The 144,179-nt window shown below is 43.4% G+C and overlaps 4 protein-coding genes across 4 annotated transcripts; 1 reads left to right on the forward strand and 3 right to left on the reverse strand.

Annotated features, from left to right (window-relative positions):
* Positions 1-467: 467 nt before the first annotated feature.
* On the reverse strand, positions 468-31,247 carry LOC124141583 (GTP-binding protein 10 homolog). The gene is made up of 9 exons (XM_048383277.1): positions 31,100-31,247; positions 29,205-29,404; positions 26,259-26,350; positions 24,681-24,825; positions 22,543-22,616; positions 22,211-22,263; positions 3,682-3,867; positions 1,633-1,756; positions 468-768 (listed from the first exon to the last, which is right to left on the reverse strand). Exons 1-9 carry the CDS (start codon positions 31,211-31,213, stop codon positions 521-523), a joined length of 1,236 nt encoding a protein of 411 aa, XP_048239234.1. The 5' UTR covers positions 31,214-31,247; the 3' UTR covers positions 468-520.
* Positions 31,248-31,657: 410 nt separating this feature from the next.
* Positions 31,658-50,952, forward strand: LOC124141584 (ciliogenesis-associated TTC17-interacting protein-like). The gene is made up of 10 exons (XM_046509596.2): positions 31,658-31,811; positions 32,928-33,025; positions 36,047-36,291; positions 37,297-37,383; positions 38,793-38,853; positions 39,610-39,713; positions 40,210-40,334; positions 43,528-43,604; positions 44,630-44,718; positions 45,140-50,952. The coding sequence occupies exons 1-10, from the start codon at positions 31,789-31,791 to the stop codon at positions 45,389-45,391; spliced, it is 1,161 nt and encodes a 386-aa protein (XP_046365552.2). The 5' UTR covers positions 31,658-31,788; the 3' UTR covers positions 45,392-50,952.
* Positions 50,953-55,004: 4,052 nt separating this feature from the next.
* On the reverse strand, positions 55,005-78,456 carry LOC124141585 (lanosterol synthase-like). Its single transcript, XM_048383247.1, has 18 exons — positions 78,309-78,456; positions 75,714-75,950; positions 73,943-74,081; positions 72,102-72,210; positions 71,367-71,488; positions 70,709-70,805; positions 70,103-70,238; positions 69,328-69,436; positions 66,502-66,620; positions 65,400-65,497; positions 64,112-64,139; positions 63,473-63,529; positions 62,698-62,820; positions 60,355-60,504; positions 58,761-58,857; positions 57,609-58,032; positions 55,834-55,912; positions 55,005-55,401 (listed from the first exon to the last, which is right to left on the reverse strand). The coding sequence occupies exons 2-18, from the start codon at positions 75,903-75,905 to the stop codon at positions 55,273-55,275; spliced, it is 2,208 nt and encodes a 735-aa protein (XP_048239204.1). The 5' UTR covers positions 75,906-75,950; positions 78,309-78,456; the 3' UTR covers positions 55,005-55,272.
* Positions 78,457-112,182: 33,726 nt separating this feature from the next.
* LOC125372728 (rhodopsin-like) lies at positions 112,183-113,553 on the reverse strand. The gene is made up of 2 exons (XM_048383215.1): positions 113,062-113,553; positions 112,183-112,242 (listed from the first exon to the last, which is right to left on the reverse strand). Exons 1-2 carry the CDS (start codon positions 113,551-113,553, stop codon positions 112,183-112,185), a joined length of 552 nt encoding a protein of 183 aa, XP_048239172.1.
* Between the last annotated feature and the right edge of the window lie 30,626 nt (positions 113,554-144,179).

Raw genomic sequence — 144,179 nt, forward strand, 5'->3', positions numbered from 1 at the left:
CAAGATTCGCCAGTTCCCGGGTTTGTCTGCACCAACTGGTGCTCATGGGTTTCACCATAGTAGACATCTTAGACCCGACTCACTTCCTCCACAATACTACTGAAACATTGTTTCCAGCTGCATAAAAGCCAACTCACTCTCTCCTCACTTTGGCAATAACTCATGAGCACTGGTAGGGTGCTGACAAACCCCAGACAATAATCAGGTCGACTCTGGGATCCAAACTCACACTGCCTGAAAGATCTGGGTTAGAACTGGTCTTCAACCCATACTTGTCATAAGAGACGACTAACGGGATGGGTGGTCAGACTCACTGACATGGTTGATGCATGTCATCATATTCCAATTGCGTGGAACGATGCTCATAATGTCAATCACTTGATTGTCTTGTCAAGACTTCATTATTTACAGATTGCCATCACATATCTGTAATATTGCTGTGTGAAACGTTCAACAACAAACAAACAAAACTTATGAGACTATTTATTGCAGTAAATAACACAGTTTACAAGAGTTGCTGTCACACAAGCTTGGGTTTCACATGTTCTTGGCTCAGACCTGGGGGGGAGTAGCCACTGGTGGGAGACATTCGTTCCCGTGAAGTTTTCTGTTCATATCTTGCAATTTCAGCATAGGTGTCCAGCAGTGTGCGTATCTTCATCTTCATCTCTGGTACAGATGCTCCTGTTTTGGCCGAGATTGTGAAAATGTCGTCAAACTTTACCATTTGTGTCGGCCTAATCTCCGGCTCAATCATGTCCATATTATCTGCAGATGGAAAAAGATTGAGACATTACAACCTCATAGGGATTCCTAGGATCACCGGTGACAACCAAAATTTGACACTGAGGTACATCCGTGTCTGAGAAGACGATGGTAACAGTGTCAGGAAATGCATTTTGAGAGAACTTCGGAACATACGCATAGGTCAAAATTTATACTATTGCAAAAAACAAAACACATATATCTAGCCACACTAGCAACTACACATATACCAAATTTCATTTTCAAAACAAGTAGCTGAGAAATGACCATTAGAAGTTTCAGTGTGGTCAAGGTGAAAGCGACAAACAAAGTAAAAATTTCAAGTATCTAAAAAACAAAGAAAGTATATATGTTGATTTTTTTGTTTCTTTGTTGTTTAGTGTCGCACTCAGCAATATTCCAGCTATATGACAGTGGTCTGTAAATAATCAAGTCTGGACCAGACAATCCAGTGATTGATATCATGAGCATCAATCCACACAATTGGGATACGATGACATGCATCAACCAAGTCAGCGAGCCTGACCACCCGATCCGTTAGTCGCCTCTTACGACAAGCATAGTTGCTTTTTAGGGCAAGCATGGGTTCCTAAAGACCTATTCTACCCTGCATCTTCACGGGTCTCATTACATTGTGAACAAAAATGCAGAGTAAATAGTATAAAGTGCACTATGAATATGTTTTATTGCTGAGTTGGAGGCCTACTTGACAAAATGGCATTTACATTATAATAAAGTTATCAATTTGCGAAGTTTCCTTAAAATGTGTATTTGTATTTACATTCTATTTGGTCATCTTATCTAATTACTGAAATAGCACGTGCCACGCCAACCCTGATCTTTGACCTTATTTTGACCGTAGCTCACCTTCCATGGTTTTGATGAGTTGAACGACCTCCTCAGCCTTTTCCTGCCCGCCCTCAGTGTCAGTCTTGTTGATGGCCAGGACGGCCGGCTTGCCGACCAGATCCTCCCGGTACAGCTCCAGCTCCTGGGTCAGAGACAAAACCAGGGACTGATATGTACTCATCCAAACCCCCTCCAGGGGCTCTAGAACCTGGCACTCATCACTGGTGGGGTGGGACATGGGACGAAGCATGCAGCAGTCAGCAATTTTCAAGCTAATTTCATGGCAGCCCATAATTAATAAACTCTGGACGAAGCCAACCAGGGACTGGTGATCCACACTAAAAGTGTGTGAGTGAATTGGAATTTACGCCGTAATATCACAGGAGGACACCAGAAATGAGAACACCACACCAAAAGGATGCAATCAGCAAAATCAAAGCCAGACGTCCAAATCCTCATCTTCATCAGATCCTGCTACACACATGGGACATTGTATGGAAGCCCAACTGGGACATATACCTCGTCAGCTCTTGCTACAAACATGGGACACTGGGACACTGTACGGAAGCCCAACTGCGACATATACTTTGTCAGATCTTGCTGCAAACATGGGACACTGGGACATTGTATGGAAGCCCAACTGGGACATATACCTCGTCAGCTCTTGCAACCAACATGGGACACTGGGACACTGTACGGAAGCCCAACTGGGACATATACTTCATCAGTTACTGCTACAAACATGGGACACTGGGACATTGTATGGAAGCCCAACTGGGACATATACTTTGTCAGATCTTGCTGCAAACATGGGACACTGGGACATTGTATGGAAGCCCAACTGGGACATATACTTTGTCAGATCTTGCTGCAAACATGGGACACTGGAACATTGTATGGAAGCCCACCTGGGACATATACTTCGTCAGCTCTTGCTGCAAACATGGGACACTGGGACACTGTATGGAAGCCGACCTGGGACATATACTTCGTCCGCTCTTGCTGCAAACATGGGACACTGGGACATTGTATGGAAGCCCAACTGGGACATATACTTCATCAGTTACTGCTACAAACATGGGACACTGGGACATTGTATGGAAGCCCCACTGGGACATATACTTTGTCAGATCTTGCTGCAAACATGGGACACTGGGACATTGTATGGAAGCCCAACTGGGACATATACTTTGTCAGATCTTGCTGCAAACATGGGACACTGGGACATTGTATGGAAGCCCAACTGGGACATATACTTTGTCAGATCTTGCTGCAAACATGGGACACTGGAACATTGTATGGAAGCCGACCTGGGACATATACTTCGTCAGCTCTTGCTGCAAACATGGGACACTGGGACATTGTATGGAAGCCGACCTGGGACATATACTTCGTCCGCTCTTGCTGCAAACATGGGACACTGGGACATTGTATGGAAGCCCAACTGGGACATATACTTCATCAGTTACTGCTACAAACATGGGACACTGGGACATTGTATGGAAGCCCAACTGGGACATATACTTCGTCAGATCTTGCTACAAACATGGGACACTGGGACATTGTACGGAAGCCCAACTGGGACATATAATGTCAGATCTTGCTGCAAACATGGGACACTGGGATATTGTACAGAAGCCCAACTGGGACATATACTTCATCAGCTCCTGCTACAAACATGGGACACTGGGACATTGTATGGAAGCCCAACTGGGACAAGTACTTCGTCAGCTCTTGCTACAAACATAGGACACTGGGACATTACGAGCATCTTCTTGCAATAGCAGATTTCAATATATTTTGGACAGTAAAACAAATGATATTCTGCGTCTGGCAAAACCTTGCAAATGTATCGGACATTCTCCATGTCAGATTATATGGGGGTCACAGGGGGGCCAATTGTCCAAGACGCTGCAATTCAAAGTGCAGAGTTGCATCCCATTACACACAACCAAAACCTATGATCATCTATTTAAACCCTGGTTTGCTTCCTGTTTCTATACCATACCCATGCTCCTGTGACACTCCATCCCTCACTCACTCACTCACACACATGATGCCACCCACCTTGTTAAGCAGCAGGACTGTCTGGAAGGCTGTGCGGTGCTGGTACTGGACGCCCAGCTGAAACCCCCCAACATCCACCATGAACAGCAGCAGCTTGGTTCTCTCGATGTGCTTCAGGAACCGGTGCCCCATTCCGAAGTTGTAGTGAGCCCCTTCAATCAGCCCTGGCAGGTCAGCAACAGTTACCTGCAACACAGAAGGTAATGGCTGTCACTTTGTTGCTGAACTCTGCACTCAGTGATATTTTAGGTGTATGACTGCAGACAAAATCAAGTCAGGGCCAGAAAATCCAGTGATTGATATTACGAGCAATGATCGACACCATTGAGGCACCATGACACACAATCAGCCAGGCAACATAAGACACAATCAGCCTGGCACCATAAGACACAATCAGCCAGACACCATGACACACAATCAGACAGGCACTATGACACACAATCAGCCAGACACCATGACACACAATCAGCCAGACACCATGACACACAATCAGCCAGACACCATAAGACACAATCAGCCAGACACCATAAGACACAATCAGCCAGACACCATGACACACAATCAGCCAGACACCATGACACACAATCAGCCAGACACCATGACACACAATCAGCCAGGCACCATGACACACAATCAGCCAGACACCATGACACACAATCAGCCAGACACCATAACACACAATCAGCCAGACACCATGATACACAATCTGCCAGACACCATAACACACAATCAGACAGGCGACATGACACACAATCAGCCAGACACCATAACACACAATCAGCCAGACACCATGACACACAATCAGCCAGACACCATGACACACAATCAGACAGGCACCATAATACACAATCAGCCAGACACCATGACACACAATCAGCCAGACACCATAAGACACAATCAGACAGACACCATAACACACAATCAGCCAGGCACCATGACACACAATCAGACAGGCACCATAACACACAATCAGCCAGACACCATAACACACAACCAGCCAGACACCATAATACACAATCAGCCAGACACCATGACACACAATCAGCCAGACACCATGACACACAATCAGCCAGACACCATGACACACAATCAGCCAGACACCATGACACACAATCAGCCAGACACCATGACACACAATCAGCCAGACACCATAACACACAATCAGCCAGACACCATGACACACAATCAGACAGACACCATGACACACAATCAGCCAGACACCATGACACACAATCAGCCAGACACCATGACACACAATCAGCCAGACACCATAACACACAATCAGCCAGACACCATAAGACACAATCAGCCAGACACCATGACACACAATCAGACAGACACCATGACACACAATCAGCCAGACACCATGACACACAATCAGCCAGACACCATGACACACAATCAGCCAGACACCATGACACACAATCAGCCAGACACCATAACACACAATCAGCCAGACACCATAAGACACAATCAGCCAGACACCATGACACACAATCAGCCAGACACCATGACACACATTCAGCCAGACACCATAAGACACAATCAGCCAGACACCATGACACACAATCAGCCAGACACCATAAGACACAATCAGCCAGACACCATAACACACAATCAGCCAGACACCATGACACACAATCAGCCAGGCACCATGACACACAATCAGCCAGACACCATGACACACAATCAGCCAGACACCATAACACACAATCAGCCAGGCACCATAAGACACAATCAGCCAGACACCATAAGACACAATCAGCCAGACACCATGACACACAATCAGCCAGACACCATGACACACAATCAGACAGACACCATGACACACAATCAGCCAGACACCATGACACACAATCAGCCAGACACCATGACACACAATCAGCCAGACACCATGACACACAATCAGCCAGACACCATAAGACACAATCAGCCAGACACCATGACACACAATCAGCCAGACACCATGACACACAATCAGCCAGACACCATGACACACAATCAGACAGACACCATAAGACACAATCAGCCAGACACCATGACACACAATCAGCCAGGCAACATAAGACACAATCAGCCAGACACCATGACACACAATCAGCCAGGCACCATGACACACAATCAGCCAGACACCATAAGACACAATCAGCCAGGCACCATAAGACACAATCAGACAGGCACCATAACACACAATCAGCCAGACACCATAAGACACAATCAGCCAGACACCATGACACACAATCAGCCAGACACCATGACACACAATCAGACAGGCACCATGACACACAATCAGCCTGGCACCATGACACACAATCAGCCTGGCACCATGACACACAATCAGCCAGACACCATGACACACAATCAGCCTGGCACCATGACACACAATCAGCCAGACACCATGACACACAATCAGCCTGGCACCATGACACACAATCAGCCAGACACCATGACACACAATCAGCCAGGCACCATGACACACAATCAGACAGACACCATGACACACAATCAGTCAGACACCATGACACACAATCAGCCAGACACCATGACATACAATCAGACAGGCACCATAACACACAATCAGACAGACATCATGACACACAATCAGCCAGGCACCATGACACACAATCAGCCAGACACCATGACACACAATCAGACAGACACCATGACACACAATCAGACAGACATCATGACACACAATCAGCCAGACACCATAACACACAATCAGCCAGACACCATGACACACAGTCAGCCAGACACCATGACACACAATCAGCCAGGCGACATGACACACAATCAGACAGGCACCATGACACACAATCAGCCAGACACCATGACACACAATCAGCCAGACACCATGACACACAATCAGCCAGACACCATGACACACAATCAGCCAGACACCATGACACACAATCAGCCAGGCACCATAAGACACAATAAGCCAGACACCATGACACACAATCAGCCAGACACCATGACACACATTCAGCCAGACACCATAACACACAATCAGCCAGACACCATAACACACAATCAGCCAGACACCATGACACACAATCAGCCAGACACCATGACACACATTCAGCCAGACACCATGACACACAATCAGACAGACACCATGACACAATCAGCCAGACACCATAACACACAATCAGCCAGACACCATGACACACAATCAGACAGGCACCATGACACACAATCAGGCACACACCATGACACACAATCAGACAGGCACCAAAATACACAATCAGCCAGACACCATGACACACAATCAGACAGGCACCATGACACACAATCAGACAGGCACCATGACACACAATCAGCCAGGCACCATGACACACAATAAGCCAGGCACTATAAGACACAATCAGACAGACACCATAAGACACAATCAGCCAGACATCATGACACACAATCAGCCAGACACCATGACACACAATCAGCCAGGCACCATGACACACATTAAGCCAGACACCATGACACACAATCAGCCAGACACCATGACACACATTCAGCCAGACACCATGACACACAATCAGACAGGCACCATAAGACACAATCAGCCAGACACCATGACACACAATCAGCCAGACACCATGACACACATTCAGCCAGACACCATGACACACAATCAGCCAGACACCATAAGACACCATCAGCCAGACACCATAACACACAATCAGCCAGACACCATGACACACATTCAGCCAGACACCATGACACACAATCAGCCAGACACCATAACACACAATCAGCCAGACACCATGACACACAATCAGACAGGCACCATGACACACAATCAGGCACACACCATGACACACAATCAGACAGGCACCATAATACACAATCAGCCAGGCACCATGACACACAATCAGACAGGCACCATGACACACAATCAGGCACACACCATGACACACAATATGACAGGCACCATAATACACAATCAGCCAGGCACTATAAGACACAATCACACAGACACCATAAGACACAATCAGCCAGACACCATGACACACAATCAGCCAGACACCATGACACACATTCAGCCAGACACCATGACACACATTCAGACAGACACCATAAGACACAATCAGCCAGACACCATGACACACAATCAGCCAGACACCATGACACACAATCAGACAGACACCATGACACACATTCAGACAGACACCATGACACACAATCAGACAGGCACCATAACACACAATCAGACAGGCACCATAAGACACAATCAGCCAGGCACCATGACACACAATCAGACAGGCACCATAACACACAATCAGCCAGACACCATGACACACAATCAGACAGGCACCATAATACACAATCAGCCAGACACCATGACACACAATCAGACAGACACCATAATACACAATCAGCCAGACACCATGACACACAATCAGCCAGACACCATTACACACAATCAGCCAGACACCGTGACACACAATCAGCCAGACACCATGACACACAATCAGCCAGACACCATGACACACAATCAGCCAGACACCATGACACACAATCAGCCAGACACCGTGACACACAATCAGACACACACCATAACACACAATCAGACAGACACCATGACACACAATCAGCCAGGCAACATATCACACAATCAGCCAGGCACCATAACACACAATCAGACAGGCACCATATCACACAATCAGCCAGACACCATATCACACAATCAGCCAGGCACCATAACACACAATCAGCCAGGCAACATAACACACAATCAGCCAGACACCGTGACACACAATCAGCCAGACACCATGACACACAATCAGCCAGACACCATGACACACAATCAGCCAGACACCATAACACACAATCAGACAGACACCATGACACACAATCAGACAGGCACCATAACACACAATCAGACAGGCACCATATCACACAATCAGCCAGACACCATATCACACAATCAGCCAGGCACCATAACACACAATCAGCCAGGCAACATAACACACAATCAGCCAGACACCATGACACACATTCAGACAGACACCATGACACACAATCAGCCAGACACCATGACACACAATCAGCCAGACACCATAACACACAATCAGACAGACACCATGACACACAATCAGCCAGACACCGTGACACACAATCAGCCAGACACCATGACACACAATCAGCCAGACACCATGACACACAATCAGCCAGACACCATAACACACAATCAGCCAGACACCATGACACACAATCAGCCAGACACCATGACACACAATCAGCCAGACACCATAACACACAATCAGACAGACACCATGACACACAATCAGCCAGACACCGTGACACACAATCAGCCAGACACCATGACACACAATAAGACAGGCACCATGACACACAATCAGCCAGACACCATAACACACAATCAGCCAGACACCATGACACACATTCAGCCAGACACCATGACACACAATAAGACAGGCACCATGACACACAATCAGCCAGACACCATAACACACAATCAGCCAGACACCATGACACACAATCAGCCAGACACCATGACACACAATCAGCCAGACACCATGACACACATTCAGCCAGACACCATAACACACAATCAGCCAGACACCATAACACACAATCAGCCTGGCACCATAACACACAATCAGCCAGACACCATGACACACAATCAGCCAGACACCATGACACACAATCAGCCAGACACCATGACACACATTCAGCCAGACACCATGACACACATTCAGCCAGACACCATAACACACAATCAGCCTGGCACCATAACACACAATCAGCCAGACACCATGACACACAATCAGCCAGACACCATAACACACAATCAGCCAGACACCATAACACACAATCAGCCAGACACCATAACACACAATCAGCCAGACACCATAACACACAATCAGCCAGGCACCATAACACACAATCAGCCAGACACCATAACACACAATCAGCCAGACACCATAACACACAATCAGCCAGACACCATGACACACAATCAGCCAGACACCATAACACACAATCAGCCAGACACCATAACACACAATCAGCCAGGCACCATAACACACAATCAGCCAGACACCATAACACACAATCAGCCAGACACCATAACACACAATCAGCCAGACACCATGACACACAATCAGCCAGACACCATGACACACAATCAGCCAGGCACCATGACACACAATCAGCCAGGCACCATAACACACAATCAGCCAGGCACCATAACACACAATCAGCCAGACACCATAACACACAATCAGCCAGACACCATGACACACAATCAGCCAGACACCATGACACACAATCAGCCAGACACCATGACACACAATCAGACAGGCACCATGTCACACAATCAGCCTGGCACCATGACACACAATCAGCCAGGCACCATGACACACAATCAGACAGGCACCATGACACACAATCAGCCTGGCACCATGACACACAATCAGCCAGGCACCATGACACACAATCAGACAGGCACCATGTCACACAATCAGCCAGACACCATAACACACAATCAGCCAGACACCATGACACACAATCAGCCAGACACCATGACACACAATCAGACAGGCACCATGACACACAATCAGCCAGACACCATGACACACAATCAGACAGGCACCATGACACACAATCAGCCAGACACCATGACACACAATCAGCCAGACACCATAACACACAATCAGCCAGACACCATGACACACAATCAGCCAGACACCATGACACACAATCAGACAGACACCATAACACACATTCAGCCAGACATCATAACACACAATCAGCCAGACACCATAACACACAATCAGACAGACACCATGACACACAATCAGCCAGACACCATGACACACAATAAGACAGGCACCATGACACACAATCAGCCAGACACCATAACACACAATCAGCCAGACACCATGACACACAATCAGCCAGACACCATGACACACAATCAGCCAGGCGACATGACACACAATCAGACAGGCACCATGACACACAATCAGCCAGACACCATAAGACACAATCAGCCAGACACCATGACACACAATCAGCCAGACACCATGACACACAATCAGCCAGACACCATGACACACAATCAGCCAGACACCATGACACACAATCAGCCAGACACCATGACACACAATCAGCCAGACACCATGACACACAGTCAGCCAGACACCATGACACACAATCAGCCAGACACCATAACACACAATCAGACAGACACCATAACACACAATCAGCCAGGCACCATGACACACAATCAGCCAGACACCATGACACACAATCAGACAGGCACCATGACACACAATCAGACAGGCACCATGACACACAATCAGCCAGGCGACATGACACACAATCAGACAGGCACCATGACACACAATCAGCCAGACACCATGACACACAATCAGCCAGACATCATGACACACAACAGACAGGCACCATAACACATAATCAGCCAGACACCATAAGACACAATCAGACAGACACCATAACACACAATCAGCCAGACACCATAACACACAATCAGCCAGACACCATGACACACAATCAGCCAGACACCATAAGACACAATCAGCCAGACACCATAACACACAATCAGCCAGACACCATGACACACATTCAGCCAGACACCATGACACACAATCAGCCAGACACCATGACATACAATCAGCCAGACACCATGACACACAATCAGACAGACACTATGACACACAATCAGCCAGACACCATAACACACAATCAGCCAGACACCATGACACACAATCAGCCAGGCACCATGACACACAATCAGCCAGACACCATGACACACAATCAGACAGGCACCATGACACACAATCAGACAGGCACCATGACACACAATCAGCCAGGCGACATGACACACAATCAGACAGGCACCATGACACACAATCAGCCAGACACCATGACACACAATCAGCCAGACATCATGACACACAACAGACAGGCACCATAACACATAATCAGCCAGACACCATAAGACACAATCAGACAGACACCATAAGACACAATCAGCCAGACACCATAACACACAATCAGCCAGACACCATGACACACAATCAGCCAGACACCATAAGACACAATCAGCCAGACACCATAACACACAATCAGCCAGACACCATGACACACATTCAGCCAGACACCATGACACACAATCAGCCAGACACCATGACATACAATCAGCCAGACACCATGACACACAATCAGACAGACACTATGACACACAATCAGCCAGACACCATAACACACAATCAGCCAGACACCATGACACACAATCAGACAGACACTATGACACACAATCAGACAGACACCATGACACACAATCAGCCAGACACCATGACACACAATCAGCCAGGCGACATGACACACAATCAGACAGACACCATGACACACAATCAGCCAGACACCATAAGACACAATCAGCCAGACACCATAACACACAATCAGCCAGACACCATAAGACACAATCAGCCAGACACCATAAGACACAATCAGCCAGGCACCATGACACACAATCAGCCAGACACCATGACACACAATCAGCCAGACACCATAACACACAATCAGCCAGACACCATAAGACACAATCAGCCAGGCACCATGACACACAATCAGCCAGACACCATGACACACAATCAGCCAGACACCATGACACACAATCAGCCAGGCGACATGACACACAATCAGACAGACACCATGACACACAATCAGCCAGACACCATAAGACACAATCAGCCAGACACCATAACACACAATCAGCCAGACACCATAAGACACAATCAGCCAGACACCATAAGACACAATCAGCCAGGCACCATGACACACAATCAGCCAGACACCATGACACACAATCAGCCAGACACCATAACACACAATCAGCCAGACACCATAAGACACAATCAGCCAGGCACCATGACACACAATCAGCCAGACACCATGACACACAATCAGCCAGACACCATGACACACAATCAGCCAGACACCATAAGACACAATCAGCCAGACACCATAAGACACAATCAGCCAGGCACCATGACACACAATCAGCCAGACACCATGACACACAATCAGCCAGACACCATAACACACAATCAGCCAGACACCATAAGACACAATCAGCCAGGCACCATGACACACAATCAGCCAGACACCATGACACACAATCAGCCAGACACCATGACACACAATCAGCCAGGCGACATGACACACAATCAGATAGACACCATGACACACAATCAGCCAGACACCATAAGACACAATCAGCCAGACACCATAACACACAATCAGCCAGACACCATAAGACACAATCAGCCAGACACCATAAGACACAATCAGCCAGGCACCATGACACACAATCAGCCAGACACCATGACACACAATCAGCCAGACACCATAACACACAATCAGCCAGACACCATAAGACACAATCAGCCAGGCACCATGACACACAATCAGCCAGACACCATGACACACAATCAGCCAGACACCATGACACACAATCAGCCAGACACCATAAGACACAATCAGCCAGACACCATAAGACACAATCAGCCAGACACCATGACACACAATCAGCCAGACACCATGACACACAATCAGCCAGACACCATGACACACAATCAGACAGGCACCATAATACACAATCAGCCAGACACCATGACACACAATCAGCCTGGCACCATGACACACAATAAGACAGACACCATAACACACAATCAGCCAGACACCATGACACACAATCAGCCAGGCACCATAAGACACAATCAGCCTGGCACCATAAGACACAATCAGCCAGACACCATGACACACAATAAGACAGACACCATGACACACAATCAGCCAGACACCATAAGACACAATCAGCCAGACACCATGACACACAATCAGACAGACACCATGACACACATTCAGCCAGACACCATGACACACAATCAGACAGACACCATGACACACAATCAGCCAGACACCATAACACACAATCAGCCAGACACCATGACACACAATCAGCCAGACACCATAAGACACAATCAGACAGGCACCATAAGACACAATCAGCCAGACACCATGACACACAATCAGCCAGACACCATAAGACACAATCAGACAGGCACCATAAGACACAATCAGCCAGACACCATAAGACACAATCAGCCAGACACCATAACACACAATCAGCCAGACACCATAACACACAATCAGCCAGACACCATAAGACACAATCAGCCAGACACCATAAGACACAATCAGCCAGACACCATAAGACACAATCAGCCAGGCACCATGACACACAATCAGCCAGGCACCATGACACACAATCAGCCAGACACCATGACACACAATCAGCCAGACACCATAACACACAATCAGCCAGACACCATAAGACACAATCAGACAGACACCATGACACACAATCAGCCAGACACCATAACACACAATCAGACAGGCACCATGACACACAATCAGCCAGACACCATAACACACAATCAGCCAGGCACCATGACACACAATCAGCCAGACACCATGACACACAATCAGACAGGCACCATGACACACAATCAGCCAGACACCATAACACACAATCAGCCAGACACCATGACACACAATCAGCCTGGCACCATGACACACAATCAGCCAGACACCATAACACACAATCAGACAGGCACCATGACACACAATCAGCCAGACACCATAACACACAATCAGCCAGGCACCATGACACACAATCAGCCAGACACCATGACACACAATCAGCCAGACACCATGACACACAATCAGCCAGGCGACATGACACACAATCAGACAGACACCATGACACACAATCAGCCAGACACCATAAGACACAATCAGCCAGACACCATAACACACAATCAGCCAGACACCATAAGACACAATCAGCCAGACACCATAAGACACAATCAGCCAGGCACCATGACACACAATCAGCCAGACACCATGACACACAATCAGCCAGACACCATAACACACAATCAGCCAGACACCATAAGACACAATCAGCCAGGCACCATGACACACAATCAGCCAGACACCATGACACACAATCAGCCAGACACCATGACACACAATCAGCCAGACACCATAAGACACAATCAGCCAGACACCATAAGACACAATCAGCCAGGCACCATGACACACAATCAGCCAGACACCATGACACACAATCAGCCAGACACCATAACACACAATCAGCCAGACACCATAAGACACAATCAGCCAGGCACCATGACACACAATCAGCCAGACACCATGACACACAATCAGCCAGACACCATGACACACAATCAGCCAGGCGACATGACACACAATCAGACAGACACCATGACACACAATCAGCCAGACACCATAAGACACAATCAGCCAGACACCATAACACACAATCAGCCAGACACCATGACACACAATCAGCCAGACACCATAACACACAATCAGCCAGACACCATAAGACACAATCAGCCAGGCACCATGACACACAATCAGCCAGACACCATGACACACAATCAGCCAGACACCATGACACACAATCAGCCAGACACCATAAGACACAATCAGCCAGACACCATAAGACACAATCAGCCAGACACCATGACACACAATCAGCCAGACACCATGACACACAATCAGCCAGACACCATGACACACAATCAGACAGGCACCATAATACACAATCAGCCAGACACCATGACACACAATCAGCCTGGCACCATGACACACAATAAGACAGACACCATAACACACAATCAGCCAGACACCATGACACACAATCAGCCAGGCACCATAAGACACAATCAGCCTGGCACCATAAGACACAATCAGCCAGACACCATGACACACAATCAGACAGACACCATGACACACAATCAGCCAGACACCATAAGACACAATCAGCCAGACACCATGACACACAATCAGACAGACACCATGACACACATTCAGCCAGACACCATGACACACAATCAGACAGACACCATGACACACAATCAGCCAGACACCATAACACACAATCAGCCAGACACCATGACACACAATCAGCCAGACACCATAAGACACAATCAGACAGGCACCATAAGACACAATCAGCCAGACACCATGACACACAATCAGCCAGACACCATAAGACACAATCAGACAGGCACCATAAGACACAATCAGCCAGACACCATAAGACACAATCAGCCAGACACCATAACACACAATCAGCCAGACACCATAACACACAATCAGCCAGACACCATAAGACACAATCAGCCAGACACCATAAGACACAATCAGCCAGACACCATAAGACACAATCAGCCAGGCACCATGACACACAATCAGCCAGGCACCATGACACACAATCAGCCAGACACCATGACACACAATCAGCCAGACACCATAACACACAATCAGCCAAACACCATAAGACACAATCAGACAGACACCATGACACACAATCAGCCAGACACCATAACACACAATCAGACAGGCACCATGACACACAATCAGCCAGACACCATAACACACAATCAGCCAGGCACCATGACACACAATCAGCCAGACACCATGACACACAATCAGCCAGGCACCATGACACACAATCAGCCAGACACCATAACACACAATCAGCCAGACACCATGACACACAATCAGCCTGGCACCATGACACACAATCAGCCAGACACCATGACACACAATCAGCCAGACACCATGACACACAATCAGCCAGACACCATGACACACAATCAGCCTGGCACCATGACACACAATCAGCCAGACACCATGACACACAATCAGCCAGACACCATAACACACAATCAGCCAGACACCATAAGACACAATCAGCCAGACACCATGACACACAATCAGCCAGGCACCATGACACACAATCAGCCAGGCACCATGACACACAATCAGCCAGGCACCATGACACACAATCAGACAGGCACCATAAGACACAATCAGCCAGACACCATGACACACAATCAGCCAGACACCATGACACACAATCAGACAGGCACCATGACACACAATCAGCCTGGCACCATGACACACAATCAGCCTGGCACCATGACACACAATCAGCCTGGCACCATGACACACAATCAGCCAGACACCATAACACACAATCAGCCTGGCACCATGACACACAATCAGCCAGACACCATGACACACAATCAGCCAGACACCATGACACACAATCAGCCTGGCACCATGACACACAATCAGCCAGACACCATGACACACAATCAGCCAGACACCATAACACACAATCAGCCAGACACCATAAGACACAATCAGCCAGACACCATGACACACAATCAGCCAGGCACCATGACACACAATCAGCCAGGCACCATGACACACAATCAGCCAGGCACCATGACACACAATCAGACAGGCACCATAAGACACAATCAGCCAGACACCATGACACACAATCAGCCAGACACCATGACACACAATCAGACAGGCACCATGACACACAATCAGCCTGGCACCATGACACACAATCAGCCTGGCACCATGACACACAATCAGCCAGACACCATGACACACAATCAGCCTGGCACCATGACACACAATCAGCCAGACACCATGACACACAATCAGCCTGGCACCATGACACACAATCAGCCAGACACCATGACACACAATCAGACAGGCACCATGACACACAATCAGACAGACACCATGACACACAATCAGCCAGACACCATGACACACAATCAGCCAGACACCATGACATACAATCAGACAGGCACCATAACACACAATCAGACAGACATCATGACACACAATCAGCCAGGCACCATGACACACAATCAGCCAGACACCATGACACACAATCAGACAGACACCATGACACACAATCAGACAGACATCATGACACACAATCAGCCAGACACCATGACACACAATCAGCCAGACACCATGACACACAGTCAGCCAGACACCATGACACACAATCAGCCAGGCGACATGACACACAATCAGACAGGCACCATGACACACAATCAGCCAGACACCATGACACACAATCAGCCAGACACCATGACACACAATCAGCCAGACACCATGACACACAATCAGCCAGACACCATGACACACAATCAGCCAGGCACCATAAGACACAATAAGCCAGACACCATGACACACAATCAGCCAGACACCATGACACACATTCAGCCAGACACCATAACACACAATCAGCCAGACACCATAACACACAATCAGCCAGACACCATGACACACAATCAGCCAGACACCATGACACACATTCAGCCAGACACCATGACACACAATCAGACAGACACCATGACACAATCAGCCAGACACCATAACACACAATCAGCCAGACACCATGACACACAATCAGACAGGCACCATGACACACAATCAGGCACACACCATGACACACAATCAGACAGGCACCATAATACACAATCAGCCAGGCACCATGACACACAATCAGACAGGCACCATGACACACAATCAGGCACACACCATGACACACAATCAGACAGGCACCATAATACACAATCAGCCAGACACCATGACACACAATCAGACAGGCACCATGACACACAATCAGACAGGCACCATGACACACAATCAGCCAGGCACCATGACACACAATAAGCCAGGCACTATAAGACAAAATCAGACAGACACCATAAGACACAATCAGCCAGACATCATGACACACAATCAGCCAGACACCATGACACACAATCAGCCAGGCACCATGACACACATTAAGCCAGACACCATGACACACAATTAGCCAGACACCATGACACACATTCAGCCAGACACCATGACACACAATCAGACAGGCACCATAAGACACAATCAGCCAGACACCATGACACACAATCAGCCAGACACCATGACACACAATCAGCCAGACACCATAAGACACAATCAGCCAGACACCATAACACACAATCAGACAGGCATCATGACACACAATCAGCCAGACACCATGACACACAATCAGCCAGGCACCATGACACACATTAAGCCAGACACCATGACACACAATCAGCCAGACACCATGACACACATTCAGCCAGACACCATGACACACAATCAGACAGGCACCATAAGACACAATCAGCCAGACACCATGACACACAATCAGCCAGACACCATGACACACAATCAGCCAGACACCATAACACACAATCAGCCAGACACCATGACACACAATCAGCCAGACACCATGACACACAATCAGCCAGGCACCATGACACACATTAAGCCAGACACCATGACACACAATCAGCCAGACACCATGACACACATTCAGCCAGACACCATGACACACAATCAGACAGGCACCATGACACACAATCAGCCAGACACCATAACACACAATCAGACAGGCACCATGACACACAATCAGACAGGCACCATAAGACACAATCAGACAGGCACCATGACACACAATCAGCCAGGCACCATAAGACACCATCAGCCAGACACCATAACACACAATCAGCCAGACACCATGACACACAATCAGCCAGACACCATGACACACCATCAGCCAGACACCATGACACACCATCAGCCAGACACCATAACACACAATCAGCCAGACACCATAAGACACAATCAGCCAGGCACCATGACACACAATCAGCCAGACACCATGACACACAATCAGCCAGACACCATAAGACACAATCAGCCAGACACCATAAGACACAATCAGCCAGACATCATGACACACAATCAGCCAGACACCATGACACACAATCAGCCAGACACCATAACACACAATCAGCCAGACACCATGACACACAATCAGCCAGACACCATGACACACATTCAGCCAGACACCATGACACACAATCAGCCAGACACCATAACACACAATCAGCCAGACACCATGACACACAATCAGACAGGCACCATGACACACAATCAGGCACACACCATGACACACAATCAGACAGGCACCATAATACACAATCAGCCAGGCACCATGACACACAATCAGACAGGCACCATGACACACAATCAGGCACACACCATGACACACAATATGACAGGCACCATAATACACAATCAGCCAGGCACTATAAGACACAATCAGACAGACACCATAAGACACAATCAGCCAGACACCATGACACACAATCAGCCAGACACCATGACACACATTCAGCCAGACACCATAACACATAATCAGCCAGACACCATGACACACAATCAGCCAGACACCATGACACACATTCAGCCAGACACCATGACACACAATCAGACAGACACCATAAGACACAATCAGCCAGACACCATGACACACAATCAGCCAGACACCATGACACACATTCAGCCAGACACCATAACACACAATCAGCCAGACACCATGACACACATTCAGACAGACACCATAAGACACAATCAGCCAGACACCATAACACACAATCAGACAGACACCATGACACACATTCAGACAGACACCATGACACACATTCAGCCAGACACCATAAGACACAATCAGCCAGACACCATGACACACAATCAGACAGACACCATGACACACAATGAGCCTGGCACCATGACACACAATCAGACAGGCACCATGACACACAATCAGACAGACACCATGACACACAATCAGCCAGACACCATGACACACAATCAGACAGGCACCATGACACACAATCAGCCAGACACCATGACACACAATCAGCCTGGCACCATAAGACACCATCAGCCTGGCACCATAAGACACAATCAGCCAGGCACCATAAGACACAATCAGCCTGGCACCATAATACACAATCAGCCAGGCACTATAAGACACAATCAGACAGACACCATAAGACACAATCAGCCAGACACCATGACACACAATCAGCAAGACACCATGACACACATTCAGCCAGAAACCATAACACACAATCAGCCAGACACCATGACACACAATCAGCCAGACACCATGACACACATTCAGACAGACACCATAAGACACAATCAGCCAGACACCATAACACACAATCAGCCAGACACCATGACACACAATCAGACAGACACCATAAGACACAATCAGCCAGACACCATGACACACAATCAGCCAGACACCATGACACACCATCAGCCAGACACCATGACACACAATCAGACAGACACCATAACACACAATCAGCCAGGCACCATAACACACAATCAGCCAGACACCATGACACACAATCAGACAGACACAATGACACACAATCAGCCAGACACCATGACACACAATCAGCCAGACACCATGACACACAATCAGACAGGCACCATAAGACACAATCAGCCAGGCACCATAACACACAATCAGCCAGACACCATGACACACAATCAGCCAGACACCATAAGGCACAATCAGCCAGGCACCATAAGACACAATCAGCCAGACACCATAACACACAATCAGCCTGGCACCATAAGGCACAATCAGCCAGGCACCATGACACACAATCAGCCTGGCACCATAAGACACCATCAGCCTGGCACCATAAGACACAATCAGCCAGGCACCATAAGACACAATCAGCCTGGCACCATAAGACACAATCAGCCAGACACCATGACACACAATCAGCCAGACACCATGACACACATTCAGCAAGACACCATGACACACAACAGACAGGCACCATAACACACAATCAGCCAGACACCATGACACACAATCAGACAGGCACCATAACACACAATCAGCCAGACACCATGACACACAATCAGCCAGGCACCATGACACACAATCAGCCTGGCACCATAAGACACCATCAGCCTGGCACCATAAGACACAATCAGCCAGGCACCATAAGACGCAATCAGCCAGACACCATGACATACAATCAGCCAGACAACATGCCACACATTCAGCAAGACACCATGACACACATTCACCCAGACACCATGACACACAATCAGCCAGACACCATGACACACAATCAGACAGGCACCATGACACACAATCAGCCAGGCACCATGACACTCATTCAGCCAGACACCATGACACACAATCAGCGAGACAACATGCCACACATTCAGCAAGACACCATGACACACATTCACCCAGACACCATGACACACAATCAGCCAGACACCATGACACACAATCAGACAGGCACCATGACACACATCAGCCAACAACTCTATTCTCATTGTATGAATTTTCATTTCTGGCATGCTCAAGGGACGCAACTCTGCACTCAATGCCTGGGGAGACATTCATCTGGACCAGTAACCTTCTGCAGTAAAAACTCACAAACTGGAACTCACATTTTGCCAAGTCCTGTTCTCACAACAACTAAATGTTACTGCTAGGCAGAGGTGACTTGCAGTTCACTGACATCAGGACCAATACACAAGAAGAGGTTTTAATATGCAGTTTTACATTTTTGCATTGAATGAAATACCCTTGAATTAAAGAAAAACTAAAGACCTTATACAAATCCTAACTTTTTAACAAAAAAATTAAAAATCCAAAGAGATGGGGTGGGGGGTCTCATAGCAATGAACTCACACGTCTCCCATCTCGATATGCCATCGTCCCGATCTGTGGCCGGATTGTGGTAACTGAAAGACAGATGTAAAAGAAAGTTTTACCTTTCTGACAAACAAATGACAAAGGAAAACCATCACCATAACACAACAGTAACTCCTCCAACATGACGAGACTGCCATGACACACCGTACCCATGTTGGGAATCAAACCCAGGTTTGGAGGGTGATGAGCTAACACTTGAGCCAATTGGCTACCCCACCCCAAATACAACCAAATCAGTTTTTAATCCAATTGGAAATTCTGCAGCAAGTTTTTCAATGCCAGTTAAACTTACAACCACATCAACTTACAAGGGTAGTCAGCAATCTTGGGCTTTGCTCTTGATACGGACCCAAGAAAGGTTGACTTTCCTGCATTAGGAAAACTGCAACAGTAAATAATTTTTTAATGTGAAGTTTACACAATATACACCTTTTCCATTGGACGAGAGGTCTGTCACATGACCGCGAAATTGACACAATTTGATGTACTTACAGATTCTTGCAGAACCTCTGGGAATTCCCTAGTGACGAATACACACAGAAGTGTTGTTGCTGATCATTTAGAACCTTTAATCTTGAGCTCAGTGTTTTAGCATGCATTAAGAAATGTCAGAGAGTTTGATTGCATGATCGTTCAAGTATATCCACGCAACGACCAATCCTAGAGAGAAAAAGCGAAGAAACTCTGACGTTCATACAGGTTGGCCCTCACTCCATGAAGGTTCATACTCCAATGAACTCACTCAAAGTGAAAATCAATTCTTAAATAATATTCACGGGTATAGAAATATCAAATTTGCGAACAGAAAAATATCACCAGTTCAGAGACAAAGTCTTCTTGTTGAGATTATTGATCCGAAATTGTTTTTTTTATCACAAAACACAAGATGTGAATGTATTTCCTAACCTGCTAACAGGAATATTGAATATGTCCATTGCAAGGCCGTCATCAAACAAATAACATACATTATGAGCAGCCAGTACAAAAGACCATGACCAACCAATCAGAGAGCGCGTACTAAAGAGTGATGGACATAAGCTCCCATGACTTATGAGTCAGTCAGGTGAGCTACAAATCCCAGACACTCCACCATTAATTCCTTACCAGTAATAAAAAGGCACAAAGTAAGCAGGGCTCACTACTACCCCCACTAGACTACAAACATATTTCAAAATATGAAAAAAATCATATTTTTCAAAAAATACACATACAGTTAAGTCTCGTTAATCCGACACTCGTTAATCCGACACTCGGCTTTATCCGACACAAATGATGGGAACCGATTGATTCAGCGCTATTTAGTCCCCTTAATCCGACATTCTCGCACTCCGACTCCGACACACCTAATTTGCAACGAATTACCGAAATCACCCATTAATCAGTCTCTTTAATCCGACACAGTGGTCAGTGTACTCCGTGGTCATCTGCCCGCGAGTACACAACCCCGTGTTTTGACCCGCACTGGCTGCAGAGATTAACTTTAACAATTAACACTTGATGCCTGGATCATAAAGAATTTCAAGCTTTATTATAAGAAACAAATGAAATTACACCTCGACAATGTTGATGCTGAAGAACCACCAGCCCTAGACGTCAAGCGAACAGGGGACTTTGAGAAATGTGCCTTCAAAATGTGAGAAACAGAAAACACTGACAGACTATTTTAAGTAGATGAAGCAAGTTGTTAAGATAGTAGCACTTGCATTTACAAGAGGAAACACACGGTTATTATCTATCGTGAAGATGTCCGATTTTCGATCACAAATCACTTAATTTCGTTAATCCGACATACTCGTTAATCCGACACAATCATGTGCAACCAACGATGTCGGATTAACGAGACTTGACTGTATTCTGATCTAACTTTTCTATTAGTATGGAAACTGTTTCCTAAATTTGAAAAGAATAAAAGCAGCAGTTTTCAAGGTATAGGTCGCACAAATGTTTAAGCAAAAAGATTCTTAGTAAAATAATAAGTTTTTTGCGCCCATTACAAAATATGGGCCCATTTACAAAATATGAATGTTTGACAAATTATAGTGTTTACACTATGTTACTCTTCCTTTTCATCATGACACGGGAAACAACATTCTGAATGACGATGGACTGTTCTGACAGGTGTGCCATACTTCACATGACTACTATGTGGACAAGTCGGACGCACGCACTGTCGAGCCGGAAGCTTTGATGTCACACCTCTCGTTATAACACAGTAATACATCACTAAAGCTGAAAACCTAGATATTTACTTAATTAAAAGTAAGAGTATTTTTTTTTAATGCATTTTTTTGTGGAGGACAATTTCTTTTTTTCAGAAAGCATAATAATTCTTTCAAGCATTATCATTACCCCACACACACCTGCCTACCCCCACACAAACCCACCCATCCCAACATATCAAATAGTCGGCTCATGACAACACGGTAAACAGTTTGAGCACACTCACCCCACCAGCCCGATGTCCGCGATGAGCTTCAGATCCAGGACCACCGTGTGTGCTTCGCCTTTCTTGCCAAGGAACCGGTTACCAGAGTTACCTCCCCTTCCACCATGTGCAACAACAATCTCTTGGCCAGGCTCATTCACTTCACCTTCCAAACAGAAAATATACTAGTAAGTAGTATATATACAATCAGTAGGGCTGGGATGGGTAACTCGGGTACCTGGGTCGGGTCAGTACTGAGTAGGACCCGGGTACCCACAGGACTACCCGGACCCGTGGTTATTCATGTGATAAGTTGTTTAATGGCAAAAATTATCTAGAACTCTATGGTTGCACTACAAGTCACTAATGTTCGCATTTCTTTCTGAGTATGCACCCATTCCTTCTGATTTTTCATATGGCTGAATAAAGGTATAACTTGATTCAACTTCAGTGTATGAATGACCAGATTGTTTAATACATGTATCTAAATATGTTTTGCCAGGTCTATCCTAAAAATGTTCCAAATCGGTCATTTTGAGACATCTCCTGAGACCTACAGTGGGTACCCGGGTAGGGTCGGGTAATAGGGGGGTGGGTACCCGGGTAGTAAATTTGGACTCGTCCCAGCCCTTACAATCAGGCTTCTCACGGTTCAGTCAGTGGACTAACTTTTGCATTATTTTTCGTTGGGGACAAACTCAACCTCAAAATGACTTTTCCCTATTTTTAAAATAGTGCCATGGCACTGTAGCTCATCTGGATACTTTGTAAACAGCCACTTAACAAATGTTGCTGTCAGTATTGACATTCAAATATTCAAGCATATTTGTTGAATACCACAACAAACTAAATAAATACAAATTTGACTGCTTTTTGGATAAAAATGGCCATAAACATGATAAATAGCTTTTCCAGTATGACATGTCATGTTGAAAATTGGATTTGAACATCGTGAATAAATTCAGCTTCCATCACTGATAGGGATATTCATGTGAAGTTTCAACTTCATTGGGCCAGTGGTTTCTGAGGAGATATTGTTTACATTGCGAGGAAATGCATTTTGAGAAAATACGGGAGATCAAAATGTAAAATATCACAAAACACAGAATACATGGGTTGAGTCCCACTATGTAATCACACACCAAATTTCATTACATTTTGAAAGGAAAGGTTCAGTAATGGCCATAACAAGTTTCCGCTTTCTGGTCAAAGTGCAAAGGTTAAATCAAGGTCAAATTCAAGTTCTCACAAAAAATGGAACTTTCATGTCAAGCCCCACTACCAACTACACATGCACCAAATTTCATAACATTCTGCATAAAAAGGAACACATTATGACCACAAACACATTTTTCAATATGGCTGCCGCAGTGGCCATATTGACAATCAGACTTGTACCTCTTGAACAAATTAGGGTGTCACCATTGATGGGAACAAGTAGGTAAAATTTTAGCTACATTGGTTCAGAGGTTGATGAGTAGATGTAACCATTGTTTACAATTCTGGAGTAAATAACATATTCTGCAAATCTTTCTACGACCGCGAAACACAGATTGCGCCTGAGACTTGTCTTCCCCCAACATGTGTCCATGCACCTACCTATGGTCGTCCCATCTTCATCTTTCACCACCACCCCGACAGGAACATTGACTCGCTGCTGACTGCCGTCTTCCCCCAGCAGGTGGAACTTCCTGAAAAGTCCAAGGCTAACTCTAGGCCTGGTACTGAGTAACAATCAGACCTCTCACAAAGTCATTAATCCACTACCACTTCCACTCTCATCTTGACATACCGTATTCGACGTTATAAGTGCCCCGCTCTAATAAGTGCCCATGGCGATATTTGCTAATATATTGGCTTGTGAACAATCCCAATTAGCACCTCTTCCGATGGATCGATGTACACTTATTTATTTGTGTATATTATGTGTGTTAAATGCACCCTTAATTATGGACAATTAAATTCTGGAAAATATGCATAATACGCACAGACTTTTCTTTTGTATCATTTCAGGCTGTCAGCATGAACCACGAAATTTACAATCTTTCAACTCTGTTTTTTCTCTCACCAAAATTATATTCTAAAAAGAGCCCCCTATTTCTAATTTTGACAGCACCCTGGACACATTTATTACATCGAATATGGTACTTCCATTAGATGATACTGCTCAAAATCTCTCCCACATGGGTGAAAAATCGCAGTCCCAATTTCAGACTAATAAATGCTCATGTAATAACTGCAGTTTTTAGACATAATGTCAGATTCCTTGAATGTAGACATATATGCTGAAATGTTTTTAAAACTGTTTTTATTACTTACAATAACGAACTAACAGGAGAAAAAGAAGATATTTTTGTACATTTCGTACACATGGCGATTTTTACAAAACTAAGTTGACGTCAAACGTCTTTCTTCGACGTCACAGCACAATTGTATCCTAGCACCCATAAGGTCCCCTTTCTCCTGGTGGGGCACATAGGATGAATCCTAATCAGGACTTGATTTAGGGATCTTGATTTATCATGCACCCGGTGCACCTTGACATGAAGACCTAGTTATACCAGGCAAAATCAGGTCGCACCCTGGTCGCACCCCCTGGTCCCACACATTTATCGACCCGTGAAGATTCCGGGGTAGAATGGGTCTTCAGCAACCCATGCTTGCCGTAAAAGGTGACTATGCTTGTCGTAAAAGGCGACTGACAGGATCGGCAGGTCAGACTCGCTGACTTGGTTCATGCATGTCATCGATCCCAATTGCGTGGATCGATGCCCATGATATTAATCACTGGATTGTCTGGTCCAGACTCGATTATTTACAGACCGCCGTCATATAGCTGGAATATTGCTGAGTGCGGCGTTAAACAACAAACCAACCAACCCATACATTTATCAAAGTTGAAACATAGATGCATGAACGAGTCCAGTGTCCCCGCTTTTGAAACTGCCAGTCTTTGTTGGACTGTCAACTCTAAAATTTACCAGTCCCCCCAAATTTAAATCAATGTTATAGACTATTAATCAGTTCCAATTTTCAACAACAAAAAAACATATGAAAATTATCTGGTTTTAACTCTTTCAACATCATGTTCAATGCAATGACGTCATCTCTGAAGTTAGATTTCAACGTCATTCACATAAAGTTCAGCTACAATTTTAGCTTCTTTTTTTCAAATATTTCGATGCTTCAAATATATATTTAATCTTGAAGCAAAGCGAAATGTTTCCTGGCTCTAAAAATAGACAAGGGGAAACCCTGATGGTAACAAACAAGCTGCAAAACATCATTTGAAGAATATACTTATATGAATATCACCAATGTTTTGTTCAACAACAAAGATTTATGAGCTACTTTATTTGCCGGTCCACAGGGACTGAAGTCACATGAATTACCGGTCAAAGCCTAATTTTACCAGAAAAAACTGTTTTTTCCGGTAAACGGGAACACTGTAGGCTAAAGAAATTTATCATCCAAAACTGGCTCCCACAGGAGATATCGCTTGGATTAGATCAAGCGATATCTACACTGTAGATATCGCTGCAATGAAATTACATCACATTGCTTTGCAGACCATTGTGACGTCACTGGTTACCATGACGTCATAATCAAATGACATCACTAATGGCTCTGCTACTGAAGCTGTTAGCAGTACTTTTTACACTGAAGTCACTGCTAATTACTGTCTACAAATTGAAAAAGTTGGAAGAATGATGTTGGATGATAAATAAAATCTCACCCTCATGTCTTTTGATATCAAATATATCAACACTCGTTGATAAAAGTGGCAAAAATTTGCGGAAAGCCTCGGAATTTTTCCACTTTTATCAACTCTATTGATATATTTGATATCAAAAGACACTCCGGTGAGATTCTCTATATCATCTCAAGTCGCTAATGACTGTGTCATGATTTTACATTGATTATTGATATATTGCTGTTAAACACAAGAGGAGCATCTGCACATAATCTTGCACTATCCAGTTTGATGACGTCAAGATGACATGACAAATTACACAAATCAGTAACACAGGAATTAGTGATGTAGAATGTTACACAAAGATTAGAGGTTGCCTTGTGTGTTCAAAGATCAATATAAAGTAAGGGATAATCCTTGCACTTGTGCATGTAGACATAAATATCAGGTTGCTCTTTTGTTTATGTGGGACAAGAGTGAGTGAGTGCCGCTTTTAACACTATTCCAGTTATATCATGGCGTGTCAGCTTAATGTAGGAGGAAAGCCCGAAGTGATGCAGGTCTCAGATGTTTACCACTTCGGTGAAACCCACGAGCAAGGGTATGGTGCTGACAAACCTAGAAACATAACTGGGGCGAACCAGGATTCGAACCGACAATCATAGGTTTCTGGCGTGCCCAAGGGACGCAACTCTGCGCAGCGAATCGCGGCGCCTTAGACTACTGGGTTACCCGTGCCCCCGTTTATGTGGGACAAAAAAATGGTACATGAAGCATGGTATGTGATGCAGATATATCAAATGTTCACAAATGGTACAAAACAGGTCCTGGAGCAATATTGAGGATGTTACCTGCTGTTGCCACCAGTGCCGGCTGTGAACCGTTTCTCTGGAAAGGCGGTGGCCAGGCTGTACAACGTCTCTCCCTCCTTGCCCTCCAAGACAACATCGCCCCCATCACCACCCACGCCGCCATGTTTGGCCAGGCCTTGTCCGCCAGCGCCTCCACGCACAAACACACGAAGAGAATCCAGGAACGTTACTTTGTCTTTCTGAAATGTGACATACCCTTGTGTTAACTAATGTACCTCTAGAATAGTTGAAAATTTCACATAAAGGTTCCATGTCAGAAAATTCCTGGAGTGAACCCTGCTTACTATCTACTGGATGCTGAACACCACGGCCAACATAACATAATTGTCCCATCGTGTCTTGTACCTTCATATAAATTGCATTCAATTGAAATAGTTAGTACTTATATGAGGCACTGATCTCTGACAATTCACCAGGACTGTTTGTAGCCTTTGTTATTGTGTTTTTCCCATGGATACCCGGATGATATAACAGAAATATCAACTAGTTTGTAACGTGAGCTGTGCAACTCATTAGCCCACTTGTTGCTTTCATTGATAGTATAAGGGCGTGTCATCACATTGATCAACAAAATGAAATAGTTTTGTCTTGGAAATAGAAAGAAAATGTAGGCATCTTTGGGGGTAATGGTGACAAAGTATTGATGTCACTTACTTGGTATTGTGCGACACAAACTAAATATTTCATCTGAGATTCTTTTTGTGACTCAACAGAGCATTCATCTCTTGCTGCAGCGTCACATGCATATTACATGACATACTTTTATTGTTCTCAGTAATTTACAATATGCTATCAATTACACGTGCAGTAGCTTATTGTTACAGTAGAGTAATTGAACGTATCATGACATTGTTCATGTTGTTTCAATCCTTAGCTTTCGAAAAAACATTTTTCTCATTTTTACCTATTTAGTATGTACCCACGAAAACAGAAGGTTGAATTTTGGAAATACTTTTGACTTAGACCTGGCACCGCATGGAGAGTTTCTGGACTAATGGGTTTCCAGGATTATAATTAGGATGTGTTAAACTCATATAAGACAAGACAATGACAATGTAAATAAATCTTATATACTACAACATAACATACTTAATCATGTAAATAGAGCATACTACAAAAATCGTTCTTATCGTAATTAGGGGTGGTCAGCCTAGTGATTAAAGCGTTGGCTCGTCACGCCGAAGACCCGGGTTCGATTCCCGACATGGGCACAATGTGTGAAGCCCATTTCTGGCGTCCCCTGCCGTGATATTGCTGGAATATTGCTAAAAGCAGAGTAAAACCATACTCACTCACTCACTTATCGTTTAAAAATAGAGTTGCCATTTTCGCTGGACAAATAGTAGACGTTTTCGCCAAATGAGGTACCCTTTTCGCCTGAGAAAACGGTGACGTTTTGCTGAGGTGCCGTTTTAGCCTGCACCCTTTAACGAAAACCGTTTTTGGAACAATGATAAGTGAAAAGATTGTGGAATATGCATTCCGACTATGCAGACTAAGTTGTGAACTCTGGTGCATCATCGGACTCCATTAAACGCTATGTACCAGCGAACAGTCGATGGCGGATAGTAAAAGTGGCACATCTGTGATTTAGCCTACACGTATTTTATTTTTATTTACGATTTGACACCTAACTGAAGTCAAGCCATTTTCCTGAAACCAGATTACATCTAATGATAAATATTATACTTTATTGTTAAGATTTAAAATAATAAAGACGGTATAGGGGTACGCTACCAGTATCATTTGCAAACGTCACCTGTTTTCGCGATGCTAATAAAACATCCATACCATTTCTCGAAAGACTAATCGTGGATATGCATCCCTGACATATTCTGCAGTTCACATATATCTAGCCTATCAGCCTACTTTACCTTTTTCCATGATCTCTTTTTCTTGATTTCTTTAGATGTCGATGAATATCTGCGCAGATACAATGAGAACAGCTGAAGTTTCCATACTTTGACATGCTGCATGGGCGCGGCCATCTTGGATAATAGCGGAGTTATTTCCCCTTGGTAACATGTCAGATTAAATGAAGCGCTCTAAAAGTATTCACCGTTCTTTCATCCTACTGATGGAAATGAATAAGGGGGAACACTTAGTTTTAGACACAGTAAAATAATATGCTACCATGGGTTTCCAGCCTTAAGGGCCACGGACTCGAGTGGCCTATTCTCCCTGCAGTGTTTCAGTGTACGATAAACAACGACCACGAGATGTAAACGTACTATGAAGTTCCTGTATGTAATTGTTTGCAATCACACTATGTGAATAATATTACTAAATATTCTTGCATAATGGAAATTAAAACAAATTTCAGTTAAAAAGCATTGAAAATAACCTTTTTAAAAACATACAGGGCCTTTTCTTTAGCGGTTCTCCAAAGACCCTCGCTCTATTACCTCCCTTTGTATGACGGAAGTTCAGATTTCCATAGTGACGACGGCCATGTTGAGTGCTTTGACGTGAAGTTGTTCTGTCAAATATTCCTTTATTTTGCGACGATTGTTTTCTTTGGTGCCGTCTGTCAATGTGCGTTGTCTGCATTTAAAAGTAAACAATGAGCGCCGATACAGCCAACAGGTAACTGATTTTCTCTGAATGATTTTGAGTGACGTTTGTTTGACATATGGATGTTCGGAAAGCTGCTGTAAGTATTCAGTGGCGTAGATGTCATTGAATAACAATGACAGTGTCACAGGGTTTCAGATAGGTTATTTTCTAGGACACTGGCTTATTGTCATTCAAAAGGTCCTGTAGATTTTGATTTTTGTCCTATTTATTTCGTGGTATAGAAGAACGTACTTTGAACGAAATTTGACCATGTAATCCTAATGCCAATTGTTTCCAATAACATCACTGTATCAGTGTTGACAGAGACCATATATCGGTATATGTATCGATTTTTACATAATATGGATCTGGAAATTTATGTCATGTAAGCCCTCTTACCCTCACTGTGCTGATAGATCCATAAACATTAATGTCTTTACCATATCTATATTATCACCATGTGCAAGTGCCATGTATATTATCACCAGATCTTGATTTGATCGATGCTCATGGTATCAGTCACTGAATTGTTTGTCCAGACTCAATTATTTACAGACTGTCATGTAGCTGGAATATTGCCAAGTGCGCCATAAAACAACAAACAAACAAACAAACAAATATCTCCATCTGCAGGCTCCATGTGTGTAATCACCATGCGCAGGCTTAATCAGGGCAGTATATTGAGTATTACGCATCAATAATCAGTTGCCAAAAGTGGTCAGTCATGTTTTATTCTCTTATAGAAACTCAGATCACATTTCTACGATAGTCTCTGATTATTAGGTAACTGGGTCAATATGCCTCAAGTTTTCTAAGTAACAACAGAAGCCTCTGCCAGATTAATTATCAAAATATTTGTTTCTCATGAAAAATGTCAAATCATCTGTTGAACAGTACAACATTGAATTGACTGCCAGCCCTATTATAGTCAGATCTCCATACAAGGTCATATTTCCTCTAATATTTTACACAGATGTGATTATAAAGATACCAATTCCCCATAAACACCTAGTTATAAGAGGAATTGCTTTCAGACAAGCTAGGTTTTGTTTGGAAGGACAACAAAGGGGGTATGACTTCAAGTGACATCTTCAGCTAGTTCTTGATTGATGTTTCAGTGTCTGTACTTAATCGTCTCTGTTACAGTAACCCAAGTGGTGTGGTGTCGGATGTTTCAAATTCAGTGGATGCAGGAGTGGTGCCAAAAGCAAGTGCTAATGGACTTGAATTTCTGCAAAGCATCGGTATGTTACTGTTGCATGAAGTAGGGAAAATAAGAAACATCAGATTTGAGTTACCTTTATGGCCTAACAGCAGGCTCATAAGTCGTTCATCTTGATAACACCAGCAGTCCATACTGTGGAGTACACTAACACACAGTCAGGTGATACACGGTGACAACCGATACAATCTCATTAAGATCAGACCTTGGTTTTCGCTACCGCTACACATAGATCTGAGGACATCCAATTACGGTCTCGTTGGAACGACCTGATCAATAAAGTGACAGTCGGAATGTGATTTCGGATCATGCAACCTTGAAAGATTTAACACAGGGTATTCTGACCGACAGTTACAGGCTTTATGACTGAATACATAATGTTTGTTGGTTCTGTTTTAAAAATTTTAAGCGAGCATTTGTCAAAGTATGTTTCAAAGCGTAGTAGCCAGTTTGAAATTTGTAACCTTAAACTTGAGAAAGCTGCCTTCTGGTTAGCTAATTGTTGGATTCTTGTCAATCATCTCATAGGTCAGGCAAAAGTTGCAAAAGGTCGGTCTGACGTGACCCGTAATGGGTTGTCCTCAGATCTTTTTTTGGCGGTAGCGAGAACTAAGATCTTATGTCAATGAAATTGCAACCTTCGTTCAATAAGTTTGGCACTTTGGGCATTTGTGTTTACACAAACAATGTCAACTTGTGGCAGGTGTGACACTAGTCATAACATGAGGTTGACACATGTCATAACAAGTTCCAGACACAACAATAAGTTAGATGTGATGGCTTCATTCACCTGAGGGTGGTCACAATCATAGATTCTCTCAAACATGAACAATGCGTTGTAATAAAGCTACTTACCAAGGAGGGATGCAAAGCAAAAGAAATCCATGATCTCATGTGTAGAGTGATGTTTTAGGATGTTCCTGACCATTCCACAGTTTGCCGTTGGTCTCTACAGTTTAAAAGGGGTAGGGAGTCCAAAGATGATGACCCAAGGTCAGGCAGACCTTAAGATGCCACCCAACTGAAAACCATTGCTGCTATAGAAAGAAGAATTTTGTCTGACCGATGAGTGAAAGTATCTGAAGTTTATAGGGAATTCCAAATATCGGTTGGAACTGTCGTAACCATTATTCATGAGCATCTTGGTATGTCCAAGGTACCTGCAAGATGGGTACCTAGAAACCTCAGAGCTCAAGATTGCCATCAGAGAACTGAAAGTTGTCGAGCCCCCCTGGATCTCTATACTGATGATGAAGCCGGATTTCTTTCTCGTCTAGTGACAGGTGATGAAACAAGGATCCACCATAGGGACCCAGAAACTAAATTGGAATCCATGCAATGGAAGCACCCCAATTCTCCACATCCGAGGAAGTTTCGCACCCAACCATCGGCTGGCAAGGCAATGGTCGCCATATTTTGGGATGCAAGAGGCATATTACTGACTGATTACATATCACCAAAAACTACAATCAATGGACAGTACTGTGCCAATGTAAAGAAATCTATTCGCCAGAAACACCGTGGGATGTTAACACATGGTATTCTACTTTTGCATGACAACGCTCCGGTTCACAAGTCGAGAATCGCACATGCCGCTATATGTGAATGTGGATTCAAACAGTTAAATCATCCACCCTACAGCCCAGACTTAGCCCCCAGTAACTATTTCCTGTTCCGACAAATTAAATCTGCCCTACGCGGAAGACGCTTCCAGGATGACAAGGACATAAAGGCTGCCACAGGGGCGTGATTAGAGGGCCAATCTGTGGATTTCTATGAAAGTGGTATTAAAAGCTTGAAGGACAAATGGAATAAGTGCATTGAGGTGAATGGAGATTATATTGAAAAATAAAAGTGCAAAAGATATACTGCGACTTGGTCTTATATTGAAGTTGTAAAACTTATTGAACGCCCCTCGTATCTACATTCTAGCATCTTCCCAAAGCAAGGGAGTTAACTGACTTTAAAAGTCCACTTTCCACCCTTGAAGAATTAGACTGGAATTATGGAGTTATATTTTGGCCGGACTAACGAATCTATACATAATACAATCAAAATCCCGTAATGATATCGACATCGGGTTCATAAACAACATGGCAAAGTTCTACCATGCCAAATTCGTTCGTTTCCAGGATTTGCAGAGCATGTGTACCGTCTATTGGGCATCGACACATGTTTTCGAAATCTTTTCATGTTTTTAATCAAGGTGCTCAAGTGATATGATGCACTTTGCAAGGTAAAACCTGTTTGTGACAATAAAGAGCTTTATTATCGATGTGATCATCTTGACTGGGCGCTGCCAATTTGCTTGAAGCAATTGCAAGTGGTATTAGAGGTGGAATCTGATTGATCAGTTGGAGGGGATATAGAAGGGACATAACTCGTAATAGTCACTGATGGCGCTACAATCAAGCCCAGAAATTCCAGCCTAGTTCGGCAAGGGTGGAAACTGGACTTAAAATTTTAAAGTCAGTTAACTCCCTTGCCTGTGTATATTTAGAAATGATGCTTGTACATCTCTATGTCTTTCTCCCGTCTATATTTCATGCCCTTTACGCCCTAGCCATGTGGGTTTGTAAGGGCAAAATATGAAAACATATCAAACGTGTGAGAGTGTGTGTAAGTGTGTGTTTGTGTTTGTCAGTGTGTGTGTGTGTGTGTGTGTGAGTTTGAGTGTGTGTGAGTGTGTGTTTGTGTTCGTCAGTGTGTGTGTGTGTGAAAATTAGAATTTTTTTTTAGTTTCATACGTTTATATGTACAGATGGTATAATAATGGGATTAAATTGTATACTTTGGTTCGGAATTGTTGACTGTTTTTTCCGGCTCACGTTGATCATCTGATAATGTTTTTTTAGATGGGGAAAAACATCATGTCAATGTAAAACTTGAGTTTATTTAAGAACGTAAGTACATTTTGGGAGCCGTGTGTTTCCGCTTGCTATAACGCTAGCGGTATGTTTAAGGGTGTAATATCGAGGAAACGCTAGCGCAATAGCGAGGGACCGCTGTATGATCATGATGATGTGGTTTCTGTTCATGCCAGATGGGGAAACCGACTTCAAATACCTGCTGTTTGATGACAACCTAGTGACAGTGTCGGACACGGGGAAGGAGCTGGGAGAGTTCACAGTGACAGTTGAGCCCACCAAGTACAAGTCCCTCGAACTGTTCCTGATACACGCCAACAGTCACGGGGCTATCGATGGCGTGCCTTGTGGTACCTCCATCACATGCTACGTCACCAAGCAGCTTGAAACCATCGAACAGCAGCATCACGAATACGTCAAGGTAGGCGTAGGTGATGGGACTTTGAAACCAGTAATATTTCAGTAACACAGGATTTACAGAAGTATTGAAGGGTTCTCTGAGGAAGTTGGGCTGATAGGGTTGGCAAAAGCTAAACCAATTTCAGCTCACTACACTGAAGGTCAAGTCTTTACATTCACTGTTTTGACACCTCCCCTGAAACTGCAAGTGCTATAGAGCTGACACTTTGTATAAATGATCCCAGCTGTGGTGACTCTAAAATCTGCTCCCTAAACTCTGGTGTGATTATAAACAAAGCCATCATTTCTTCATTATTCAGTTGGCATTTGGTGGCTCTATTTTGTAATACTCTGCTCCTTTTCTTAAAAAAGTGGAAAGAACGATTGCAATATTTTTTTTTCACTGACCCATGTGGACAAGACCAATAATTTTTAACTTACCCTGCATTACTCCTCAATGCATTGACTGCTTACTTTTGACAGATACAAAGCTGCAGGTTTGATGATGAAAAGGTTAACTTATATCTGATTTGGCCCTTTTGCTTCCTCAATAAGTCAGTGCCATTATCCAATAAGGCTAGACTTTGTAAAATAGCTGACTCGACAGAATGTGTACAAACCGAGTTACAAACTAGGGTGCAGCAATGCAGCACAATCATTTTCAGTTTACTTCTCTGGGGTAGAAACTAACAGTTTTTGTCCACTAGTCCTTATGATGATAACATATAGCAAAACCTAGTCCTTAGGATACCTTTACTATTGGGCAGTTTGGTAAGGACTACAGGACTAGTGCCAATTTCTAACGCTGCCAGTGAAGTTCTTGAAGAACTTCAAAACGAATGTGTCACTTTTTCCTTCTTCACATGAAATTTCACAAAAATGGTAGAAAACTATGAAATAAAAGAAATCCTATTTTAAGAACAATATTTGATTGTCCAGCAAGAACCATGATATGGAGAGGAAATACATACAGAGGTTAGAGACTTGTGTCTTGGTCTGGTCACATATACTGTATGTCATCTTTCAGCTGGAAAACTGTCCATTAGACAGAAAAACATTCATTGTTCGTCAGGAAGATGGATATGTTGTGAATCGAGTCATCACGCAGGGGGAGGTAAGTCACTGTTTACAACCAGCGATCCAAACTAATCTTTTTTGTCCACTAGTCCTTATAATGGTAGCATGGCAAAGACCTTAAAAATGGCAAATGTCAATTAGTGCTTATAATACCTTAGCTATTGGGCAGTTTGGCAAGGACTACAGTACTAGTGCTTATAACTGATGACTGTTGAAAGTATTTGTCCAGCTGGGGTGAAACAGTATGGCAAACAGCATCCAATCCAGATAAATAATGAACACACATTTAGAAAGTGGTCAAATGTAACAAATGTTATATTTGGGACAACACTTTCTTAGTAAAGTACAGAACCCACACTGCCAGAGTCGGGCACCTAATCAAAAAAAAAAATGTACGAGAATCTGTACTTTACTAAGAAAGTGTTATCCCAAATATAACATTTGTTACAGATAGCTAATGTTGTGAAATTGACTATCAGGATACAAACAAAATATTCTATATTCTTAAACATGAGATCATCATTGAGTCATAGGAACCACCAGCATGTGGAGTTGATAGAGCATCCGGCCAGAGAGCAAAAGATCAGCTGTTTGAATTCTGTCCGCGTTATACCAAAATACGTTCAAAGATTGTACATGATGGGGATTAGACAAGGACTGGTCGGCTCAGTATACTGTGTCTGAGTGGGGTGTCCATGTTCAACTGCAGCATGGTGTCTAAGTGGGCTGGCACTATGTAACCAGTAGTAGTCTGTACAAGTACAAGCAGACCCACACACATTACCCAATGTCTACACTCTCATTAAGATCTGGGCCCACTTGCACAAAGCGATCTTAGCACTAAGATGATCATAACTCCCATACTTTAACATAGGCTTACAATAGTCATAGTGCTAAGACTGCTTTGTGCAAGTGGGCCCAGATCTTAGTTCTCGCTACCGGTAAACAAAGATCTGAGGACATCCTATTACGGATCACATCAGAACAACCTTTCATCCGACCAATCAGAGCGTCGCCTACCAGATCATGAACATGACAGTCTAAATGTGTTTTCTAATCATGGAACCTCGTAAAATTTAATGTGGGGTATTCCGAATGACAGATACAGGCTTTATGACTGAATCCATACAATCTAGGCCATCTATAAGCCATTTCAGAATGTCAAGAATTTGTCAAAATATGTTTCAAAACGTAGTCACCAGTTTGAAACTAGTGCTGTAAATCATGAGAAAGCTGCTTTCTGATTGGCTAATGTCGACTTCTTGTCAGTCATTCCTTTGGTCGGTCATCATGGTGTGATGTATTACTGACTGCAATGTTAAGAAGAATTAACTTGTCTATTCTTCAACAAGACCTGCTGGTCGGACATGCCTGGAGCAGTCATTGAATGTAGGTTGTGGATGTTGGTTGTTCAACATTAACATGTGGAAAATGTAACTTTTACAGGATGTTCAAAGAACGGCCAAAACAATCCCGCTGGATGCAATGCAGGGCTTTATTTCTGAAGGTGAGACCCCCATGATGGTGAGACACGGGTACCGGTTACCATATTCACCTTATTAATTTCCAGTTTCCAATAAAAGCCCCCTGACCAACTTATAGACCAATCTAAGTAATCTTCAAAACTGCCCCTTACCAAGACCAAAACGATTTATGTGACAGTCCATATTTGTTCGTGTATATTACAGATGCTGTTTTACATGGAAGGGGTATATAAATGCCTAGTAACTGTTGTCAAAACATTGCAGTTTCATTGAGGTTTGAGCTTAGTTTGTTCACAACTGCTTGAACTCTGAAACAAGTTTTACCTATACTCGTTGTGTGTAATGGTAAATGTCTTAGACCTGCATCACTTCAGGCTTTTCTCCCACATCAAACTGACATTATTGTTCAAAGTGGAATTTAACCGAACTCACTCACTAAAAGCACATGCCACTGGTTGCTTGTCCCAGGTTGAACTTGTGATGCAGCTGCAGCTGGCAAATGGGTAACATGAAGTCGCTCCCCACCCATCCACCAACACATGCACTTACCCCCACCCACCCCTACACTCACCCACCCACCTTGCTTGCTCGCTTGCTCGCTCACTCACTCACTCACTCACTCACTCACATCTACACTCACCCACCCACCCCTATACCCACCCTACCCACTCACTCACTCACTCACCCAGACCCACTCACTCACTCACTCTCTCTCACTCACTCACTCACTCACTCACTCACTCACTCACTCACTCACTCACTCACTGTTGACATTGCAGGGTCCAACCTGCTGCTCCACCGGCTGTTGATAGAGAAGACTCTCCCTGATGATATGCAGCTGCTGTCCTTTGACTCGGATGCCAACCTGAGCGTGGCGGTGTATGTGAGTACTTTTCTCAATCTCAGGCGTATTCGTACTCTTTGAAGCCCAAGTCAGGTAAACTTGGTTCTGGTCTAGTAAGGTCAGCTTATGCTTGTCAATGACATGAAACTATTAATGGAAAACTTCTTTATTGTTTGTAACAACATTTAAGGGAGCTACTTCCTGCCCTTCATCACTCACATCATTTCAGGGAGCTATAAGTCTAGTGGTTAAAGCGTTCACTCGTCATGCTGAAGACCCGAGTTTGATTCCCAACATGGGTGAAATGTGTGAAGTTCATTTCTGGTGTCCCCTGCCGTGATATTGCTGGAATATTGCTAAAAGCGGCGGTAAACCAAACTCACTCACTCAGGGAGCCACTTCCTGTCCCTTCATCACTCACAAAGTTTCATGTACTTCGTTCCCTTACTGTGTGTGTGTTTTGAAGTGTGACCCACTACAGTAACACTCCAGACAACAACACTATAGACAACACTCATTCCTGCTCCTGTTGTAGAAACACCTGGAGGAAAGATCCCAGAATGTGGAGGGTCTGGATTTGAGAGTGTTTGGAATAGAGAGAACCATCATCTCCACAACAGATCTGCCCACAACATGGCAGTCCTACTTTTCAGGAGACTGGTGAGCTTGATAGTCTTAGAGGTGATACTAGGGGCACAGGGGCACGATAGTCGTAACAGTTGATACTAGGGGCAGAGAGAGCCCGATAGTCTTAACAGTTGATGCCAGGGGCACGATAGTCTTAACATTTGATACTAGGGGCAGAGAGAGCCCGATAGTCTTAACTGTTGATACAGGGGCACAGGGGCCCGATAGTCTTAACAGTTGATACTAGGGGCACGATAGTCTTAACAGTTGATACTAGGGACAGGATAGTCTTAACAGTTGATACTAGGGGCAGAGTGAGCCCGATAGTCTTAACAGTTGATGCCAGGGGCCCGATAGTCTTAACATTTGATACTAGGGGCAGAGTGAGCCCGATAGTCTTAACAGTTGATACTAGGGGCAGATTGAGCCCGATAGTCTTAACAGTTGATACTAGGGGCAGAGTGAGTCTGATAGTCTTAACAGTTGATGCTAGGGGCACGATAGTCTTAACAGTTGATACTAGGGGCACAGGGGCACGACAGTCTTAACAGTTGATACTAGGGGCAGAGTGAGCCCGATAGTCTTAACAGTTGATGCTAGGGGCACGATAGTCTTAACAGTTGATACTAGGGGCAGAGTGAGTCTGATAGTCTTAACAGTTGATGCTAGGGGCACGATAGTCTTAACAGTTGATACTAGGGGCACAGGGGCACGACAGTATTAACAGTTGATACTAGGGGCACGATAGTCTTAACAGTTGATACAAGGGGCAAAGTGAGCCCGATAGTCTTAACAGTTGATGCCAGGGGCACGATAGTTTTAACAGTTGATACTAGGGACACGATAGTCTTAACAGTTGATACTAGGGGCAGAGTGAGTCCGATAGTCTTAACAGTTGATGCCAGGGGCACGATAGTCTTAACAGTTGATACAAGGGGCAAAGTGAGCCCGATAGTCTTAACAGTTGATGCCAGGGGCACGATAGTTTTAACAGTTGATACTAGGGACACGATAGTCTTAACAGTTGATACTAGGGGCAGAGTGAGTCCGATAGTCTTAACAGTTGATGCCAGGGGCACGATAGTCTTAACAGTTGATACTAGGGGCAGAGTGAGCCCGATAGTCTTAACAGTTGATGCCAGGGGCACGATAGTTTTAACAGTTGATACTAGGGACACGATAGTCTTAACAGTTGATACTAGGGGCAGAGTGAGCCCGATAGTCTAAACAGTTGATACTAGGGACACGATAGTCTTAACAGTTGATACTAGGGGCACGATAGTCTTAACAGTTGATACTAGGGGCACGATAGTCTTAACAGTTGATGCCAGGGGCACAATAGTCTTAACAGTTGATACTAGGGGCACAGGGGCACGACAGTCTTAACAGTTGATACTAGGGGCACGATAGTCTTAACAGTTGATACTAGGGGCACGATAGTCTTAACAGTTGATGCCAGGGGCACGATAGTCTTAACAGTTGATACTAGGGGCAAAGTGAGCCCGATAGTCTTAACAGTTGATACTAGGGGCACAGGGGCACGATAGTCTTAACAGTTGATACAAGGGGCAAAGTGAGCCCGATAGTCTTAACAGTTGATGCCAGGGGCACAATAGTCTTAACAGTTGATACTAGGGGCACGATAGTCTTAACAGTTGATACTAGGGACAGTGTGAGCCCGATAGTCTTAACAGTTGATGCCAGGGGCACGATAGTCTTAACAGTTGATACTAGGGGCACAGGGGCACGACAGTCTTAACAGTTGATACTAGGGGCACGATAGTCTTAACAGTTGATACTAGGGGCACGATAGTCTTAACAGTTGATACTAGGGGCACGATAGTCTTAACAGTTGATACTAGGGGCACGATAGTCTTAATAGTTGATACTAGGGGCAGAGTGAGCCCGATAGTCTTAACAGTTGATGCCAGGGGCACGATAGTTTTAACAGTTGATACTAGGGACACGATAGTCTTAACAGTTGATATTGGGGGCAGAGTGAGCCCGATAGTCTTAACAGTTGATGCCAGGGGCACGATAGTCTTAACAGTTGATACTAGGGGCAGAGTGAGCCCGATAGTCTTCACAGTTGATGCCAGGGGCACGATAGTCTTAACAGTTGATACTAGGGGCACGATAGTCTTAACAGTTGATACTAGGGGCAGATTGAGCCCGATAGTCTTCACAGTTGATACTAGGGGCACGATAGTCTTAACAGTTGATACTAGGGGCAGATTGAGCCCGATAGTCTTCACAGTTGATACTAGGGGCAGATTGAGCCCGATAGTCTTAACAGTTGATACTAGGGGCAGAGTGAGCCCGATATTCTTAACAGTTGATACTAGTGGCAGAGTGAGCCCGATATTCTTAACAGTTGATACTAGGGGCACGATAGTCTTAACAGTTGATGCCAGGGGCACGATAGTCTTAACAGTTGATACTAGGGGCACAGGGGCACGACAGTCTTAATAGTTGATACTAGGGGCAGAGTGGGCCAGATAGTCTTAACAGTTGATACTAGGGACACAGGGGCCTGATAGTCTTAACAGTTAATACCAGGGCCACAGGGGCACTATTGTCTTAAAGGGACAGGCTGTTTACCATTCTGATGCTTTGTTTGCAAACAACCCTGATAACCCCGAGCTTACTTGGCTCTGCTCGTTTTATTCAGCAACCGAATGTTCTGCTCCAGTGACCACACAGTGGATGCAGGTTGTGTGGAGCAATATTGTTTGAGAATTGAATCAGGCATGTGACGTCACACATGGAAATGATTTCATGCATGATTTTAAGAACAAACAGAACCGTTGACGTACTGTCCCTAAACAGCTCATCCCAGGGGCACAGTTGTCTAAGGTTCCTGGAATTGGAAGAGGTGTATGAAGTTCCAGGTAATTGTGTAAGAGGTGGGCACGGGTGGCCCAGTCGTCTAAGATGCTGCGATTCGCTGTGCAGAGTTGCGTCTCTTGGGCACGCCAGAAACCTATGATTTTGGGTTCAAATCCCGGTTCGCCCCAATTATGTTTCTAGGTTTGTCAGCACCATACCCGTGCTCGTGGGTTTCACCGAAGTGGTAAACGTCTGAGACCTGCATCACTTCGGGCTTTCCTCCCACATTAAGCTGACATGCTGCGATATAACTGGAATACTGTTAAAAGCGGCGTTAAACCCAACTCACTCACTCATTGTGTAAGTTTGTTGATGATGAACACATTTCTCTTTTCAGTCACTTGACAAATCGAGTGCAAGTGGGGTCACCGGTCACGATGAAACTAGCTGAGATACCTGCTGCCATAGAGAGAGGTAGGTGGCAGCTGTGTGACATTCCATGGGCATTCCGTGGACTGCTGGCTACAGTAGGAAGGAACTCCTGTAACTCACATGGACATTAGATCATGACATGCTATAAGTCGAAGGCTTGTCCCTCGGGGAATATGGTTTGATGTACCTTCTGTGTACCCGAGTCGATAGAACAGAGATCCAGATAAGCTGCGTATCTGCGTAAAATACGCATCAGAAATGCAGATATATGCAGTAAAATCAAATCCAAGCGTATCAAATACGCAATGAACATTACAGATATGGTTCAAAAATAAAACTTGTGCGTATCGTCAAAATATTGTGAAGTAATTCTGCGTATTCGATTAGCAAATCAGCAACTTATTTTGAAATTATAAACGGGCATTCCGTCAACGTTGCCAAACTCTACGATGACAGTTACATCATGATCATTTGCCATCACACTTTCTTGTGGAAGTATCGTGGTATTTTTGAGTCCTATAAAGCACTCGAACCCACACAACACAAGTTTGCAGGGACTAGATGAATAGTGTTTTTAAATATTTAACTTAAATACCCACATGTGTAAAAACTAGTGGGTAACAGAAATTTGAATACCCAGATAGAATTACATATACCCAATGATTTTAAAATGCATGGGTAAAATACCCACAACACCAAAACCTTTTCTGGAGCTCTGATAGAATTTACTTTACTGCCATGTTGATCATTTACCACAGTTTGAAAACAAACGGAGATGGTGATGTGTCCCAAATTTGTTTATTGAGACCCTGAGCCTCTGGTATAGCTTAAGTCAGGGTAAAAATACATCATGTGATGCCGCTCTGCTGTAAGGAGCTTGAATTGGGGAATTATGGAATTGCGGAGATGGACCGAGAATGTCAAATTGACTGTTGCCATGACACCAGGTTATAGTTCTTCCACCGTAAACTGTGGGGAACATGGAAAGTTTTGCAAACATCAATGACCAATAACATTTGAGTGTTTTACATGCAAGGTGAGATAAGTATATTTGTCTGGTTCTACAGATGAAGAGCCTCCAAAACCAACATTCGAGAAGCAGCCACTCAACTGGGAGGAGGACATGCAGCTGTACTCCAGATTTTTAGACAGAAAGGTTTGTGTCTGGCAGTTAACGTTGTGTGTGTTTGTTGTTGATTGACGCTACACTCAGCATTATTCCAGCCATGTGAAGGCGACCTGTAAATTATCGAGTCGGTACCAAGAATGGCATCAATTAGCACAACTGATCTTTGATTATATGGTGCCATTGTATTACTGTAAGGCCAGTTTACTATCGGAAATGTTGAACCACAGGTTGAAGATTTGAAGGGATTTTTTTACAAAGACTTTGAGCTGGTGAAAGCCGAATTCTATGTAAAGCACCGAACCCATTTTGAGAAAATAATTCACTTGTGAGGTTCCCCGTAAACCCACATTGAGAAAATTACCTGGGAAGAATCAGGACCAGTGTTTGATACCTTGTATATTTCTGTGTATATATTACAGATGATGATGATGATGATGATGTTTTTCAGGAGGAGTTGAAGGGAGACCATGCTGTTTACATGAGGCATCACCCAGAGTTGAAGGCGCTACTTGCTGATTTTCTGCAGTTCTTGTTGCTACGGAAACCAGACGATGTGTTATCATTTGCAGCGGAGTACTTTGCTGCCTTCTCCAATACAATGCCATCATCATCTCCATACATGGGGTCCAGTACATCCACACCCTTTCCTGCTAGTCGAACAAATACAGGCATCGAGAAATTGCGGACACCCACCCGATAATGAAATAGTTTTAGAAGTCCTGGAATGTAACAGCAACTCTGGATCTGGGGCTTGTCCCACAAAGCAGTTGCAGCACTCTGACAGTCGGCAGTCAGAATTTAGGTATGGAGATCGGAGTCTTAGCGCTAAGATGGCTTTGTGGACAGGACTGAGAGCATCATCATGACGGGTCACGCTTCATCTTGTTTTGCCCCCGGGATGGTTCATGTAGTCTCTTCCTTCAGTTTGACAGTTTTTATTCCTAACTTCACGTCCTGTGTCCATCTTCCCGAGGCAAGGGAGTTAACTAGGGTGGAAACTGGTCTTTTATGGTCAGTTAATTCTCTTGCCTCACTTGATGTCTTGTGTCATGACTTTTAACTTTTTGTTATTGCTCAATTGCCATTTTGATGCTGTGACGGTTGCAGGTTTCCATAGCAATGGTGACATCTTTCAGTGAAGATCCCAGTTAGAATGGGAATGTCTTCAGCAACCTGTGCTTGGCGTAAAAAGCAACAAATGGAATCGGGTGGTCAGGTCACTGAATTGCTTGATGCATGTCATCGTATCCCAATTGTGTGGATCGATGTCCGTGATGTTAATCACAGAATTGTCTGGTCCAGACTCAAATATGAACAAAGTGCTGTCATATAGCTGGAATATGGCTCAGTGTGGCATCGAACAACAAACAAACAAACAGTATTCACACCTGGACTTCCAAGATGATGACTGTAGGCCAGCTTCATGTGCAAGTCAAACCACTTTGTACATCTGCTGTGAAACCACGGACTGCTTTATAGAATCTATGTCAATTGGTGTTTTCCCATTGTTTCTGGTTTATCGGCTGTGACGTATATCAGGAAGAAAAGTTGAATGTCTGCTAGCTTTTGTTTACAGTGACTAGCCTATGAAGGACAACACCCTGTAAATATAAATGTCAATGCTAGAGATTAACCAGCCTAGATTTTATTCCGAAACAGATTCCACTTGGCACAAAGGGTAAATAACTGTGGAAATTATATGAATGGACCACTGAAAATCAAGGATGACATCAATTTTTACATTACTCAGGAGTACCATGATTCACTGTACTTGGTGATAGGAGGGTTCTGTGCCATGACATCAGTATAGTGATGTCCTGTATTAATACAGAACTATACAAAAAGAGGGACATGTAAAATTGTGTAAAAATAGTAAACTAATTACTGCCGTCATCTCAAATGTACTAAAGGGTTTTGTTTGTCTTCTATTCATTCCCTCTGATGATAGGCTTCGTCTCCCCGCAAGGTGTCACGATGTCCTTTATTGTAGTGTGTATTGTGACAATCGACACGTATCACATTGCAACAACGTGGTTACAGCCCCAATAGGCTTTCTATTACGATGAAAGTACTTATGATAGCATGACAGTTTTATCCAAGCTTTGACTTGTTCATGTCTATGGGTTAGGACTATTCAGGAAGCACACAGTCAACCTTGTTAAGACGCTGCTACTTTCGTACTAAAGCCTATGGCACACACAAGTAGCCACAGCGGATGACTAGAACATTAAATGGCAAATGAATGGTTAGAATCTCATGCTTCTTGTACTCTGGTATCAGTATGGCATCGCATGACGGGGACAGTATTCTTGGTTTAACATTCAGTATTATGTCAGAATATTCCAGTTTTTGTAAATATTTTTCCTGGGGATGCTGTGTTTTATATATACTTAACTCTGTCAACGATGTGTTCCTCTCAATGCATGATTGCTTCAAAGTGGTTTTCACCCGGAGGCCACACTGCGACGTGAAGCTGGCTGAGAGGACCGTGTGTGACCCTGTGGTGTGACCCTATGGTGTGTCACTGTGGTTTGACCCTATGGTGTGACCCCATGGTGTGTCGCTGTGGTGTGACCCTATGGTGTGATCCCATGGTGTGTCGCTGTGGTGTGACCCCATGGTGTGACCCTGTGGTGTGACCCCATGGTGTGTCTCTGTGGTGTGACCCTGTGGTGTGACCCCATGGTGTGTCGCTGTGGTGTGACCCCATGGTATGTCGCTGTGGTGACCCCATGGTGTGTCGCTGTGGTGTGACCCCATGGTGTGTCTCTGTGGTGTGACCCCATGGTGTGTCGCTGTGTGACCCCACGGTGTGTCGCTGTGGTGTGACCCCATGGTGTGTCGCTATGGTGTGACCCCATGGTGTGTCGCTGTGGTGTGACCCTATGGTGTGACCCCATGCTGTGTTGCTGTGGTGTGACCCTATGGTGTGGTGTGTCGCTGTGGTGTGACCCTATGGGGTGACCCCATGGTGTGTCTCTGTGGTGTGACCCTATGGGATCAGGCTGAACTGCACTGTGACAAAACAGCATTAAAAGTGCCTGAGAAAACAGCACCACATTTACCACTTGTTATTCAGTTTGTATTTCAGTTTTCACCAGGTCAGGGTGCCATTTTCACTAGGTGCCATTTTGAGGCAGTGCCTTTTCAGTTTAAACCAACCCCTACATGTAGATCTGTGAAAGCACTCAGCGATTGGGAACGGAACACTCAGTACCAGGATGTAGTGTGACAAGTTAATTTCCTTGAAGACTTTTATAATCAGTGGGATGACTCAGTATGGGGATGATACATTGTACACAGAGTGTTTCAACTTGACAGCTGATGTCATCCTGTAAACCACCTGTCAATCAAGTGTTACCTGTACAGTCAACCACCTCTCAGTCAAGTGTAACCTGTACACTGTCAACCAAGTGTTACTTGTACACCTGTCAATCAAGTGTTACCTGTACACTGTCAACCACCTCTCAGTCAAGTGTAACCTGTACACTGTCAACCAAGTGTTACCCGTACACCTGTCAATCAAGTGTTACCTGTACACTGTCAACCACCTCTCAGTCAAGTGTAACCTGTACACTGTCAACCAAGTGTTACCCGTACACCTGTCAATCAAGTGTTACCTGTACACTGTCAACCACCTCTCAGTCAAGTGTAACCTGTACACTGTCAACCAAGTGTTACCCGTACACCTGTCAATCACCTGTCAGTCAAGTGTTACCTGTACACCTGTCAGTCAAGTGTTACCCGTACACCTGTCAATCACCTGTCAGTCAAGTGTTACCTGTACACTGTCAACCACCTGTCAATCAAGTGTTACCTGTACACCTGTCAGTCAAGTGTTACCTGTACACCTGTCAATCACCTGTCAGTCAAGTGTTACCTGTACACCTGTCAATCACCTGTCAATCAAGTGTTACCTGTACACTGTCAACCACCTGTCAGTCAAGTGTTACCTGTACACCTGTCAGTCAAGTGTTACCCGTACACCTGTCAATCACCTGTCAGTCAAGTGTTACCCGTACACCTGTCAATCACCTGTCAATCAAATGTTACCTGTACACTGTCAACCACCTGTCAGTCAAGTGTTACCTGTACACTGTCAACCACCTGTCAGTCAAGTGTTACCTGTACACCTGTCAGTCAAGTGTTACCTGTACACCTGTCAGTCAAGTGTTACCTGTACACCTGTCAGTCAAGTGTTACCCGTACACCTGTCAATCAAGTGTAACCTGTACACCTGTCAATCAAGTGTTACTTGTACACCTGTCAGTCAAGTGTTACCCGTACACCTGTCAATCAAGTGTAACCTGTACACCTGTCAACCAAGTGTTACCTGTACACCTGTCAATCAAGTGTTACTTGTACACCTGTCAACTACCTGTTAATCAAGTGTTACCTGTACACTGTCAGTCAAGTGTTACCTGTACACCTGTCAATCAAGTGTTACCTGTACACCTGTCAATCAAGTGTTACTTGTACACCTGTCAACTACCTGTTAATCAAGTGTTACCTGTACACTGTCAACCAAGTGTTACTTGTACACCTGTCAATCAAGTGTTACCTGTACATCAATCAAGCCTTTGTATATAGTCCATTTCATCTTGTTGTGAAATTTACACCTCCATATTTTGTACAGGTTCCTTCATCGTCAGTGCTTTGTTGAATACTGCTTAGAGTTATTTAATTACCGAGTTCTGCTGATTTTGTTAGATGTATATTTGAGATTGAATCAGACAAGCTCATTACTCAGAAAATGATTAATCTGGGGTAGATTTTATCAAAAGAATATATTTTCAGTTGTCTAGTATTTAAACATTTGATGCCCTATGTTAGTTCCCTCCCCCAGTTTGTACCAGTTGTTCATCAACACAGCCTGGAAGACAGCCTAAGATCTGACAAGATGGTATGGATCATTAGCCCCAGTAAGTAGGGGCATGTACCTCACCAAGTGGAAGTCCCATCAAAATTGCTGAATTGTTTGATAGACATTATGTAGAAGTTGACGGATGACAAAGTAGACACAATTAATGGATTACAACTTCTTTTATGCTGTAAAGGCAATGTTTGGGTAAAGATCCTTATACCGTTGTCAAGCAAGACTGGAAATTGCTGAAGTTGCTAAAAACCTACTTTTTTAAGGATGTTGACTCAGTCAGGATGACCTCGTGAAAGTGGGGGTTTTCAATTCTAGCTCAAAACCCAGCTTTTTGCATACTTGGGCAATCACTGAAGCTTGCATAGAAGGACTTTTAATACTCTGTACTACTGTCACTTGACTTACTCCCAGCCAGTGTCCATCTGGGAGCTGATACATCGACAGTCTGATTAGGTAGCATCAATTACAGGAAGGGGAATCTGTCCACTCCTGGGGTCAACACACAGCAGTACAGATGACACAGGAAGAGTTATGCCCCTTGGTGTCTCTCCAGGTCCTACATCTATGAACATATACAACAGTCGTGACACCCAGTAAATGCAGATAGATATGTTTATCTGTCACCAGATCTATGTTACCACAGAACCGAGTCCATTCTGGACATCAGTCGACATAGTAAACACATTGATTCTTGATGAGAACACCTCACTGAGTGGGATGTGGAAAGTTAATCCGGATTAGGTAGCATCAGTTACATGAAAATTTGGTCCTTAGTTCCCCAGTTTCTGTCTGAAGTCTGGATAAAAATATAATAAAAAGGAGCCCAGTGACTCTCTTCATTTTCAGACTAGATCTAGACTTGCCAAACATTATAGACTTGCATGGGCTGTATTTGATATATATTTGTATCAGGGTCTGTAAGACAGACTACGGACCACGGTGAGGTTCTGGACGCTGCCTACTGAAGTGCTGGTTCCAGTGATGAATGTCCCCCCCCCCCCCCCACCCCACCCCCCCGGAACTGCTTCCACTTCAATGATCTGCATCTGTTTGGTTGTGCTGCTGAATTTCTACTGTCTTTATTTCTAAACATAATCATTTGTTAAAAATTAATGAGGCATTTTGTTGTGTTAGTTTTTATTGAAGTCAAATTGAAAGTTGTGATTGAGCAAGGTTGATTTCTTCACAGGATATGAATCAGTATTCTAAAATTATATTTGGAACTTTGTTTTAAGGCACAAACATCATAATAAAATACTCTTACTCTGACACAAGTATATTGTGTTTGTATGAAGATATAACAGATTTGATTGGGTTTTCTTTTATCATATTACTTTCACAACATATTTCGTGAGCAGAAATAAAATCTATTGTATGTTTTCTCAGTGATAGTTCTGTTGTTTTTTAACAGTTTCCGATCTTTTGGTGTGAATCTTATTCATGACATTCGGGGGCACGGGTGGCCCAGTCGTCTAAGGCGCCGCAATTGCTGTGCAGAGTCGCGTCCCTTGGGAACGCCAGAAACCTATGATTGTGGGTTCAAATCCCGGTTTGCCCCGATTATGTTTCCAGGTTTGTCAGCACCATACCCGTGCTTGTGGGTTTCACCGAAGTGGTAAACGTCTTAGACCTATATCACTTCGGGCTTTCCTCCCACATTAAGCTGACACGCAGTGATATAACTGGAATACTGTTAAAAGCGGCGTAAACCCAACTCACTCACACTATTCATGACATTCACTCACATCTGTCATGTAAGTTCTCCTTCAACACCTCTCTAACTGGACAAATCACCTGTATACACGTTGGTCACCACAATTCCATACTGTTGGTTCTTAGCAACTTACCTCGTAAGAGGCAACCACTTCGATCAGATGGTCAGGTCGATGGCATGTCAACGTACCCAGATCACGTGGATCGTTACTCATAATATCAATCACTGGATTGTCTGGTCCAGACTATTACTATCAGGCTGTAGTATGTAGCTGGAATATTGCTGAGTGTGACGTTAAACAACAAACACACAGTACTATGTAATCTCAGTCAGGACCAACATGGATCAAGTTGGATTGGTTGGTTGGTTTGTTGTTTAACGCCACACTCCGCAATATTCCAGCTATATCATGGCGGTCTGTAAATAATCGAGTCTGGACCAGACAATCCAGTGATTAATATCATGAGCATCGATCCACGCAATTGAAATCAATGACATGCACCAACCAAGTCAGCGAGTCTGACCACCCGATCCCGTTAGTCGCCTTTTACGACAAGCATAGTCACCTTTTACAGCAAGCATGGGTTGCTGAAGATCTATACTACCCCGGAATCTTCACGGGTCGGATCAAGTTGGAACATACAATGTTACAGCAGTTGTGACACTTGTGAAAATATGTTACTGCTAATAGTTTGGTTTTCTCTTTCTGCTTGCGATGTTCCAGTCGTTGTAAAGGGTTGCTGAAGAACCAACTACCAACTGAAGAGGTGGTATACAGAATTACATTTGGAACCAAAATGGCTGAGTTATGGCTATAGATGTTGTATTTTGCAAATATCTTGAACATTTTTAGATGTCATCGATGGTGTTAATAATGTGAAGTTTCAGCATCTTTTGTGCTGTGGTTTCTAATCAGATGTCCACCTTGATGAGCACAATGCCATAACCTAGGCTCCCTTGACATTTAGTAAGGCCACACATTCTTTTGTTTTTCGTTTCACAGGCCCGCCACCCCTACTGAAAAGCTGACCACCTCCGTGGTCTAGTGGTAGAGCGTCCGCCCGGAGAGCGGAAGGTCTGGGATTCGATCCCCGGCCACGTCATACCTAAAGACGTTAAAAGATGGTACTTGTTACCCTGTCTGGCGCTCGGCATTAAGGGGCTAAAAGAAGGACTGGTCGGCTCGGAGTCAGTATACTGTGTCTGAGTGGGGTATTTAAGTGCAATAATCTTGGACGCGACGTTAAACCCAATTTCACCTCACCTACTGAAAAGCAGCTGGAAAAGAATAAAACAAAAATATTGATTTTATTATGTCTCCTGCTAGTATAAATATTTTACATATAAATTCCACATCCTAATCACTATCAGTGAGTCAAGAAGCCAGCTGCAGTATTAACTCCACGGCAGAATGACTTTCATATAAATAAATAAATGATTGACATATTTTTATATATATTTTTATTTCGACTGACCTTGTGACAAAAAGCTGGAATAAATGTCAAAAATAAAATTAGAAAAGTGGCCTAAGTTTAAAATATTGAGAGTGTGGTGAAACGTCTGAATGCCCAAGTCTGACATGGACAATGCTTGGACTAAATCAATCTCATTAAAATCAGATCTTAGTTCTCGCTACCGCTACATCCCATTAGGGTTCACGTCTAAACGACCTTTCATCTGACTAATCAGAGCGTCGCTTACCAGATCATGAAAGTGACAGTCGGAATGTGATTTCTTATCATGCAGCCTCGAAAACTTTAAAACAGGTTATTCCGAACGATAGTTATGGGCTTAACAACTGAATCTATACAATCTGGACCATATATTAGCCATTCGAGAATGTTCTTTTGTTCAGGTTCAAATTTTTAAGCGTGAATTTGTCAAAATATGTTTAGAAGCGTAGTCACCAATTTGAAATTAGTGCCGTAAAGCACAAGAAAGCTGTCTTCTGATTGGCTTATATCAACTTCTTGTCAGTAATTCCATTGGTCGGTCAGAGTTCGCGAAAGGTCCGTCTGACGTGACCTGTAATGGGATGTCCTCGGATCTTTGTTTAGCGGCAGCGAGAACTAAGATCTGATTTTAATGAGATTGGGACTAAATACACTTGGTCTGCCTCTGCCCACTGCTGCTGTCGACAACATTCACTCACCATGTCCTTCATTCAGATATAGACCCGACTTACAACCGAATTCAACAAGTCAAGGAACACTCACCATATTTCCATTATTACAAGTTGGACAGTTATGGGCTGGGTGTAAGGTTTGAAATAAGAACAGGGCATATAAGCTGGGCAAACAAGCTGATGATTCACATGAATAGACGGCCTACGAACAGGCCTCTCACTGGGCCGTGTCTAAAAGTAAACTGAATTCAATAAGGCCCGGGCTCTTAATAGAGGAAATACATGTATGATAATGTGCCAACATGTCAGAACATAAATGTTTGGAATCAATGTCCATATCACAGATGCTGAGTCAAAAACAATTCTAGGTCCTCGATCCACTCAGTAACTCAAGTGGGGCGGTCGGGTAGCCTAGTGGTTAAAGCGTTCGCTTGTCACGCCGAAGACCCGGATTCGATTCCCGACATGGGTACAATGTGTGAAGCCCATTTCTGGTGTCCCCTGCCGTGATATTGCTGGAATATTGCTAAAAGCGGCGTAAAACCATACTCAGTCAGTCAGTCAGTAACTCAAGTTATTTGTGCCAATGTTTCAAGTCAGTCCCGAGAAAATTTCAGTATTTCTCGTAGACGTTTGTGGACATAGTGTGAAGGCAGAAGAAGTAGATGTAATGTATATTAAAAAAAGTGCTGTCATTTTGATGTTTCATTTTTTTCAATTTCAAATAATTTCAAATCTATTTCACAAGAGGCCAGTCACATGACCACGAAACCGACTTTGATTAGATTGGATCTAAATGTATTGTTAGCATATACCGTATTTACCTGAGTAGTGTGTCCACCTTGTTTCTAAAAAAACAGCTGTGTAGAGGAGGTGCGCATAATACTCTCCATAACAAGTTTTGATGTTTCCCCAACACCGACATTACCTTAACGTCGGAAATAATGCACTATCGCCACCAGAAGATTGGGAGAAAACGTCTACACAAACACCTGATTGCTTTTCCCAGCTGAGTTTATGAGAAAATACACATGGTAATCTTAATCTTAATCTCTGTATATAAAACGATGCCTAGCAGAATAAGAAATACAATTTAAATGGTAATTCCCCATGTTTAGTGATGTATTTTCTTAAATTTCACATCTATATCAACCAAGTTTGTTCACTGAATTCACTGAAGGGATACAATGTAGTTTTTTACTGCGCATAATACTCCAAAAGAAAATTTTCTCCAAAATATTGAATCCCCAGGAGTGGAGTGAACATAATGCTTGGGTGTGAACTATTCTCAAGAATATACGGTAACACTTATGTACTACAGTTTCAGAGTTCACACAACTTTGTATCCCAGACTATGGTCTGAAAGGTAATTTAAGGTACCGACGTTTACTACAATATCTGAAAAACTATCAGACCTACTCCAGTCAAAGTTGGTATGAGATTATTAAACAGTCATACATAACTAGATATTACATTTAAAGACAATCGGTGCATGAATAAAAAATCTGTCTATTTAGCTATCACTATATTTCATTAACAACCAGACCTGTTCGTCACGGGTGGAAAGAGCATTCATTGAAACAGCCATCTGCATAATGCTACCCCTGCGTCACAGGGCCATATGACACAGTTGAACCAATCAACTCAACTCGAAAGGGTGCACGGGAATCACGCACGCACGAATACGGTGTTAGCGTTGGGCGTCTCGATGTGCGTGATACCTGTGCACCCATTAATTAAAATGTAACATTTTCTCCAATTTCAAATGATTGGAACTTAATTGTAGAAAGATTTCTCGGACCAACACATGGCAAGTTCCAAGATTCGAGGAATTTAAGTACAGGAATCCTTCCAGTGACGTGTGTATCAGGACTTGGCAAGATGGCTGCCAGGGTACAGCTTGCTGAATCTCCCGAGCGTCCAGATGGGGAAGATGTTCCGGTAGCTGGTGTAGCTGATGGCGCAGGATTTGTTGAACACGCCACTGATGTTCTCCTGGAATAATCATTTATATTGCATGATCATAAAAGCCTGGTCGCAAATAATCTTAACCTGGTGACGAGGGATAAAGCATAGGTGTATAATCGTCAACCATACACGTAAGTGAAAAGGAAAACACACATCCCCTAGGAGTGAGTGAGTGAGTTTGGTTTTACGCCCCTTTTTGCCATATTCCAGCAATATCACCGTGGGCATACCAGAAATGGGCTTCTCACATTGTACCCATGTCGGTAATCGAACCCAGGTCTTCAGCGTGATGAGCAAAGGCTTTAACCACTAGGCTACCCCAACGCCCCTAGGAAATGGACCAGACCCACGTAGGCCGGCCTGTACAAGGATTACATTCTTCTGTTCAAATGGTTCACCATGTATAATTATAGAGTTGACAGCACAACTGATTGTAATGTAAGAAGTTGAAGGTCGTACCTGCGGCCAGTCTCCATTGTCCAGTTGTCGGTCCATCAGTAGTCGCACCCCTTTCTCTATCACGTCCACCCCCGGGTATCTGCAGGAGTGAATGAGTGAGTTGAGTTGAGTTGAGATGAGGTGAGTTGAGGTGAGGTTAGTGAGTGAGTGAGTGAGTGAGTGAATTGGGTTTAACGCCGCTTTTAACAGTATTCCAGTTATATCGCGGCGTGTCAGCTTAATGTGGGAGGAAAGCCTGAAGTGATGCAGGTCTCAGACGTTTACCACTTCGGTGAAACCCACGAGCACGGGTATGGTGCTGACAAACCTGCAAACATAATCGTGAGGTGAGGTGAGGTGAGGTGAGGTGAGGTGAGGTGAGGTGAGGTGAGTGAGTCAGTGAAGGTGAATGAGTGAGTTGTATATCTTCATGTGAGTGAGCTGTATGTCTGCATGTGTGTTGGTGGAACAAAGTGTATACAAACCTGTGAAGTATTGATGTGTGTTCAATATACTACATTCTCCCATCAATACAGCCGTTTTGCTCTTTACTCAGTAAAGAATCAAGCAACAGCCTTGTTCACAGGGGAGGGGACCAGCCATTGCTGTCACCAGTGATCACTCAGATTACATCCCACACTATGTACCATGCCCCCCGCCTTGCAGCCATGAATTACTTCATTACTTGACTACACACAGACACATGGAGATAAGTCTGGGACAAGTCCAAATTTACTCCCCAGGTACCCATCCCGTATTACCCGACCCCACCCGGGTACCCACCCCTTATTACCCGACCCTACCCGGGTCCCCACCCCCCTATTACCCGACCCTAGCCGGGTACCCCTCCCCCTATTATCCGACCCTAGCCGGGTACCCACCCCCCTATTACCCGACCCTAGCCGGGTACCCCTCCCCCTATTATCCGACCCTACCCGGGTACTCACCCCCTATTACCCGACCCTACCCGGGTACCCACCCCCCTATTACCCAACCCTACCCGGGTACCCACCCCCTATTACCCGACCCTACCCGGGTACCCACCCCCCTATTACCCAACCCTACCCGGGTACCCACCCCCTATTACCCGACCCTACCCGGGTACCCACCCCCCTATTACCCAACCCTACCCGGGTACCCGCTGTAGGTCTCAAGAGGTAGGTACAGACTGTCCGATTGGGAAATGTTTGATCGTAGCTCTGGTAAAATGTGTTCAGATACACGTATGAAACGATCTGGTGCATGCACTGAAGTTGACGGATGTTTTATTTTTATTCCAACATAGTATGCAAACATTAGTGAATTGAATTGTAGTTTAAATAGATAAATAGATAATTGAGTTTTCGATAATTTTTGTCATTAAACAATATATCACGTGGCTAACCACGGGTCCGGGTAGTCCTGTGGGTACCAGGGTCCTACTCAGTATCCACTAGACCCGATTTCTTTTTCTATCAACATTCTGTAGAATAATTATCTTTTTCAAGAATTTTGGAGGACAATGTACTTCTGTCAGTAAAAACACAGGCCCCCCAGAATAGAAAATGGTCGGCCCATAAATGATAAAGTCTGGTCCAAACAATCCAGTGATTGATATTGTGAAGAACGATCCATGCAGTGGGGTTACAATGACTCACAATCAAGTCTGACCACCCAATTAAATTGGTCGCATCCGAAGACCAGAAAACATTGCTGGGAACCTACTGTAAAACTACCATGACAGCACAGCTTGCTGGAGACTATACTACCCCTTGCCCTCCCCTCCTCTCCCCTCAATCCCATGGGGTTGTACCCACCTGACCGCCATGAGGCCAAGCAGCACCCAGCATGTGTTGACGACCTGGGACTCCCTGCTGGCAACGTACTTCCTCTCCTCACACGACTCAAAGTCCTCGCCCCATCCTCCATCGGAATTCTGCTTCTTGACAAAGAATTCACACGCTCTCCTCACCTCCGTTGGCACATTGTGTTTGTCATACCCGAATCCCATACACGCAAACGCCTCCAAGCCGAACCATCCGCCGTACGTGAAACAGACGCCCCACGACCCTTCCCATGATCCATCAGTCCTCTGTTTGTTACGAACAAAGCTCAGACCATCGTCCAACACAAACTGGATTTCGTCTGCCCGATACTCTGGGTGTTTGTCAGTGAAGTGTTTGAGAGCTTGCATCACGGCAGACGTACATTCCACGTATGTGTAGTCAATCATGATGTCCCCTGGGGAATGAATGAGGTGTTGAATTAGTGTTGAATGTTTGCATCAATAATAGTAATATTCTGAAATTATTGGTTTGATTACATTGCAACAACACTCAACCATCACCTTATCCAAACATCTTTGTCAGGCATGTTTGTCGAGAAAGCTCTGCGACAATTTTTAGTCCTGCTATTATAAATATTAAAGACCAAAGTATATTTCATTGCAACAACATTATACATAAAACAACTGATGAAGTTGATTCAAAGAGCTTTTCTGATGATATTCATCCACTCTGAGTAGGGCACCATAGGCTAAAAAATAAAAGAATTGGTTCTCAGGCAATGCCTTTTGAGTGCAGGCTGGCGGTTTTTGTTGTTGTTTTTTTGCTTGTTCAACTAGTATGTAACCAAATAAACAGTTGTCTACCATCAACCTGGGAGAGCGTCCCTACATTAACAAGCATACAAACTCCTATTGCTGCCATGCCCATAACAAGAGATGCATAGTAAAGCAGTGCAAATATAAAGGGAAGTAACTGAATGGTATATTGGATCACATTGTTTTTAAGTATTAGGATTTTTTAGAATTTTTTTAAAATGGAAATGAAAAACGAAATGTGCAGCGGACTTTACGATGATGCGGACGGTGCCTGAGAACCAAGACTACTATTTTTTTAAGCCTAATAAGCCTTGCAGAGTTATGTCCCTTCGTCTACCGATCATGGGTTCCGGACAGTGGCACCTACCAAACACTTCCGACGGGTTGAGGAGCTCCAGCAGAGTTCCGCCACGCTTCGTCTCGTAGCTCGCGAAGCCCCCATCACCGCACCGCATGTCCAGGAGCTGAATTACAGGAACGTCGGGTTTAGTTGATTGTATGGAGGATAACTACAGATACATGGGAATCAAACGGTTGTGTCTCAGTCTTTTCAGACAACATATTTTGTCACATGTGTTAAGCCAAATGCAATGTTAGCGTTGACCATCCAAATGCAGCTAACAAAAAATCGGCCACTGAGATTATGGTAGACAGAGCCCAGTCAGGTGTGATGGTATACAAGGCATCGATAACCTTCTTGAAGGCTAGAGCTGCTTGCAACTCAGTAATGCATAGTGTTAATAAATTTTTGTGTGGTATGCATTACTGTGCAGCATAGAGTTATCAGCCTTGGCTGGTGAGTGACATGCTTCCATCGCTGTTTCATTTCCAAGTGCAGGTGGACTCACAATGCACTTCACACTTTAAGTATAGAAGCAGCAAGTCTTGTGATCGTTTACGTTCAATGCACATAAATGCCATGGAAACTCTAGAACACCACAAGACATGACTAATCTGCATGACAATATGATTCCTACTGTTAGTAAAGGTCAGAACAGGAAGACTCAGTGAAATGGATTGATACAGACAGAGACACCACTGCCACAGGCTAATTTGCATATCACGTGACCGGACTTTTCTCTTGTTTGTAAACAAACACGCTTTTTCAGAAATCAGTATAGAACGGACTAACGCAAGTATTTGGGGGCGCTTTACATATTGTTTTGCATAACTATATAGATATGCTAATACAACTGCGACAGTGAGTTGCATGACAATATATATTTATGCATCAAAGTGACCGTGTCACTAGCTCTCCGTTGGGCTTCGATGACAGCACGTGGAGCCGTACAACCAATGTAAACATAGGATAACTACGCAAAAAAAAGTAGATTTTTACGTATTTGCATACTTTCTCAATGAAAGTTAACCATTCTTTGACATTTGTTTATGAAAATGTGTAGACTTGTCAAACATGAAACGGATGAAAAGCATATGCAATATCTTGAATGGACTGTGAAAGATGTGACGAATCGTCACATGGCGCTGGCCTGTGGCAGAGGTACTATGCTAGCTGGCTGCCGGCCGCATGGAACTCTGGGTAGGAGAGTGACAGAGACACAGATTTTAACTAACCATTTCAACAGTTAGAGACAAAACCATGGCCAACATTAAAAGAACCTTAGCACCGAAAATTATGCAAAATGTTGAAACAATATTGTTTTGATAATCAAATTTAAAATAATATTCAACAACTCTATACTAACTGTGAGAATCATCCCTGCGTGAAATGTGTTCAGTGAGTTTACTGTCACATGGCAACTCGGGTTCCAGGGGCAAGTATATTTCATGAAGACCACCTCAAGCATATTTCTTAAATTCCCTCAATTTCATTTGCCAATGCTGATGGGCCAATTATGAGCTAACATAATGCTGGTAAAGAAAAGAGTGATTTTTTCTATTTCTTAGTATTTATGGTTAAGCTATGCTGATTAATGATTCCCTCTCACAGCATCACCTACCACGTCCACGGCCTGGTACAGCCTCTCTTTGGGAACATGTTTACCCAGAATGCCGCACTGTTCCTGCAGGTACATGACACTTTTCAGCCCCTCGGCTGTGCAGTCCGAGACAATCCAGCCGCAGTCTACAGTACTGAACGGAAACCCTCCCTGTACAATAAGTCATAAAACATGGCTCAGTGACAGATGTGTGTTTGTTGTTTAACGCTGCACTCAGCAATATTCCAGCTAAATGACGGCGGTCTGTAAATAATCTAGTTTGGACCAGACAATCCAGTGATTGACATCATGAGCATAGATCTACACAACTCGGATATGAAGACATGCATTAACCAAGTCGGCATGCCTGACCACCCGATGCCATGAAAATAAATTCAAACCCGAATCTTCACGGGTGACTAGACTAAATCTGTACAATTAAACATATTTCCTTTCTGTTAATCGCTGAATTAATGTATCATTAAGTTACTGTGCAAACCCCTAGCCTGATATACGTCTTGAAATAACAGTGGGTAGCACAACCTTTGATATCTGAAACTTTGTATCAGCAATATTTCAGTCATACAGAAATGAAAACGGTTTACAGATTAAGGTAAGGTAAGGTGAAATGGGGTTTAACGTTAGATAACATAGATACGATGAATACCCCACTCTGACACAGTATACTGACTCTGAGCTGACCAGTCCTTGTTTTAGCCCCTTAATGTCAAGTGTAAGGCAGGGTAACAACAAGTACCCTCTTTAACGTCTTTCAGAATGACATGGCCGGGGAACGAACCATCGACCTTCCGCTCTCCGGGCAGACACTCTATCCACTACACCACGAAGGCGGTCTCCGGGCAGATGCTCTATCCACTACACCACGGAGGCAGTCTCCGTGCAGATGCTCTATCCACTACACCACGAAGGCGGTCTCCAAGCAGATGCTCTATCCACTACACTAAGGAGTTGGTCTCCAGGCAGATGCTGTATCCACTACACTAAGGAGTTGGTCTCCAGGCAGATGCTGTATCCACTACACCACAAAGGCGGTCTCCGGGCAGACACTCTATCAAAGACACCACGGAGGCGGTCTCTGGGAAGACAATCTATCCACTACACTAAGGAGGTGGTCTCCGGGCAGACACTCTATCCACTACACCACGAAGGCGGTCTCCAGGCAGACACTCTATCAAAGACACCACGGAGGCGGTCTCCGGACAGACTCTCTATCAAAGACACCACAGAGGATTTCTCCAGGCAGACGCTCTATCCACTATACCACTGAGGCGGTCTCCAGACAGATGCTCTATCTACTACACCACAGAGGCGGTCTCCGGGCAGACACTCTATCAAAGACACCACGGAGGCGGTCTCTGGGAAGACAATCTATCCATTACACCACGAAGGCGGTCTCTGGGCAGACACTCTATCAAAGACACCACGGAGGCGGTCTCCGGACAGACACTCCATCCACTACACCACGGAGGCGGTCTCCGGACAGACACTCTATCCACTACACCATGGTGGTGGTCTCTGGACAGACGCTCTATCCACTACACCATGGTGGTAGTCTACAGGCAGATGCTTTATCCACTACACCACGGAGGCGGTCTCCGGACAGATGCTCTATCCACTACACCACGGAGGCGGTCTCCAGGCAGACGCTCTATCCACTACACCACGGAGTTGGTCTCCGGACAGACATTCTATCAACTACACCATGGAGGCGGTCTCTGGCCAGACACTCTATCAACTACACCATGGAGGCGGTCTCCGGACAGGCACTCTATTCACTACACCACGGAGGCGGTCTCCGGACAGGCACTCTATCCACTACACCAGAGACGCAGTCTCCAGGCAGACGCTCTATCCACTACACCATGGAGTTGGTCTCCGGACAGACACTCTATCAACTAGACCATGGAGGCGGTCTCCGGACAGACACTCTATCAACTACACCATGGAGGCGGTCTCTGGACAGGCACTCTATTCACTACACCACGGAGGCGGTCTCTGGACAGATACTTTATCTACTACACCACGGTGGCGGTCTCTGGACAGATGCTCTATCCATTACACCACGGAGGTGGTCTCTGGACAGACGCTCTATCCACTACACCACGGAGGTGGTCTCTGATCAGACGCTTTATCAACTACACCATGGAGGCGGTTTCCGGACAGACGCTCTATCCACTACACCACGGAGGCAGTCTACTGATTACGATCATATCATCAATATTATAATTCCATTTATAGGGTACAAGATTTCATTCACCTGGTGAAAGCTCATGGCGCTCCATTATTACCCCTTACAAAATATTCAAAGCAATCCCCGGGGAGGGGTTTAAAGTTGCGTCTGACCTTGTTCGTTTGGCGGTAGTACTTCCTGTAGTCCGGGGGATTGTCTGGGACTTGCGTCACTCGCAGGAAGTCATGGACCTTCTTCAGGCATGGCTGGAACTCCTTCACGTCTGCCGCACCAGTCTGTAACATGGCAACATATTAAAACATGTCTGCCGTGTCTGTCTGTAACATAGCAACAGATTAAAACATATCTGTCGCCCCCGTCTGTCACATGACAACAGATTAAAACATGTCTTCCGTGCCCATCTGTAACATGGCAACACAGTAAAACATGTCTGCCACACTCGTCTGTAACATGGCAACAGATTAAAACATGTCTGCCGCACCCACCTGTAACATGGCAACACAGTAAAACATATCTGCTAGTTTGTTCTTGTGACTGCACAACTCGAACTGTTACTGTTATTTCAGCAGGTAACCTCACTGTACAATGAAAACACAGCATGCTTATCTCCTAATTTTAAGTAAAAATATTGCAAATATGTCCACAAAATTTATCATGACGTTTGTAATGAAGCTAGTACATCAGTGGTTGTATAAATCTTGAGTCATCACTCAGTATAGAACCAAGTTAGCTGATCGGCCAGTGTCTGTATGTCATGACGTCATGGTCTTCATCGTGACGTTACTCACTTGTCATGTTACAACTGACCCTGTGTAACTTCAGGTTACCCTAGTGAGAGTCAGACAGCAGCACAAGATAGATTCAACAGTTACACCCGACAGGTTCCAGGGAAATAATTCTGTGTAAGTTGACATAGTAAACTCTTACCTCAAGAATGGCTTGAACAGCAAAACTGGCATCCCACAGCTGGGAGCCGTTGGTACCCTGTCAAGTGAGTAAGGGAGTGAAAAACAATGAGTTTGCAATTTTCAGCTCTTCACAGAAATTGTTATGAAAGTAAAACTCCTGCTGTGAAGGTTTCACATTTGCAGACATGTATTTAGAAACTTTGGCATCCTGTGGAAAATCATTACTATCACCTGAGCATGGTTGCTTTCTTGATACGATTGATTGGAAGTTGGTGGGTAAAAAAGAAAACATATTTAACTTCATAGATAACAACTTCTGGTGGTTTGCTGCACTTAGCGACGTTTCCATGTAGATTCTTACTCCATAATGAAGCTGAAATTACACCCAGACTCTAACTTGCCACTCAGAATTACAGACCATCTGTCCCTCGTCAAGTCATGTTGGATTACATGGGCAGATACAGCTTTTTTGAAAAGGGGGGTGCACAATTAAGATCTATTTATTGTCTTTGGTGGTAATTTATACAGAAATAAAGATTTTTTTCGAAATAAAAAGGGGTGGGTGGGGTAATACACTCGGGACTGATCATCCGTAATTCCCCCAAGCTGGCTGGTTATTCTCAAGTTCAAGGTCAGGTTTTAAATTTGAGGAACTTACATTCATCTTCATCCCGTCCAGACCCAACCTGAACAACAAGTAAACAAATTGTAAACAACAACAACAACAACAACAACAGCAGCGGCAACAACAACAACAGCAGCAGCAGCAGCAGCAGCAACAACAGCAACAGCAGCAACAACAACAGTCACAACAACAACGACAGTAGCGGCAACAACAACAACAGCAGCAAACAACAACAGCAGCAGCAGCAGCAGCAACAGCAACACCAACAACAGCAAAGCAGCAGCAACAACAACAACAACAAAGACGACAGCAACAACAACAGCAGCAACAACAACAACAGCAACAACAACAACAACAACGGCAACAACAACAGCAACAACAACAACAACAGCAACAACAACAGCAACAACAACAACGACAGCACATGCACTTATACATAGTATGCTCTGTGTTTAGTGATCTTCCTAGCTGTTGCAATACATATGTACAAAGGCCACAAACTGAGACAGGAATTGGTGCTGGTAACCTTCGATCACTGTGATCGCTTGCTTCGAACATGACACACACTACTGTAGATTACCTTCCTTCAAGACCTGTGAAGATGCGGGGTAGAATAGGTCTTCAGCAACCCATACTTGCCATAAAAGCCGACTCTACGTGTTGTAAGACGCGACTAGCGGGATCGGGTGGTCAGGCTTGCTGACTTGGTTGATGCATGTCATCGTATCCAAATTTTGTGGATGTTTGTCGATGCTCATGATGTCAATCAATGGATTGTCTGGTCAAGACACAATTATTTACAGAACACCGTTATAGAGCTGTAATATTGCTGAATGTGATGTTACATAACAATCAAACAAACAAACCTTCCTTCAAACAATACATCTTGGAGATTCCTGAAGAAAGGGTGTGGCATGAAAGGTATATTTGGATCTGAAGGCCAAATTGCCATTTTCATTTTCCGATGCAAAGTCCTGAAGGTCCACAAAACAAAGATGATTAAGTGCTGTGTTTTACAAAAACAAAGTATGTTAAGTTGGATTCTGTACTTATAGTTAAGTTTTTTTCTATTTTTTTTGTTTGATGCAAAATTCCAGCTACACGACAGCAGTCTGTAAAAAAATCAAGTTTCGACCAGACAATCCTGTGATTGACATTATGAATATCGATCTACGCAATTAGGATACGATGTCATGCATCCACCAAGTCAGCGAGCTTGACCCCCTGATACTGATAGTCGCCTCTTACGGCAAGCATGGGTTGCTGAAGACCTGTTTTACCCCGGATGTTCACTGTTTTATGGGAGGAAGATGGTACCTACCACAGATAATCCTTGACCCTGTCTTGGTGCTGGATGAATGCCTTACACTGAGGGCCCTCCTTGTACCATCGCACCAGCATCTGCATCACCTTGGATACCTAAACAATAATAATAATAATAGCAAAAGAAATCAGTTTGTTTTTACATCCTTCCATGACATTTTAGAACCCTGCTTTCTGATTGCTCTGCCAGTGGTATCAAATCTAGGTTTGACCACGATTTTGCTGGGGACTGAATTACTGTGACGGAAAATATTAATTCAGAAGCATTAATTTCGCAATCCGCCCCTTGACAATTTCAAATACTGATCTTACTTCATTAACATTGCTAAGGTTCAGGTTCCTACAGTATTTACAGCGAGTGTGGCAGCATATTTCAGTGTTCATTTAGGTTGATAAAAGATCAATCAAACACTCAAACAAGTGGAGTCTATTTAAAAATGCGTGGTCGTCTCCAAAAGGGGAGCCATAAACTACACAATCGGCTATCCTTACTCTCAGCATGGAGTGCAGAGTGCTTGTCCGGAAGCACATACAGTTGATCATGTGACTGAATTTAATTTTTTATGCTTAGATGCACATTCAAAAGTCATAAATTTCCTAACAGCGATACGTCTTTCCCTGTGCTGAATATGAGACTCACTGTCATGAAGGTGCTGCTTATTGTGATTGAACACACTTCATAATGCTGCACACTGCTCACTTACTGAGAACACAACCGAAGTACATTGACAAATGTGAAAGTCAAAATAGTGCATGTTGAGGTAGGAGAGATTTCTTGATATTAGAAACCATAGCCCCAACTGCGGCAGTGAGTGAGTGAGTGAGTTGGGTTTAATGCCGTTTGACCAGTATTCCAGTTATATCACAGCGAGGAAAGCCCAAGTGATGCAGATCTCAGATGTTACCACTTCGGTGATGGTGCTGACAAATCTAGCAACATAATCAGGGCGAACCGGGATTCGAACCCACGACCAAAGGTTTCTGGCGGGCCAAAGAAACGCAACTCTGGACAGCAAACTGCGGCACCGTGGACGACTGGGCCATCCGTCAGAGCTGGCTGCTGCCCCCTGACAATGTGGTAGCTTCATTAACAGACTCACTGGACCGATGCTGATTCCCTTTGTGAAACTGTCGTCGGCACAGATGTGTTCGTAACACATGTTCAGGGCCTTCTGTCGCAGAGAGGAGCTGTAGACAACCTCATACCAGTCCAGGAAAACTGAAACAGACAGAAGCTGTAGAAAACTTTGTAGTAGGCGCCTTTTAAAAGGCGCCCAGTGACAGCAAAACAATACAGATTTATGCCAAAAGGTCTGACATTTTACTGCAGGGCTCTGCGTTGTCTTCTCCTCTCCCTGTGCAGTATTCATTATTTACACATTCCAGGAGGCTTCTGACCAGAGTATAAATTCTAAATATAGATAAAACACAAAGAGTAAAGTTTTTATAAAAAGTTTATTTTAACAAAAAAAAAAAACAGGGGGCAAACCTCCATCCACAAAATCCTTCAGCAACCCAAATCCCCTTTAACTAAACCACCCGCTATATTTCAAAATATTTTAATTTATCAAATAAAATCCCACAACAATCCAGTCCAGAAAAACTGAAACAGGAGCTGTGGAAGACTTCATACCCCCTACCCTTCCTTCCCCTGTCACACAAGCATCACTAGAGGCAGGACTTACTGAAAGCCTTGTCCAGGTCACACAAGCATCACTAGAGGCAGGACTTACTGAAGGCGGTGTCCAGGTCACACAAGCATCACTAGAGGCAGGACTTACTGAAGGCGGTGTCCAGGTCACACAAACATCACTAGAGGCAGGACTTACTGAAGGCGGTGTCCAGGTCACACAAGCATCACTAGAGGCAGGACTTACTGAAGGCGGTGTCCAGGTCACACAAGCATCACTAGAGGCAGGACTTACTGAAGGCGGTGTCCAGGTCACACAAGCATCACTAGAGGCAGGACTTACTGAAGGCGTTGTGTCCAGGTCACACAAGCATCACTAGAGGCAGGACTTACTGAAGGCCTTGTCCAGGTCACACAAGCATCACTAGAGGCAGGACTTACTGAAGGCCTTGTCCAGGTCACACAAGCATCACTAGAGGCAGGACTTACTGAAGGCCTTGTCTAGGTCACACAAGCATCACTAGAGGCAGGACTTACTGAAGGCGGTGTTCAGGTCAAACAAGCATCACTAGGACAGGACTTACTGAAGGTGGTGTCCAGGTCACACAAGCATCACTAGAGGCAGGACTTACTGAAGGCGGTATCCAGGTCACACAAGCATCACTAGAGGCAGGACTTACTGAAGGCCTTGTCTAGGTCACACAAGCATCACTAGAGGCAGGACTTACTGAAGGCCTTGTCCAGGTCACACAAGCATCACTAGGACAGGACTTACTGAAGGCCGTGTCCAGGTCACACAAGCATCACTCGAGGTAGGACTTGCTGAAGGCGGTGTCCAGGTCACACAAGCATCACTAGAGGCAGGACTTACTGAAGGCGGTGTCCAGGTCACACAAGCATCACTAGAGGCAGGACTTACTGAAGGCGGTATCCAGGTCACACAAGCATCACTAGAGGCAGGACTTACTGAAGGCCTTGTCCAGGTCACACAAGCATCACTAGAGGCAGGACTTTCTGAAGGCGGTGTCCAGGAGCTGTGGAAGACTTCATACTCCCCTCCCTTCCTTCCCCTGTCACTCAAGCATCACTAGAGGCAGGACTTACTGAAGGCGGTGTCCAGGTCACACAAGCATCACTAGAGGTAGGACTTACTGAAGGCGGTGTCCAGGTCACACAAGCATCACTAGAGGCAGGACTTACTGAAGGCCTTGTCCAGGTCACACAAGCATCACTAGAGGCAGGACTTACTGAAGGGGGTGTCCAGGTCACACAAGCATCACTAGAGGCAGGACTTACTGAAGGCCTTGTCCAGGTCACACAAGCACCACTAGAGGCAGGACTTACTGAAGGCGGTGTCCAGGTCACACAAGTATCACTAGAGGCAGGACTTACTGAAGGCGGTGTCCAGGTCACACAAGCACCACTAGAGGCAGGACTTACTGAAGGCGGTGTCCAGGTCACACAAGTATCACTAGAGGCAGGACTTACTGAAGGCGGTGTCCAGGTCACACAAGCATCACTAGAGGCAGGACTTACTGAAGGCGGTGTCCAGGTCACACAAGCATCACTAGAGGCAGGACTTACTGAAGGCGGTGTCCAGGTCACACAAGCATCACTAGAGGCAGGACTTACTGAAGGCGGTGTCCAGGACACACAAGCATCACTAGAGGCAGGACTTACTGAAGGTGGTGTCCAGGTCACACAAGCATCACTAGAGGCAGGACTTACTGAAGGCGGTGTCCAGGTCACACAAGCATCACTAGAGGCAGGACTTACTGAAGGCGGTGTCCAGGTCACACAAGCACCACTAGAGGCAGGACTTACTGAAGGCGGTGTCCAGGTCACACAAGCACCACTAGAGGCAGGACTTACTGAAGGCGGTGTCCAGGTCACACTAGCATCACTAGAGGCAGGACTTACTGAAGGCGGTGTCCAGGTCACACAAGCATCACTAGAGGCAGGACTTACTGAAGGCGGTGTCCAGGAGCTGTGGAAGACTTCATACTCCCCTCCCTTCCTTCCCCTGTCACTCAAGCATCACTAGAGGCAGGACTTACTGAAGGCGGTGTCCAGGTCACACAAGCATCACTAGAGGTAGGACTTACTGAAGGCGGTGTCCAGGTCACACAAGCATCACTAGAGGCAGGACTTACTGAAGGCCTTGTCCAGGTCACACAAGCATCACTAGAGGCAGGACTTACTGAAGGCGGTGTCCAGGTCACACAAGCATCACTAGGACAGGACTTACTGAAGGCGGTGTCCAGGTCACACAAGCATCACTAGAGGCAGGACTTACTGAAGGCGGTGTCGAGGAGCCAGCTGTGGGGGGTGTACAGGTCGGCCTTGCTGATGTTGTTTCTCTGGGCGGCCCAGTCTATTGTGTTGTAGTCACATGGATACAGCTCCTGGAGTAACCAGTGGGTGCATGTTCACATATAATTCCACAATGCATTTTACAAAGTGAAAAAGTGAGACCTACAATACAGCCACACATCTACTGAGACCTACAATACAGCCACACATCTACTGAGACCTACAATACAGCCACACATCTACTGAGACCTACAATACAGCCACACATCTACTGAGACCTACAATACAGCCACACACCTACTGAGACCTACAATACAGCCACACATCTACTGAGACCTACAATACAGCCACACATCTACTGAGACCTACAATACAGCCACACATCTACTGAGACCTACAATACAGTCAAACATCTACAGAGACCTACAATAAAGCCTCACATCTACTGCGACCTACAATACAGGCACACATCTACTGAGACCTACAACACAGCCACACATCTACTGAACCTACAATACAGCCACACATCTACTGAGACCTACAATACAGCCACACATCTACTGAGACCTACAATACAGCTCCCTTGAACGTATATCAAATATTTTCATTATTTCATTACTGAGGTCAAATACAAACTAAACAAGAATATGCAGACTTAAAAAACAGAAAATAGATATTCCAAAAATGCAGCCAAAAAACATGTAGGTGGACAAATAATGTAGTAACACAAGGGAGGTCACTTGGCAACCATCAGATACCTTTCTCAGTGCCAGAATGAGGTCAGTCTCCTTGGCCTTGACCTTCTCTCCATAGAAGTATGCCATGGGCAGATATACCTGCCTACAGTGGCACCATAGCTTGGAGGGGTGGACAGGGATCCACTCAGGCAGCAGCCTGCAGAACACACACCATCCCTCGGAGTTATAATATTATCTATATCTTTATAGCGCACTATTCAACTTATAACTGCTCAAATGCACTTAGGCCATGATAGATGTTACCATTACCCCGGGCAGTGAATCAATGTGCACAACTCTTCATTTTCAGCTCCCTGGGAAAATGAACCTAAGCTGCCTATGAGGCGCTAAAAGGTTGATAGTTACATTTACCATCTCATCCTACCCGGTACCCATTAATAGAGGCATATTTTGAACAACATATGCCACATGTGCTTCAGTGTGGGGCAGGACCGAAGCCCTAGAAACAGGAACATCTTTCACTTGCATATGACTGGTGTTTGTGTAAGCCCTTCTGAACTGTATTTAGTCTGCTGTTTAACGCTAAAATCGAATATGAAATTAGGTCCCCCTATTGTTTTAAATATTGTCTCATTGTAATTATGTTAATTTATTATGACAGCTCACCACATCTCAGGGAAAAGAGAGTGTAGTCCGTCCCAGCTGTAGACATTGAGGACTGCCAACCAGCACTTGCCCCACGACGGAATAGCAGCAGCTCCCCCTGGTGGAGTACAAAAATACACATGTACACTAGTGACACGAGGAACTCATATAACTTAATCCTGTAATCCCCACTAGTGACATGTGGAATTCATATTACCAAATCCTGTAATCCCCACTAGTGACACGTGGAATTCATATTACCAAATCCTGTAATCCCCACTAGTGACACGTGGAACTCATATAACTTAATCCTGTAATCCCCACTAGTGACACGTGGAACTCATATTACCAAATCCTGTAATCCCCACTAGTGACACGTGGAACTCATATTACCTAATCCTGTAATCCCAACTAGTGACACGTGGTACTCATATTACCAAATCCTGTAATCCCCACTAGTGACACGTGGAACTCATATTACCAAATCCTGTAATCCCCACTAGTGACATGTGGAATTCATATTACCAAATCCTGTAATCCCCACTAGTGACATGGTGGAACTCATATTACCAAATCCTGTAATGCCCACTAGTGACACAAGGAACTCATATTACCAAATCCTGTAATCCCTACCAGTGACATGTGGAACTCATATTACCAAATCCTGTACTCAAATTACCAAGTTCGTGGAGTAGATTCCTGGCAGTGACAAGGTCAGGGTCGTTGGGCGGAACCCCCAGGAGTCGCATCACCGTGTAGTTAAGCGCACACCCAAACACTGTCGGCGGCCCCTCGATGTGGCTGTAATAGGTGGTTATATTACTGGACTGTTTGTTTGTTTGTTGTTTAACGCCACTCTCAGCAATATTCCAGCTATATGACGACGGTCTGTCAACAATCGAATCTGGACCAGACAATCCATTGATCGACATCATGAGCATCGATCCAATTGGAATACGATTACATGCATCAATCAAGTCAGCAAATGTGATCAAACGATCCCCTTAGTTGCCTCGTACGACAAGCATGGGTTGCAGGAGGCATTACATTATCATACCCACTGAGCAGTATTTCATTGGTACTTCATGTTAAACTTTTATACAACTTTAGACCTATCACATGTTTAGAATAGAAGTCATTACTGTTTTTGAATTGTTTTCTGTAGTCAGTGAAACCCATGAAAGTTATGTGACATCGAGGTGAACACGAGGTGAACGCAATGCGATCGTGTGATACTCACAGTCCCCACCCCCCGTCAGGACAGAGGACAGAACGCAAGGCGGTCGTGTGATACTCACAGTCCCCACCCCCCGTCAGGACAGAGGACGGAACGCAAGGCGGTCGTGTGATACTCACAGTCCCCACCCCCCGTCAGGACAGAGGACAGAACGCAAGGCGGTCGTGTGATACTCACAGTCCCCACCCCCCGTCAGGACAGAGGACGGAACGCAGGTAGCGGATCATCTCCAGTCTCTGCTGCTCCGTGAAGGGGGTGTTGGTGATGTAGCAGGTGATCACTAAACCTGCAATATACACACATTGTCAGTGTTTACACGTCATTCTCCAGCAATATACACACATTGTCAGTGTTTACACGTCATTCTCCAGCAATATTGCTGAGAAGGGGTCACCCACTCACTCACTAGCCTGGCATGAGGAAAAGGGGTCACGCTCTCACTCACTCACTCACTCACTTACTCGTCCAATCACTCACTCGCCTGGCATTAGGAAAAGGGGTCACTCTCTCACTTGTCTGGCATGAGGAAAAGGGGTCACTCTCTCACTCACTCACTCACTCTTCCAATCACTCACTCACCTGGGATTAGGAAAAGGGGTCACTCCCTCACTCGTCTGGCATGAGGAAAAGGGGTCACTCTCTCACTCACTCACTCACTTACTCATCCAATCACTCACTCGCCTGGGATTAGGAAAAGGGGTCACTCTCTCACTCGTCTGGCATGAGGAAAAGGGGTCACTCTCTCACTCACTCACTTACTCATCCAATCACTCACTCACCTGGGTTTAGGAAAAGGGGTCACTCTCTCACTCGTCTGGCATGAGGAAAAGGGGTCACTCTCTCACTCACTCACTTACTCATCCAATCACTCACTCACCTGGGATTAGGAAAAGGGGTCACTCTCTCACTCGTCTGGCATGAGGAAAAGGGGTCACTCACTCACTCACTTACTCATCCAATCACTCACTCGCCTGGGATTAGGAAAAGGGGTCACTCTCTCACTCGTCTGGCATTAGGAAAAGGGGTCACTCACTTACTCGTCTGGCATGAGGAAAAGGGGTCACTCTCTCACCCATTCACTTACTCTCTCACTCACCCGTCTGGCATGAGGAAAAGGGGTCACGCTCTCACTCACTCACTCACTCACTTACTCGTCCAATCACTCACTCGCCTGGGATTAGGAAAAGGGGTCACTCCCTCACTCGTTTGGCATGAGGAAAAGGGGTCACTCACTCACTTACTCGTCTGGCATGAGGAAAAGGGGTCACTCTCTCACCCATTCACTTACTCTCTCACTCACTCACTCTCTCACTCGTCTGGCATGAGGAAAAGGGGTCACTCTCTCACTCACTCACTCACTTACTCGTCCAATCACTCACTCGTCTGGCATGAGGAAAAGGGGTCACTCTCTCACCCATTCACTTACTCTCTCACTCACTCACTCTCTCACTCGTCTGGCATGAGGAAAAGGGGTCACTCTCTCACTCACTCACTCACTTACTCGTCCAATCACTCACTCGTCTGGCATGAGGAAAAGGGGTCACTCTCTCACTCGTCTGGCATGAGGAAAAGGGGTCACTCTCTCACTCACTTACTCCTCCAATCACTCTCTCGCCTGGGATTAGGAAAAGGGGTCACGCTCTCACTCACTCACTCACTTACTCATCCAATCACTCACTCACCTGGGATTAGGAAAAGGGGTCACTCCCTCACTCGTCTGGCATGAGGAAAAGGGGTCACTCTCTCACTCACTCTCACTTACTCATCCAATCACTCACTCGCCTGGGATTAGGAAAAGGGATCACTCTCTCACTCACTCACTCACTTACTCATCCAATCACTCACTCGCCTGGGATTAGGAAAAGGGGTCACTCTCCCACTCGTCTGGCATGAGGAAAAGGGGTCACTCTCTCACCCATTCACTTACTCTCTCACTCACTCACTCTCTCACTCGTCTGGCATGAGGAAAAGGGGTCACTCTCTCACTCACTCACTCACTCTCTCACTCATCCACTCACCTGGCATGAGGAAGAGAGGTCCCCCGTAATCCCCCGCCCAGTGACCATCTTCCGCCTGTATTGCCGAGTAGAACTTGACCCCATTGTACGCCGACTGCTTCGCGGACTTCGCCTTGGGGAGGGACGGGGCCAAGTCGGCCTGACAAGGAAATTAGAAACATGATACATACCCCGATACTATGTGTCCCCACTGTACTTACATGTCAAGGTGCGATTCTTTCTTTTTGCAGAAGAATCACAACCCTGAATCATTTGTTTTTAATCAAGGATAGGTGTAAGGTTTATGTTTAAAGTTTGTATTTATTTATCGACTTGATATATGAGTGCACGAGAAGAGCGCGTCAAGAACGATAACTCTAGTACTTTTTATGTGTCTGAGTGAGAGGCACGCTCGTGTCTGTTGTTGTTTGTCAAAATGAGGAGCATATAAAACGATATGTAAACTTTATTTGTGTAAACAATTTAGTGAACATTGTTGTTATTATGACATCTAACGTTTAGAATTGTTTTTTTGGTAAAATGTAATGTTTTTGATAGATTATTTATCGAAATGAAATTTGTGTTGTTAGAATGATTTTTGCATTAATTGACTGCTTTATACATTGTTGTTTTATTTAATTTTGGAGTCAATCCTATCCTTCTGAATGTATCTCGACCGCATCATGGAATAAATACGAGGGTTGGATTGGAATTGTTGTTCACTCTTATTTACAATAGGATATTGTAGGATAAAAACACCTAGCTAGAGGGAACTGTGAATGTTATGCTATTAATAGCCAACTGGGAAAGACCCGAGAATCCGAGCGAGCTGGTTTTTGTAATGTAACATGTATGTATCGTGATACAGGGGTTGTAAATTGTTGAACTGTATCGTGGGCTGCATATCGGGATACACTACCTTTTTCCGTATCGCTACACTATGAATAGAAGTGTTATTTGAAAAATCAGTGTGAATATCGTGTTTTGGGACAGTAAGTGACGCGCACGCATCAGGAGAATGCATTTGGGAACTACCTCAGATGGTCACATGGTTTGTGTGGAAAAGATTCATTAATTTATTGACCCATTACGAAATATGAGACAATTTAAAATGTTAATGTTGCATGTGAAACCTAGTTCAAACTGAAAACAATTTATAGAATCATTAGGAGCAACAGATCTGTACATTTGGCTTCAGTGTTTAACTACTAGGCTGACATTTCTTTTTCAAATCTCTGGGGTAAGTGGTCAAAACTAAATAACCATTTAAAAGATACCTGTCACATGACTGAAATAAAAGATAATGGCTCACTTCACCCTTCACCAACTTTCAATTATTCCTTACGGAAATTCACATTTACTGGGAAGAAGAAACACTGGTTGTCCTGTTATTCCACATTTGGGAAATATTGTTGTTACCGTATTCAACGTAATAAGCACCCAGGACGCTCTCAAAATTAGAAATAGGGGGCTCTTATTAGCATATTATTTTGGTGAGAAAAACAGAGTTGAAAAATAAGTTTCGTGGTTTATGCTGACAGCCTGAAATGTTCATGTACGACATATATTTTTCAAGAATTTAATTGCCCATGATTTAAGGGTGCATATTACACACAAGTGCGTATTATACGTGAAAAAATAGGTCTTGTGTACAGTGATCAATCGGGAGGGTGCCAATTGGGATTGTTCACGAGCCAATATATTTGCAAATATCGCCGTGGGCGCTTATTAGAGCGGGGCGCTTATTACGTTGAATACGGCAATCAAATAAATATACACAAGTACATATTACCGTGTCCAGTCCAAGAGAGTGTTTCTCAAGGAGCGTCTGTTCTCGCTCCGGCACTTCTCCATCTTCAATGTAGTCCCAAGTCTGTCGACCTATCACGTTTGTCAACCGCCATCTTGTCAGGTCTGTGGCGGGGGCTGTCTTGTAGGGGCCGCCTCGGTTCCGCCGCATCGTGTTCCCATACTTGAACGGCATGGTGCTGAAGAGTTTTGATTCCTCTCAGATTGTCAGATGTTGGCGCTGATAAGAAACATTATTTGAATCTTATTAATGTTTTGGGACAGTCACCTGGCATCAGGAAAAGGGGTCACTCTCTCACTCTCTCAGTCACTCTCTCACTCATGTGGCCTTCAATTGGCCTAAAGTGGCCCTAAAAAGTTGCACATGAAGCTCAACACTGCACACTGGCCGCAGTCAGACAGCTCTCTGGCAACTCAAACAAAATCTGAAATGGATCTGAAATGGGGGTGAGGTGTGTTGGGCTGTGGGGGGTTGAGGGGTGTGGAGGTGAAGTGTGTGGGGTGGGGGGAGGGGGAGGGGGGAGGGGGGGGAGACATGTGGGGGGATGAGGTGTGTGGTTGGGTGGGGGATGGGGAAGAAGTGGGGTTGTGGGGATGAGGTGGAGGGGTGCAGAGCTCCAGATAAGCTGTGTATCTGCGTAAAATACACATCAGAAATGCAGAAATATGCAGTAAAATAAAATCCAAGCGTATCAAATACGCAACAAACATTACAGATACGCTACAAAAATAAAACTTGTGCATATCATCAAAATATTGTGAAGTAACCCTGCGTATTTGATTAGCAAATCAGCAACTTATTTTGAAATTATAAACGGGCATTCCGTCAACCTTGCCAAACTCCACGATGACAGTTACATCATGATCATTTGCCTTCACACTTTCTTGTGGAAGTATCGTGGTATTTTTGAGTCCTATAAAGCTCTCGAACCCACATGACACCAGTTTGCTGGGACTAGATGAATAGTGTTTTTAAATATTTAACTTAAATACCCACATGTGTAAAAACTAGTGGGTAACAGAAATTTGAATACCCAGATAGAATTACTGATACCCAACGATTTTAAGATGCATGGGTAAAATACCCACAACACCAAAAGCTTATCTGGAGCTCTAGGGGTGTCGGGTGAAGTGTGTGATGTGTGTAGTAGCATATATATCAAAATGATGCACATCTGCCTAACCTAGCCTACTGACACTATGATTAGCCTAAAAGTTACTTTTACAGGTAAAATGATAATAAACTTAAAAAATATTCATGTGTTGTCATTCATGTATGAAACAGTCTATACTCTAATATAATTACCTAACACCTGTTCCGAGGTGATGACCTCACACCGTCCCATGCATTCTCACAGGTACAAATGTCACATTGTTGCGCTGGTCTCAATATATTGCTGTTAATGTACTTTATAGAGATATGCGTTGACTGGGCAGAACTCAAGTTACAGTCAGTCTACTCCGTATATTGCAAACTGACTCGTGAATATCATAAATCCATCAATATCAAGTATTTTGTAAATAACATAATTAAAATGATGCAAAATTATATGCCTTTTATAAACCATTGAACTGAATTTAATGAAACAACAAAAACACAAAATATTCTTTTTCTTATAGGTAACTTACAGCTGCATCGTTTAACTTCGGGGAGAATCCCTGAAACTATGTACACTTTACTTCACCGTTCAAGTTGTCATGGAAATAATACAAATTAGCATCACTACACAATGAAGCATTAAACATGCTACGTGTGAAATTACTGGTCAAAAGCGTATATATTTACAAACAACTTATTAGTGACCCTATCTCCACCAGTTCATTCACCCAACAACCGCTGTCATATAGCTGGAATACTGCTGAGTGCGACGTTAAACAACAAACAAACAAACATTGACCCAGCAGTGTATTCTATCCGTCAACAGTTAAACTACTCATGTTATACCTGGTTATAGGTTCAAATAAAATATCGCCCCAATATGCATGTACAGTAAACTACGGTTAAAACGACCATGTTTACAACAAACTGACGGTATAATGAACATAGTTTTTGGTCCTGGCCATTTGCTTTATATATGATTATAATGAACTACGGTTTTATTGAACTAAAGTCAGTGGTCCCTTTGAGTTTTTTTATAACCATAGTTTACTATACATTGATGAATGCTTCCAGTTGGAGCCGGATTTAGGTCAAGATCTATCAGGCGCTTTGAATGTTGTATAGATCTAAATGTAAATTAATATTTTAGTAATAACAAAATGTATTAGGCAGGGTTAAGAAATTACTTTCGATTTGGGTTATGAAATTTCACATTTTGAGGGTGTGGATAATATAAATGTTGTCACACCCCAAACCCATTGCCACACCCACCCTCCACCCACTCACCACCCAATAACACGTTCTGTAAACTTATAGACGAGGACCTGAGTATGGCGACCATGCTACATTGCTCAATGACTTTATATTGTCGAGGACTAAACCAATGCAGTAAAATATGAAAATAAGCCCAGCAATGCAAAATCTAATGTTTACAATATAATAAAACAAACAGGATAATACAAACATCAATACTTTTACCTTTTTGAAGGTGATCCTACTTTGTTGAAATGTGACATCGAAATGTAAACACAATGTGGCCGATCCGTCTTTTGAACCTGTCCCATGGTACCACTAATGTCAGCTGATTTTGTAGATCTACTGAACATGCCGCGTGTTGACATAGCATCGCCAGACACACACTCAACCAATCACATCCCGTTAAATGCGGGGAAACACCTGTCCTATTTTTAGAAAGGTGTTTTCTTGCAAAGAGAGGTCACTCTCACTTAATATCCTTTTAGCGGACCACAAGTGATATTTTGATCTCCGTGTAACTGTAAATATTTATAAAGCATAAATGATCATATCTATCTTAACTCTAAATGCATAAAGTACCAGTTTGGGCAAGTCATGTCTAGCATTGTAGCTACTGTTAACAGGAAGACGTGCAACAATTTGCTGACGAAAGTCTATTTATGTTGAAATTTGTTGAGGTCTTTTGCTTATGCGATCAGCTGACTTTGAGCCTTGCTCGTGTTCAAATAACTGCATAATTATCCATGAAAACCCCAAATAGTCCCTTTTGTTTTAGCATGACTACACATGTGGTGTTCGTTTAGGTCAAAAACATGTCTTTAAAAAACATTCTGGCGATCCCGAAACCTTGTTACGTTCTCCTTTGAACTTTTCAAGGTTTTCTTTTTTCCTTTTTTTTTTATTTGATGTTGCCCTAGCGAAATAATAGCTGTAGTCAATACAATACAATACAATATGTACGATGCAGCTCAGTGCGCAGTTCTAGCTACATACAGTACAACAGTGTGGCATGTATTCGAGGATTTACGTTCGCTGTATTCTGTAAAGGATTGAGAAAGTCGGCTGACGGTGGAGTCACTTGCGCACTACTGGCGGCATGGCCGGTAATCCCGTGGGGTATTTCTCCATTCTACTATAAGTACCTGGACATTCCGCCTACACAGCTTGGTATGAGGAGTGACGTCATTAATTCCATCTCGCGACCCGTGGAGATCCGGGGTAGAATACGTCTTCAGCAACCCATGCTTTCAGTAAAAGGCGACTATACATGCTTGTCGTAAGAGGTGACTAACGGGATCGGGTGGTCAGGCATGCCGACTTGATTAATGCATGTCATCATATCCCAATGGGGTAGATCGATGCTCATGATGTCAATCACTGGATTGGCTGGTCCACACTCGATTATGTGCAGATCGTCGTCATATAGCTGGAATATTGCTGAGTGCGGCGTTAAACAAACAAACAAAACTTCCACTCGTGGGGGCATCACACACTTTCATTACTAACGTAAAAAATTATTTAGGTTCATGACTTGATGTACACATTGTACGTATTTCCCCTGCTGCGGATGCAGACCCTGAACAAGGTGATGATCAGGCCATTAATATTATGCCTCGCCAGGGAAGCGCAAGCTTTTGGAAATTATTTATGTCTATAAATTGTGTGTTAATATTTTATGTCCGCTTCAGTTATTTTGTCAGCTGTGATGCGTAAACAGCTGTCAGTCCCCTGAGATAGCACAGCTTCCTACCGGTACCGGTACCCATACAACTGATTGTACAAAAGAGGTTATGAATGTCAGCAGATCCTTGTCATGGCGGCTTACAAGGCGGAAGTAGTATGTGAGTTGCCAATAATTGAAGTGTGACAGGCGCCTCAGAAACCCACGATGAACAAGGAGCGGTGGGGTAGCCTAGTGGTTTAAGCGTTCGCTCGTCACACCGAAGACCCGGGTTCACAAAATGTAAAGACCATTTCTAGTGTCCCCCGCCTTGATATTGCTGAGATATGGCTAAAAGCGGCGTAAGACAATACTCACTCACGATGAACTTCGTTTTGGTTTTGTATTGTTTGATTGCTGTTTAACGTCGCATTCAACAATATTCCAACTATATGACGGTGGTCTGTAAATAATCGAGGGGTGGTGGAGGGATGAGGGAATCGTGTTCGTCTATAACATTAATGAGACCCACCAGCACGTGGATCATATCAGGACCAATCTGGGATTCGAACCCAAGATCAGCGGATCCTGGCACAACTACGAGACACCTGGGCAGCGGATCCTGACACAACTACGAGACACCTGGGCAGCGGATCCTGACACAACTACGAGACACCTGGGCAGCGGATCCTGACACAACTACGAGACACCTGGGCAGCGGATCCTGACACAACTACGAGACACCTGGGCAGCGGATCCTGACACAACTACGAGACACCTAGGCAAATGAAACCCACTCAAACTGTTGTTTTCATTTTATTAAACATGTTCTTTTTGTTTGTTTTTCTAAAAGGTTCAAAAGTGACACTCTAGTCACACACACATGGAAGCAACTCTATCACATGTATATGATGAAGAAGAAGAACGACTGTATTCTAGGCCTCCATCTCACATACAAAAGATTTGTAAATACAAGTATATATTAAACTCTCAAATCACTAAAAGTTGGAAATTTAAAAGATTAAGCTAATTTCATTTTCCGTACCTTTTTTCAACATACCATACATGTTCTCTCATTTTTATTGGTACCTACATGTATAGTTCTACCCTCATTGATAAGTACTTCTGTCCTACCCAATCTAAATCTGATAACCATTTACTTTTCGAGACGTTAGCACGAAAAGGTATTTTTCAGGTTAAAGGATACTTTTAAACGATCTGTAGGATTCATATCGTGTACTTTCATTTAAATTTGAAAGCCAATTCTAAAAATATATTATGGAGCTTTTCCGGATTTTTTTGTAAAACATAACAAATAAATAATTACTAATATGTGCAGCATAATAATTACTAATATGTGCATGTGTAATCTTGCCTATACTATCTAAATGTAAAATCATATTGTATGCTATTTTCGGTAGACGTTGTTCGTGCATATCTACAAATATCCAGAATATAAGGCGTCTAATTTGTGAAACTACAGTAAACTATGGTTATAACGAACCCAAAGGGACCACTAATGTTAGTTCGTTATAACCGTAGTTCGTTATAAGCATTTATACAACATATGTACAACAAATGGCCGGGACTAAAAATAAGTTCGTTATATCGGTCAGTTCGTTATAAGCGTGTTCGTTATAACCGTAGTTTACTGTATATGAAGAGAAGAACTGACAAATCATAGAAATCGGCGTAGAGGCCCCACCCCGAAATATTTTTACATGCCAAAATATGAATGTTTCCCTGACACCAGCGTGTAGATGAGACTATTCCCCCCCGTGGAGTCGACCCAAGGACCTGGGGACACTGCTTGCCACAACACGAAGCGCGAAATGATTTACGAGTTATCTCCCTTTGACTTTGCCGCGCGTGATTTCGCTCTCGCTCAGGTTTGTTCGCGACAACTGATCTCAAGGATTTTATTAATAAGACAATATAGATTTCAGAACCGATTATTCCAAGTTTATAATCGAAATGAATCAATATTTGGTGAGCGAATTTTCTTTCACGTGTCACCTTGCTTCAGTAATGATGTGAAAAACCCTTTGACTTTCCATACAAGAAAACAAATATTTTATTTCTATTTCACCGTAACTAAAATTTGTGAAATTACAAGGATTTTTTCTTTCAATCTCCGACCTTAAGGTTTTAGATTTCTTCCCAGTAAATCAAGTGATCGCCAGATATAGTTTTGAGTGAGTGAGCGAGTATGGTTTTACGCCGCTTTTAGCAATATTCCAACAATATCACGACCGGGGACACCAGAAATGGACTTCACACATTGTACCCATGTCGGGAATCGAACCCGGGTCTTCGGCGTGACGAGCGAACGCTTTAACCACTAGGCTACCCCACCGCCCCGATATCTATTACTGAATATGTCTGTTGTTTGTCAGTCACACAATGGCAGCATTGGGGAAATCAAGCCTGTGGTTCTTGGTTTGAGCATACATGTAGTATTGTCATGCGCATACTCCGCTAATACATGAAGTATCAATACTGTATGTAAGGATAGCGAGTAAATAGGCGTGACAGGTACCTGGGATCGGGGTTCGAATCCCAGAATCATCCTGATTATGTTTCTATAGTCCTCGCCAATGGAAATAGAACCGCTAATTGTCGCGATGATTCATTAACGAATAGCTGCATGTGTGCTAATACTTGTAACGTTAAAACAAGCCATTCCGCCGATAAGGTATATTACTTACAGTAATGACAAAAATTGCAAAGTCCGCTTAAAAAATTATCCGTTTTTTCTAGCGATAAACATCATCATTGAGTTTAGATCACGTGGTCACAATCCAGGTAAGAATCGGTTTGTCAGCACCATACCCTCGTGGGTTTCACCAAAGCGGCAAATGTCTGAGACCCGCCTCACCTTGTGCCGTGTTCCAACACGTGGCTTAACGGAAAAACTCACCCACGTTGTGGAGGAAAGGTGAGGTGAGGTGAAATTGGGTTTATCATCCAAAACTGGCTCCCACGGGAGATATCGCTTGGATGAGATCAAGCGAAATCTACACTGTAGATATCGCTGCAATGAAATTACATCACAATGCTTTGCAGGCCATTGTGACGTCACTGGTTACCATGACGTCACAATCAAATGACATCACTAATGGCTCTGCTACTGAAGCTGTTAGTAGTACTTTTTACACTGAAGTCACTGCTAATTACTGTCTACAAATTGAAAAAGTTGGAAGAATGATGTTGTATGATAAATAAAATCTCACCCTCTTGTCTTTTGATATCAAATATATCAACTCTCGTTGATAAAAGTGGCAAAAATCCTCGGCAAGCCTCGGAATTTTTCCACTTTTATCAACTCGTGTTGATATATTTGATATCAAAAGACACTCGGGTGAGATTCTCTATTTAACGTCGCGTCCAAGATTATATAGCGCACTTATGTGTGTGTGGCTGATAGTACTAGTCCGGACTGATGCCGGACTGAGATATGCCGCAGTTTTAACATGAATACCCCACTCAGACACAGTATACTCACTCCGAGCCGACCAGTCCTTGCTTTAGCCCCTTAATGCCGAGCGCCAGACAGGGTAACAACAAGTACCATCTTTTAACGTCTTTTAGTATGCGGCCGGGGATCGAACCTCGGACCTTCCGCTCTCCGGGCGGACGCTCTACCACTTGACCACGGAGGCGGTCTGAGGAGGAAAGCTGAAGTGATGGTTTTATACGGAATGGAACATGTAGTACAGATTAACGGGATATAGGAAGCAGGCATTTGACTTCTACTGGTAATGTTTCACTGTCGACCAGTGGTTGTCTTGTGTTATGCGTGTAATGGTTGCGCGAACACATGATTAAATAAAAAAATACTTTTAAGTATTAACTTTTTTGCATTCCTTAAGATATAAAGTATATCTTACCGTTGGCCCGATGGCAATAAAATGATGACAACTTGAAATATCTATAAGTAGTTTCATATCTTTAATAAAGAAAATACCCATTATATTTGAAGAGACAAGTGGGAATTTTGTCAGATTGTGTTTACGAATATACAATTATAGTAATGTATACATGGATGTATTAAATTATATATCTGATACATGATGGACGCGTTAGACTTGATATCAAGTCGAGTTATGCAAGGTCTACATTGTCGGGATGTAGGTCACTCATAATCTTATTGTCAGGAATAAAATGTCCCCTATAATAACCCCCAAAATGTGTGTAAATGGTGTCCATTTTGTTGGTACGAGTGTAACAGATAACGATCCTTCATTACCACGCAAGATGCGTTTTGCTGACCACTCGCATCTTTCCGTAATCCAGAAGCATCTATCCCTACTCACATCTTCCCGTAATCTATCTTTATTCGTCACCGATCACACCCCTCCGTAATCTGTCTTTATTCGTCACCACTCACAGTCTCACACCCTTCCGTAATCTATCTTTATTAGTCACCACTCACACCCTTCCGTAATCTCTCTTTATTCGTCACCGCTCACACCCTCCCGTAATCTATCTTTATTCGTCACCACTCACACCCTCCCGTAATCTATCTTTATTCATCACCGCTCAAACCCTCCCGTAATCTATCTTTATTCGTCACCACTCACACCCTCCCGTAATCTATCTTTATTCGTCACCGCTCACACCCTCCCGTAATCTATCTTTATTCGTCACCACTCACACCCTCCCGTAATCTATCTTTATTCGTCACCGCTCGCACCCTCCCGTAATCTATCTTTATTCGTCACCGCTCACACCCTCCCGTAATCTATCTTTATTAGTCACCACTCACACCCTCCCGTAATCTATCTCTATTCATCACCGCTCAAACCCTCCCGTCATCTATCTTTATTCGTCACCACTCACACCCTCCCGTAATCTATCTTTATTCATCACCACTCACACCCTCCCGTAATCTATCTTTATTCGTCACCACTCACACCCTCCCGTAATCTATCTTTATTCGTCACCGCTCACACCCTCCCGTAATCTATCTTTATTCGTCACCACTCACACCCTCCCGTAATCTATCTTTATTCGTCACCACTCACACCCTTCCGTAATCTTTCTTTATTCGTCACCACTCACACATTTCCGCTATCTACCTCACTTCGTATCTTTATATCCAAATATGCATCCTTTCGAATAGCATTCATAAACCCTCGCGTCTTTTCGTAACCTATAACTCTGCATGTTCACGAGTGTTCACGAATGACGGAAATGTTTAATATTAATTATTATATTTTACGGAAATCCAAGCGTCCGATCTGTTGAGCGTTGCACGACCCGTTATCCGGACCGTTTGACCATGTGAACATAGCAGGGAGCGCATCTTGTCAAGGGATCCCACTTTAAACAAGATAAATATATCTTGTCACGAAGTCTAACTGCAACTGGAACCTTCTCCCCACTGATTTACTGTGACAGGAGAATAATCCAAACCGATGTTTATCAGACTGGTCGTTAAATCGGCTTTGTTCGACAATAGCCCGTTTGTTGGTAGATGCTATCGGAACGTACCCGAGGCAAGAATACCCCAGGCAAGATGACGGCACGGGGATGGGGGTCGTTACCACTTCAAAGGTTTTTTTCACATTATAAAAAGTTCGATAACATTACCAGAGCACAATATCTGCAGATCTGCAGAGTGTTAGAGTATTACTATCAAGGGACCAAAAGCCAGATTTTATACCATTGAAACAAACCCCAAAACAGTAGGAAATGCATGCTATGACCGGATTTGCGCAGGTTGCGCGATATGAACTAACTTTAGGCGATTATTTCTTATGAAGCATACGGTCATCGTGCATTGCCACAGCAGGCACAAGCACTATATATTGTCATGAATTCTATGACCAGATTTGCAGACTTTTCCAAGAATGAGTTCAAAATTTGATACCCCAGTAAATACTTGAACATAGCGTATTTCCAAGCATTTCTTTTTCATTGTAATAGGTGATGAAATTTCCGACTCCTTTCTAAGTTTTCCAAGAGTTTGAACGATGGGCATTTCCTTACGCGGGGAAACACTTGTAAATTTGTACATTTTCAGATGTGTTCATGCCTAAGAAAGTTATGTAATATTCTGGATATTAAATTTAAATAGTTTTTATAGGCTTATATTACCCGTATAAGCTGATCATGAGTGAAGATAAAGCCAAATGATTGTTGATGCGGCGTAAAACAATAATCACTCGATCACTCCTCGATGCACAAGGTATGTTACATTTTGTTACATTTTGTTACATTTTGTAACATACTAAACAATACAAGTATCAAACAAGTTATGATTACATCTTTAGGATTTTGCAGTGTATCTAACCTACGTCACACAAAGTCATGTGATATGGTAGGATGTATATAGTGTTCCTTGTGAACTCAATCACTGCAATGCGTTTTTGTGATTATTTTCTATAACACAGATTTGTCATCTGTTGTAAATTCAAAATGAAATAGGCTACTAACTCAAGATGTCACAGAGGTAGGGTTACACGTAAATATTAGAACGATTAGAACGAATTTATGAAGCATGATCTATGTTAGTATTTGTGAGGAGACTGATGTTATGTTTCATGTACCAGGCATGGGTTAAACAGTAATGCGAATTATCTGGAACTCTGAGAATTATTTTTTTACCTACAAGTATGCGTTAACAAAGCGGTAAAATCCTTTCCAGGATCAAACGTAATCTCAGCTAATAACATTGTCCTTTGTGCGATTCCCATTGTATTATAAGCATGTTTGAATGAATTACTATCAAAAGGTGATGATAATAGTGTTTTCGAAAGGGTGAACGTATGCTGTTCCACATTTGGCACTCGTCACAAACACACGCGAAGGCAAATCAATTGTTCACCTGAAATGCACGGGAACATTTGGTACACATCAGCGCTGTGTACCTGTGTTGTTACGCGTTGCAAGAGAGCACTGTTTAAAGAGGTATCTACTCTACAGTGGGACAACATCAATTTTCAAAACACAGTAGGTTTATCTCCTAAATGTATCATGCGTGATACATCAAGTTTGTCAATGTTGGGCATTATTAAAGATGTATCAAACATATATATTTTTAGCAATGGAGTGTAGCTTGGTCATTTTCTCGAAGTCATGGGCGGCCATGTGAGTTCAGTGCCTTAGTGAGTTATATCCCTGACCATTGGTCAGTGTGTTTATTCAGTAAACAAATACATAGGGAGACTGTATTTCCTTCATCGAACACACGCTGCGCTGATCACAGCTGGTGACTTTCTAATCTATGTTGGAATAATGCAGTTGTTAGGTCTATCAACGAACTGGTATTTGTCTGGCAGATAGGTTTCGTTAAGACTTGTAATCGTGTTGTCTTTTGCCTACCCCCGTCTTCCTTAACCACAAGTAACTAACTCCTAAATGGACGGTTGAGTTCAACATAGTTGGCAATAATATTGGCGACCCACTGCTTCTGTATTTAGTGGGCCTCATTATCCGCAATGGTTGCACATTTCATTAGAATGAGTCATGTATGGCAGTCGAAACTATCTGACATGTTTTCTGTTAAAAGTTTATGAAGGTCCCTGTATCAACGCTCTCTGTACTATGCATGTACATATGAATCTATCACTTAAACATAATACTTTTCAGATTCAAATTAATTTATAATTCGTCCTAAAAACTTCAAATCTAGTATATCATACTATACATAAAGTAGATTGTATTTTGTTCTATCCCCTGCAATACTGACTTGTTTAGGGTCGTGTCCATACGATATTGCCACATTTATACACTGTAAAATGGTTTAAGGTGTAAAACTGCCACTTGGGACTTATGTTATGCCCCAAAAGGAACAAAGACATTGCATGCGGTAACTAAACACGTTATGACATATATAACACATGCTAGGATCTCAACATCCTAAACATGTTTATGAAAACTGTGGAAAAAGTTAATTGCAGATCCTTTGTCACCTGTACCCCCGCGCGTCAATACAAGGCTCGTACGGTTCCAGCAGACGTACTGTTAACAATCGTTATATCAAACTAACGCAGAGGGAAATTAAATCACAGTGCAATAAAATCAGGCATAAGTCAGAAGAGAAATGTCGATCGTTGTGTGATACCATTTTAAGTCTTCAAGTGATCAATCACATATTCATATTTGATGACATCGTCACCCCCAACACGTGTGGACATTTAAGACTTGATTATCTTAATATTCTATCATTTTGCTTTAATAATCTAAAAATTGTCATTTTAAACAATTCCAAACAGGTTCAGGATACAAACATATTTTGGCCTCAAAGACGTGTTTAAATCATCGGACAAGGATAGAACCCCTTTTACAGCGTAGTTACCAATTATATATCTTCTAGTGAGTGAGTGTGGTTTTACGCCGCTTTTAGCAATATTCCAGCAATATCACGGCGGGGGACACCAGAAATGGGCTTCGCACATTGTACCCATGTCAGGAATCGAACCGGGTCATCGGCGTGACGAGCGAACGCTTTAACCACTAGGCTACCCGACCGCCCCATATATCTTCTAGGAGAGCAATTGCCCACTACTGATGTAAACACAGGGATGATATCAGTTGTTTATTATTGGCCGAGATAATGATAAGGCTCAGGTCATGAAATAATTTGAACTCACAGTCTTGCAATACTACACGATACACTGCCTGACACCCTCGCTCGCTTCAAAGGCTGCAGTCTGCAAATATTCATTTTTGGCGAAAGGGATAAGTCATACAGTTAGATTTATACTTTTATTGTCGGAACTTTAGTTCATAAAATGCATGCCATGGTAGTTTCCTTCAGGTACTCAATATATGCTATTTCAGTATCCCATTATCTTCAGTGGACATGTCACAGACATTTAAACATAATCCACGTAATTCCCACACAGTATAAACATACAATGGAGGATATGAGAAAACGTTTTCCATGATGAGTGGGGACCGAATCAACAAGAATGCCAAACTACATGGGACACAAACTTGAACGACCCGTGAAGATCCGGGGTAGACTAGGTCCTCATCAACCCTTGTTTGTCGTAAGAATCGACTAACGGGATCGGGTGGTCAGGCTCGCTGACGTGGTTGATGCAATAATAGCTACGACTGTGGGATGATCATCGTAACGCTAAGATGTGTATGGGACGATACGGAGATAATGATTTAAACTCTACAACAGCAGACACAACACGATATTCACGTCCACATACACCCAGGACCCGTGAAGATCTGGGGTAGAATAGGTCTTCAGCAATCCATCATTGCCGTCAAAGGCAACTGTGTTGTCGTAAGAGGCGACTAACGGGATCGGGTGGTCAGGCTCGCTGACGTGGTTGATGCAATAATAGCTACGACTGTGGGATGATCATCGTAACGCTAAGATGTGTATGGGACGATACGGAGATAATGATTTAAACTCTACAACAGCAGACACAACACGATATTCACGTCCACATACACCCAGGACCCGTGAAGATCTGGGGTAGAATAGGTCTTCAGCAACCCATCATTGCCGTCAAAGGCAACTGTGTTGTCGTAACAGGCGACTAACGGGATCGGGTGGTCAGGCTCGCTGACCTGGTTGATGCATGTCATCGTATCCCAATTGCGTGGATCGATGCTCATGATGTCAATCACTGGATTGTCTGGTCCATCTCGATTATTTACAGACCGCCGTCATATAGCTGGAATATTGCTAAGTGCGGCGTTAAACAACAAACAAACAAACAAACAAACTTGAACAACAGAGGAAAACGTGGAAACGAAATCACTTAAGTGCCATAAATACATTCGCATGCATACTTTTGAACTGGATCCTCAATTCTACAGAGTCTAGTTTCTTTACTGTTTAACGCCGCAATCAGCAATAGTCCAGCTGTTTGACGACGGTCTGGAAATAATCGAGTCTGGACCAGACAATACAGACATTGCCATCATGAGCATCGATCCACCCATTTGGGATCGATTACATGCATCAACCAAGTCAGCGAGCCTGACCACCCGATCCCGTTAGTCGCTTCTTACCACAAGCATAAGTTGCTGAAGATCTATTCTACCCCGGAACTTCACGGGTCTCTCGAACATTAAGGGTATATTATTGAGTTAATGTTGTCCGTTGTAGTTGCACCATAAGTAATGCTTTGTTGAAGCTTTCTTCAAGCCCTTTAACAGTTGGCATTGGGAGTGTGGTGTTCGCATGTCATGTGACTGATACTCGTTTACATGCAGAACATCACATGAAACTACGTGATGAAACACAAAGCGTTCGTCCAACAAGATGTTTGATCATCACTTGTGATATTGTATATTTTATTGTTAGTCTCGTTTTCTTTCACGGGTTCCTAACTAGGGCTTGTATTTCAGCTGTTCGATGAAATAAAACAAACCGCCGTTTGATTATGTCTATTTTGTTCTAAATCCGCAGACAGTAGTTAAAAGTTCAAGTAATTTGCCCCAAAGCCTTTGAGAATAAAACAGGAAATCATTCCAAATCTTTGCCACGTGAATTCAAATTCTTTACAATCTGAATTTTAAAATTGAATCCCCTTGAACATGAAGCGACAATGAAACGTTTAACGCCAGGTCATGTGACCTATCTTCAAAGAAAAGTAAACTTTGATAATAATCGCACCTAACTAACCCACCAGAGCATGCACGTAATGCGAGACTTTGTCGCCGGTCCTTTATCAGAGGCCGTCTCTCTTGCGTTTCAGATCATCACAAGTGAAACAATGGGTGAATGGCGAAAAAGAGTATTGAAACCCGTGCGTCCTAACGTGTTCAACAAAGAAAGAACAGTTCATCAGCCCGTATCATCCGCGTTATCGCCCTGTAAGCCCTGACTGGTATTCACACTCAAGTGCGATTACACCAATGCAAATCTAAAGTTGGTGACATTTGACACGGCTTTCATACTCTGGAACGTCACAGATCACCCTTTCAGCCACGACAAACTTTTCGTAGACGTATAATATTGATTTGGTTTATTATTCCAAGATATATATCTAAGAAAATAAATACAGTTTTAAACATCATCCTTGTACAATCCATACAATCCATGTATCCAACCACCCCTCTACCACCCTCGGCCACACAACCACACCACATCTGCTGGTGTTGCGAGGCTCGGCACCCGGGGCCCCTTTTCACCTGAGCCTTGTACGATGACATAGATAAGGATATACAATGTATCACATATTGTAGGGAGAATTAGGTAAACGGAACTTTATACTACTACTACTACTACTACTACTACTACTACTACTACTACTACTACTCCTACTACTACGACTACTACAACGTACTACCACTACTACTACCACTACTACTACTACTACTACCACTATTACGACTACTACTACTCCTGCCACTCGGCCCGGGTTCGATTCTCCACATGGGTACAATGTGTGAAGCCCATTTCTGGTGTCCCCCGCCGTGATATTGCTGGAATATTGCTAAAAGCGGCGTAAAACCATACTCACCCACTCTCACTATTCCTGCTACTACTACTACTATTCCTGCTACAACTGCTACAACTACTACTACTACTACTACTACTACTACTACTTCTAATAATAATAATAAAATAACAACAACAACAGCACTGGAGATACCCTCAATATATGTTAATGCGGTCAATAAGGCATTCCCATATGGGACTCTACACAAATATTAGGTATCATTATGAAGAAAATATGACTGCATCGTTTTTCTGTATCTGAGCTTCTCGCATCTCCACCCAGGCCGCTATCTGAGGTACCACGTCGACACGAACATTGAAAGCACATTAAAAGCGCATTGGAAGTACAATGGAAGCACAATGGAAGCACTCTAAAAGTCTTGACCATATTTGGTAATTGTGCAACATCACCGACATACACGGTGATGGAACGTGCTCTTCCTCTTCTGTGCCGGGACAGGGACTAACTGAGTGGTTCAAGCGTTCGCTCTTCGCGCCGAAGGTCCGGGTTCGATTCCCCACACAGGTAGAATGTGTGAAACGCCCCCTTGCTTGGGTATTGCTGAAATCGGCGTAAAATAACACTCACTCACATACCCTGTTTCTTTATCAGTGTACGGTCATCCTCCTCCAGCCTCTGGTGGCCATGGCAACCTATCGCTGGTCATCACCGAATCGATTGTTAAAAATTTACATGCTCCCGCTGACTTGATAAACCGCATTTGGTATCCGACTAGAACAAAAATCAAATATCTTTTGTCAGATGAAATCTAATTTCCCCGACTAGCCTCCATTCACAACAGCTGGCCCGTGTTTGGAAGGCAACGTAACACACATTTCAAGCAACCCTCGTTAGGAGAACTCTTTAGTTAATAGCGATACTGATGATAAGCATTTCACCAGAGATGATATCGCCTCAATTACAATCCCCCCTCCCCCCGTTTCTTTTAATATCAGTGCTATATCACTATCACCCCCCCCCCCCCCCCGCAAACCACCACCTCCCACCCATCCATGTCGCTTCAAGCGGACCCAGATTAACAGTTCTGCCGTAGCGTCACATAAAGAAGTCATAGGTTTCTTACAACACTGCACAGCTAATGACAATGTCATGTATTTCAGTGAGAAAGCCACACGTAAATTTCATGTACACTGTAGCGAGTCTGCCGATAATATCAGTAACGCTTTCAATATTTCCGTTATAAATCATACTGATATTAATAGTGTTATTAATACAGTTTGGAAATTCCCTTCGTTGTTCAGTAACTAATTCTTAAATGGTTTATTCACAAGGCTTCACGTTGTTAAAAAATATTGGCATCTGGTTTTATTTTTTAAAGATATTATCCCTTATTCTTATGATACAGGTGATTCTTACACCAGTCCTATAGCTTGTGTTAAAAAACAACATATATTGATTTTCAATTCGTCAACTTCACATGTTTGACGAGTCTTTCTTTTCTCATACACAATCAGACCATGTTTCACCTGAACTTACCAAATCAAATCTATTTTGTATGAAAATATTCAATAATTTCAGAATCATAAACATCTTACGTCCGGTAGTGTGTTTCCCGCTTCAGGGTTGTATTTACCCTCAACTGCAGTAAATATGGTGTGGTGTTTGTTTTGTGGTTGAGGCACTTATTAATCTCCCCCGCGATGCCAGTTACAAGTCCCCCAGGACTCCAGCCATGGTGTAGAGGTCAGTGTCACTGTGATCCGATTGTCTGGCAACGGTATCGTTTCCGTGTTTCTCAAGAGGGCGTGTTGATACAACGGACGTCTTTAGTAGAGCGTTGTAATAAAAATGTCTGGGTGGTAAATATCACATCTTTTTTTACACAAAGTTATGTTTATTTAAGACGTGTGCTGGTTACATGGTGTCCTGTTATAATTTTTATATATTTTCTATTATCATTGTGATTGTTATTATTCAATAAATCACAATACACGTTTTAACAATGAAGGCTGACGTGATTCAACGACAAAATGAAAATCATTATAACTCTGTAGATTCTTTCCAGAACGTTGACACAACAGCAGGATTCAAGAAGCAGAGCCAACACTTGTTAAAAAAGTCAAGTAGGTTCAGTCATGGAACAAGTAAGGGGACAAAATCCTGTCCACAGTCTGTAGAAATCACTACTAAAATACAGACAAAAACCGGTCAACAGTCAGTAGAAATCACCACTAAAATACAGACAAAAACCGGTCAACAGTCAGTAGAAATCACCACTAAAATACAGACAAAAACCGGTCAACAGTCAGTAGAAATCACCACTAAAATACAGACACAACTCTGTCCGCAGTCAGTAGAAATCACTACTGAAATAGAGACAAAACCCTGTCCACAGTCAATAGAAATCACAACTAAAATACAGACAAAACCCTTTCCAGTCAGTAGAAATCACCACTAAAATACAGACAAAACCCTGTCCAGTCAATAGAAATCACTACTAAAATACAGACAAAACCCTGTCCAGTCAGTAGAAATCACCACTAAAATACAGACAAAACCCTGTCCACAGTCAATAGAAATCACCACTAAAATACAGACAAAACCCTGTCCAGTCAATAGAAATCACTACTAAAATACAGACAAAACCCTGTCCAGTCAGAAGAAATCACCACTAAAATACAGACAAAACCCTGTCCACAGTCAATAGAAATCACCACTAAAATACAGACAAAACCCTGTCCAGTCAATAGAAATCACCACTAAAATAGAGACAAAACCCTGTCCACAGTCAATAGAAATCACTACTAAAATACAGACAAAACCCTGTCCACAGTCAATAGAAATCACCACTAAAATACAGACAAAACCCTGTCCACAGTCAATAGAAATCACCACTAAAATACAGACAAAACCCTGTCCAGTCAGTAGAAATCACCACTAAAATACAGACACAACTCTGTCCGCAGTCAATAGAAATCACCACTAAAATACAGACAAAACCCTGCCGACAGTCAGTAGAAATCACCACTAAAATACAGACACAACTCTGTCCGCAGTCAGTAGTAATGACTACTTAAATACAGACACAACTTTGTCCACAGTCAATAGAAATCACCACTAAAATACAGACAACACCCTTACCACAGTCAATAGAAATCACCACTAAAATACAGACAACACCCTTTCCACGGTCAATAGAAATCACCACTAAAATACAGACAAAACCCTGTCCAGTCAGTAGAAATCACTACTAAAATACAGACAAACCCTGCCGACAGTCAGCAGAAATCACTACTAAAATAGAGACAAAACCCTGCCGACAGTCAGAAGAATTCACTACTGAAATAGAGACAACATCCATTCCACAGTCAAAAGAAATCACTACTAAAATACAGACAAAACCCTGTCCACAGTCAGTAGAAATCACTACTGAAATAGAGACAAAACATGTCAGCGGATAATATATTTTGCGGGTGCTGTATTTTGGTGATTATGGCAGACTACGAACAGCTAATTAGTTTCCGAAACCTTTACATCTGTCTTTGTTTTCGTCCACTTGGGAGTCGACTCTGTTTGTAACTGCCTGTCAATGACTATTCCTCTACATACATTTATTCTGTATCAAACCTGCTTCAACCAAAAAGTGCATATCCATTTGTAAGAATGGGGGTGGGGGGCCTTGTATCGTCCCGCGTTATAGATGTTAGGACCAGTACAACATAAAACTCCCAATAAACCTGACAGCTGTGGTAGGGCATGGCTCCAATCCTTTAAATTGTTTTAGAGCCAGAATATTAGGTTTAAAACGAATAAAATTTAAAAAATGAAAATGGAAATGAAAAAGACATCCTGATATATTATTTATAGTAGGGGGAGTTTCTAGAAGCCGAATGTTTACTCAAGTTATGTCCGTCTTGTTGTGAGGAAACCTCGCTCCAAATAGGTCAGTGTTTGACGTCCTCCCAGCAGACTTCTCCTGTTTTGTCCCAGTGACGCCAAGTCACAGCCTCATATCTTTACACTCACACGACTACGGGTAGAGCTGTAAAACAACCTTTCACCTGTTTATTGCCGTCCTTCAATGTGTCTGTCTGCACCTAGAAGCTCCAGACCGCCACTACGTGTTGTATACGACGTGTTCTTTACCAGGATTCAGCCAACCTCAAAAACCCGATCGACGATGTAGTGAGTTATCCCAACTTCGAACCGAATGTTGGAATTCTTTGGAATAAGCCAGTATACAGCCTCGGACGTATCCAGGCCCACAAACCTTTTTGATAAATCCATGAAATCATTTATATTATTGAATTTTCTTTCCCTTTTGACACCAGTGTGATTGACAAAATTCTGGAAAAACATGGCAAATATGTAGACCTCGCGTTCGAAATGTCACGCTTGCATCCCAAGTACCAAGTTGTCCGACTCCCTATTGTTCTCGGTGCCTTAGGTTTGGTACCTCCCAATCTGTTGACTGACATTGGGAGAGTACCTGGGGTTGCTACCAGGAATACAGCCTCTCTGACAACGTGGGTAACATGTAATGCAGAAGGCTGTAGTGTTGGGGAGTTCTCACATTCGCCGAAAAGTTCTGGGTGGGTTTGACAAGCAGCGCTTCCCGGGAGAAGTCCCATTCGTTGTCTGGGGTGCGTCTAGAGGGGGCAAGGGCCCTGAGCTGATGATGAGCCTAACCAGCCTGACTGTGTCAGGATCACCCAAACCCTCTTTGCTGCATTTTAAATTTTTTTTATCTGTTCATGATAATGTGATAATAATAATGTAAACAAATAATGATAATAATAAGAAGAAATACATGTATAATGCGTGAATGTTCATTGCGCTACTTATTATTGCCCTGGTTAGTGGTTCAGTTCTCAGCTCCCCGGGGAGTATACAAGGACATAGTGATGATAGGGACGGTATAAGGGACATCATATTAAATTATGCAGCGTTCATCGGCTGATATTACATTCTTACCATTAGTCGTCGCCTTTAAAGAAACACTGAATGAAGATCATAGAATTCAAGATTTCACCGTAATTTGAAATTTATAATTAATATTTGTTTGGGTTGTTTTTTTGGTTTGTGTAACGCCGAATTATTCCAACCTATAAGTAATCAATTCTGGACCAAACAAGTGATTGATATTATGAGCAGTGATCAACGCCGTCGTGGTACGATGACACGCTTTCGACAAAGTCACCGGGTCGACCCCAGTCCCTTATGTCACCTCTCAGCACAGTTTGTAGACTAACATTTAGTCTCTGAAATCTTATATTACACAATATCCTTCTTGACTCTAAATATATAAAAAAAATTCCCTATGCTGATTTCAGAATAGAGCTAGCTTGAGCTGGCTAGACTTGCTTTTGTATGCATCTCTAGATTATTATTTTTTCATAAAATAAATATATTCCACGGTCATGGTGCAGGACTACACAGTTTGCTGGGGACCTCGTCTACCCGGACTCCGACAGGGAGAGAGTGTAAGTGGCATTCCATTGAAACACGTGGCTGGTTTTAAAACCTGCACGTGTTAATCCTCAGATTGACGTCATCTGAACTGACTTTCGTGGCCGTGTCTGTCATCGCTACCCAGCCAGCGAGTACCGCAAAGTTCACTTCGAACCTGTTTCCAGGACAACCGACAACTGTGTTAAGGTGCCAGAATTTCGTTAATCCTCTGTAATAATGTATAATCTTACTACAAGGGTGATCACTTTATCCCACCAGTGTCAATCCTAATCCCCTTCGGTAGCGCTTTCAACTACCTAGAGTGTCAAATATAAAAAGTCACAATATTTCATTTCTTTCCTCGTCAAAAGTCAGGCAATCCTCCAAAGCGACTTGTTCAATCGTCCGCATCTTTGGTAATTCTGGGCCGACAACGACTAAACCTAACCATAACAAATACTACATATTTTCCATTAATACCCTAAGTTCATTCAAAACAGCTATAATATGGCGGAGTATTATGTCAAAACCGAGAACGAAGGTTGTAAATTAATACTGGCAGACAAGCGTGTTGTGTTATTGACTATCAACAATGTGTCATCGGAGCTCGCGACAGGCCAGGGCAGGAGCCCCCTACCCACAGTGCCCCCACCACCCTACCCCACCCCGCCGCGGCGTCTGTATGTAGATAAACAAGTCACGGTAATTCCTAGGCACGTACACATCACGGCAGGCTGTCACGAGCGCGAGACCAGCGCGTGGACCCCACGCGCGCAGTGGTCGGTAAGATCCGTTTTCTTTCATAGATCAGCGGTTGACACGAGGAGTGCTATTTATAATACAATAACTTTAGTTGGAGTAAGGTTTCCGCCAACAGATCTTATTTCCGAGTCGCCCTTTTCATCATTTGATAACGCAGACAGTAGTGTGGGAGTGATGTATGTGAGAAAAGTGACCAAGAACATTAGGTTTCACACATGGTTTTTGTTTTCAAATTGCCATTTCACGAGTCGTATTTTACTAAATTGATGCAATTAATTTGAAATTTGTAGAGCTAATACAATTATAAGTCAAGACCTTCACGTGTATGGTAATGAGTTTTAAAGCACGTGACGTGTGTAATACGAATAACCTATATCACGCTAAAGGACGTTAACAGGGTTGACCTCTCTCTCCCTTTCTTTTCATAAAAAGGAAATATTAAGATTCACCCTGCCAACAGCATTACCCCTTGGGCGTCAAGTCGGCCAATGTTCATTCTCAACTTAAGGTGTCAGTTACTGGGGGATTATTCAAGAAACTAATACCCATCTTTGGTATGGTTTAGAATTTATGGTTAGACTAGATTGACAACATAGAAAGCCGTATTGATTCATACCATGAAATAGTCTGAGAAGTGAGACTGGGATTTGGGATAGAGACAGAATATATTTTTCGATGACAGCTCCAAAACACTGAATGTTTCTCTAGAGTCACAAACATTTCTTTAAGACATACAACGAGTAAAAGGATTTCTAAATTAGATAAAAGGTTAAAAGACTCTTCTCAAAATTTCAATTTTAATCTGCAATAAATCTTGGGTCGGCGGAATCCATAAACTTACTAATCAAAACCACACGAAGACTGAAACATGAAACACTAAGGAGCAAGAAGTAGCCTCGTTACAAATAATCAAGAAGTTGCTATCCATAAACGTTTCATGTCTTGAATCAAAGACTTTAAAGCAAATCCTTCAGGTTTAACATGTGTTTGTACATAGCGATCAAACGTGATTGATTCTACCTTACTTACTTTATTGCAACACATGGAACGTGGATCTTGTTTACATAGGTTTGACATGTGTTTGTACGTAGCGATCAAACGTGATTGATTCTACCTTACTTACTTTATTGCAACACTCATCATCAGTTTAAGGGATGCATGGAACGTGAATCTTGTTTCCATCTGCACCAATGCCCAGGCAACTACACTCATTTCTATGACCACGGACTTGTAAAAAACGTTATATAGGTCCGTGCTATGACGTAATGAAAGAAAAAACGTCATCGATTTGCTGTAAGTCGGAACGAGAAACAAAAGACCTTAAAGTCACGTGATATCTTTGGGAGTTAGGGGTGGACCGGATACCGGGGACCCGGATAGATCCGTCACTAGAGGAGGCAAACATGGGGTGTATACCCGTCCATTGTCAAGTGGCGTGACACAGGGAATACTATGTAACTGGTTTCCATGTTGTAAGCATGACGGGTTTGTGAATGATGCTTTATCAAAGGTGTGCAGCTGATGGTGTTGATGAAACTTTACCAGGTATTTTCATAATTTATATGAAACTGTAGATGAGCCACTTAAATATGCCGTGAATATAGCATCCACCCCATTAAAAGTTAAAAGCATTACATGCACCCGTTTAACAAGTGGTAAGCAATACATCCACCCGTTTAACAAGGGGTAAGCAATACATCCACCCGTTTAATAAGGGGTAAGCAATACATCCACCCCTTTAACAAGTGGTAAGCATTACATCCACCCGTTTAACAAGTGGTAAGCAATACATCCACCCGTTTAACTAGTGGTAGGCATTACATCCACCTGTTTAACAAGTGGTAAGCATTACATCCACCCCGTTTAACTAGTGGTAAGCATTACATCCACCCGTTTAACAAGTGGTAAGCAATACATCCACCCCTTTAACAAGTGGTAAGCATTACATCCACCCCTTTAACAAGTGGTAAGCATTACATCCACTGTTTAACAAGTGGTAAGCAATACATCCACCCCTTTAACAAGTGGTAAGTATTACATCCACCCGTTTAACTAGTGGTAAGCAATACATCCACCCCTTTAACAAGTGGAAAGGATTACATCCACCCCTTTAACAAGCGGGAAGCATTGCCGATACCCCTTTAACAAGTGGTAGGCATTGCATCCACCCGAGAGGTTATCTTGTATGTTTTCATAAATATTTTTTGCAGCTGTAAATACCCTCCCAGCAATGATGATCAAGATTGACCATACATTCTTTGAGGAAAAACGGATTGAGTTGATGTAAGATGTTTTAACCAATCAGCTTTGAACTCCATCTCAAGTTTATAACAGCCTGTCAGCGGTGGGAGGAAAGCCCAAAGTGACGCGGATCCTGACGTTGGCCAATTTGATGAAACCCACGGGGGCGTATCTGGTGCCAATAAATAAAAGCGACAAAACACTTTCCATATTCATAAGAAATCTTTGACAAAAACGATTGTACGATTCCGACTATATCATGAGCATGTGTTTATAAATCACTATCAAAACAGTGATGACACCGGGTCTTGGGAAAACCAAGGATCATAATCCGTTCGAATGTACCCTTCCAACCCTACTAATCGGATCCTGCCATGGCCAAGGGGCTCAACTCTGCAGATCGTATTGTGGTGCCCGTGACGATTAATCCCCCTTTTCCCCGAGAAGGTAACCCGAACTAGCAAGGAAGTAACACACAATGATTTGTCACTATGCTCCGACTTCATAACCAGACCCGGATTTGACAGATTAATCAGCCTTTGAAACGCATCCGCTCTGTGAACCGTAACCAGTTTACCATAATGAAGAGATGCGGCAGCAATAAACAGTCTCCAATTACCTGTCGGCTTTGCGCGCCACACTTATCTCACCTGTATTTCAATTTAATGCTGCAGGTGCACGTTTATATGTCCGGATGCAAAGGTAGCTCCCGAGAAACGTGGCCTCCACCCTGGAACTGCGGTGTAATATGTGTGAACAACGGAGTTATACAGCGTTGAGATGACGGGGTAGATCTACATGTGGGACGCTAGTGTGTGTTTGATAAACTGTGTTGTTCATTTCTTTCCCTGACAATGTGTTTTGTATGTACCTAATAGAGCGTTTATTGTTAATAATAGGCTGGAATGAAACACGATAACGAGGCTACGGGCACGGCTGGGAAGACTGAGACTGACTATTGTAGAGGCCACAGGAACCGACAGCCTATCAGTGGAACCGTCGATAACACAAACAGTCGAATTCAGGCGAGTTTACATGTTACTGTTGCTATTTCAATAATACAGCGGCAGTGAAAAAACTGGTTTATGTTTTCGGGTAATAACTTTTGACAGAATTTCATTCACATTACTTAGACTTCTCTTAAATGGTTTGAAGATCTAGGTTTATGGCAACGTACATGGTATTCGCCAGAGCGCGCCATGATGGAGCATCCGACTTTACACGCACCTGTTGTAGAGACTCGTAGCTATGTGCTAACGATGGTACGTGTGGGTATTATTATTTCGCAGCTATGGTAAGCATTGACAGTTATCAAAATTATGACATTTTAAGGAATGTACATTTTCATTCCGGGACAAGCCGACTCGTGACTCGTGTCCATCTCCTGCCCAGCTCGTCGCCATTTTGTTTATCTTGGTTCAGTATTCGCGGAAACCGTCACAGTGAGTGAGTGACTTGCATCACGGCGTGTCTGCTTAATGTGGGAGGGAAGCCCGAAGTGACGTTTACAACTTATATAAAACAAAAGACCACGAGTATGGTGCTGACAGACCTAGACTTAAGATCAGCGCAAATCTGGGATTCGAACCTACGATCCTAAGATCCTGGGGGTGGGGGGGTGTGAGGGGGGGGGGGGGGGGGGGGGGGGTGCCTTGAACGACTGGGCCCTCCATGCATCCGTGGGAAAAAGCCATAATAAGCATAATTATATACAAATAACAGTTTCTAATTTATAGTTTTTTATTTGTTTGTACATATGAACATTTATGATTATATTTCAAATAAATCTGCAGTGACAAGAAACTCGGTTTTATCGTATATACAATTTAAATGACAATATACACGCCACATACACGCCACATAACACACAAGCACCTCCAATAAGCACAAGCCACATCACAACACTCTCGCTGAAGTACCAAACACCGTAATACCCTTAATTCCATGATCAATTACAGTCTTTCCCCAAGTAATCACAACCTCAAATCTTAAGTTTATATCTTAAATATATATTTTAAACCTATCGAGTATAAAAAGAGGTAACTGATGAATAGTTGTTATCAACATTGTATTCGGTTGCTGCTTCCAAACACGCATAGTATTTCTGTGAGGGAGGGGCCGAAAATGACGTCTTCAGATATCAGGAAATGTCCAGCGAATGAATTATTTGGGGGTAAAATCAGAGGAAAAAATATTTCCCCAGGTTTCCAGCTCCCCTTGCAGAAGCCATCCTCAAGATCAGCTTGCCCCGCATTGCAACAACCTGTCTCTGACCAATCACATCCCATTACGGGCCACGTCAGAACGACCTTTCACCCGACCAATCAAAGCGTCGCTTACCGATCATGAAAGTGACAATCGGGATGTGTTTTCTAATCATGCAACCTCGAAAACGGTATTACGAACGAGAGTTACGGCCCGTGCGACTGATTCCGTCAAATTATAGTCTGTCTCTCGTTCCCGTGAGATAAACATTTAAATAGAGGAGGCGTTGCACAGTACGTGGGAAGCACTGCCATACAATCGCAGCCATACAATAGACATTCCGGAATGTTCGTTTGTTCGGTTTTCAAAAGTTTAATCGAGTACTGTGTCAACATATTTTTCAAGCGTAGTCAAAATGGAAGTCGTCAGGTTGTAACGAGTACCGTAAAGCTCGAGAAAGCTGCTTTCTAATTGGCTGATGTCGACTTCTTGTTGGTCGTTTCAGTGGTCGGTCAAAGTTCGCGAAAGGTTATCCTGACGTGATCCGAAATGGGATGTCCTCAGATCTGTGTTTAGTGGCAGGAGAGAACATAGATCTAATTTAAATGAGATTGTGTCTCTGACATGACAACCTGGATAAATAATAATGCAATTTCCCTGTCAAAATACCATTTTACCATCGCACCATTTCGACAGGTTACGGAAAGGGCCGAGTGGTGATGAATGATGAATAGCCATCATCTTTGGATAGCCGCCTCGTTTTCAATAACGAGAAACTGTATGTACGATATTGCCGCTCTGAGCGTCTGAATCCTGGAAATTCTGTTACTATCACGAATATTTGGAAGATGATCCTTCAGTTTTTTGAACGCATGGTTCAAATGAGACATTCGTCTTCTTTCTCTTGTATTGGCAGCTGTTCTTTGAGATGAGGTTTGCATCCGCCTTCGTTTCCGCTGTTCACTTTCGGGGAATCCTATATTTGTATTCACCGGCGCAAACGTCCTCACGGTTTGACCGCCATATTGGTTTTCGAAGATTTCGGAACGAGGCGCAGGTGATGCATGATTTCCGATGTAGCAGTAATCTGGATGACGATTTGCCGCGGAATGCTGTGGATAGAGATTCTGGATACCTTCATCAACAGCCACTGCCTTGAGAATGAGTTGGTCGGAGGTGCAAGCGTCATCGTCTGACGTTGAATTTGATCGCGATCGTGACGTCAAAGCCCTGTCATTCATAGATGTATTATCATCGGCTTCGTGTGATTTCCTATGACGCATTATTTTCACTCGTTGACTCTGTGAAAAAACCGGTATTACATGCATCAATACACGAATACGCTCTTGATCAATAAGCGCGCTGGGAATAGCGATATTTCGCACATAATATAGACAACTTAATGATATAGATTAAATTCCCTTTAATCACTATATTGCCTTTTACGCCTGATGGAATATGTTTCGCCGGATGACTGAGGCTGATTATTCTCCAATTGTTTGATAAGCATTACAGTAAACTACGGTTATAACGAACTCAAATGGACCACTGATTCTAGTTCGTTATAACCGTAGTTCGTTATAAACATATACAGCAAATGGCAGGGGCCCAAACTTAAGTTTGTAATATCCGCCAGTTCGTTATAAGCGTGTTCGTTATACACGTATTTTAGTGTACTTGGAAGTTGACTGATGATAAAGTAGAGATAACGGTCGCTTGGCAACGGTATAAGGATATACCGAATCGTCGCCTTTACAATAAATAAAGAAGTTGTTATCCATAAATTATCTCTACTTTGATTTTTCACCAGCGTTGACGTTATGGTGCTAGTTACTGAAATGTGTTGAATTATTATTTATCCTGTATCCTCGGGTACTTTAACGGATGGGTTCAAATTTTAAATTCTGAAGTAGATGTGGGGGCTCTACGAACACTATCAGATCGATACGTCGTTTAGAACGATGTCAGTGCAAAATCACGGCTGAATCAGAATCCACATTTTGTCTCTTAGTATAAACTGACGGGGAAAAGAAAGTGTGCACCCAAGTTTGATGGTGGCTGAAAATAAAACAAACGGGAAAGGGTTATTCGATGGGGATGTATTTGATACGGGTATCGTGCTTATGGTTTAGACCTTAAGTTTGCAGTGTTTTGAATATTTTGGTCTGTTCAATTCATGTTTATGCTTTCTTTTGCCGGGGCGGTCGCCTAGTGGTTAAAGCGTTCGCTCGTCACTCCGAAGACACGGGTTCGATCCCCGACATAGGTACAATGTGTGAAGCCCATTTCTGGTGTCCCCGCCGTAATATTGCTGGAATATTGCTAAAAGCGGCGTAAAACCATAATCACTCAATCACTTTCTTTTGCCCGGCAGGTTATGTGAGATGGTCTCAGGGGCTTCAGGTTAATGAGGGGAGTTTCTCTGCATACCTCAATCCTTTTTCTTTTATCTCAATGCGTATTAATTTAAATAATTATTAATTATTGTACAAGTGGACAGATGAAGAACATGGCACTATACGGGAAATCAGTCATTAAAATTGCAGAATGGAAATGTCTTAATTTAACTCAATGTATGAGATGAAGCTTCACGCCGTTTTAAACAGTATTTCTATTGTAACAGAACGTGAACGTGTTTACTGCTGAAACGAACATTTATAAGGTGCTGACAAACCAAGCGTCTTAATGAGGCCAATCTCAGAATCGAACACCGACCAAAGCCCGCACGTACTCAAGTAAAGCATTGTCTTTACCTCGCAGCCGATTCAAACACAAATTTGATTGTTTTTTTACCCCGAGACATCAAAGGTGCATTGTTTTATTCACTATCTAGTATGTTTATGTATGTTAATCTGTATGCAGTATCGTCAATGGATAGAGCTGAATAGACTTATCATGTCATCAATGAGAAACATTAATGATAAAACGGAATATCTTAAATCCTCAGTTTTCTAAGTATGTGGTAGGTACTTAATAAATAACTACCACGGTATTGTCAAAAACAAAAGTAGTAAACATTAATGTGTAATCAATTGAAAATGTTCGATAAATATCGAATAGTATGAACAATAAAAGTTGTCTGAAAACCTTCTCATGATCAATTCCTAAATTACATACAACGCGGTGTCCAGAAGTGTTATACTTACCTCATGTGAAAATATATAAATCCAAACTGGTTCCGTATAAACAGAACGAAACTGGCAGGCAGCTTAGAAACAAAATTTCAAATAACAGTACTCTGTACAAATTCTACATTGCAATGACCATATATTCTAACAACATATTCATTTATTCACTCCTGATAAAATCCCTTAGAGTGATCCCATTACAAGTGTCCGGATGCTATCGCTAATCTCTTCCCGACAGTATATTACAATTTGCCTTTAATCGGAAACAGAATCTTCTATTCAACTATCACTATTGTCCGCGGATGAAAATAGTCAACTGTTGGAGTGACAGCCGGGCGTGCGTGTCGCGCGATTTCAAAAGGTGGGCGTGGCTTTCAGCTCGCCCTTTATTTTAGCGGCATGCAGGTGTCTAACGTGTATTGTTTCCCCTGTAATGAGTGGAGGGGGTTGTCCTATTGTCATCAACTCTGTCCTTCATCTAAGTGCAGTGTGCAGATACGACGATAACACTGAATTGATATCACTACCCACAGGCGTGTGGCTGCTCAGTGAGGGAACTACGTGTCCATGATGGCACGAGCATGTCCTTCAGAGCTAATGGACATCCGTGCAGCTCTACGGATGTTTAACGCTGTCCTTGAATTCCCATGGATGTCTGTTAGGATCCTGGGGGCACGGGTGGCCCAGTCGTCTAAGGCGCCGCGATTCGCTGTGCAGAGTTGCGTCCCTTGGGCACGCCAGAAACCTATGACTGTGGGTTCGAATCCCAGTTCGCCCCGATTATGTTTCTAGGTTTGTCAGCGCCATACCCGGGCTCGTGGGTTTCACCGAAGTGGTAAACGTCTGAGACCTGCATCACTTCGGGGTTTCCTCCCACATTAAGCTGACACGCCGCGATATAACTGAAATACTGTTAAAAGCGGCGTTAAACCGTTAAACTCACTCACTGTTCGGATCCAAGGTGTTTAACATGTGCTCGAATGCCCATGGATGTCTGTTAGGATCCAAGATGTTTAACATGTGCTCGAATGTCCATGGGTGTCTGTTAGGATCCAAGATGTTTACCATGTGCTCGAGTGCCCATGGATGTCTGTTAGGATCCAAGATGTTTACCATGTGCTCGAGTGCCCATGGATGTCTGTTAGGATCCAAGATGTTTACCATGTGCTCGAGTGCCCATGGGTGTCTGTTAGGATCCAAGATGTTTACCATGTGCTCGAGTGCCCATGGGTGTCTGTTAGGATCCAAGATGTGTAACATGTCCTTGAATGTCCATGGGTTTCTGTTAGGATCCGAGATGTTTAACATGTGCTCGAGTGCGCATGGATGTCTGTTAGGATCCAAGATGTTTAACATGTGCTCGAATGCCCATGGGTGTCTGTTAGGATCCAAGATGTTTAACATGTGCTCGAATGCCCATGGATGTCTGTTAGGATCCAGGATGTTTGATATGGTCTCGAATGCCCATGGATGTCTGTTAGGATCCAAGATGTTTAACATGTGCTCGAGTGCCCATGGGTGTCTGTTAGGATCCAAGATGTTTAACATGTGCTCGAGTGCCCATGGATGTCTGTTAGGATCCAAGATGTTTAACATGTGCTCGAATGCCCATGGGTGTCTGTTAGGATCCAAGATGTTTAACATGTGCTCGAGTGCCCATGGGTGTCTGTTAGGATCCAAGATGTTTACCATGTGCTCGAGTGCCCATGGGTGTCTGTTAGGATCCAAGATGTTTAACATGTGCTCGAGTGCCCATGGATGTCTGTTAGGATCCAAGATGTTTAACATGTCCTTGAATGTCCATGGGTGTCTGTTAGGATCCGAGATGTTTAACATGTGCTCGAGTGCGCATGGATGTCTGTTAGGATCCAAGATGTTTAACATGTGCTCGAATGCCCATGGGTGTCTGTTAGGATCCAAGATGTTTAACATGTGCTCGAATGCCCATGGATGTCTGTTAGGATCCAGGATGTTTGATATGTGCTCGAATGCCCATGGATGTCTGTTAGGATCCAAGATGTTTAACATGTGCTCGAGTGCCCATGGGTGTCTGTTAGGATCCAAGATGTTTAACATGTGCTCGAGTGCCATGGATGTCTGTTAGGATCCAAGATGTTTAACATGTGCTCGAATGCCCATGGGTGTCTGTTAGGATCCAAGATGTTTAACATGTGCTCGAGTGCCCATGGATGTCTGTTAGGATCCGAGATGTTTAACATGTGCTCGAGTGCGCATGGATGTCTGTTAGGATCCGAGATGTTTAACATGTGCTCGAATGCCCATGGGTGTCTGTTAGGATCCAAGATGTTTAACATGTGCTCGAATGCCCATGGGTGTCTGTTAGGATCCAAGATGTTTAACATGTGCTCGAATGTCCATGGATGTCTGTTAGGCTCCAAGATGTTTAACATGTGCTCGAGTGCCCATGGGTGTCTGTTAGGATCCAAGATGTTTACCATGTGCTCGAGTGCCCATGGGTGTCTGTTAGGATCCAAGATGTTTAACATGTGCTCGAGTGCCCATGGATGTCTGTTAGGATCCAAGGTGTTTAACATGTGCTCGAGTGCCCATGGATGTCTGTTAGGACCCAAGATGTTTGACATGTCCTTGAATGCCCATGGGTGTCTGTTAGGATCCAAGATGTTTAACATGTGCTCGAGTGCCCATGGGTGTCTGTTAGGATCCAAGATGTTTAACATGTGCTCGAGTGCCCATGGGTGTCTGTTAGGATCCAAGATGTTTAACATGTGCTCGAATGCCCATGGATGTCTGTTAGGATCCAAGATGTTTACCATGTGCTCGAGTGCCCATGGGTGTCTGTTAGGATCCAAGATGTTTAACATGTGCTCGAGTGCCCATGGGTGTCTGTTAGGATCCAAGATGTTTACCATGTGCTCGAGTGCCCATGGGTGTCTGTTAGGATCCAAGATGTTTAACATGTGCTCGAATGCCCATGGATGTCTGTTAGGATCCAAGATGTTTAATATGTCCTTGAATGCCCATGGGTGTCTGTTAGGATCCAAGATGTTTACCATGTGCTCGAATGCCCATGGGTGTCTGTTAGGATCCAAGATGTTTAACATGTGCTCGAATGCCCATGGGTGTCTGTTAGGATCCAAGATGTTTAACATGTGCTCGAATGCCCATGGGTGTCTGTTAGGATCCAAGATGTTTAACATGTGCTCGAATGCCCATGGGTGTCTGTTAGGATCCAAGATGTTTAACATGTGCTCGAATGCCCATGGGTGTCTGTTAGGATCCAAGATGTTTAACATGTGCTCGAATGCCCATGGGTGTCTGTTAGGATCCAAGATGTTTAACATGTGCTCGAATGTCCATGGATGTCTGTTAGGATCCAAGATGTTTAACATGAGCTCGAATGTCCATGGGTGTCTGTTAGGATCCAAGATGTTTAACATGTGCTCGAGTGCGCATGGATGTCTGTTAGGATGCAAGATGTTTAACATGTGCTCGAATGCCCATGGGTGTCTGTTAGGATCCAAGATGTTTGACATGTCCTTGAATGCCCATTGGTGTCTGTTTGGATCCAAGATGTTTAACATGTGCTCGAATGCCCATGGGTGTCTGTTTGGATCCAAGATGTTTGACATGTGCTCGAATGCCCATGGGTGTCTGTTAGGATCCAAGATGTTTGACATGTCCTTGAATGCCCATTGGTGTCTGTTTGGATCCAAGATGTTTAACATGTGCTCGAATGCCCATGGATGTCTGTTAGGATCCAAGATGTTTAACATGTGCTCGAATGCCCATGGGTGTCTGTTAGGATCCAAGATGTTTGACATGTCCTTGAATGCCCATTGGTGTCTGTTTGGATCCAAGATGTTTAACATGTGCTCGAATGCCCATGGGTGTCTGTTAGGATCCAAGATGTTTAACATGTCCTTGAATGCCCATTGGTGTCTGTTTGGATCCAAGATGTTTAACATGTGCTCGAATGCCCATGGGTGTCTGTTAGGATCCAAGATGTTTAACATGTGCTCGAATGCCCATGGGTGTCTGTTAGGATCCAAGATGTTTAACATGTGCTCGAATGTCCATGGATGTCTGTTAGGATCCAAGATGTTTAACATGAGCTCGAATGTCCATGGGTGTCTGTTAGGATCCAAGATGTTTAACATGTGCTCCATGTGTGTCTGTTAGGCTCCAAGATGTTTAACATGTGCTCCATGTGGGTCTGTTAGGCTCCAAGATGTTTAACATGTGCTCGAGTGCGCATGGGTGTCTGTTAGGACCCAAGATGTTTACCATGTGCTCGAATGTCCATGGGTGTCTGTTAGGATCCAAGATGTTTAACATGTGCTCCATGTGTGTCTGTTAGGCTCCAAGATGTTTAACAGGTGCTCCATGTGTGTCTGTTAGGCTCCAAGATGTTTAACATGTGCTCCATGTGTGTCTGTTAGGATCCAAGATGTTTAACATGTGCTCGAGTGCCCATTGGTGTCAATCCACAGCGAAGCGCAGTATCGACATCAGTTGACATCGATATCCAGACCTTTCATGGACATTCATGGACATTCATGGACATCGATGAGCCCCCGTGGGCTCTCAGTGACATCGATATGCATTTATAGCCATCCATGGGATGTCACTGACATCAGTGGTCCATCATGAACATTCGTAGATATCAACACTCATGGGCTTTCACATCCGTGAACATTCACGGACACAAGTGAACTTCCACGTGCATCAATATATCACCTGCTTGTGACCCAGTCACTTTGACCCTGACCAAATTGCAAAAAATATATATTTTTAGTATCTACATTACAGGTATATATTATATAAATATCTACCATGCAGGTATCTACACAATACGTAACATCTTAAAAAGAAGAGAGAAAAAGAAGATAAGAAATAACTTGTTTGGGCTAAAAAAAAGTGTTATTGTCTTTCTTTCTTTAATGTTTAACGCCGCACTCAACAATATTCAAGCTTTATGACCGCGGTCTGTAAATAATCGAGTCTGGACCAGACAATCCAGTGATTGACATCATGAGCATCGATCCACACAATTTGGATACGATGACATGCATAAACCAAGTCAGCAAGTCTGACCACCCTATCCCGTTAGGCGCCTCTTACGACAAGCAGAGTCGCCTTTTACGGCAAGTATGAGTTGCTGAAGATCTATTCTAACCCGGTTCTTCACGGGTCAAGTCTTTTTGAGTGCTTCGGGATTATCTGTCCAATCCCATATTTAATTTGTGTCTCATTTAATAAATTAGATTAACATGAATAAAATTTCTTGAATGTTGGTGATAATTCTGATGTTACCTTCAAGATTTGAATCAGTACGAATCAAATTTTTTTGGTTCTTTTTCTGTTTTTCGTATGCATAATCAAACCAGTGGTACAAACATAATTCATGCTTAGATAATCAAAATAGATTTGAGAATATATAATTTTCGTCGACAGACTTTCAAAAATCGATATTGTTAAAGTAAACATCAATTGCACCTTTAAGTGGGAAGGGATGGCATGAGAGAAAGATTTTAATACTTGGAACTGCAACTTATTTATCTGGTTTTCAATGTTATATTATAATCAAGAAAATAAACGCATGGGTGATATTGATGTACAGAATAAACAAATCAGCTTATACACAAACATAAATATGAGTGAGTGTGGTTTTACGCCGCTTTTAGCAATATGCAAGCAATATCACGGCGGGGTACACCAGAAATGGGCTTCACACATTGTACCCATGTCGGGAATCGAACCCGGGTCTTCGGCGTGACGAGCGAACGCTTTAACCACCAGGCTACCCGACCGCCCCACACATGAAGCATGTTCTGTTGGTCCCGAGTTAATCATTACATAGTGGAATCACCAAAGCGCAGCTTCTACCGAATGCATGACCTACCTCAACGTAACAATGCACGAGTGTGTGCGCGTTGTGCGTGTGTTGTGTGTGACCGTGTGTTTGTGAGTGTTTGTCTTCTTCTGTGTTGGTGTGTGTCTCTGTGTGTTTATGTGTGTGGTGTGCGAGAGTGTGTGACAGTGCGTGTGTCTGTGTATGTATGTTTGTGTGAGTGTTTGTGTGTGCGTGTCTCTGTGTTTGTTGTGTGTGTATGTTTGTGTGTGCGTGTCTGTGTGTTTGTTGTGTGTGTATGTTTGTGTGTGCGTGTCTCTGTGTTTGTTGTGTGTGTATGTTTGTGTGTGCGTGTCTGTGTGTTTGTTGTGTGTGTATGTTTGTGTGTCCGTGTGAAAGTGTGCGTATGTGCATGTTTGTGTTTGTGGGTGCGTGTGTGAGCGTGTGTGTGTCTATGTGAGCAAGTTTGTGTTTGTTTGTGTGTGTGTGTCTACCTGTGAGAGAGCCCGTGTGTATGTTTGTGTGTGTGTGTGTGTGACTACTGTGTTTTTTCAATATTTCATTGTTCACATTTGCCGCTATTGATATTCCAACAACTTGTATATTGTCCCCTATCACATGTCGTATAAAATCTCAAAACTTTGACCTTGGTGATAGCTATTGATCTTGACCTTAGAAAGAAGTGGTTACCTTATAGCTGCTACATACAACATATGTGTTCATAATCAAGTTATGACAGTTATCCTTCAGGGTTTTTCAATATCATTTAAGATTTCTATTATTTGTCAGGGCATGTTGTCATAGAAACGTTTTTGATAATGATCCACCATTCCCATGTTACTATATCATGTATATGTAATTGTGCAAACATTGATGAGTGAAAAGAAACACTTGGATGTATTTCTATTGCAGTTTGTCTAAGGTTGGGCCCTTTTTTCGTAGATTAACCTACGTAAGTTAACAGATACTTTTAATATTCGGAAGCTACGTTAAATATTCGCAAACAAACGTTTGATCAAAATTTGTTGATACTTCGTGTGATAACTATGGAGATTCTATGGAAGAAACAAAAGTATTTTCCGAATTTAAGATTGCATTTTGACTGGTTTGGCGTGTTATAATGCGTACAGATATCCACACGGTAAACATATTGCTTTAGAAACACATGCTACTTGGTAATTGATCATACAGGTATATTTAAAAAAAACAAATAAGCACATATAATATCTCTAGATTAATGTTTAGTATTGAAGGCTCGGTTAACCATTATCCCGTGATCCGGGTAAACGGAGTTCCAGTGGCAGTGAAGGTGACATTGCTACAACACTTCATCTCCATGAACACGACATCCACACAGTGTACCTAGCTCGAGCTCCACACACTGTATCTAGATTGAGCTGCATACATCAAGATGGAGTTACACACATTGAACCTAGATTGAGCTCCACACAGTGTACGTAGCTCGAACTCCACACACTGCATCTAGATTGAGCTGCATACAACAATACGGAGGATGTCAAAAATGCTCAACGGTAATTGTACAGGGCTGCCAATAAATTGATATGCTAAAATCAGAGACCATATAATCTATAATATGATCTCTGGCTAAAAGCGTCCTAAAATGGATCGGTCGGCATGCTGTATTTCGGTATGAAAACGTGCACCATCACGCCATTATTGCCCCAGGTATTATATGTGACGGAATAAGCCGATGTAACCCGAATGATAGGTTCCTCAAAGTGCCGGCTGAGAAGATCAGTGGGATCGAAGCGACGTCATCACTGTTCCGGAGTAGTCAGAGAGTCGATGTAAGGATGGCCAAGTTGGAAGCAGGAAGAGTTTGCGGCCGTCTGGCACGCGGAGCGTGGGCCACCCCCCGATCATAATTCCGTAACCACTGTTTGAAGAACGTTTTCAAGAACGCCATCCTGAACGGCCTGTAAGTGAGTGTATAGACAACGACATTGTAAAAACTGTTTGAGACTGCGCAGAAAAAGACTAAGTCGTACACTCCGTCCGGTATCAAGTGACCCCTGCCAAATATGGACATAGATTCCACAACAACAAACCCCACGTAATTGATGACGTAGAGCACAGTTAACAGTACTAATGTCGATGCGAGCTTTATTTGTTGGGTCAAATTAGGGGGCAGGGAATGTACGTGTCCTGCGTACATCTTCTTGTGAGCTTCCCACCACACGCGACCGTAACAAAAAATAATAACACCGAATCCGATTCCTACGGTAGAACATATCAGGTATATACTAAATGGAATGTTTGCTGTTAAATCGGGAACAACCGCATATCTGACGTCATAGTACTTGAAGCCATTTGTAAACGTGAAGACGACAGGAACGAGGGCAGCGTATAGCCACGTTAATACAAACACTCCTAGAAGGTTAGTGTCACTGAACAATCTGACGTAATGATACGGCTGGCATATCGCTACGTATCGATCAACAGCAGCTAAGGTTAGTCCGTACACGGCTTCGTCGAAGAAGGTGAGAACAAGCGCCCCCTCAACCTGGATGATTGACTCGTGGAAAGGGAAGTAACCGCTGAAGACGCATGGCAGAACAAACACTCCGACCAGGACACCAATGGCAAGGTCACATGCAGCAATGTTTACGATGATCCACCCGGCTGGTGAGCGAAGTGTCCGGTTCCTCCTGAACACGGTGATGGTGACGCAGTTTCCAAGAATGATCCCAAGGTCGAGGAAAAGAAGGCAAATTCCGAAGCGGATGTTGGGAATACTTTCTGACGATCTCAACGTGATGTTTGTTGTATTGTCGAGGTCCATCTTGCCTGAAAGAAAGATGCCGTGAAAGACAAAATCATAATGATTAACCAATCACCAAGGTTTATTTTCATATGCATGATATATAAAGCTTATTAGGCTAGTACTTTCCGAAAAGTAACTATCATATACATGTATACAGTAAATATCATATACATGTATATTGTAAATATATACATGTAAATAGTAAATATCATGTACATGTATATAGTAACTATCATATACATCATATAGTCAATATCATATACACGTATACAGTAAATATCATATACAATCTTCAAAAAAGAAGAAGAAACGCACAGGTAGTGGGTTGTTCATTGAACCTGACTGCACAAAAAATCCTGGTTTGAGGAGGATATCGGAACAGACTGTCAGGAACCATCTTCGCGAGACTGGAATCCGACCCAGAAGACCAGTTATCGTCCCTGTTTTGCAGATCCATCGACAGCGACGCTTGCGTTGGTGCCATACCTCACAACCTTGGAATTTTAGAAACTGGAGACGAGTGTGGTTTAGCGATGAATCACGATTTCTTCTTCAACGGGGAGATGGAAGAAAACGTGTTTATCGTCCATATCCTACACCACGAGATATGACTTGTTTGTGCTTCAGGGAAATTTTACAGCAAATCGCTACATGAATTACATTCTTCAACAACACCTTCTTTCAATCATTGACCGTCACAGGGAGCGGTTCCAACAGCACAACGCTCCATCGCACACAGCTCGTGTGACGGTAGACTACCTTCATAATGCCAGCATCACCGTCTTGCCCTGGCCGCCGAGATCTCCAGATCTCAACCCAATCGAACACCTCTGGGATGAATTCGTGTACGCCAACGTCTTAAATATATCGATTTTATTCGGTACAATAAATTTACTAAAAATCTACCTGTGCGTTTCTTTTTCTTTGAAGCGTGTAATTCATCCGCTTAAATTATGGTGAAGAAGAAATCGTGATTCATCGCTAAACCACACTCATCTCCAGTTTCTCAAATTCCAAGGCTACAAATTATTGTCAAATTATTGGCTTATGCTTGCCTTTTTATAGCCACTACCACGAGTTACGAATGTCATAATTTGCACATGCATTTTGCTTTACTGTTATCCTCCATGAAATTTTTGAACAAATGTGAAAACAATGCCGTTTAAAACATTGCAAATCGACAATGGCTACGTTTTGACGCACCGTTTGGTTCGGACACCAATAGATCAGACACAGTTGGTTCGGACACCGGACACAGATGGTTCGGACACCCATAGACCAGACATAGATCGTTCGGACACCTATAGACCTGACACAGATGGTTCGGACACCAATAGACCAGACACAGTTGGTTCGGACACCCATAGACCTGACACAGATCGTTCGGACACCAATAGACCAGACACACAATTGGTTCGGACACCAATAGACCTGACACAGTTGGTTCGGACACCAATAGACCAGACACAGTTGGTTCGGACACCCATAGACCTGACACAGATCGTTCGGACACCAATAGACCAGACACACAATTGGTTCGGACACCAATAGACCTGACACAGTTGGTTCGGACACCAATAGACCAGACACAGTTGGTTCGGACACCCATAGACCTGACACAGATCGTTCGGACACCAATAGACCAGACACACAATTGGTTCGGACACCAATAGACCAGACACAGTTGGTTCGGACACCCATAGACCTGACACAGTTGGTTCGGACACCAATAGACCAGACACACTTAGTTCTGACACCAATAGACCAGACACACAGATGGTTCGGACACCCATAGACCGGACACAGTTGGTTCGGACACCCATAGACCTGACACAGATGGTTCGGACACCAATAGACCTGACACAGATGGTTCGGACACCAATAGACCTGACACAGATGGTTCGGACACCCATAGACCTGGCACAGTTGGTTCGGACACCCATAGACCTGACACAGTTGGTTCGGACACCAATAGACAAGACACAGTTGGTTCGGACACCCATAGACCTGACACAGATGGTTCGGACACCAATAGACCTGACACAGATGGTTCGGACACCAATAGACCTGACACAGATGGTTCGGACACCAATAGACCTGACACAGATGGTTCGGACACCCATAGACCTGGCACAGTTGGTTCGGACACCCATAGACCTGACACAGTTGGTTCGGACACCAATAGACAAGACACAGTTGGTTCGGACACCCATAGACCTGACACAGTTGGTTCGGACACCAATAGACCTGACACAGATGGTTCGGACACCCATAGACCTGGCACAGTTGGTTCGGACACCCATAGACCTGACACAGATGGTTCGGACACCCATAGACCAGACACAGTTGGTTCGGACACCAGTAGACCAGACACAGTTGGTTCGGACACCCATAGACCTGACACAGTTGGTTCGGACACCAATAGACCTGACACAGTTGGTTCGGACACCCATAGACCTGACACACTTAGTTCTGACACCAATAGACAAGACACAGTTGGTTCGGACACCCATAGACCTGACACAGTTAGTTCGGACACCAATAGACCTGACACAGATGGTTCGGACACCCATAGACCAGACACAGATGGTTCGGACACCAATAGACCTGACACAGATGGTTCGGACACCAATAGACCAGACACAGTTGGTTCGGACACCCATAGACCAGACACAGATGGTTCGGACACCCATAGACCAGACACAGATGGTTCGGACACCAATAGACCAGACACAGATGGTTCGGACACCCATAGACCAGACACAGATGGTTCGGACACCAATAGACCAGACACAGATGGTTCGGACACCCATAGACCAGACACAGATCGTTCTGACACCAATATACCAGACACAGATGGTTCGGACACCCATAGACCTGACACAGATCGTTCGGACACCAATAGACCAGACACAGATCGTTCGGACACCAATAGACCAGACACAGATGGTTCGGACACCCATAGACCAGACACAGATCGTTCTGACACCAATATACCAGACACAGATCGTTCTGACACCCATAGACCTGACACAAATCGTTCGGACACCAATAGACCTGACACAGATCGTTCGGACACCCAAAAATCTGACATAGATCGTTCGGACACCAATAGACCAGACACAGATCGTCCGGACACCCATAGACCAGACACAGATCGTTCGGACACCCATAGACCTGACATAGATCGTTCTGACACCAATATACCAGACACAGATGGTTCGGACACCCATAGACCAGACACAGATCGTCCGGACACCCATAGACCAGACACAGATCGTTCGGACACCCATAGACCTGACATAGATCGTTCTGACACCAATATACCAGACACAGATGGTTCGGACACCCATAGACCTGACACAGATCGTTCGGACACCAATAGACCAGACACAGATGGTTCGGACACCCATAGACCTGACACAGATCGTTCGGACACCAATAGACCAGACACAGATCGTTCGGACACCCAAAAATCTGACATAGATCGTTCGGACACCAATAGACCAGACACAGATGGTTCGGACACCCATAGACCAGACACAGATCGTTCGGACACCAATAGACCAGACACAGATCGTTCGGACACCCAAAAATCTGACATAGATCGTTCGGACACCAATAGACCAGACACAGATGGTTCGGACACCCATAGACCAGACACAGATCGTTCGGACACCAATAGACCAGACACAGATCGTTCGGACACCAATAGACCAGACACAGATCGTTCGGACACCAATAGACCAGACACAGTTGGTTCGGACACCAATAGACCAGACACAGATGGTTCGGACACCCATAGACCTGACATAGATCGTTCTGACACCAATATACCAGACACAGATGGTTCGGACACCCATAGACCTGACACAGATCGTTCGGACACCAATACACCAGACACAGTTGGTTCGGACACTAATAGACCAGACACAGATGGTTCGGACACCCATGGACAAGACACAGATGGTTCGGACACCCATAGGCCAGACACAGATGGTTCGGACACCCATAGGCCAGACACAGATGGTTCGGACACCAATAGACCAGACACAGTTGACTCGGACACTAATAGACCAGACACAGTTGGTTCGGACACTAATAGACCAGACACAGATGGTTCGGACACCCATGGACAAGACACAGATGGTTCGGACACCCATAGGCCAGACACAGATGGTTCGAACACCCATAGACCAGACACAGTTGGTTCGGACACCCATAGGCCAGACACGGTTCGGACAACGACGGAGCAGAAACTCTTAATTATACAAGGTTATTTGCAAAGACATGCAATGCCCAAGCTATATTTACAAAGACATGCAATGCCCAAGCTATATTCACAAAGACATGCAATGCACAAGGTACGTTTACAACTTCCTTAATGCCCCCCTCCATTGTGTGATGGAGAGAGCGTCTGGAGAGCGCTTTGAGGGCGTCTGGGGAACGTCATATAAAAATACCTTAAAATATGGTACATGCTGTTACCCTGCCTGACGTTCGGGTTTAAGGGGATAATAATAAAAGCGTCAAAAATCATTTCCATAATCATAAGAAATCTCCACTAAAAGTTTGTTGTACGATTCCCACAATATCATAAGCCTGTGTTTATGAATCACTATAAAATAGTGATGATAGCAGGTGATACGAAAAGGACTAATGGATCGTGCCCCACCGGTGGCACCCGTTACAAACACATGCAAAGGCATGTCAACTGTTCACCTGAAACAAAAACACGGGAACGTATGGTACAAGTCCAAATGGGGAATTGCATCGGATATCATTTTTGTCACTGACGTATCAAATTTGGAAATGTCTTGCACATGTCTACAATCTCACTTTTTGAAAGTTTAACGGAGCCTGTGACAACCTGTGAGCTCAAACTATGACCAGTTTTCTCTCAAACTATGACCAGTTTTCTCTCAAACTATCACCAGTTTTCTCTCAAACTATGACCAGTTTTCCCTCAAACTATCACCAGTTTTCTCTCAAACTATCACCAGTTTTCTCTTAAACTATCACCAGTTTTCTCTCAAACTATGACCAGTTTTCCCTCAAACTATGACCAGTTTTCTCTCAAACTATGACCAGTTTTCCCTCAAACTATGACCAGTTTTCCCTCAAACTATGACCAGTTTTCTCTCAAACTATGACCAGTTTTCCCTCAAACTATGACTAGTTTTCTCTCAAACTATGACCAGTTTTCTCTCAAACTATGACTAGTTTTCTCTCAAACAGAAGCATGATGGCGGTTATGTGTATAAGACAAATTGGTAGATTCCAGTGAAAAATCGGCTGAACACCTTTTCTCGAGTACCCGTAAAACCCACGCGTGGGAATAGTATAAAATGCAATGGATCGTTGCCAAAACATCCCAATAATGAAATTATGTGCCACTTTTTACTGTACAACACGAGAGAGACGCTTGTAGGAGTGAGTGAGTATGGTTTTACGCCGCTTTTAGCAATATCCCAGCAATATCAGGGCGGAGTACACCAGAAATGGGCTTCACACATTGTACCCATATCGGGAATCGAACCCGGGTCTTCGGCGTGACGAGCGAACGCTTTAACCACTAGGCTACCCGACCGCCCCGACGCTTGTTGGAAACATGATATCCAGTTACGGTTCGCCGAAAGGACATCAAAAGCATGTTCACGAATTATTGATAATGTGTATCACACCAAATTTAAGGTCAAATTCACTTATCATTTAGATCAAAGGAGCACTGTTGATGGTTGGTTACGGGGGCGTGTTGCAGAACGTGGACTTGGCAGCACATGATGTAATTGCACCACTGCCAAGACTCGGCATTCTGCTACCAACCTGATGGTCATATAATCCTATCATCATAGGTGCCGTCTCTATTGTTGATAATAACAACCCTAATCCGTGTTAGTTTGGGTCTTCAGTAATCCATGCTTGCCGTAAAAGGCGACTATGCTTGGCGTAAGAGGCGACTAACGGGATCGGGTGGTCAGGCGCGCTGACTTGGTTGATGCATGTCAGCGTATCCCATTTGGGTACATCGATGCTCATGATGTCAATCACTGGCTTGTCTGGCCCGGTCTCATTTATTTACAGACCTCTGTAATATAGCTGGAATATTGCTACGTGTGGTGTTTAACAACAAACAAACAATAACAACCTTCATCAGCAATCTCATTAAAATCAGATCTTAGTTTTCGCTACCGCTAAACAAAGATCTGAGGACATCCCATTACGGGTCACGTCAGAACGACCTTTCGCGAATTTTGACCGACCAATGAAATGACTGACAAGAAATCGACATAAGCCAATCAGAAGGCAGCTTTCTCGAGCTTTACGACACTAGTTTCAAACTGGCGACTTCGCTCCGAAACATTTTGATGTATTCTCGATTAAATTTTGTAAAACTGTTATAAAGAACATTCTGGAAGGGCTTACAGATGGCCTAGATTGCATGGATATAATCATAAAAGCCGTAACTAAATATTTCGTGGTTGCATGATTAGAAAACACATTCCGACGGTCACTTTCATGATCTTGTAAGCGACGCTCTGATTGGTTGGATGAAAGGTCGTTCTGACATGATCTTTGTTTAGCGATAGCGAGAACTAAGATCATATTCTAATGAGATTGCCTTCATCAGTTACTGAAGAACTGACTTACAGCGGAGCTCCTTATACCGGGAGGGTAACGAAGGTGTCAAGCACTGGGGCGGAGTTTGGACTATAAACAACCAAGGATGGTCACTCTCAATCAACGTTACTACCACAACTCGACATTGTACGAGCGCCTCAGTCAAATTGCTGCCACTTATTATCATCAGAATTACAATATTTACAAGTTACAAGTAACACTGCCACATAACAATAGATGTAGTTCATCTCTATCTTAGGTTCAGAACAAAAAAATGAAAGCAAATGTCATCTCAAGTTTACTGAGAAAAACAGTAGTCTCAGGCGCCGCAGTTCGCTGTGCAGAGTTGCGTCCCCTGGGCATGCCAGAACCCTATGATCGTGGGTTTGAAACCCGGTTTTCCTCCATTATGTTTCTAGGTTTGACAGCATCATATCCGTGTATTTGTGTTTCACCAAAGTGGTAAACGTCTAAGACCTGCATCACTCCCGGTTACCTCCTACATCAAGCTGGCGCGTCGTGATACGTGGAAAACTGTTAAAATCCTGTTAATCAAAGCTCATTCACCCTTTCAATCATTCTGTTGCAAAGAAATGGTAAAACAATTCAATTTAGTCAAACAATGTGTGACCTTGGACATTGCCACGTCGTACTATAAAGAACAATAAACAATCCATGAAACAATAACCCTTATGAAACCCCAGCAGTGCCGCTGTGACAGAAACTGCTACTTAGCTGTGAGTTCGAATCCCAGATTCGGCCAGATTATGATCCGTGGTCTGTCTGCACCATATTCGTAGTAATGTGATTCCCCACAGTGGAAAGAGCACGGCGTCTCCTCCCACCGCTAAACTCAAGCACTCACCTCTGTAACCTTATTTGCTTACTGTTCTGTCAACGCCGTCTTCAACTCCCGAAGCAACAACTTCCAACATCCAACTTCCAACATCGTCGACGATCTGTGGCGATGTTGAAGCATGGAGTCTAATAAACCCAATTGTACAAACTCCCGATCTGAGCACCAAATGCATGGCTGTCCCAGTATTGATTTTACCTTCCTGATTTTACCTGAGTGCTATACGAATTCAGACATAGATCAAGGTGAGAATTAAACAATGACATCGCGTGTTGACAAATGGATATTAGTAATGAACCAGATTAAGAAGGCACGAGGATGCTGCGCTGACATCCCATACCTCCATCTTCTACATCTCCATCACAAGAATATGATAAACACCAGAATAAGATGGGGTTAAAATAGTCGTGGAGCTATGTATGTCGTAACTTCCAAACTATAGGAAGGGGTTAAAATAGTCGTGGAGCTATGTATGTCGTAACTTCCAAACTATAGGAAGGGGTTGCAATAGTCGTGGAGCTATGTATGTCGTAACTTCCAAACTATAGGAAGGGGTTGCAATAGTCGTCGAGCTATGTATGTCGTACTTCCAAACTATAGGAAGGGGTTAAAATAGTCGTGGGGCTATGTATGTCGTAACTTCCAAACTATAGGAAGGGGTTGCAATAGTCGTGGAGCTATGTATGTCGTAACTTCCAAACTATAGGAAGGGGTTGCAATAGTCGTGGGGCTATGTATGTCGTAACTTCCAAACTATAGGAAGGGGTTGCAAAAGTCGTGGAGCTATGTATGTCGTAACTTCCAAACTATAGGAAGGGGTTGCAATAGTCGTGGAGCTATGTATGTCGTTACTTCCAAACTATAGGAAGGGGTTAAAATAGTCGTGGGGCTATGTATGTCGTAACTTCCAAACTATAGGAAGGGGTTGCAATAGTCGTGGAGCTATGTATGTCGTACCTTCCAAACTATAGGAAGGGGTTGCAATAGTCGAGGAGCTATGTATGTCGGATGCAATTCCCTATTTGTTCCCGTAAACCATTGACTTGCCTTTGCATGTGTTTGTGACGGGTGCCACTGGTGAGGCAGAATACGTCACCTTTTCTCGAACACCTGGCATCATCACTATTTGATAATGATTCATAAACTCATGCTTTGGTTATAGTCGGAATCGTATAATGGATTCTGCTTTTAGTGAGTGATTGTGAGTGAGTGAGTTGGGTTTAACGCGCTTTTAACAGTATTCCATTCTTCTTTTAGTTGAGATTTCTTATGATTAATATGGAAATGGCTCAACTGTTGTATAGCTACACTGGTCAGGCACGGAACACATCCTTAGATAACTTCCCGACACAAACTTCCTGCTTAATGACGTACCTGCAACCTATTTTCTTTGTCCTGAAATGACGATAAACAATCTCTCAGATCGGTTAGGGTGAATGCGATCTATTCAGTGCTACTTGTGTCGAGTGGATTTAGACTCCTTTCCCTTCACCTGGAAACGGAGATTTTTTTGTTAACGTTCTCTTCGGTATTCACTGCAGGATGGTATATAACGAGGAACATGATCGTCTCGAGTGTCATGATAATTTATCTCCTTGTTTTAGGGGAAAGAATTTAAATATTCAGTTTTATACATTTTATATCATTAATAATTGCTTAATTTCATCAGTGACAACGCCCTGCTAATGATAGGACAATGTTTGTTTGTTTGTTTAACACCGCACAGAGGTGAGGTGAAATGTAGTTTATATAGCGACGTGCATGCACGTGTGTGTATGTGTGTCTGGGGCTGGTTGTATTTGTCCGGACCAATTTCAGTTTTATAGTGCTAGCCCATTGAGATACCATGCCGCAGTTTAACATGAATACCCCACTCAGCGACAGTATACTGACTCCCAGCCGACCAGTCCTTGTTTAGCCCCTTAATGCCGAGCGCCAGACAGGGTAACAACAAGTGCCATCTTTTAACGTCTTTTGGTATGACGGAATATTACAACTTATGACGTTGATCCGTAAATAAGTCTTGACAATCTAGTGATTGATATAAGGAACAGCGTGATGAGCGAGGATGTTGAGTTCAAAGGAGAAGTACCTGTCTTCGCCAACCCTTCACATTCGTGACCAACTCGTGTTATTCCGGGACAAGCCGAATAGCGACTCGTGCCCCTCACATGGCCATTTTTGCGACCGGGTTCCGTCTTAGCGCAAACGGGCATACCTAAAACAATTGTCAACTCGTTGCGTAATGGTTCGCATATCTTTCCCCATATATAATTTATATTTCAGATGCAATTTAAAGTACATCGGGACATGCGAAATTATACAGTATGATTGAACACATTTAACTGTGCCTTGGGTATATTTTTAGATGCAAGCCATATAAAAATTAAAAAATATTTCTGAGGGATTCTTTGACGAAGAACTTGAAATCATACGCGCATTCTGATTGGTTTGTAGCATTTTCGCACATAACATTCATCGATAGGGGGACGAGTCTTCTTGAAGGTTACGGAAAGGGGCGCAGGGTGGTCGGGTAGCCTAGTGGTTAAAGCGTTCGTCGTCACGCCGAAGACCTTGGTTCGATTCCCGACATGGGTACAATGTGTGAAGCCCATTTCTGGTGTCTCCCGCCGTGATATTTCTTGAATATTGCTAAAAGCGGCATAAAATCACACTCACTCACTCTGCGCGCCACTCTGGAGTACTGCTCTGAACCAGATGGCGGGCGAGTGACAGAATATGATCCAGATATAAAGAGATCGCCGATATATGACCAGCCACACATTTACTCTCTCTCCGTACAGTACATTTTTTTGTGGTAAAAATTTGTTTCTTGATAACTCCACATCTCCACATCAAACTACAAACGGCATGCATGACATGCACGTGCAGCACATGGCGTCTTTAGTTCGCTTGGATAAGTTCGCTGATCTAATACTGATCTCCCATTGGACAAAGACTATAACAGCCTTTCCCGCACAGATGGAAGGTGAAAATATACAGACTCTGCTTTCTGTCATCACAAAATTTCTTTTCAGTTGTACAGGATTAACCGATTAAGATTTTCCACCTCTTTTGACAAATCATGAAACAGATCAAAGGACAGGTATTTTTACACCTGAAACAAAAATCACAATTAATCAGATAATTACAAGTATCTTTTTTGGATAAAACTTACTTCGAGTATTCCTTTCAAATTGACCTTATAAAAGAACACCCGTTAGAAGCTATATGGACGCTCGAGTTATGAGGTTAAATGTGTGGTAATTACAGCCTCTCACGTTATTGGTCATGGTAATTAAGGGATAATTACAGGGGATGGTGCCGCGCTGTGTCCCTGAGCCATCACAGGTAACCGAGGCGTGAACACCCCTCTTACTCTCTAATTATCCATTCAGCTTTTCTTGTCGATATATTTGTTTTAAGAGGTAATGAGGAAGTTCAATGCTTGGTTTGTATGAAAAGCTTAACTTTATTTGATGGTGCATGTTAAATGTTTGACAGCCTGAAGTTACACTTACGAAAGTGGCATTGATGAGCCAGTGTTCCTAGGGATCCATCTCCTGTGTGTGTGTGTGTGTGTGCGCGTGCGTGTGTGTGTGTGCCTGTGTGTGTGTGTCTATGTGTGTGTGTCTGTGTGTGTGCCTGTGTGTGTGCCTGTGTCTGTGCCTGTGCGTGTGTCTGTGTGTGCGTGCGTGTGCCTATGTGTGTGTGTCTATGTGTGTGTCTGTGTCTGTGCCTGTGCGTGTGTCTGTGTGCGCGTGCGTATGTGTGCGTGTGTGTGTCTCTGTGTGTGTGCTTGTGTGTGTCTGTGTGTGTGTCTATGTGTGTGTCTGTGTCTGTGCCTGTGCGTGTGTCTGTGTGCGCGTGCGTATGTGTGCGTGTGTGTGTCTCTGTGTGTGTGCTTGTGTGTGTCTGTGTGTGTGTCTATGTGTGTGTCTGTGTGTGTGCGTGTGTGTGTGTGTGTGTGTGCGTGCGTGCGTGCGTGCGTGCGTGCGTGTGCGTGCGTGTGTGTGTGTCTGTGTGTGTGTCTATGTGTGTGTCTGTGTGTGTGTGTGTGTGCGTGCGTGTGCGTGTGCGTGTGCGTGTGTGTGTGTGTGTGTGTGTCTGTGTGTGTGTGTGTGTCTGTGCGTGAGGGCTGTTTCGGGTGTTTTGCTATATACATGACAATATTTTAATGGATAAAAACTTTTTATTCGTGACCCGCGAAGATCCGGGGTAGAATAGATCTTCAGCAATCCATGCTTGCCGTAAAACGCGACTATGCTTGTCGTAAAAGGCGACAAACCCGATCAGGTGGTCAGGCTCGTTGACTTGGTTGATGCATGTCATCGATCCCACATTGCGAGGATCGATGCTCATGATATCATTCGCTGTATTGTCTGGTCTAGACTCGATTATTTACAGACCGCCGTCATATAACTGGAATATTGCTGAGTGCGGCGTTAAACATCAAACCAACCAACCCTTTATCAGGTGAATACTGATGAATATATATGCTGTTTGCACAAGGTAGGTTTAATCTACAAAGATAACAATATAATGACGAAGCCAATGAGAGTAACAGGAGAGAAGCCACTGAAGATGTGGTCACCATGGTAACACTAACAATAAGCCAATCAAGATGTCCATATGTGGTTGATGATCTGATTATAACACAGTGGAATACATGCTGGGTGGGTAGATACCTTGGTCCCTGTCAATCTATGGCTTCTTTCTCTAGATTTCATTGGTTCCTTGAAGTTTTCTCTGTTTCCAGCGACTGATGTTGGTATGGAGAATCTTGGTTTGTGGGCAGGTAATATGGTGGTCAGGAGTTTTGATGAGATGGCCAATAAGGGAAAATTTCATGTCAAATCTTTCAAAAGAGGTCTTGTGTTCTTTTATTCTGGTGGCTGTGGGGCGTGAAGTCTCTCTTTTTTCCTACTCGAAAAGTTTATACACGATTATATCAAAGATGATTTTGTCCCAATTCAACGACCGAGCTATCTGTGGCAGTATCACCTTGAATACAACATGCCCGTAGGATGTATTTGTTCAGAATCCCGGTGTCGGTTGGCGAGTGGCTGAGTGTCCTATATTCCAGCTACGTGCATGCTGCCTCTCAATAAAAGCGAGTGATACGTGAGGATGGTTTTACGCCGCTTTTAGCAATGTTCCAGCAATATCACGGTGGGGAGGCTTCATACATTGTACCCATGTGGGGAATCGACCCGGGCCTTCGGCGTGACGAGCGAACGCTTTAACCACTAGGCTACCCGACCGCCCAATGTATCTTCTAGGAGAGCACAGGGATGATATCAGTTGCTTATTATTGGCCGAGATAATGATAAGGCTCAGGTCATGAAATAATTTGAACTCACAGTCTTGCAATACTACACGATACACTGCCTGGGAAGATTCCTTCAGGTACTCAATATATGCTATTTCAGTATCCCATTATCTTCAGTGGACATGTCACAGACATTTAAACATAATCCACGTAATTCCCACCCAATATATACATACCATGGAGGTTATGAGAAAGTCAATAAAAGTTAAAAGGCCAGTGCTTGGTGTCTTTGGAGTCCAGCAGTCAAAGTACGCTGGTCACAAACACATCCTGCGACCACCCTGGAGATCTGAGGACACCACCCTAGTCTCACACAGCATCAGTAAACCCAGATCCTTTACTCCGATGCCTGTGTGAGTTGAGATCTGAGGACACCACCATAGTCTCTCACACAGCATCAGTAAACCCAGATCCTTTACTCCGATGTCTGTGTGAGTGGAGATCTGAGGACACCACCCTAGTCTCTCACACAGCATCAGTAAACCCAGATCCTTTACTCCGATGTCTGTGTGAGTGGAGATCTGAGGACACCACCATAGTCTCTCACACAGCATCAGTAAACCCAGATCCTTTACTCCGATGTCTGTGTGAGTGGAGATCTGAGGACACCACCCTAGTCTCTCTCGCAGCATCAGTAAACCCAGATCCTTTACTCCGATGTCTGTGTGAGTGGAGATCTGAGGACACCACCATAGTCTCTCACACAGCATCAGTAAACCCAGATCCTTTACTCCGATGTCTGTGTGAGTGGAGATCTGAGGACACCACCATAGTCTCTCACACAGCATCAGTAAACCCAGATCCTTTACTCCGATGTCTGTGTGAGTGGAGATCTGAGGACACCACCATAGTCTCTCACACAGCATCAGTAAACCCAGATCCTTTACTCCGATGTCTGTGTGAGTGGAGATCTGAGGACACCACCATAGTCTCTCACACAGCATCAGTAAACCTAGATCCTTATCCTTACTATATTATATATCTGTTATGGTAGAGGGTGTTACACTATCATTTCAATATTATATATCTGTTGTGGTGGAGGGTGTTTCACTGTCATTTCCATATTATATAAGTGTTATGGTGGAGGGTGTTACACTATCATTTCCATAATTTTATTATTTATCTGTTATGGTAGAGGATGTTATACTATCACTTCCATACTATATATCTGTAATGGTGGAGGGTGTTACGCCATCATCGAAAATTATATGAATGGATCACTGAAAATCAGAATTGACACCAGGTGCTTGCTAAAATGCTAAGCACTACCTGCCTTGACGATGCCACTCGCCGTTCACACAATTTTCATAAAAAAGAAAGTGTTGTTGCTGCGGAAACGCCCCACTCATCTGAACCTTCAATATTTCTCGGCAACCGTTTATGACATTCCTGTTTTATGTAAGACCAACATAACTGATTCTCATGGATCAAAGCATGTTCTCAACTTCCGCATGTATTATGTATTCCAGAAACATTCTTGTTACCTGGAAGCAAGTTTAGAATAAACGGGTATGTTTGTTTTCTTACAGATAAAACAACAACAACTTGAAAGTGAAAAACCCAAGTACGTGTGGAGGCGCACGGCTACATGTGACATTTCTTGTAAAGACCACGATTCAGCATTAGAAAGTGATGCAGTCCAACTATTTAATTAGAAAAAAATATCTTTCATAAACATCAATATTGACAACAGAGACAAGCCAATGTTGAAGACAAGTGTTGACAGACGTCTGTCACAATCAGTTCTGTGTCACCTCTCCCAGTGGTCTAGTCGTAGAGCGTCCGCCCGGAGAGCGGGAGGTCTGGGGTTCGATCCCCGGCCGCATCAAACCATCAGACGTTAAGGCATGGCACTTGTTGTTACCCTGTCTGGCGCTCGGCTAGAAAGTAAGCAGAAAGTAGGCAAGTTGTTATAAGCACAGGTAGCCCTCAAGACCAAAGCATCAAAGTGCTACCCAAAACACACGGTGACGGACAGCATACCAAACCGGTTTGCCTAAAATAGAGAAACTACCTGATCTTTGGTAACCCAAAACGTGCCAGGACATGCAACACATTTTCCTTAAAACATGAAGTCCTTTGTCACTGAGGTGGACGCCGTACCAGGTTACCATGGTGACTACAGGATCCTGGGATCCAGCATGGCGCGGTACAGCAAGAACGAGCTTCACTGTGTGAACGTGTGCACAAGACAGTCTTGGTTGAAACTTTCTGTGGGTTTGCAGTTTGGTAGGTTAAATGATCTTTGCGATAAAGTGTCGGGTTTTAGAAAGTTGCAGTTTATAGAGAGGCTGGGATATAAGGGGATAATGGATGCCACACGAATCCACACGGTCTCCAAAAGTGAGTGAGTGAGTTGGGTTTAACGCCGCTTTTAACATTATTCCAGTCATATTACGGCGTGTCAGCTTGATGGGGGAGGAAAGCCCGAAGTGATGCAGGTCTTAAACGTTTACCACTTCGGTGAAACCCACGAGCACACGTATGATGTGTGTTTGAGTTGGGTTTAACGCCGCTTTTAACAGTATTCCAAACTGTGCAAAGTTGAGTCTCTTGGGCACGCCCAAAACCTATGATTGTGGGTTCGAATCCCGGTTCGCACCCGGGTAAGTTTCTAGGTTTGTCAGCACCATACCCGTGCTCGTGGGTTTCACCGAAGTGGTAAATGTCTGAGACCTGCATCACTTAGGGTTTTCCTCCCACATTAAGCTGACACGCCGTGAGATACTAGTAAACCCAAGTCACTCACTCACTCATATGAGATCATGATACCAAGTTTATCTGCCTGACCGCCTCCGTGGCCTAGTGGTAGAGCGTCCGCCCGGAGAGCGGAAGGTCCGGGGTTCGATCCCCGGCCACGTCATACCAAAAGACGTTAAAAGATGGTACTTGTTGTTACCTTGTCTGGCGCTCGGCTTTAAGGGGCTAAAACAAGGACTGGTCGGCTCGGAGTCAGTATACTGTGTCTAAGTGGGATGTTAAACTGCGGCATGGTATCTCAGTGAGCTAGCACTATAAATCGGCATCAGTCCTGACTAGTACAAGCAGCCACACACACACACACACGTACATGCACGTCGCGATATAAGTGCAATAATCTTGGACGCGACGTTAAACCCCATTTCACCTCACCTCACCTTATCTGACTGGTGTATCACGTGGATAACACCACCCGTTATATGACAAACCTGATTCCTGTGCGATTCTCGTTAGGAATGCTAAAAACATAATTACAAATTATAATATGGTACATCTGGGTACCTGTTAAACAGGCCGTGTCACTGGTGTGTCATCCGTATTAGCGAGGGTTCACTGTACGCCATATACTTGGAATATATGTCAAGAACAAAAACAAGAACCTGGTGACAGTTGTGCGCCACATTTTCAATGTCCACGTGATAACATTCACACATAAGAACGTCGGGCCTTTGATCTTGAGCTAATTACAGGTGTGGGGAGGTTCACTCTACCCATTAGTTGAACCGTTACATTCAATTAGGCGAAGAACTTGTAACGACTGAATCGTAGCTCATTTTCTCGAAATCAAACACGCCATAACAGTGCTGCGGAAGGCGTGATGTATTGTGGGCGTTGACAAGAGGCAATAAGGGAGGAATGGTTGTTGTCTACTTATTTCAGAATTATTAGATTTAAATTAAGAGGCGTGTCCGTTTAGGCTTACATCCTTTCAGAGAGGAGTAGATAAAAGGAGAACTATGTGTTGTTGTTTGAATTGAAAGGTGTGTGTTAGAGAAGGCCGTGGATCGGGTTGCTTGTTGGCCTTTGGTGGGAGCGCTTTGCTGACTCATGCCTAGCACATATGTTAGCGACCTGTCTAATTAAGATATAAAGATGTCTAGGTGCCGTCAGTCGTATATATAGACGATTGTTAAAGTCCCTAAAGTATGGTTATGTGACAATGACGATACTTGAAATATTGGTGATTGCGCTTTTAATAGGTTTTATGCTGGGTGAACTGGCGATAGTGAACTCTGTGGAAAAAGGGAAAATGATGTAACCGCTATGTCTGCTTTGATTTATGAAAATTTGGTTCCAGACTATGGCAGCTGCGGAGGAAGAGAGGGAGTGTGTGTGTGTGAGAGAGAGAGAGTGTGTGTGTGTGAGAGAGAGGGGGTGTGTGTGTGTGTGTGTGAGAGAGAGAGAGAGAGAGATCACTGATCAATCTGGGTTCATTGTACGAGTCCAGATGTATCACAACTACCTACTGCAATATTCATGTTGTACTGAAATAACAGGAACTGACATAATTGTGGAAGTCGTTGCTGTGGATGCATGTTGATTGAAGCTGAAGACTTTTATCCCAGCTGCCTATAAGTAAGGAGTCTGAGCCAGCCAAACCAGTGGTTGATAGCATGAGCACCGACCCCCATGGTGACGACCCCATGGTGACGATACAACATTCCTGTCACCGGATCCTCATGTTAGTCCCACCTATGACGACAATGCTTTAGATCGATAGGACATTTTATTCCCCCAGAATCAAACACAGAATGCCTAGGCGCCGTTTCCCGACACCCCGCTACCAAACACTCTACACCAAATTACCAAACAACCTACTCCAAATAACTTAACACCCGACACCCCGCTACCAAACACTCTACACCAAATTACCAAACAACCTACTCCAAATAACTTAACACCAGACACCCCGCTACCAAACACTCTACACCAAATTACCAAACAACCTACTCCAAATAACTTAACACCCGACACCCCGCTACCAAACACTCTACACCAAATTACCAAACAACCTATTCCAAATAACTTAACACCAGACACCCCGCTACCAAACACTCTACACCAAATTACCAAACAACCTACTCCAAATAACTTAACACCCGGCACCCCGCTACCAAACACTCTACACCAAATTACCAAACAACCTACTCCAAATAACTTAACACCCGACACCCCGCTACCAAATACTCTACACCAAATTACCAAACAACCTACTCCAAATAACTTAACACCCGGCACCCCGCTACCAAACATTCTACACCAAATAACCAAACAACCTACTCCAAAAAACTAAACACCCGACACCCAGTTACCAAACACCGTCCACCCCGTTACCAAACACCCGACGCTCCATTTCCAAACACCCGACACCCAGTTACCAAACACCCGACACTCCGTTTCTAAACACCCGACACCCAGTTACCAAACACCGTCCACCCCGTTACCAAACACCCGACACCCAGTTACCAAACACCCGACACCCAGTTACCAAACACCCGACACTCCGTTTCCAAACACCCGACACCCAGTTACAAAATACCGTACACCCCGTTACCAAACACCCGACACCCCATTACCAAACACCCGACACTCCGTTACTAAACACCCGACACCCAGTTACCAAATACCGTACACTCCGTTACCAAACACCCGACCCCCCATTACCAAACACCCGACACTCCGTTACTAAACACCCGACACCCAGTTACCAAATACCGTACACTCCGTTACTAAACACCCGACTCTCCATTTCCAAACACCCAACACCCAGTTACCAAACACCCGACACTCCGTTTCCAAACACCCGACACCCAGTTACCAAATACCGTTCACCCCGTTACCAAACACGGAACACCCCATTACCAAACACCCGACACTCCGTTACTAAACACCCGACACCCAGTTACCAAATACCGTACACCCCGTTACCAAACACCCGACACCCAGTTACCAAACACCCGACACTCCGTTTCCAAACACCCGACACCCAGTTACCAAATACCGTACACCCCGTTACCAAACACCCGACACCCAGTTACCAAACACCCGACACTCCGTTACTAAACACCCGACACCCAGTTACCAAATACCGTACACTCCGTTACCAAACACCCGACACCCCATTACCAAATACCGTACACCCCGTTACCAAACACCCGACTCCCCGTTACCAAACAGCTGTTTCTGACGACCATGAACTATGAAATGAAATGTCCATATCAGTTATGACAGAAACTATGGCGTGATATATACCGCATGTAGGTCAATATTTCATATTGTCATGTCTTCTGACAAGGAAGTGAATAATGTTTGGAATCTCCACCTGTCGCCGCCGACATCACTCCAGCATCCTGTCATCTGCCGCAACGCAATGTCACGTGACAATGTCGTCTGCTCAATTGTTTGATTATATCGTCTGCTCTGTTAAAGAATATCACAGTCCGAATGTGTCGTCTGCTGGCAGTGATTAGTTGCATCACGTCCACGTGCGACACGTGCACCTGACGCCATCATTGTTGAACTTGATATCTAAAGGTCAGATGCCAATGAGCGTACATTTCACAAATGATTACTCTTCATTTGGCGTATCTGTCAGATCTGAGCACAAGAGTAATCGTTCGGTTTGATACATGGGGCCCAGTGGATAAAGGGTTTGCTTATCACTTGTAGACTGGGTTCGACTTCTCATTTGGATGGGGCTTTTCCCCTGAATTCTTGGGATAAAATCATGAATGGATATTGTTTAACGGTAAAAACAAATATGTACATAAATTCTGGTCCGACAAACCATTGAGTGAGTGAGTGAGTTGGGTTTAACGCCGCTTTTAACATTATTCCAGTCATATCACGGCGTGTCAGCTTAATTTGGGCGGAAAGCCCGAAGTGATGCAGGTCTCAGACGTTTATCACTTCGGTGAAACCCACGAGCACGGGTATGGTGCTGACAAACCTAGAAACATAATCGGGGCGAACCGGGATTCGAACCCACAATCATAGGTTTCTGGCGTGCCCAAGGGACGCAACTCTGCACAGCGAATCGCGGCGCCTTAGACGACTGGGCCACCCGTGCCCCAGACAAACCATTGGTTGAAAGTATGATTATCTCGACACGTGGTGGAGATGCAGTGACACAATCAGCCAGGCCATAGAGAGTCCCCCGTGTATTTGGGGTGATGTGGTAAGCATTCTGTGTTCGGCAAGAGCGGAACCAGCATTCTTAAAAGGCAGGGGTCCACAAATATCACAATCGTCTCTTAGATAATTTTACTGTCTACACAATTTGGTTTGCTAAAGCGTGTGGGGTCTGGCCCCCCTAGTGCTTACATAGGCTGCCCTCACTCACTCGATATTTGGTGTGGTAGTCACCTCGAGCTCCCTTCTGTGACCAAAATCGGTTTGATTTAACGCTGCTTTGAGTCGTATTTCAGGGGGGACACGAACACCTGGTGTCATCACTGTTTCGCGGTGACCAATAAACACATGGGCTTGGCACAGTCGAAATTGTACAAATGTCTTTTAGCAGAAATGTCTTATGATTATGGTGTTTTGTCGCTTAGTAATGGTAGTAGTAGTTGAAGCAGTGGCGGTAATAGTAGTAGGGGTAGTAGTAGTAGTAGTAGTAGTAGTAGTAGTGGTGGTGGTGGTAGTGGTAGTGGTAGTAGTAGTAGTAGTCGTAGTAGTAGTATTGGTAGTAGTAGTAGTGGTTGTGGTGGTAGTAGTAGTGGAAGCAGTAATAGTCGTAGCAGTAGTAGTAGTAGTAGTAGTAGTAGTAGTAGTAGTAGTGGTGGTGGTAGTGGTAGTAGTAGTAGTAGTCGTAGTAGTAGTATTGGTAGTGGGTAGTGGTGGTGGTGGTAGTAGTAGTGGTAGCAGTAATAGTGGTAGCAGTAGTAGTAGTAGTAGTAGCAGTAGTAGTGATAGTGGTGGTAGTAGTCGTGATAACAGTAATAGTAGTAGTAGTTGTAGTAGTAGTGACATTGGTGGTAGTAGTAGCTATAGTAGCAGTAGTAATGGTAGTAGTAGCAGTAGCAGTAGCAGTAGTAGTAGTAGTAGTAGTGGTAGTAGTATTAGCAGTAGTAGTAGTGGCAGTAGTGGTAGTAGTAGCAGTAGCAGTAGTAGTAGTAGTAGTAGTAGTAGTAGTGATGGTGGTGGTAATAGTAGTGATAACAGTAATAGTAGTAGTAGTAGTAGTAGTAGTAGTGCTAGTAGTAGTAGTAGAAGTAGTAGTAGTAGTAGTAGTTGTAGTAGTGGTAGATGTAGCAGTAGTAGTAGCAGCAGCAGCAGCAGCAGCAGCAGTAGTAGTAGTAGTAGTAGTAGTAGTAGTAGTAGTAGTAGTAGTAGTAGTAGTTGTCCAGGTTGAGTGGAGTGGAGGACGGGGCAGGAGGACCCTTCCAACAATCAGCGGGAATCGGCCATATCAGAATCCTACCAATCACGTGCATTTGTAGTTTTTAATATGCGGCAAAAAGTGACAGTTAAATGTTGTATTACAATTTTATTGACGGAGAAATATTACATTTCAAGTGATCGGATTAACTCGGATACACCCCGGGCCCACGAAGACAAAGACAACTAGGATTACTTGAACACTTTTATTTTTTAAACATATTTGCTGGATTATTGTAAATATTTTGCACGTGCGTCACATTTCTTTTCTGTACAATTGTGTTCAAGTTCATATCCAGTTTGATATTGATATTCTTTGTGTTTGGCGTGCTTTTCACGATCATTAATAACGTGTGATAACACGAGAAGCGAACTGGACTACACCGTTGACGTTTTACAGCCATTAATCACGTGATGATAACACGAGATCTTGGCGAGACTGGATATTAATTGTGATTCCGATCTCAACGCGAGTAATGTATCTAACGGGTCTCTTTGACACGGAATGGTCCGAGTTAATCCGGAATGACCCGAACTAAGCTTCAAGCTGAGTCGGGGTAAGGCAATCGGTTTTAACAGAATATTTGTGTCGCTGACGTATTTAAGGACACATTAATAACAGGCGGTGTTATGTATCACGCTTAGAAAGTCATTACAAAAGAACACGTTGTATGCGACGGCAACACTATAAATTATTACAACTATAATTGTTTTTCAATATTTGCCCTCTAAAATTCGTTTATTACAGACATGTTACCGAAGAAAATTTTACTCCACACATGAAAAGTAAACAACGTGAATTTAAAAAAATAAATAAAAAAACAACAGGTTCCTAAATCAATAATTGATAATTTCTAATTCCTGTGATAATATTCACCATTTATAAGAAATAACAATTTAGGAATTTATTCTTCTTAAAAATGAAAACGTCTTATTCAATTAACATTATGTGAAGGAATATTTTGCGAAATTTGTAAATGATGTTTTTAAGCACGTTAATGATAGTGATCAATGATTTCGGTGACTAATTGAATTACCGGTGTCCCGACATTTGCTGCGGGCGATGGGTTAGCACAGTGGTGGAAGAATTCGACTCCCCACATGGTGTCCCTCACGTGATGCTCTTGGGATATTGCTAAAATGCCGCGTAAAACCCCGCTTACTCACTAACTCACACACTCCAGTCAGCCATATAAACGTGGGTTCTGGGGCACATAGGTAGACTTGTGATGATCAAGAAAACCTTTTCTTGGGTTCGATTAAAATTTAGTATCTATCTTATTTTATTCCGTAAATGAGTGCAATTAGTGAATCCCATTTTTGATGCCATCTGTTGATAGACGGTTGACATATAGCACACTCACTCACGAACACAATACAGGAAATAGTCCATTAGTCAAATTACCGTTACGTTGCCTTGAAGATCAATACATACACACATACCACCATACGACAAATAGAATAAAACCAAACAGGCGTTCTTTAAAGACGTTTTATTGCGCTGCAACAACGTTAGGTGTCATCCAACATTTGTTTAACATTAAAGTGACAAAACATATTAAGTTTATGAAACGTGGGACCTTCTGATGTTCCGCCATTAAAGTGTCACGTGATCTCAGATTTCCACGCGAGAACACAGGCGAGACAGTGATTAGTCTGTCTTGTTTATAGGTGAAATGGATGCCGAGATATTGATTTATGTCATCATGTTCATAGCTCTTGGCCCATATTTTGTCGTTTTCTGCCCGGAGTAAAATGATCTTTTATGATCCTGTATCAAACATAAACGTTCCCCTTTAAATGGCAGAAGTCCTTAAACTTAACAGGTCGTAAATGTTAACGGTGTTTTTATGACAGCGTAAAACCTGTCCGGAAATTCGAACTTTTGAATTCTCACTGAAGATTTATCATATTAGCGTTATAGCAAATGTATGAAGTAAAACTGAAGAATTTGTAGGAAGGCGGTTATACTGAAGATGCAGACGTTGCTCGGTGAATGTCCCGTGAAGTCGATTTCGTGCAACTCGGGCACAAGGTGCACCAAGCCATGCATCACGGATAGCGTTCAAAACATGTTTTTTTCTTCAGGTTGGTGCTGGCCCTCTTGAATTGAGTGCCAGGGAACATGATCCTATATTGCCTGGAACAAGAAGTATTAAACATGAGGAAAAGTTTTAATTGCAACAAAACATAACGCAAAAATAACAAAGATTTCAGGTTGTACAGATGTGTTACCTTTGTCAACAGCCATTTATGTGTAATATTTGAGGTCCGTTCCTTTATATTCGGGAAAACATATGACACATGAACTAATTATCAAATAATGTAATAGTATGAGCCAGATCACACCTCCGTGTTACTTGTTATGTCTAGAGCGTAAATGATTGATTAAATGCAGGATATTTTTTTCTCTTTTTTTTTAATTGCTGAAACATGTTTTCTGGGAATGTAACTGTATAACGTCAACGCCAGGGAATTATCAATTATCTGCCGACACATATGCCATTGGGCGTAAAAGTCAAAATAGTCTTGAAAATTATTTGAATGGATTGCTGAAACTCGTGAAAAGGGTAGGTATGTCCCGCACTACCAGTAACACCCGCCACTCCCTCAATTTGGCTAGAAATGTAAGTTAAAATTAAATTAATTAAATTAGCGGAACCTTTTCTGTCTTATTTAATTAGTTGTGCGAATATTATCCTTTTTTGAAGCGACAAGTTAAGTTAAGTTAACACGGAAAAAGAGCTGGGAATATTTGTTCCATTTCAGAAGAATTAAATTTCCGGATGAAAATCAATTCGTTTCGGATAATAAGTACCTCTATAAATTCGATTCAACTGACATGTTAAACAATTTGAGGATAAAATCGTCGCCGTGAATCAAATGGTCCCCACATACATCACATCTCTTCTGACTGACGTTAATTCCACATCATCAACACTGACAGTATCTACCAACATATTGCAGGCGGTTACACCCCACCGTTATGCGACAACTTGACACGAGGGCCGAGCCTCTGACACGCTCATCTTGCGTCCTAATGGTCATTTAACGCTGGGAAGCTGAGGATAGTGACCACTTGGCCGCTAAGATTGTCTGACCAAACAACGCGAGTGACACCGGTCATCAGCCGGACTCATCATTGTCACAGTTGTAGGGGAACAGTACGATGTCAGTTTCAAGTTTGACACGCTTGCGTCACCTGGTGATGATAAGAGACAGACAACTACTCATACAACGTAATGGTTACGCCTCTAAGTGGACGCGGTGTTGCGCTAATAGGAACATGGTACTCAACGTAAACAAACGCTGCTTCGTTTAACTCCCTGGATGCCGAACTAATTTCAAACGCCCGATCATAAACGTTCTGAAAGTTGAACGTTGTGCTAAAAGCGGTTCACGTGGCAAAGCCCAAACCTCTTAATTTACAATAAGGCAGAGTTACAGAATAATCAGATTCCAATTAACTGGGGAAAAATATAATTGCAAACATGAGACTTGAAAGAAAGACTTTTTTGAAAGCAGTCAGTAAATGTTTTGTTCAAGATTTTGTTTTGCGCACAATAATGTTGCCACCCTTCATCGACATGCAATACATGTACCATGGGATGAATTGTTTTTGCTTATAAACTGCCGGGCCAGAGAACGTATACGCCCATGTTTGATAGTGGCTTAAAATGAAACAAACAAGAAATGGTTATGTTTTGCATGCTCACGCCTTTAAAAAAGCACATTATTTCTACACCTAAATGAACCCACATTTTTTTAGAAATAAATAAACCTCCATTTTTTACCATCTAAGCAGTAAATTATTAATTCAAACTGTACGCGGTCGAACATGATATTTATTGTCTAAATTATTTTCGTACATACAACGAATGAACCTGTAAAACACATAAAAGTAATCATCGATTCGTTTTAATGTTCACATTTCATTTCATATATATTACTTATAAGAATAATAAAATATATTACCAATATGAGTTACAAATAAAATCTAACATAAACATTCCAATATGCAGGAAAGATCATCTAATTTTTAAACATTTCTGGTAAGGGGGATGGGGGATGAGGTAAAGACTGCTAGTGATCTTGGGCGCTTTGCTCCCTCAAAAAAATTGTTTTTTCTTAGGCTTAAATATATATATATGTATTCTGTGAGCGACCTACTGCCATGTATTTGAATGATATATAGCGAATGCATATGTATAGCCATGAACTATCAGCTGGTCGTTCACCGTAAATTGTGTTTGCCTGAAATTACTTTAATTGATATCACAAAGAATTTATCGCGGAATGCCAAACTGGTAGGTTTATTTGTGTGTGATGTATTTTCAGGTTTCTTCCACTTACAAACGAGAGGGGATGGGGGGGGGGGGGGGGGGGGGGGGGGGGGAACTCGAGCATCCCCTATTATCCAGGGTGTTCTGAACCCCGGACTCCGTCACTTGCCTTACTTGCCGGATCCGTTCTGTGACGTCACGGCTAGGGTTATTAGGGGCAATGTGATACTGAGCATAAAGCGTAGATATACAGTGGAAAAAAACAATACCCATGGCCCTCAACTTTTGTTGATGAAGCAAATCCTGATAACGCCAAATCTCAATCCGTGACATACATGTATATCCACAAAACCCACCAAACATCCTCGGGGGAAATGGAATGACCGATTTAAGGAAAAGACAGATTATCTCGAAACAGATTATCTCGAAACAGATTATCTCGAGCCAATTTCTGTATGGTACTGGCAATCAAGTAGAAGTGAAATTCGTCCCCTTCTTGGTGAAGACTGTCACCTTTGATGTGTCTCGACTTTGATATCGACAACATCGGTTAACAGCTGTACACTGAATAAACACAATCGTAACATGAAAAGAAAGAGATCTGGATAATAGTTCTGAAATGTATAACCCGGATGATGCTATGTTTACTGCAGAGAATAGTAGGACAGTTGTTTACAGTTTTCTATTTCACGTTTTAGCGTTGGTGTAATCATCTTATCCTGAAGCTCGTTCGCCAAGTTCGACAATATCCCTGATACAGCATTGACTGCACATGCGATACTGAGTTCATTTCTCCATTGACTGTTTGTTTCCACATAATCAGAAATGTACGCCAGGTTTGTTTTTGTTTTTTTATGAATCGAGAATAACAGTATAGAATGAATTAATAAATTATCTAAATCTTAACAATTGCTCAATTACAGCACTAGCCACAGATAACTGATTTCCCAGCGAAGCTATACTGGTAGATAAACTATAACGTGATGATGAGAGAGAGACTTATATTCTTCTTACACACACACACACACACACACACACACACACACACACACACACGAACACACACGAACGCACCCGTCAGTACGCGTGTCTTGCCCGCGCTCGTGACTGCAATAGACTGACATGCATAGGTTACAAATGGTTGTATGGGAATACTTATGTCCGCATGTTTACATTGGACCATCTTGGGTAAAGCTCAGGAAATGTGGTGGCCATTTCCAAATTTGACGCATCAATGACAAACATGATGTCCGATGTAAATCCCTATTTTGTATTGTACTATATATTACCGTGTATTTTCAATTCAATTGACTTGCCTTTGCATGTGTTTGTGACGGATGCCACCGGATAGGCTCACCTTTTCGCGAACACCTGGTATCATCACTGTTTGATAAACACATGCTCATGATATAGTCACACACACACACACACACACACACACACACACACACACACACACACACACACACACACACACACACACACACACACACACACACACACACACGAACGCACCCGTCAGTACGCGTGTCTTGCCCGCGCTCGTGAAAAGTGCTGACTGTGATTGTTTTAAACACACAATTATTTTTATAATGTCTATCTATGAACAATACATAAAAAACGCTTATTGTTGGAACTACTTTTAGTCTGCCTCATTGGCCCAGTGTCAAACATCAGTTGGACAATACAAGGTAACTAGAACATTTTCCTTTCACCCTGGGTCTTGAGACAGTTGACATTTTCACATGTTGGAGCGCCACTAATAACATTATCAATTTCGTCAAGTAATTCAGTGTGGTTAACAAGAAAATACAAATACCCTTTTATTTTTTATAGTTGACCTTTGGTACAACTGTTGCGTCAAGGTTGATTGCATAAGAAACCACTACCCCCACCACTCCCCCATTCACCCACCCCTCCCATTGTCATATAGTCTGTCCCTTAATGTGCCTTGTATCAAATGCGACTTGTATACAGGGTAGATATAATCACACATGACATATTCTAATTGAAGATGAACAGTTGGTTTCGACAGCCTATAAAAGTGCCAAATATCACGATTATCATAACAGGTGGCTTATAATTAACAATTTCAAGCTCATTTGCAAACAAAAATTGTAACGGATTAATTAGACACCAAATTATCGATATTGGAATTCTGCCACGCGAGGTCAATGGCGCGTGTCCACTTGGCGGCCAGCCCACGTGGTCAAACTGGCTATCAATGTTCACATGGAAGCAGGTGCCATCAAAATGTTAATAATCCACGATCTGCTGTTAACTATTAAAGTAAGCAGCCCTGAATCTGGATACTCAAAAAAACTATCCCAGACGAATTGCTAAATCAAATCCAATAACACTGTGATATAGTTAACACTCTATGATAACACGTGTTGAGTGAAAACAGAAACTGTCTACAGCCCTAAACATGAATAGTCAACCATACCACAGACAATCAGAACTTCCGACATTGGCTCCTTCTTTTTGAAATCAACGTTTAAGTCACAACGATAAAAATAACCAGCCCTAAACATGTATAATGAAACCGAGGCCGATGAGTTATTTATTATTGGTGCTTCTCCTGCGGTCAAAAGTAACTAATTGCTACTTAACGTCAATGACCAACGGTCAATAATGAGCACAGTGACCACGAGGACGACTTTGTCAGCGACGTCTGACGTCAATGGAGCTTGACATAATGGCTAACCGACGTTATTGATAGTTCAAGGGAGGTCAAAAGCTTGTGTTTGTTTACTTTGGGGGGCAGGGTGACAAAATGCCTGGGTTCTCACAGGAATATTTGTTAATTAATCTCGTTATTGGGAATGTGGCATGATACGACGAACGTCACCACAGCTGCCCCTCATCCCCCCGCGCTGCCATTACGACATTTACAGTTAGGATTGGAATAAATCACCCAATGCTAGTCTAGTTCAAACTCGTCTTTTTCGTTTTCCTTTCATGAAGATGCCATAGAGACATCTCCCCACACTGACACTTCCCACATTCCCGAGCGTGCGACTTTTCCCTTAACTAACATGTCTTTCCGTTAAAATGAGTCTAGTCTCGGGGTGGGGGAGGGGGTGGGTGGTTGGGGGTGGTGTGCGGGGTTGGGGGCGGTTGGGGTAGGGGTAGGAGTCCTAGAAACTTAATCGTTCAATGCTTTACTAACCAATGTTTTAATATCTACCCCAGTCTAGTGGGTAATGATTTCCATGATACCACACAACATGTCCGAGTGGCACTGGGGGTGGGTTCTCGACCCACCAAGAGATGTCTAAGCCTATTGCTCCCATAACAACTTATACAGATCACGTGGGCCTAAAAGGGCCGTTGACATATTTCGTGTTTTCAACAAACAGATTTATTCTTTTGCAACCACTTGTGTATCGAATAGAGTGTTCGAATCCCGGTTCGCCCCGTATATAAATAACAGAAAACAATGTCCGTATCTGTGTTCATGTAAATAACAGAAAACAATGTCGTATCTGTGTTCATGTAAATAACAGTAAACAATGTCCGTATCTGTGTTCATGTAAATAACAGTAAACAATGTCGTATCTGTGTTCATGTAAATAACAGAAAACAATGTCGTATCTGTGTTCATGTAAATAACAGTAAACAATGTCGTATCTGTGTTCATGTAAATAGCAGTAGACAATGTCCGTATCTGTGTTGATGTAAATAACAGTAAACAATGTCGTATCTGTGTTCATGTAAATAGCAGTAGACAATGTCCGTATCTGTGTTCATGTAAATAACAGTAAACAATGTCGTATCTGTGTTCATGTAAATAGCAGTAGACAATGTCCGTATCTGTGTTGATGTAAATAACAGTAAACAATGTCGTATCTGTGTTCATGTAAATAGCAGTAGACAATGTCCGTATCTGTGTTGATGTAAATAACAGTAAACAATGTCGTATCTGTGTTCATGTAAATAGCAGTAGACAATGTCCGTATCTGTGTTGATGTAAATAACAGTAAACAATGTCGTATCTGTGTTGATGTAAATAACAGAAAACAATGTCGTATCTGTGTTAATGTAAATAACAGAAAACAATGTCCGTATCTGTGTTCATGTAAATAACAGTAAACAATGTCCGTATCTGTGTTGATGTAAATAACAGTAAACAATGTCGTATCTGTGTTCATGTAAATAATAGTAAACAATGTCGTATCTGTGTTCATGTAAATAACAGTAAACAATGTCGTTTCTGTTTTCTTGTAAATAACAGTAGACAATGTCCGTATCTGTGTTCATGTAAATAACAGTAAATAAGGTCCGTATATTTCCGTGTCTTTGTACTATTCCCTGTATACATTATACGTCAACGCCAGATGATGTCCATTTGGCGTACACTGTAAAATATGTGTTTAGAATGTAAATATATGCAAAGAAATAAAAGCGACAAAGCCCTTTCCATATTCATGAAAACTCTCTACATCATGATCATGTGTGTTTCAATCTAGTGATGATATCAGGTGTTTGCGAAAAGGTGAGCGTATCCTGCATCACAGGTGGCACACGTCACAAACACATGCAAAGTCAAGTCAATTGTTCACCTAAACATAACACAGAAACATTTGTTACAAGTCAAAATAGGTAATTGCATCGGGCATCATTTTTGTCACTGATGCGTTAAGTCTGGAAATGATCTACCATTTTGAAAGCTTGAGGCCTTGAATGTTGTAATCTTCATCAAACAGCTTCTGAGCAATTTCCACGTGTATGAAATAGGTGATGTTGCCTACGTGCACGTGTATGAGGTAGGTGATGTTGCCTACGTACACGTGTATGAGGTAGGTGATGTTGCCTACGTACACGCGTATGAAATAGGTGATGTTGCCTACGTACACGTGTATGAGGTAGGTGATGTTGCCTACGTACACGCGTATGAAATAGGTGATGTTGCCTACGTACACGTGTATGAGGTAGGTGATGTTGCCTACGTACACGTGTATGAGGTAGGTGATGTTGCCCTGCTACACGTGTATGAGGTAGGTGATGTTGCCTACGTACACGTGTATGAGGTAGGTGATGTTGCCTACGTACACGTGTATGAAATAGGTGATGTTGCCCTGCTACACGTGTATGAAATAGGTGATGTTACCTACGTACACGTGTATGAGGTAGGTGATGTTGCCCTGCTACACGTGTATGAGGTAGGTGATGTTGCCTACGTACACGTGTATGAGGTAGGTGATGTTGCCCTGCTACACGTGTATGAAATAGGTGATGTTGCCTACGTACACGTGTATGAGGTAGGTGATGTTGCCCAAGTACACGTGTATGAGGTAGGTGATGTTGCCCTGCTACACGTGTATGAAATAGGTGATGTTACCTACGTACACGTGTATGAGGTAGGCGATGTTACCTACGTACACGTGTATGAGGTAGGTGATGTTGC

This window comes from Haliotis rufescens, unplaced genomic scaffold, assembly GCF_023055435.1.
Source record: "Haliotis rufescens isolate VD_foot unplaced genomic scaffold, xgHalRufe1.0.p SCAF_46, whole genome shotgun sequence".
Classification (NCBI taxonomy): Eukaryota; Metazoa; Mollusca; class Gastropoda; order Lepetellida; family Haliotidae; genus Haliotis; species Haliotis rufescens.

What these genes read in the sequence shown, in the direction of transcription:
- LOC124141583 (XM_048383277.1), bottom strand. Translation starts at nt 31,213, where the DNA reads ATGGCCGCGCCCATGCAGCATGTCAAAGTATGGAAACTTCAGCTGTTC. An exon ending in GGCACTGGTGGCAACAGCAG is followed by an intron (nt 26,351 to 29,204) that starts GTAACATCCTCA and finishes TGGACTTTTCAG; the next exon opens with GAAGTTCCACCTGCTGGGGG. An exon ending in GCGGACATCGGGCTGGTGGG is followed by an intron (nt 22,617 to 24,680) that starts GTGAGTGTGCTC and finishes TTACTGTTGCAG; the next exon opens with TTTTCCTAATGCAGGAAAGT.
- LOC124141584 (XM_046509596.2), top strand. Translation starts at nt 31,789, where the DNA reads ATGAGCGCCGATACAGCCAACAG. An exon ending in TGAATTTCTGCAAAGCATCG is followed by an intron (nt 33,026 to 36,046) that starts GTATGTTACTGT and finishes TGTTCATGCCAG; the next exon opens with ATGGGGAAACCGACTTCAAA. An exon ending in ACCTGAGCGTGGCGGTGTAT is followed by an intron (nt 39,714 to 40,209) that starts GTGAGTACTTTT and finishes CTCCTGTTGTAG; the next exon opens with AAACACCTGGAGGAAAGATC.
- LOC124141585 (XM_048383247.1), bottom strand. Translation starts at nt 75,905, where the DNA reads ATGCCGTTCAAGTATGGGAACACGATGCGGCGGAACCGAGGCGGCCCC. An exon ending in AGGGAATCAGCATCGGTCCA is followed by an intron (nt 65,498 to 66,501) that starts GTGAGTCTGTTA and finishes ATTATTGTTTAG; the next exon opens with GTATCCAAGGTGATGCAGAT. An exon ending in TGTACCAGGCCGTGGACGTG is followed by an intron (nt 58,858 to 60,354) that starts GTAGGTGATGCT and finishes CCTGTAATTCAG; the next exon opens with CTCCTGGACATGCGGTGCGG.
- LOC125372728 (XM_048383215.1), bottom strand. Translation starts at nt 113,553, where the DNA reads ATGGACCTCGACAATACAACAAACATCACGTTGAGATCGTCAGAAAGT. An exon ending in ATGGCTTCAAGTACTATGAC is followed by an intron (nt 112,243 to 113,061) that starts GTCAGATATGCG and finishes TGTTGTATGCAG; the next exon opens with CTCAATCTAGATGCAGTGTG.